Below are 135,881 nucleotides of genomic sequence, written 5' to 3'. Positions count from 1 at the left end.
GGGCTGGGGGAGGAGCCGCGGCTCGTCTGCGAAACCCTCCCCAATCTCAGAGCCCAGGGTTACTTGGTGCTGGGAACGTGGGCTGGTCCTGAGGGGAGTCCTGGTTCTGTGGCCGTGGGCTACCAGGCTATGCGTGTGTGTCCGTGTGCCTCCGCGGGCCGTGGGCTATGATGGTGTGTCCGTGTGCCGCCGTGGGGCACCACGACGTGTGTGCATGTGTCCGTGTGCTTCCGCGGGCCGTGGGCTTCCAGGCTGTTCGGGCTTCCGAGGCTGGAGCCCGCCGAGTCTGGGCGGGGCGGCATCGGCGCTCGGCTGCCCGGCCTGGGAGCGCGTGGGCGGGGCCGGCGGCACTCGGCGCTCGGCTGCTCTTGCCTGAGGCGGCCGCCCCGCGTGCGCCGGAGCCAAGATGGCCGCCTCCACCGCCCAGTGCCGAGTGACAAAAGCGGACGGCAAGGCCGCGGCGGGGCCGCGCGCGGGGGGCGCCCGGGAGCGCGCGCCGGCGGGGGCGCCCCCGCCCGGGCCCCCGAGCCCGGGCCCCGCCGCTCCGCCTGCGCCGCTGCCGCCGCCGCCGCCGCCGCCGCTGCCGCCGCCGCCGCCGCCGCCGCCGCCGCCGCCGCCGCCGCGGGACGGGCCCAAGGCCGAGCTGGAGCCGGGGCCCGCGGCCGCGCCCGCGCCGGGTAAGCGCCGCGCCGAGAGGGTGCGGGGAGTGCGGCGGCGGCGCCTCGCAGCGTCCGGCCCGCCGCGCCGACCCCGGGGCTCCCCTCCCCCCGCCGGGCCGGGCCTCCGGCGCCGCCGCCCGCCCGCGCCCCGGGCCCGCCGCGGCCCCTGTCAGATGCGGGCGCCGCTGACAGACGAGCCCCCCCCGCCCCCCCGCGGGCTCTGGACGCACGCGGGCTTCGAGTCGGGGCGGGGGTCGCGTTCTTGACTCCGGGCCCTGAGTGTGCCCGGTTCCCACTCGGGCCGCCCTGCCGGCCTCCCCTCGCGCCCCGAGCTCGGGGTTCTCCGCGTTTCTCTCTGAAGTGCGCGCCCCAAAACCCGCGCCCCCAGTTTGCCCTCTCCCGCGGCCGTCCGTCTCGGAAGCTCGTGCAAGTGCTCGTGTCCCCCAGCGCCCGTGTTCGGCCCCCAGCTGTCACCCTCTCCACTTTTGAGCTCAGCCTGTGCAGGCTTCTGGCGACTGTCCCTGGCTCCTGCCCGCGGGCTTCTGTCACCAAACTTAAGCGGTCCATCACCCCGGCAGTCACCCCCTCCGCAGAGGAAACTTTGTCCGGATGCTCTTTCGGCGACCCCTGCCCAGCCTTCTCAGCCCCACCCCACAGCCCCGCGTGTGTCCTGGAGCAGAGCTGTCCAGTCCCTTTTACTGCCGCAAGGCCTCGGGGATGTTGGTTGGGCCCAGGCCGCTGCTGAGCCTGTCTCCCCGACCTCACAGGCCTGGGTCCCGAGGAAGGCGAGGTGGTGGCCGTGGACCTGGGCGTGGCCGCACTGCCCAGGAAGAGCCTGACTGTGCCAGGGCCCCTGGAGCAGGTGGCCAGCCGGCTGAGCAGCAGAGCGGCTGCAGAGGGCCCGCACACTAGCCGGCCTGAACTGCCGGACCTCAAGGGTGAGTGGCTAGCCTGGCCAGGGACCCCTGGGAGCCCCCAGCACTTGTCTCCTGTCGGAATCGAGTGCTGCTCGCAGGGTGTGGCAAGGGGTGTCCTACGGGAAGCTGGGGCTGGCCTCCAGGGCCGACCCTTGGACTCAGCACCACTCCCGACTCCAAGCTTCACTGGTTGCGCCGTGATCGTGATTGTAGCAAGTGGAGAACCTCCGCTGCCGCCGGCCCCTCCAGACAGGATGAGATAGGAGCAGAGCAGACCTGGCCCTGACCCCGGGGCCTTGGACGTGGGGCCGGGAGAGGCAACTGCGGCACTCGGCCTGCCTCAGCCCTGGAACCCAGCTGGTATGGTGGGCAGCTCAGCCCTGGCTCGCCCCGCCACGGAGCTGGTGTGGCGAGACAATGCCTTGGCTATACCCTGGCTTGCCCCTGCTCTGCGCCCTGGGCACCGTCCTTTCTTCTCTGAGCCTCAGCCTCCTTCATACAGGCCACTCCCACCTCCCCCAGCACCAGGGCCAGTCTGATGGTGGGGGGAGGCATCACAGACTCCGGCACTTACAGGGGGTCTGGGCGGGTGGGGCCCTCGGGGGGGTGTGCTGGGCTGGGGCCCTCAAGGCCTTGTCTCGCCCCCAGCCCACAGCCTGACCACCTGCGAGGTGTGCGGTGCCTGCTTTGAGACACGCAAGGGCCTGTCGAGCCATGCGCGCTCACACCTGCGGCAGCTGGGGGTGGCCGAGTCCGAGAGCAGCGGCGCCCCCATCGACCTGCTCTACGAGCTGGTGAGGCAGAAGGGGCTGCCCGACGCCCATCTTGGGCTGCCCCCCAGCTTGGCCAAGAAGTCCAGCTCGCCCAAGGAGATGGTGGCCGGGGCCCCGCGGCCCGGCCTGCTCACCCTGGCCAAGCCCCTGGACGCCCCCGCCATCAACAAGGCCATCAAGTCGCCGCCTGGCTTCTCCGCCAAGGGCCTGGTCCACCCGCCCAGCTCCCCGCTCCTCAAGAAGGCACCACTGGCCCTGGCGGGCTCCCCCAACCCCAGGAATCCTGAGGACAAGAGCCCCCAGCTGTCCCTGAGCCCCCGGCCGGGCTCCCCCAAGGCACCGTGGCCCCAGTCTGAGGACGAGGGGCCCTTGAACCTCAGTGAGTGCGGGTCCTGGGAGCAGGGTGGGGGGAGCGCAGCAGCCCAGGCCCCAGGGGGGGGCCCAGCGTCTCCCCCGCCTGCGCCTTTCCCCAGCCCCGCCCTGCTGCATTCCCCTAGCACATGGACAGGGTGCCGTCCTTCTCCAGGGGTGAGGGGGGCAGGGAGGGGGGCCTCCATGCCGGAGGCCCTCCTCCTCCCATCCTGGCTGCTCATGGGCCATCACCCCCAGCCCAGGGAGGGGGGCTGTGGAGGCATCCCCCGGGAAACAAGCGTGCGTTGCGCCTGTGGGCCTTTGGTTCTGACCCCAGCTCCATGAGCACCCTTTGTAGTCCTGAGTCTGCCTACAAAGCTACTTCCATTGGCCACTTGCTGCTAGGCACCTGCTGGGTGATGCTCAGTGACTAGAAGGGCCCTGTCATACAGACTCCCACAGACTGCACTAGAGCCTGCGCTTCCCCGCCTGCTGTCCTTCATCGCCACCACTGTGCATAGACACAGCCATACTACACTGTGCATAGACATTGCCCTACCTGCCAGGTCACCCCCTCCCATCTGCCATGTCTGTCCCCCTCACACCTATCACAATCACCTCACCTGCCAGGTCGCCTCCCCCCATACCTGTCACTACTGTCCCACCTGCCAGGTCACCCTTCACACACCCATCACACTTCGCCCACTCCCCCAACCATCACACCTACAAAGCACCCCACACCCCATCACACCCACCAGGTTCCCCCCCCAATTGCTCCTGCCAGGCTCCTCACTCCATCAAACCCACCAGCCCCCCCCCACACCATACCCCCTCATACCAGGCCCCCCACACCCTATCAAATCCACCAGGCCCCCCATGCCCCAGGTCACATCACACTATGTCACCCCCACATACCCAGTCACATCCGCCAGGTTACCTGTATACACACCTGTCACATCTGCCAGGTTCCCTCCACCCCATCACACCTGCAAAGTTCACCCTTCCAGCCCATCACACTTTTGAGGTTCACTTGCCACCCCATCACACCTGCGAGGTACACCCCTCACCCCATCAGACCTGCGAGGTTCACCCACCACCCCATCACACCTGCGAGGTACATTCCTCACCCCAACACACCTGCGAGGTACACCCCTCACCTCGTCACACCTGCGAGGCTCACCCCCTCACCCCATCATACCGTGAGGTTCACCCCACCATCCCATCACACCTTCGAGATTCCCTCCCACCCCGTCACACCTGCGAGGTTCAGCCCCCACCCCATCACACCTGTGAGGTACCCTCCAACCCTGTCATACCTGCTCTTTTCACATTTTTTGCTCCCTCTTGGGCTGCTCTGCCCCGCACTGGCTCCCCATCTATCCTTCATTCTCTGAACTCAGTTTGGGGTTCCAAACACCAGCCTCGGGGATCCTGGCTTATGTGATGGGGGTCCCACCCACATCTCATCATACCCATCAGGTTCCCCCATAGCCCATCACACCCCACCTTCCTACCACACCTGCTAGGTCCCCCACACTCCATGACACCCCCAGCCCCCCGCCCTGTACTCGTATCACACCCACCAGTCCCCCACCACCCCTGCAGCAATCCCCTCCCCACACCCTTGTACTCCACCAGCCCCCGTTGCACTTTCTGCTTCACTCTTATTCCATATTGGCTATGGCTGGGAGAACCTTGACCCCCACTGCATCTCGCGCCTTCTCAATGCAGCAACAGTCCTCTGCTTCCCTGTGTCTGTCACATGGGTCGTGTGCAGCCCTGAACCCAGATGTCACCACGGAGCACCTGTCCAGCCCCTGCGCCCCGGCTGTGGCCGCGAACCCTGTGTTTTGTCTCCGCAGCTGTAGACAGTGCCAGGGACCGAGGGCTGAGCTGCCCGCTGTGTGGTGCCTGGTTTGAGACCCGCAGGGGCCTGTCCAGCCATGCCCGCGCCCACCTGCGCCACCTGGGTGCCAGCGACCCGGACGCCAAGCAATCCCCCATACTCCTGCTGCACGGGCTCGTCAGGAGGGCCAGCGCCCCGTCCCCACTGGGCTGTCCCCTGGCCTGCACGGCCTCCTTGCTCCCAGTCCCCACCCTGGCCCAGAAGGCTGAGCAGACGGGCGTGGGCGTGGCCAGCCCCCCCGGGAAGCAGCATCTCTTGGCTGCCACCACCGCTGCCGGCACTTGCTGGGCCTCTGATGTGGAGCAGCTCCCTCTTGCCCTCTGTAGGTCCTCACCTCAGATGCCCTCCTCCCCGTGGGCCCAGGGCCAGGAATGGATGGGCCTCGGCAGTGGGCTCCTGCCCAGAGGGCTGGTGGGCAGTTGCCCTGAGCCACCCCTGGCAAGGCGGCCATGGGTGGGCCTTGACTTCGACCATCAGGGGGTCCCACCTTGCCCTGGCCTCCAGGGCATCACTTGAGGGCCCCATAGCCTGGCAGCTGGGTTCCCGCCCTGCCAGCACAGTCTATGCCATGCAGTCTCCTTGGCCATGTTTTGGCCTTCACCTGCCCTGCCCCCAACCCCCATGCCCAGTCGCCAGGACTCTAGCAGGTGGCATGTGGGTGCCCATAGTACTGACCGCCCTTTCTCCTCCTGTCACAGCCTCAGGACCTGAGCCAGCGCGCGACATCCGCTGTGAGTTCTGCGGTGAGTTCTTCGAGAACCGCAAAGGCCTATCAAGTCACGCGCGCTCACACCTGCGCCAGATGGGTGTCACCGAGTGGTACGTCAACGGCTCACCCATCGACACTCTGCGGGAGATCCTCAAGAGACGGACCCAGTCCCGGCCTGGTGGTGCCCACCCGCCTGGCCACAGCCCCAAAGCCTTGGCCAAGATGGCTGGCAACGGTAGTCCCGGTGGTGTGCTGGAGGCCCGCAGCCCCGCAGACCTTCACCTCTCACCCCTGGCCAAGAAGTTGCCGCCGCCACCAGGCAGCCCCTTGGGTCACTCCCCCACGGCCTCGCCTCCTCCCACTGCCCGGAAGATGTTCCCTGGCCTGGCGGCCCCCTCCCTCAGCAGGAAACTGAAGCCAGAGCAGATGCGGGTGGAGATCAAGCGGGAGGCACTTCTGCACGGGGAGCCGCATCCCCCCGACAGCCCCTGGGCGGCCCCTCGCGAAGACCTGAGTCCCCTGAACCTGTGTAAGTGGGACCCGGGCCCAGGAAGGGCCCATAGGAGACGCCTCACTTGAGCCTGCTCCCCGCGCCCGGGGTAAAGGGTTGGGCCCACCGCAGAGGAGGTGGGGTCCCACAGCACTGTGTCCCTGGGCAAGTAGGGGCATGTCCTCAGGATGGTGGACACTCCTGTGGCGGGGCGGGGCGAGGCAGATGCCCTCCCTCCTTGTGCTAACACCCTTTGTCTCCCGCTTCTATGTGTGGGGTGCGTGAGGGCTGTGTGTGTGCATGTCTGTGCGTCTGTGTCTGTATGTATGCATCTGTATCTGTGTGTCTGTGTGTGCATCTGTGTATGTTTGTGCATCTGTCTATGCATGTGTCTATTATCTGTGTGTACATCTGTGTATATGTGTTTATGCGTGCATCAGTATGTGTGTGTGCATCTTTGTGTGCATCTGTATATCAGTCTGCAACTATGTATCTGCATCTGTGTCTGTGTGTATCTGTGTGTCTGAATGTGTTTGTGTGCATGTCTGTGTCTGCATCTATGTGTGTTCTGTATCTTGTGTCTGTGCCTGTGTGTTCGTCTGTGTCTATATTTATATGCATCTGTGTTTGTCTTTGCGTCTGTGTCTATACCTGTCTGTATCTGTGTGTGTCTGTATCTGTGTGTGCATGTGTCTGTATCTATCTGCATCTGTGTCTGTATCTGTCTGCATCTGTGTGTATCTGTGCATCTGTGTGTCTGTGTTTGTGTCTGCATCTGTGTGTATGTATGCATGTGTATATCTGCATCTATCTCTGTGTGCATGTCTGCGTGTGTGCATCTGTCTATATCATCTGCATCTGTCTGTATCTCTGTGTCTCTGTGTGTGCATCTCTATATCTGCATTGTCTGTATCTGTGTCTCCATCTGTGAATGGGCATTTCTATATCTGCATCTGTCTGTATCTCTGTGTCTGTATCTTTATGTGCACATGTATCTGTATCTATCTGCATCTATCTGTGCCTCTGTGTGTGTCTGTCTGTGTCTGTGTCAGTGTGGGTCTGCGTCTGCTGAGTGGAGGGTGGGGCACGTGTCTGCACCCCAAGTGATGCTGGCCAGGCCTGCCCCACGGACTGCTCTGACTCTGAAATGTGAATGCTTCTGACCCTCTTCTGGGGAAGGAAGCTGAGGCTCTAAGAAGGGAAGTGAGTGGTGGGGGCAGCCGAGCTGGTGTCCTTGAGCCCAAGGTAAAAGGTGACACAGGTGTCCCCATGGACACAGCGGGAATATGTGAGGCAGAGCAAGCCAGCACACACCAGGGCCTTAAGGTAGATGAGGGTGCTGTGGGGGCTGGGTCCTGGAGTGTGGAGAGGGCAGCCAGGCCACTGGCTCTCAAGTGAGCCCCAAGCTCCCCATGTAGCTGCTGCCTCCTGCCCCCCTTACAGCATCCCGGGCAGAGCCTGTGCGTGACATCCGCTGTGAGTTCTGCGGTGAGTTCTTCGAGAACCGCAAGGGCCTGTCCAGCCACGCACGGTCACACCTGCGACAGATGGGCGTCACCGAGTGGTCTGTCAATGGCTCGCCCATCGACACCCTGCGGGAGATCCTCAAAAAGAAGACCAAGCCGTGCCTCATCAAGAAGGAGCCACCGGCTGGGGACCTTGCCCCTGCGCTGGTCGAGGATGGGCCTCACCTGGTGGCACCCGGGCCCATGCAGAGTGCCCTGCCGCTGGTGCCCATGGCGGGCCGGCCGGGCAAACCGGGAGCTGGGCTGGGCCACATCCCCCGCGAGCTCATCCTGGCGCCCCTCAGCAGTGCCAAGGCGGCAGCTGTCGGCTACCTAGGCTCCATGGCAGCCAAGCGGCCCCTGCAGGAGGACCGCCTCCTACCCCCTGAGGTGAAGGCCAAGACCTACATCCAGACTGAGCTGCCCTTCAAGGCCAAGGCGCTGCATGACAAGGCCTCCCACTCGTGTAAGCGGGTGGGTGGGTGGGCGGGGCTGCGGGCAGGCTGGGCACAGCTCCTGCCGCCAGCAGGGCTGGTGCTCAGCAGCATTCTCTGCCCACAGCCACTGAGGCCTGCTGCGAGCTGTGCGGCCTCTACTTTGAGAACCGCAAGGCGCTGGCCAGCCACGCGCGGGCGCACCTGAGGCAGTTTGGGGTGACCGAGTGGTGCGTGAATGGCTCCCCCATCGAGACGCTGAGCGAGTGGATCAAGCACCGGCCCCAAAAGGTGGGCGCCTACCGCAGCTACATTCAGGGCGGCCGTCCCTTCACCAAGAAGTTCCGCAGTGCTGGCCACAGTCGTGAGGGTGACAAGCGGCCGCCTCTGGGGCTGGCCCCCGGTGGCCTGGCTTTGGTGGGGCGTAGCGCCTGTGGCGAGCCGGGGCTTGAGTTGGGCCGTGCAGCTGATGGCAGCGAGCGGCCTCTGGCCTCCAGCCCTCCAGGCACTGTGAAGGCCGAGGAGCACCAGCGGCAAAACATCAACAGTGAGTGCTGCTGGCCTCGGGCTGCCCCTCTGGATTTCCCTTGTCCATCTGTCTGTTCGTCCCTATCCCCCCTGCCCCACTGCTTACCTCCTGCTTCCCCTCAGAGTTTGAGCGCCGGCAAGCGCGCCCGGCCGATGCCTCTGGGGCCCGGGGCAGTGAGGATGCTGGCAGTCTGCAACAGAAGCTAGAGGAGGTCCGGCAGCCCCCTCCCCGGGTCCGGCCGGTCCCCTCCCTGGTGCCACGACCCCCTCAGACGTCACTCGTCAAGTTTGTGGGCAACATCTATACCCTTAAGTGCAGGTGAGCACCTACCTGGGGCTGAGGGGGCAGGGGGTTGGGGTGTCTCCCCCTAAGTGCAGGGTGGCAAGGACTAAGCCGGAGCATCCTGGAACTGGGGCGCAAGCTGCCCCACACCCTGCAGGCTTCCTGAGCACTGCTGATGGCGTGCTTTGGGTCTGTGAGGTCAGGGATCCTTTGGGGCAAGTGCTGGGGCCCGTGGCTGACCGCATCTTGTCCCTGGGAAGAGCCAGCCTGCAGCCCACCAGCATCTCTGCCCCTTCTCGGCAGGTTCTGCGAGGCGCAGTTCCAGGGGCCGCTGTCCATCCAGGAGGAGTGGGTGCGGCACTTGCAGCGGCACATCCTGGACATGAGCTTCTCCAAAGTGGACGCCCCTCCCGAAGAGCCCCCCGCCCCACAGGCACAGACGGCCGTGGCCGAGGCGCCCTGACACGCGCATTCCACACCTTCCTCCACCCTCTCCTCCCTCTTTCTTTTCCGTTTCCAAAGGAGCAAGCCAGAACCTCAAACCGGTCCCCAGGGGGGCCGGGCACACTACAGCTGGGGCACCCTCCCCCAGCATAAGACTTGGGGCCTGGGGGGTTCCCTGGCCCATGGGGGCAGCCAGGTGGGGCTGCGCTTGCCTTCAATGGCCATTCCCAGAGACCCCAAAGACCCCCTATCCTGGCTCACTCCTGTCCCCGTGGACCTACTCAATCGCAACACGTGCACGCACGCACCTCGTGAGACCTGGGATCTGCTGAGCCCCCCAGTTCCCGAGTCGAGCGACCAAGTCCCGCCACGGTGCTTGCTCAGGGGAGGCCGGGAGCCCCTACTGAGCCATGATGCCACGGAAACCCTTGCTGGCCATGCCCCCCCCAGGGGCTTCCCCAGCAGGAAGAGCTCAGAGCTGACAGCTGCCCCCTGCCAGGTCAAGTGCCCCAGCCTTCGGGCTTGGGCGGGAGGGGTTGTGGTGGGCTCCCCCATGCCCGCCCTCCCCACTTTTCTCTGTTGCTTTCTTTCTATGTATAGCTCCTTAGACCATCACTTTTTTAAAAACGCGTTTTGTGTAGAGAATAAGGAACGTTGATCTTTTTATTTTGCAACCCTGGGCCAGTTAGACACCGGGAGATGATGGAACTTTTAACTTTTTTCAGTGGCCACATTTTGGTTATCTATGTACTAGAAGTATGTAAATTAGATTAAATTTCTCTTCTGGAAACTCCCTGGGGCAGGCAGCCAGCGTCTGTGTTTCCATTGAGGGGACAGGCTGGCCGGCTACCTCTGCCCAGAGGCCTGGCTTCTGGCCATCCAGCTGGCTGGGCTCTGCTGCGGGGGGGTGTGGGGCGTTCCCCGAAATGGTATGATGGGGGCGGGAACCCGGCTGGCACTGCAGCTTCTGTGAGTGAGAAACCAGAGCTGGGGGCAGGTGGGCCAGGAAGGGAGTCAGAGACCTGATGGTAGCCAGAAGGACCCTGGGAGGAGAGGCGCTGGGTGGGTGCGGGGGCCCTGAAGCTGGAGGATACCTTGCTGGGCCAGCCTGTCTTCAGGACCCAGTAGCTGCCCCGGGACCCAGTTGGGGAGCAGGAGGTGCTGGTTCCTCTGTGATGTCACTTATTCTCACTCTGCCAGTGCTTAGTGAACCTTTCTGAGATTTTAAGAGATGTTGGTTGTTCCTCCTCGTTTACTCCATATAAAATTTCAGCCTGATGTTTTCTGTCCACGGCCAAGAGCTGGGAAGTGGAAATGACCTCATGGGGCATCGCTAACATGAGCCTCCAACCCTGCTACACTGGGAAGGGGGAGACAAACAAGCCAACATCCCGAGAGGGCCACAGCAAGTGCATCGTCTCTGCCATGAGGTGGGCATAACGCATCTTGCCTGACAAGAGGAGACTCAGCGCACCTACCCATCCTGACCAGGCAGGGCTGGGGCGCATGTCTGAGCCTAAGGATTTATTTAAAAATAATGTCAGCTTCCCCAAAATGTGGGTGGAAAAGAGCTGACCAGGAAGCCCATGCCCCCAGCTTATATTTGCTTGCTGGCAATCTCCATCTCTGAAGGATCTTTTTTATTTTTGGCTTTGAGACTTTTTGGGTCACACCTGGTGATGCTCAGGGATTACTTCTGGCTCTGCACTCAGGAACTACTCCTGGGGTTGCTTGGGGACCATGAGATGCTGGGAATGGAACCCAGGTTGGTAGTGGGTAGGTTTGTCCTACCCCCTGTACTAGCGCTTCAGCCCCACAGAGAACACTAAATGGGCAGGAGAGATGGCTTCAATCCATCTCTCCGAAACATACTTTAACCCAAAACATTGAAAAATGTGTGTAAGTCGTGATTGCACAATTCCATGAGCTGCAGTGAATACAGTGAACGTCACCTCTTGGAAATTAAAAGGTGCCTGCTTTCCCCTCTTTCCCCAGCCACCCCCCTCCACACCTCCTCTTGGCGGGGGTGATGGACAGATCCCTCCTAAACACGGAACACAGGACCTGCTGTGCGCCTGGGTTCCAGCCATGTTTTATCTTCTCAGAGGGGTGATGAGCGCTGCTGGTGAGGGGGGCGGGTACGCTTTGCCCACGTGCACTGTGCAGCCACGAGGTCTAGCCCTTCACCCAGACCTGCAGTTCAAACCACTTTTGAACGTGCGCCAAGCTCCTGGTTGGGCCTTCAATTCACAATTTCGTTCCCGAACAGCTTTCTCTTCCCCCAGTTTGGAACTGGTAGTTCCGAGAAGTCGAGATACTCAGCCCAAAGTGGCACAATTTGGCTCCCTCTGCCGGGTCCCCAGGGCACTGGAGTTCAAGGCACCCGGCTGCGCTCGCGCCTCCTTGTCTCTGTTACGCACACACGCGCCCTTCGAGCCGGACAGATAATCCCCTCTTAGCCAATCGCCGCGGACTAGGAATAACGGTAGGCGGGGCATAAAGAGGAGCTCTTCTGGGATTGTCAGTCTTCTCGGCCACTGAACTCTGAGCAGATGCCGGGCTAGACGGCACCACTGGCCAATAGGCGTGAAGCCGGCTTTCGGCACGAGCCAATAGGTGCGGGAGGCGGGGCTTTTCCGTGTGCAGAAGAAGCCCGGGCCAGCGTCGCGGCTTTCCGGGCTCAGGACGCGCGCCCGGAGGCTGCGGGTTCCGTGTCCGCCGCCGCCATGAGCTACACAGGTGGGCCCAGCGGGGCCCGGGGAGGGCTCCAGGCGGGTGGCGGCTGCAGGGTCGCACCGGCCAGCGCTCCTGAGGGCGCGGACATAGTCGTGTCGATGGCCCAAAATGGCGCCGCGGCCGTCGCCTAGGTCGGCGCCTTGGGGGCCTCAGGGCGGCCTTCTGCACCCGCGGCGCGAGCTCACCGCGACGTCGCGGCTTCGGGATCGCGGCTGCCGAGCCCTGCGGGCGGGCCGGGGACGGCGGGAAGGGCCCGGGTGCCGCGGGCTGGAGAGGAGCCTGGCAGGCCCCGGGTCGGGGGTCGCGCGGGAGCTGCGTCTGGCCCCGCGGGGGCCGGCGCCGGCCACGTCCCGGCCTAAAGGCACTTCCACCCGTTGTTGGCAGCAGGGCAGTTGGCAGCAGTGGGAGCTGAGGGCCTCCCGGTGCCGGGGAGCCCCCTCGGGAATGGCTCCTGGCGGTGGCCGGGGACCTCACCCCAGCCCCTACGGTGGTCCGAGCGGGCCAAGGTGGGCTGCTGTGGGCGTCGGTTCCGGGGCTGCCTCTCACCGGCCGCTCTGGCCCCTGAGGTGATGGAGAACTGAAGCCTTGGCAGCATCGTTCCCCTTGTCCTGTCTTTATCGGTACTGGATTTGAGACCACCCTGGTTGTGCTGGGGACTTAATTCCCGGCTCTGCTCTGAGGCATTCTAACTGGTGGGCAACTACCCCCTGTAGTACCAGGTGCAAGGCAGGAGCCTGACCTTCTGTCTCTGTGGCTCAAACTGGACCATTGCTTTTGTTTGGGGGCCACGCTGGTGGAGCCCGGAACTTGCTTCTGACTCTGCTCAGGGATGACTTCTCCCAGGATCAGGGGACCAAACGGGGTGCTGGGGATGAACCCGAGTCGTGCCAGGAAAGTGCTCTACCTGGTCTCTTCTCTCTCTGGCCCACGCGTGCTTCAGAGAAGCCCTTTTCTGGAAATGGAGGAAAGAATAAAGTCAAGGAACCTTGTGTGGTGTTGAGCAAATTAAATGTGAGAGGGGCTGTGAGGAAGGAGGGACCGTGTGGCAGCACCTTCCGAAACTCTTGGGCTGGCTGAGCCTTCTAGGATCAAAGACTTGAAGGTCTGGACTTCCCCCAGAGCTGCTCAGATGATGAATGTAACCACAAGACTGATTTCTCTCCAGGTGGGAGTGAGACAATTTGAGCACCACTGGCCTGTGAAACAATGCTGTGGGATAGAAATAGAGCAGAGTTGCCTCTGAGCTCCGATGGATTTGTGGGCAGACTCAGGCCCCCTCCCCTGGGTAGTGTCAGGGCTTCGCTCTATGGTTCTCTGCTGGACCCCTGTGCCTGTGCCGCCAGCAAGCGTGCCACTGCTCCTGCCCGATTGCTGAGCAAACGGGTTTCCAGAGACTGGTGGATGGGCAGTGAGGAAGGCTGTAGTTAGTTGCGTTTTTTTTTTTCACACTCTGAGAGGCTTCCCATATGTGAATGATCTGAAGAATGTATCAAGAATATTTTCATTGTTTGCTGTAGATTATGAATCATCAGCCTGAATCATTAATACTTACAAGTTAGGTTCCTGGGAAGGTTCTTGGTTCTTGGAGGGAATCTGTTCTGATGGAAACAGTAAAAAGTAAGGTCTTGATTTCTCCTTCCCTGCTACCAGTCTGTATTCTCTATACCCCACCCCCCTTTTTTTGTCTTGGGTTTTGGACTACACACGGCAATGCTCGAGGGGTTACTCCTGGTTCTGCACTTACGAATCATTCCCGGTAGGGCACAGGGGACCATATGGATGCCAAGGATCAAACCCAGGTCAACTGCATGCAAGGCAAACATCCTACCCATTATACGATTGCTCTGACCCCATCTCCCCCTCTTTTATCTCCATAAAAGTATAGGTCTGCCATCCTTAGTTGAAGCCCTGGGTCTGGGTGTGTTTGGGAGTTCTAGCATCAGAGAAAGACGTCCCACAGAACCCCCACTGAACTCTACTGCAACACTCTTTTCCTAAGGTAGAGAGGAATGTCCTTGAACATCAGTTTTGATCCTAAGTGAGCTTTGGTTTCATGTTTGAGTAGAATACTCAGTTTCCAGAGTTTTCTGAACTTTGAGTTTGTAGGGTAAAGAATCTTGGCCCTGACCCCTTTATTGGCTGTGGCAAGTAATGCAGATCTCTTAGCAGCCTCCAAGGCAAAGGCCTTTTGGTTCTGGACACTCTTTGCCACGTTTATTGCAGAAGTCTGCAAAGACTCAAAACTTTGATTGTCAGCTCTGGGGAAGTGCTCGGTGATGGTTTTATTGTACAGAGGCCATTGCAGACTGGCGTGAAATTTCATCTCTAAAGCCTCTGGGCTTGGCGCTGATAATGCTTCTTAGGTAGTCTCTCAAAGAGTAAATTGTTTAATAAAAATATTAATTACTATTGGGGGTGTTTGGGCCCTATCCAGTGTTGCTCAGGGGCTACTCTAAGCTCTGCCTTTTCATGGGCAGAGCCTTCATGTTTGGAAGTGTAAATAGAATTCGGAAGCTAGAAGTTTTTTAGCTACCTGGTAAAGAGGGCCTGTCAGCCCTTTTCCACTGAAGGTTAATTATAGGGCATCTTTGTGGAATTGGCACGGTGAAAGTAACCACACTTCTTGTGTTTAGGCTTTGTCCAGGGATCTGAAACCACTTTGCAGTCAACATACTCAGACACCAGCGCACAGCCCACCTGTGATTATGGTAAGTGTGGACTCCTGGGAACCAGATGCTGAGTCCTCATTCTAATTGCCTTTGACTTGGTGGTCACCCATCTGACTTGTGCAGGAGTGTGATGGTGCTCGGGGCTTATTCCTGGCTCTGTACTCAGGGATCACTCCTTGTAGGGCTTGGGGGACCATATGTGGTGCCACGGATCGAACCTGGGTTGGCTGCATGCAAGGTAAGCAGCCTGTCCTGTTGTACTAGGAAGTGTCTTGTGACAATCTGACTTCAGAAAAGAACTCTGGGGGTCTGGGAGGGGCAAGTGTAAGAATTTGCTGGAGCAGAAACCCTGCCTTTACCTTAGCCCATAGAACCCCCTGTATTGGAGAGGGTGCCTGCTTGGGGCACTAAGGAATGTGGTCAGACCTCAAACTAGCAGACTTGGCACATGATGGGCTGAGGGAACATGCCCTTTCATTCCCTTTCACTTCTCAAGTGTGGACAGATATGCTAACCTCTAATTCCAAAGTAGCCATCTAGCAGGATCCAGAGATGTTTTGGGGTTGTGCTTGGGCAGCCTGGAACTCTAGTAACGTTAGTGTTGATAAGGTCTTCCGTAGTGTTTGCAGAGAGGACCATCTGTAGAATGAAGGACAGTGCCTCGGTTGCTGGGTGCATCAGCATTACACTACCAAGTCTACATATTGTCCCTCAGGAGCCAGTGAACGGAAGAATGTAAAGGAGCTCACTGAGTCTGCAGCTAGTTCCTGGAGAAAGAGGGAGACTTCATGTATGTGTTGCTGTTGAAGTAGTTGCCAGGGGCCAGGGTCTTCACCAGCTGCTGCCTAAAGGCCACCCGAGCTGGGGGTGCTCTGGGTTCCAGAACCTACCCCACACAAACATTTTGCCACTTATTGTTACTGACTGCCTGGCTCCCCTAATGTGCTATTGAAATGGTACAAGGAGATAATAGATATGATCATGAGTGTGTAGAAATACAGTTGCATAGCTCCTTACTCTACCTTCCTGCTTTGCCCCCTTTAATCAGACATTATCTGAATTACTTGACATTACATCTTTGGATTATTTTCCCCTGTGTTTACATAGTCTGGGTATAGCATTTTATCAGATATACTTCATAAAATATATATTTTTTTATTTTTTTGCTTTTTGAGTCACTCCTGGTGATGCTCATGGGGCCCTGTGGGATGCTGGGGATCAAACCTGGGTCAGCCATGTGCAAGGCAAATGCCTACCCACTGTACCATCACTCTGACTCCAACCTCATAAACATTTCGCTTAGGTTGTGACTAGTCTGTTGATTCTCCTTTTTGCTTGGGGTTGGGGGGTCTCTAGTAGGAATGTGTGAACTACTCCTGAGTCAGTGTTTGGAAGACTGTGGTTTGTCTGGGGATGGAACCGGGTTTCCTGCATGGAAAGCCTATGCTTATAGACCTCTCCCTTGTCCTGTAATACTCGTGTCAGTGAAGAACAGAGGTTCATCATCGTGATATAGTCCATCTTACTATGTGTTGTTTTTTTGGTGGAGGGTGGGGGGCACATTTGGGGTTGCTCAGGGCTGACTCTGGATTTGTGCTCAGAATTACTCCTGGTGGTGCTTGGAGGACCTAATGAATGGGATGCCGGGGATGAACCCATGTCAGCTACATGCAAGGCCAAGTGCCCTCCCTGTTGTACTATCTCTCTGGCTCCCTGATTTTATCTTTCATTGAACATGACTTTCATGTTGTACCTAAAAAGTCATACCTTACCCGAGGTCACAGAGATTTTCTTTCCTTTTTTTCTTTTTTTGGCTTTTTGGGTCATACCTGGCGATGCTCAGGGCTGACCCCTGGCTCTGCACTTAGGAATCACCCCTGGCAGTGCTCAGGGGACGATATGGTATGCTGGGAATTGAACCCGGGTCGGCCTCGTGCAAGGCAAACGCTCTACCCGTTGTGCTATCGCTCCAGCCCCGGTCACAGATATTTTCTTCAAAAATTTTTTATAGATGCTTCATAGTTCTACAGTTTTGATTCTCTGATTCAGTTTTGAGTTAATATTCCTATAAATCAAGATTCTTTTTACCATGGTTGATAATCAGTTGTTTCTGATTTTATTCTCCTGGTTGGTATCTAAAATCTGTTAATCTGCACTATTGAGTGTTAGGTACTAAGTCATGTAGTCAGTGAGTTAGCCAGTTTGTTCTTTCCCCAAAATTGACGTGGATATTCTAATTCCTTTGCTTTTGCGAGTACATGTGTTTGCTACTTTATATAGGATGTTCTGCTGAGGTTTTGTGTGAATTGTCTTAAAAGTGAGTGGGAGGTGACTCAAAGGGCTGAGCGCAAGCTCTCATGCAGGACCCTGGGACTGATTAGCAGTGTTCTCTGCTGCTCCTTGAGCCCAGAATGTCACTCTATGTATTTAGATCAGTTTTCCTCCCCAACTACCTGAGTCTGGGGGACTGGAATAACGGGGTCAGCTTTGGGTACAATGGGAAGCTCTTTCCTGTTTGTTCCTTTAAGGAAGGTAGATTTTGAGGTGGAACACAGCGATTTTTTTCCCCCCTGAAAAAGGGCTTATGGGCTACTTAAGTTTGGGAAACTTTATTAGACACTTGATCGATCGATCTTGCTCTCTGTACGCATGCTCTCTCTCTTGCGCGCGTGTGCTCTCTCTCTATATGTGTATATATATATACATACACACATATATTTATATGTATGTTTTTTATTTCTTTAATTTACTATGTTGCTGTTCTGAATACATAGATTTATCATATGTTTTGTAAGACCTGTTATGCTTTTTGTTTTGTTTTGTTTTGTTTTGACCACCCACATTGGTGCTCATAGTTATACTTGGCTTGGTGTTTAGGGATCAATCCTGGGTCTTCCTTCTGTATGCAAAGCTTGTACTCCAGCCTGTTGAGCTATCTCTTTGACCTTTCAGCATGGTTAATGTTATGGTAAAATTATTTTATTGTTTTAGCTTTTGGGGCTGGAGCTTGTTTGCCTTGCATGTGGCCAACCCGGGTTCTATTCCTCCGCCCCTCTCGGAGAGCCCGGCAAGCTACCGAGAGTATCCCGCCCGCACGACAGAACCTGGCAAGCTACCCATGTCGTATTCGATATGCCAAAAATAGTAACAACAAGTCTCACAATGGAGATATTACTGGTGCCCGCTCGAGCAAATGGATGAGCAACGGCATGACAGTGACAGCGTGAGTTTTAATTTTGGGGGCCAAACCTGTCGGTGCTCAAGGCTTACACATGGCTCTATGCTTGGGGCTGACTCCTGACTGCACTCAGGAATCACCCTGGGAGGGGGACCATATGGGGGTATCAGAAATTGAACCCACATTGGCCACATGCAAGGCAAGTGCCCTTCCTGCTGTGCCCCAAAAGCTAAAAAAGCTCTGGCTCCTAAAATTATTTTTTAAGAACCAATTTCTGGGGGCTGCTGAGATTGTGGAGACGGTGGACAGTTTGCCATGCATGCAGTAGACCTGGGTTTGATTCCCAACATCTCACATGGGCCCCCCCTTGAGTACTGTCAGGAGTAATTCCTGAGTGCAGAGCTCTAGGAGTAATCCCTGAGCATCACCATCAGGTAGGTGACCCCCCAAAACAATTTCAAACAATTTTTTTTTTTTTTGCTTTTTGGGTCACACCTGGTGATGCACAGGGGTTACTCCTGGCTCATGCACTCAGGAATTATTCCTGGCGGTGCTCGGGGGACCATATGGGATGCTGGAAATTGAACCCAGATCAGCCATATTCAAGGCAGACACCCTACCTGCTGTGCTATTGCTCCTGCCCCAACAAAAACAATTTCTGGGGCTGGGGATATGACTTGATGATAGACCTCTAACTTTGTATGTGTCATGCCCTGTGTTTGATCCCAACACTACAAAGCAAAACAAAGAAGTCTGGGACTGGAACGATAGTACAGCAGGTAGGACGTTTGCCTTGCATGCGGCCGACCCGGGTTCGATTCCCAGCATCCCATATGGTCCCCCTGAGCACCGCCAAGGGTGATTCCTGAGTGCAGAGCCAGGAATAATCCTGGTACATCGCCAGGTGTGACCCAAAAAGAAAAAAGAAAAGGCTTCTGTTTGTTCACTGAAAATATATAGAAGGGTTTGAGAGATAATCCCCCAGCACCACCAAGAGTGATCCCTGAGCACCACCAGGTATGTCTCCCTTCCCCCCCAAAAAAATAGAAAAAAAGGGGTGCTGAAGCAGTAGCAAGTGTAGGGCCACAAGTAAGTGGGGAGTAATCCCTGAGCGCAGAGCCAGGTGTAAGTTCTGAGCACTGTAAGGGGTGGCCCCCACACAAACAAAATTAGAAGAAATATATAGGAGTTTAAGTTTGACTATAGTGTAGTGTTGATTATTATGAAAAATCTCCGTTTCATCTCTTTGTTTTGATATTGGTTTGGGACCGCTTTTGGAGTTGCTCGGAGGCTACTCCTGGAGTAGTGCTTTGGGAATCGTGTGGTATCAGGGACTGTAAGCAGGGCTCCTGAATGCAAAGCATGTGCTTCATCCTGTTGAGCATCTCTGGCCCCTAATGGGTTTCTTGGGGGTCAGGGGAAGTGGGGAACCCACACCAGGCAATGCTCAGGACTTCTGGCTCTGCTCAGAGATTACTCTAGGCAGTGCTCAGGGAACCATATGTGGTGCCAGGATTGAACATGTCAGCCTCATGCCAGGCAATCACTCTAACCCCTCCTATCTCTCCCTGGCATATCTGTTACATCCCTTGCGGCTGGAGAGTTAGCTCAACAGCCTGAGCTCATGCTTTGCATGCTCGAGGCTGGTTCAGTTCTGGTACTGTATGGTCCCTTGAGTGAGCACTGCTGGGTTTGACCTAAAACGCTAAAGGCAGTCAGGGGCTGGAGCAATAGCACAGTGGTAGGGCGTTTGCCTTGCACTCGGCTGACCCAGGTTCGATACCCAGCATCCCATATGGTCCCCCAAGCACCGCCAGGAGTAATTCCTGAGATGCAGAGCCAAGAGTAACCCCTGAGCATCGCCGGGTGTGACCCAAAAAGGAAAAAAAAAAAAAAGCTAAAGGCAGTCAGTCAACCAGTAAGGTCCTTGAAAAATCTTTTGTTGGACTGGAGCAGTAGTTCAGCGGTTAGGGCACTTGGCTTGCATATGGCTGATCCAGGTTGTATCTCTGGCACCACATATGCTTGAGCCCTATCAGGTGGACCCACCTACCTACCTACGTACTCCCCCTCCCCCCCAAAAAATATTCCTTTGCCAGTCATGATGTCAGTTTACTGTAGGGGTGAAAGCAACTGGATGGCCTTCTGGAGAGGGCAGGTCTCCATTAGCTGCAGTGTAGACAGGCTCGCCCTGGGAGGGGGCTGTGCTAGGGATCCCAGCAGGGAGTCTGGATTATGTCACCATGACAGTGCACCGCAGGCTCAGGCTTGATGAAGCTCTGTCAGAGTGGCCGAATGTCCTTGTGCATACTCAGATTGAAGGGCTTGCTGGCAGCAGATATTGGCAGGGGGTTCTCCTCTCTGGATGGCTTTGGTTTTCGATTTGAGTTCAGAGTCCAAGTGGGCTCTGCTAGACTCTGACTAGCACAGTCTGTGTGAGCGCTGAGGACTGTTCCCTTTTTCATCAGGACCTAGCTGGTAGTGTGGGGTCTTAATTCTTTTTCTTCATGGGAGGGGCCAGGAACTCTCATTTCTTACTGATTGACAGTATTGGAATCAGGGCTCCTTCAGTAACAGGAAGTTGGCTATCAGGGCAGGAGGTGGCATGGGCGGTTAATGGTGTGTGTCGAAGCTCATGACTTACCAGTTAGGGGAGCCTCGGCCTCCTGTCATCAATCAGATACTGGGAATTGTTGCCTGCATGTGGATTAAATGCTGCCGTATTGCTGTGACCGTAGATGTCATTTCCCTCTTACTGTTTTCTAGGATATGGAACTTGGAACTCTGGCACAAACAGAGGCAAGTACCCTTTTTATGACACTCCCTCTTTCCTGCCACCACTTATCTCAACCAGGGTGGAGGAAAGGGGGCCTAGGGTTGTCTTTGTCTCTGTCCTCTCTCTGCCCCCACCATTTGTCTCTTTCCCTTGTTGCAGGCTATGAGAACTATGGCTATGGCTATGGTTATGGCCAGGAGAACACCGCCAACTATGGGTACGGTATGGCCACTTCAAACACTTGGGACATGCCTGGCTCTGACACGAATGCGAACCCTAATGCTGGGGGTAGTGCCAGTGCCGATTCCGTTTTGTCCAGAATGAACCAGCGCTTAGATACTGCACCACGCATGGAGACAGATATGCTGCAAGGAGGCATGCATGGCTCAGGTGGAGAGAGGTGAGTGGAAGATGGCCTGGGGCCCTTCCCTGCTCGTGCACTGCATTACCTTCCTCCTTCATCAGTGCAGGGCTTCAGGGACTATTGGGGACCTTTGCCCTTCGTAGCCCCACTTCTAAGAATCTGGTGGCCCCTTCCCTCGTGTTCTGGAAGGACCTGCAGTCTGGATGGAGGCTCTGTGTTGGTTCTTCTGGGTGGTTCTTCTCAGTCCATCATGTGCACTGGCTCCTGCTCCATCGGAGTCTCTGGAGATTTCATCCAGTGTGTTTTTCGGCATGCTTTCCAGGCAAGACAAGGCAGATTGGGTTTGGTGTGTGCAGGGTGGGTGAGCCTTCAGGGCTGATAGTGAGTTTGGCTGCCCCACATAAGGAAGGACCAGATGTGGACATTGCCTGGCTACTCTGGTGTCTGAACACATTAGGTCTGTTGGACCTGGATGTGCCCTCTGGGGAACTTGTGTTGTGCTCCCTGTGCACAAGGGGACAGGGACACACAAGGAATAGGTGCCATCATGTGTTTAAGATACCAACTTGCAAGTGCTGGGAATGCCCTTGGGTTTGGAAGTTACAGTGCTTAGAGTTGAGGATGCTGAAAGCAGGCCTTTAGGGTTTGGTGGCTTAGAGACTCTGCCCAGTTGGGGCACCTGCGTGTGTTAGCCTGACTGCTGCAGGCCTTAACCCTTCTCCCTATAGCACGTGTTCCTGGGAGCGCCCTGAACACTGCTCCAGCCTAATATCTGTACTGAGAGTCCCCACGCTGCTGTGCGCCCTCATGCCCACATGCCAGCAGGGACCCTTGCTTGCTTTTGGTGCTCTTTTCCAGAGAAGCCTTTCAGTGGTGCCTCCAGTGGTTGAGAGTGGGCGTAGGAATCAGGGAGTCTGGGGAGGCAAGAGAGGGCTGGACCCGGAGTCAGCTCCCTTGATGCTCGGAACCTTTCTCTGCAGATACGATTCCTACGAGGCCTGTGAGTCGAGGGCTATCCTGAACGAACGTGACCTGTACCGGTCGGGTTATGACTATGGCGAGCTTGACCCTGAGATGGAGATGGCCTATGAGGGCCAGTATGACGCCTACCGAGACCAGTTCCGCATGCGTAGCGGCGACACCTTTGGCCCCCGGGCTCAGGGCTGGGCCAGGGATGCCCGGAGTGGCCGGCCTATGGCCTCGGGCTATGGGCGCATGTGGGACGACCCCATGGGGGCCCGGAGCCAGTGCATGCCTGGTGCAACCCGGCTGCCCTCCCTCTTCTCCCAGAACATCATCCCTGAGTACGGCATGTTCCAGGGCATGCGTGGTGGGGGTGCCTTCCCTGGTGGCTCCCGCTTTGGCTTCGGGTTTGGCAACGGCATGAAGCAGATGAGGCGGACCTGGAAGACCTGGACCACAGCCGATTTCCGGGTTCGTGGGGCGGGGAACCCTTCCTGCTGGGCCCCCTGGGTGGGTGAGGGACCTAGGGCCATACACCCTGACTTCCTCCCCTTTCCCTGGTCAGACCAAGAAGAAGAAGAGGAAGCAGGGTGGCAGTCCCGACGAGCCGGACAGCAAAGCCTCCCGGACTGACTGCTCAGAGAACAGCGATTCAGACAATGGTGAGAGGCCCCGGCCTGTGGCCCTGTTTCTGGACCCGGAGGCTGCTGGGCTGACTTTGCCCCTCGCCCCTTTCAGATGAGGGCACCGAGGGGGAAGCCACAGAAGGTCTGGAAGGCGCTGAGGCTGTAGAGAAGAGCTCCAGAGCAGTAAGTGGCTCGTGCCGGGGCTCTTGTGTGCAGGGGGGCGTGGGTGGAGTATTGGCTGAGCCTGCGTGGAGAGCGCGGGCTCTGGGGGTGGGCATAGGCTGCCTCGTTGGAGGCCTGTGCCCTTGAAGGGAGGAGTTGTGTGTGTAGGTGCAGTCATGAGGATGGCACGTTCTGGCCGGCTTTGTCGGAGCCATTGGACAAGTATTTGTGCCATGACCTTTGGTTCTCTTTATTGTGTGTCAGGAAGAAGACGAGGAGGGGAAAGAGGAGGGAAAGGAAGAAGGCAAAGACGAGGCCGAGAAGGGTGAGTGTTGGAGTACTGGTGCCGGCCGCTCTTCAGGTGGCCCTTCACACTGGGAGGGGCTCAGCTGGGCAGGGCTGTGGCAGCAGCACATCAGTCGGGTCTCTCTGAGGGGCTGGGTCTGCGCTGGCGGGAGCTCCTCGTTCTCCAGCCTGTGCCCTTGCTGCCCCTTTCTTCCCAGGGGCAGAGCGGGGGGTGGTGTGGCCTCTGCTAACACACTGGCTTTGCCTTCAAGTGGGGGCAGGGAGCAAAAGTGGGGGGAACCCGCAGCGCTTCCCCTGCCCTCAGTCCCTCAGTAACACACAGTTCCAAGTCCTCAGTGGCTGGTGTCCGAGCGGGGACCCTTGGTGCAGTTTTTACGGCTCTGGTTTGCGTGTCCTCTCCCTTAGCGCCTCTCCAGCCCCTGTTGGGAGTCCGTGTCCCCCCACCCGAGTGATGAGCGCCAGCAGGTACCTAACAGTAAATCCAGCCTCAACCCACTGTTGCCGCGGTGCCCGGTGGGGGGTGGGCAAGGCCACGTGAGCTTGGGGTCTGCTCTCAGGCCTCGGCCACGGCCTCCCTATATCCTGCCACTCAGACCCGCTCAGCTCATGCCAGTATCCCACAGAGATAGCGTCTTTTTCCCTTACGTGGGAACCTGGAGCATGGTGGGGTCTGCGCGTGTCCCTCCCACCCCTGCTGCCCTTCAGGGCCTAGGCCAGAGACTTGCTCCAACAGCTGCTCCTGGGGAGGACCCTCTTGAGTAGACGGCGGGTGACCCACCAGAGGCTCATCTCGGCCTGCTCTGTTGGAGCCCCACTGAGGCAGTGCCCTTGGTTCCCACAGGGGCCCTGAGCACTCAGGATGAGAGTGGCCAGAGCAAGCGCAAGCTGCAGGCAGGCAAGAAGAGCCAGGACAAGCAGAAAAAGCGGCAGCGAGACCGGATGGTGGAAAGGTAACCTGCTTCCCTACACCCCATGCCTCTGCCTCATTTGGGGCTACGTCAGGAGAGCAGGCTGTAGCTCTGCTGCCTCGCCGTCCTCTGACCTCCCTCGGGAGCTCCCACCTGCTCGGCCGTGCATGGACCCTGCTTCCCGCCAGGCCCAGCTCCCAAGGCCTGGCTCATCCCCTGTCCCACTGCGGCCGCCTCGTGACCGCTCACATCTGACCTGAGATCTGACACTGCTCGGCACCGTTGTCCCGAAGCCACGGCGCTAAGTCACTTCGTGCACGAGCTCTGAGGTGCACTGGGGGCCTCATGCCCCCGAGGGAGGGGGCCAGCTCATCAGAGACTCAAGGTCCAAGGTGCCTGTGCCACCCCAGCTAGCTGCCAGGAGGCCGCCGCCACGCCCAGGAGAGATGCAGCACCTGTGGGCCATGGCAGCCACGGGCCTGCCCTTTGCCCTGCCCGCCGGCCCCGTCAGGCCGGGCCTGTCTGCGGCTGAGCCCTTCACGCCCCTGGTCGGGTCTGTCTGCCCTCAGGGCTCCCGCACTGGCGCTTGCCTCCTCCTCCGCCTCAGACTCTTGCTCTTGCTGGACCTTCCTCAGCCTCGCCGGCGCCCGGCCCCTGGGCTCTCCAGACAAAGCTGACCCCGTGGCCCAGATAAGGACGTCCGGCAGAGGTAGGGACCCGCCCTGAGGCCTCGGTGGCGGCTGGCCTCCTCCTCCGCCCCTTGCCACGGCGGCCTGCTCCAGCCCAGGCCCCAGACCCCGGGCTTCTGCTGTGGACACCAGGCCCAGACAGAGCACCTCGCTCAGGTGACTCCAGGCTGCCCTCTGGCAGGCCGGGCGCCCTCCTTCCAGCTCAGACTGGTCTCTTCTCGCAAGAGGAAGATGAGGCAGCAGGTGCCCAGGCCTGTCCGCCTCCCGTCCCTCCTGACACCATCCCCAAGCGTTCTGAGCAGAGGATGGTCTGGGCCATTCACCCCCCCAGGCCCCAGAAGGAAGATGCAGCACCTTTTCGGGCCCTGCCTCGGGACTGCGTACTCCACTCTGCACCTCGAGGCCACCTGGCTCACGCCAGGGCATCCTTCCTTGCGGTTCCCCACTGGGCCAAGTGCACTGGTTTCTGCCCAGCCTGGGCAGAGCGGCCCTCCAGCAACTTCCAGCGACTCCTAGCCTGTTGCAGCTGCTGCTGCCCCAGGCTTCTGCCTCCTGCCTCAGGGAAGGAAGAGCTCCTCCCCTCCCCCACGCTGCAGTGACTGCAGCCTGCAGACTGGCCCTTTCTGCTCCCCACCCCACTGGTCCCAGCCCGTCCCCCTGCTGGGGCCGCACCTGAGACCTGCTGAGGGCTCGAAGCTGGGTTGGGTGTGGCAGCAGCACCATTCCTTGCAATCCTCGTGTCCTCAGCCCTTCTTTTCCCTCCCGGACAGGATCCAGTTTGTGTGTTCTCTCTGCAAATACCGGACCTTTTACGAGGAGGAAATGGCCAGCCATCTGGACAGCAAGTTCCACAAGGAGCACTTTAAGTACGTAGGCACCAAGCTCCCCAAACAGACAGCCGACTTCCTGCAGGTGAGCCAAGTTTGTTTGTAGGTTTCTGGGTCCCTTGAGGCCGGCAGCCCCCTTCCCCCCCTTGTGGACCACTGTGTTTCTGTTAGGAGTATGTCACCAATAAGACCAAGAAGACGGAGGAACTGCGGAAGACTGTGGAAGACCTCGATGGTCTCATTCAGCAGATCTACAGAGACCAGGATCTGACCCAGGGTGAGGAGATAGCCTGCCGCCTCTCAGAGTGGGGACTGACACGTAGCTTACTCCTGGGAAGTGGCAGGACTGGTAGTGTTCCCTGGGACTTCAGGTATCACACTTTTCCTTCAGAAATCGCCATGGAGCATTTTGTGAAGAAGGTGGAGGCAGCTCACTGCGCAGCTTGTGACCTCTTCATTCCCATGCAGTTTGGGATCATCCAAAAGCACCTCAAGACCATGGATCACAACCGGAATCGCAGGGTGAGTGACCTTTACCATATGGAGTGGCTCTGCTCTGTACTGTGGGTCGGCCCTGAGAGCCTCTGGCATACACTGTCCCACCCCTCAAATATTGCCTGGGGTACAGGGTCAGCAGACAGACCTTCCCGCTCAGAGTAACTGGCATGGTACAGGGGCGGGTGGGAAATGGCAGCTTGGCATTTCCAGTTTGGACTTTGAGGAGCCGTGGGCTGGCTCTGGGTGTTCTTTCTGTGTATAGAGCTTGTGGACAGATGAGAATCAGACACCAGATGGACAGTGGAACAGGCAAGGGTTGCTAGACTTGGGGACTGCCCTTCAGAGGTTCACGTGGTGGGGCTGAGGGCTTACTCCTATAGGCAACAGAATTTTTAAGTGGGCAGGAACTAACAGGATCAGAGTTGGTGTTGAGCCTTTGGGTACCTGGAGTGGAGTGAGATGGGGGTACTCTGAGGGGCTGCGACCGTAAGAGGTAGTGCTCAGGAATCACTCATGGTGATGCTGGGGTTCAAATTTGGTTCAGCCACAATGCAAGGCAAGTGCCTTAATCCCTACTATGTCTCGACCTCCTTCTGACTTATTTGGGTCACACCAGGAGGTGCTCAGGACTTCCTCTAGGCTTTACGCTCTGGGATCAAGCCTGGTGGTGCTCAGGGGATCATGCAGTGCCAGAGATTGAACCCAAGTTGGCTACATAGATGGCAAGCTCCTTACCTGCTATACTATCTCTCTAGCTCTAAGTCATTTCTTCAGACCTGATCTTAGACACATGAATTTTTCAACGTTTGTTTTGGGGCCACACCCAACAGTGTTCAGGGCTTACTGTACCTGGCTCTATGCTCAGGGATTACTTCTGGCTGAACTGGGGGACCATACTTGGTACTGGGGATTGAGCCTGGGTTGGCTGTTTAGGCAGATGTCCTACCTACAGTACTATGAAAGCATTACTGAAAGTAATGCTTTTTCTTACAAATTTCTGTAAAGAAAAATTGGACCTGTGTTCAATTCCAGAAATCTTAGCTATGAAGAGTAGAGGATAACGTTTAAAAAGTGTGTACTTTCAGCTCAGGTAGCTAGTGTGGGGTCAGGATCCTGTCACAGGGGGATGGGGCAGTTACAGGGTCCAAATGACCCCTGATGCCAGGGAAGGCAGGATGAAAGAGGGCACTGGTCTAGGAGCTCCTGAAAAGTAGATGCTGGCATAGCAAAACTGGTGATGTGGCAGTGTATTTGAGCTGTGAGATGCTCTTACTGGTTGCAGGGAGGAGGTGGGGGTGGGTTGGCAAGTACTTAATTTTTCCCCAGTGGAGAAAAAATAAAAGATCAAACTAGGACAGGACATGAAAAGAGAAGGGGTGGCTTTGTGAGCCCTGGTGGTAGGTGCATTTTCCAGATGGAAATGCACTAGCTGGTATTATTCACTGCCTCCCATGTACCCAGGGTAGGGGAGTCCTACTTTCAGGCCCAGGCATATTTTCACCGATTTCTTTAGGCACTTTCCTCACTGCCCTGGTCTGGCCGCAGGCATGCTTTTGCGGGGGGGGGGGGGGGGGGGGGGGGGAGGGGGGCACTGCTGGCCGGTGGGGCCCATGGCTGTTTTGCTTTTAGCTCCTGGCACATGGGCAGTCAAGCAGCACCTTGGGCTCCTGGTGGGGTTTTCCCGGGCATACTTGAGTTCTCTGCAGTGCCACTATAAGGCTCTTTCTGGCTAGTCAGTGACCAGTGGGGAGTGGGTATGAAGCGCGGCCGGGCCCCAGCAGCCTCTCCCCCTGCCCTGCCCGCAGCTGATGATGGAGCAGTCCAAGAAGTCCTCGCTCATGGTGGCCCGCAGTATCCTGAACAACAAGCTCATCAGCAAGAAGCTGGAGCGCTACCTGAAGGTGAGGCGGCGCCCACAGCTCCCCCTGCCTCCCTCCTCCCAGCCCCGCTCCCTCTGAGCCTGCGTCCCCCACACACACCCCTCGCAGGGCGAGAACCCCTTCACTGACAGCCCTGAGGAGGACAAGGAGCAGGAGGAGGCTGAGGGCGGCGCTCTGGACGAGGGGGCCCTGGGCGAGGCTGCCGAAGGCGCGTCGGCGCTGCCCCCCGTGCCCCCTGAACCGGCTCCCGGGGCTGCCCCGCCGCCACCACCACCGCCCGAGGACGAGGAGGAGGCCGTGCCCCTGCTGGGCGGCGCGCTGCAGCGCCAGATCCGCGGCATCCCGGGCCTTGACGTGGACGCTGACGACGACGACGAAGAGGGCGGCGGGGATGCACCCTGACCCGGGCGGCGGGAGGCCGAGCCCGAGCCAATAAAGCTGCTTCCACCCGATGCGCTGCACTGTGGTGGGAACGTCAGAACGCCGGAAACGCGGGGAACGCGGGCGCCAGGGCGGGTGGGCGGTGCCTGCGCACGAGGGAGGGTGCTCGAAGTCTGACGGCGCCTGCGCGGGCGTGTCACGAGCAATCGGAAGGCCCTCTGGGTTTGGGGGCGGGCTCGTCGCGAGCCGGCCAATTGCAGCTGCGAGTGCAGTGGCGTCACGTCCGCCGTCCAGTAGGGGCCGGCGTGCAGTGCGTGGCGCATGCGTCCTGCGGCTGCCTGGGGACGAGGCTGCTGGCGGGCCGCGGCGAAACATGGAGCAGGGTTACGGAGGTCGGTGATCGCTACGAGCTGTGGGCTTGGGTCGGGCAGGGGCGCAGAGAGGTGCGGGACGGACCGGGGCCGAGGGCTTCCCCGCAGCCCGGCCCGCGGAGAGGTGGCCGGCCGCGCACGCTGCCTATTGGCTCACGGCGCCGTCGCTCCCAGGGTGCCGCCTGCGGATTGGCCGGTGGGCCTGAGGAGACGGGCGGGCCGGCCGGCTTCGGGGGCGCCGCGGGCGGGCCGGGCCGCTGGAGCCCCGTGCCGTGTGCCGTGAGCCCCGCCGAGGCGCCCCTCGCAGCCCGCCCAAGATGGCGGCGGGGGCGGGGCCTGGCGGGGGCGGGGCCGGCTCGCAGGTGTGGCGAGGGGTCCCCGGGGACGGGGTCGCGCCTCCGGACGTTTGGCGGGGCCTCACAGCTGCCTGGGCTCCCTGGGCCATGGTCCCGTGGCTGGTCCTCCCGGCCCGGCGTGCGCGGCCTGCTGCGCGGGCGGGAAACTCTCGGGGTGACCCTTCACTGGAGGGGGCGCACGCTTGCTCTCCTGAGGACTTGGGTGAAGAAACCGTTGGTCTGGCGCGGGCGCGCGGGGGGCTGCCGGGAAGCCCGGGCGTCATGCCAGCGGCCCTGGGGTGCCCCCGCGGCGCTCTGCCGTGCGGGCCCCCAACTTCACCGGGCTTCTGTTGCAGGCTACGGGGCCTGGAGTGCTGGAACTGCCAACGCCCAGGGTAAGTGTGGCGGGAGGGCGCGGCCGCTCCCGGGCCAGGGTGGATGGTCGCCTGCGCAGGAGCTGAGCGCCAAAACTCTCCTAGTGCGGTTCTCAGAGTCCGTTTCGGAATGATGTTGCTTGTTTTTGTTGAGTAGATTTTTGTGATTTGCAAACTTCGTTTCTGGGTTGCTCCTGCTCAGTACTTTGCTGTCACTGCTGGTAGTGCTCGGCCACGTGTTCTCAGGCCATTGCTGACTTGCGGTTCTTGTGCCCACGGCTGTCTGTATTACCGGGAATCGCGGGCGATGCAATTCCTCAGTAGCATACCCCATCTGTTACCATGCACAAATTACATCGCCGCGTCGATGGGTCTGACTGCTAACGTCCGAGTGTTGTAAACTTTCTTTGGATTTTTTTTTTTGCTTTTTGGGTCACACCCAGCGATGCTCAGGGGTTACTCCTGGCTTTGCACTCAGGAATTACTCCTGGCAGTGCTTGGGGGACCATATGGGATGCCGGGAATCGAACCCGGGTTGGGCCCCTGGATTGTTTTTATTTTTTCTCCTTGTTTCAAACCGTGGGCTGGAGCGATAGCACAGTGTTAGGGCGTTCGTCTTTCAAACCATTAAAGAACCGTAAACTCCATTCTGTTCGTTTTATGGGTCTCACGTGGTGGTGCACTCGGGCTACTTAAGGTGGGGCTTTAGGAACTATATGGGCTGGAGCGATAGCACAGCGGTTGGGCGTTCGCCTTTCGCACTGCCAACCCGAGTTCGATTCCTCCGCCCCTCTTGGAGAGCCTGGCAAGCTACCCGTGCGTATGTGGATATGCCAAAAACAGTAACAATAAGTCTCTCAATGAGAGACGTTACTGGTGCCCGCTCGAAGAAATCGATGAGCAACAGGATGACAGTGATGGGTGGTATGATCCAGTCTGGGTCAGTGGAGGGCCAGGGAAGTGCTCCAATCCTCTGTACTTACCAATCCAACCCCTAAAGTTTATTTTTTTTTGTTTCTTCTTTGGCCACATGCAAGTGCTCAGGACTTCTGACTCTGTACCCAGGCCACGGGCCTCCAGGAACTTTACGGCAAGCTCCTCTCTCCCCTCCTCTCAAAAAGTTCATTTTTCTTTAGCATATGGGCCAGATTTTGTCCTGGGGAGTCCCCAGAAGCTGTGCTCTGCTAGCTGCACTGCTAGGGTGCTTCGGGGGCCATTCAGTGCCTGAGTCAGAACAGGGTTGGGACTCTTCCCCCTGTGCTGTCTTCTAGGTGCTAAAGACACTTTTTCCTGACTTTGAGATTTGGCCTGGCATCCTTGGGAGTGCTACATGGAGGGAGTTTTCTTCCCATCACAGAGTTTTCAAGAGGAACTTTTTAGTGTTTCTGGGTTCATCATGTTGCCGAGTAGAACTTAGCTGAGACATGATTCTTTGGCCCTCTGTACCGTAACTCCTGGTGAGAAGCAGGCACTCTGGAAAGGCTCTGCAGGCAACTTGGCCTAGTGGGCCCGGTGGAGGTGGCACCTGCCCAGGAGGACTCCCTGATCCCTGTGGAGATGGGAAGGAGGTGACAGCTGCCCTCACAATTCCAGGAAGGGGAGCGGTGTCTCAGGGACTATCATTCTACAAAGTGTGTATTTTGTCTCCTTAGGTGCCTATGGAACTGGTGTGGCCAGCTGGCAAGGTAAACCCTTGTAGGGGGTGGTGGGTGCTCAAGAACCCCAGTTTTTACCCCAGTTTTGCCCAACAGCTTCCTGCTAGAGGCCAAGGGCTTTGTTGTGTTTTTTTCATGATAGTAGTGGCCTCATTACCTACCATTAGGGCTCTTTACTACCTCAGACTTGAGTGGGAGCTAGTACTAGGGCATGTCTAGGGTTTTGAGATGCAGTTCCATTCTGTATTTTTATTGTCTATAGTATATGAAGAGGGGTGCCTCCTACTTCCAACAGGCAGTTCTCAGATTTATTGCAAAAGATTATAGGTCTGTAATAACAGAAGAGGTGCAGAGGTCAGAGCATGGAACTTGCCCCACATCTCCCCATCAACCTGCACACCAAGCCCCCTGGAGTCCCATCTTTTGGGGTCTTCATGGACGCTCTTCCAAAATAAGCATGGTTGCGATTAACTCACTGGACATTGGTTCAGCTTGGCCTCTGCTCCCATCTCTGAGGTTGTGGATAAGCCTTAAAGTTCCCAGCAACCAGCCCCCTCCCATCCCTTGATGCTTCTAGAAATCAGTTACTATAGCAAAGACCTTTTGTGTGTGTGTGTGTTTGGGCGGGGGGACACGTAGCAGTACCCTAAGATTACTCTTGGCTTGATGCTCAGGGATCACTCATCACAGTACTTGGGAACCATATATGGAGCTGGGGATTGGAGCCAGGTCAGGAAGTCAAGACGAGTGCCTTCCTTGCTGTACTATCTGAATGGCCCCCAAACTACCTTATTACTCTTCACTTAGGGAATTTCAAGAATTTCAGAAGCCCTGTAACAAAATCCTTCCCAGACCTCACCACCACCACCAATACACCTCCTAACAATCACACAACAGCACACATGGAGCCATGGTCTTGACAGTTGGTGGCATGATCTCTTTGTGCGCTGGGCACTCCTCCCTGAATGATGATGGGCCCTGCCCCAAGTTTGGGCTGTAACAGTCGGACTTAGCTCATTCCCTTTCTGGTAGGTTATGAAAACTATAACTACTATGGTGCCCAAAACACCAGCGTTACCACAGGAGCAAGCTACAGCTATGGCCCAACTTCCTGGGAAACCAAGGCCAGCGACAGCCTTGCAGCCGGGGGCCCTCCCGTGCACATGAGTTCTTACGGCCCGGAATCCTGCAGTGACAACTCTGACTCCCTCATCGCCAAGATCAACCAGCGCTTAGACATGATGTCTAAGGAAGGAAGCAGGGGTGGGAGTGGCAGTGGGGCAGGCGTGCAGGACCGTGACGAGTGAGTATGGGTGTCTCTCCAGGGGTGCTGCCCACCAGACGGGTGAGGGGGGCCCATGTCCTGGTTTCTAGAGAGTCACTTGAGGCATGGCAATGGGCTCAGCTGTTCCAGGCCCCTTGGTCCCGCGTCCTAGGAGACACTCTTCATCCTCGAGACTAGAGGCTCCGTCTGTGCCCCCGTCCAGCAGTTTTCCGGGCTGTACTTGGACTGCTTTGCTCTCTGAGCATTAGGGGTGAGGGTGGGGGTGGGACCAAGTTTGGTGCCCGAAGGCAGGGAAGTTGTGCTGTGGGAGCCTGTGGGACTTGGGATGCCTCTGCTCTCCTTGCAGCTCTTTTCGCTTCCAGTCCTATGAGTCATATGAGTCCAGGCCCTGTCTGCCCGAGCATGCTCCTTACCGCCCCGGCTACAACTATGACTTTGACTTCAGCCTGGGGCCTGACCGTAACGGCGGCTTCAGTGGTCAGTACGGCGAATGCCGAGACTCCATGCGAGAGCGTGGCTCCTTCGATGGCTACATTCGGGGCCGGGGGCAGGGCCAGAACCGCTTCCAGGACCGCAGCAACACCGGCACCTTCATGCGCAGTGATCCCTTTGTGCCCTCGGCGGCTCCCTCAGAGCCTCTCTCTGCTCACTGGACGGAGCTAAACTACGTGGGGGCCCGTGGCCCAGGAGGCCCATCTCCCAGCAGGCCACCACCTTCCCTCTTCGCACAGTCCGTGGCCCCTGACTTCAGCATGATGGGTGTGCAGGGGGCAGGCGGCTTTGACAGCCCCGTGCCCTATGGATGTGGCCGTTCTCAGGCGCGGATGAGGGATCGGGTAAGCCCTGGCTGAACTCCAGCCCGTTTTTGCTTCTTAGTTTGGGGGAGAGTTTGCGTTGTGAGATTCTGTACATAGGATTTGACTTGTACGAATCATATGGAATGGTGGCTCCTTCCCCACCATTTAGAGCATGTAGGTCCCGAATTAGAGCATTTCTGTCAGCCCAGTGAGCAATGGGGTCAAGAGCAAGTCCTCCTCTGCCTTGACAGTCAGTCTGCCCTGACTCTGAGCTTGTCTTGAGTTTTCCCTATGGATGCAGCCAAACTGTGGTACAGGATTTTCAGCGTCTGGCCACTTCTGTTTAGCATAAAATTGGGGAGTTATGCTGTGTTGTCTTAACATTGAATCTTGTAAAGACCTTTTTCTGCCTCTGTTCTCTTTTGCCCTCTCTATTCTACATTTCTCTGGGGTATCTTAATGGTCCGGGTAAGCAGTACATCGGGATGTGCTTGTGTCTGTAGCCCAGGAGGAGGGGGTTTGAGCGCTTCGGCCCGGACAACATGGGCAGGAAGCGGAAACAGCTGCAGATGTATGAAGAGCGGGACGCCAAACAGGCACGAGCTGACAGCGATGGAGATTTCTCTGAAAACGGTGAGCCCTAGGAACCCAGCAGTCTGAGTCAGATGCACATGTGTGCTTTGCCCCCCCACCCCCCATACAGTGGTGGATATGCTGGGCCCCTTTTGAACAGAACATGTAGGAGAGTGAAAATGGGATGGAACAATACCAAGGCGAGCTGACTTTGTTCCTTTCTGTCTCGCAGATGATGGAGCGGCTGACTTTCGTTCAGGAGATGAAGAATTCCGGGGCGTAAGTCTGCCTTTTACTGGTCCTTTGTCATTTGGGTGGGATTCTTTGCTGCCTCTGAGTGGACTTGATGGGTAGATTTTGCAATTTCCTTCCTGTAGTGATCCTTCCCTTCCTAAAATAGTTCCCAGTGCTTCCTGTGCCCTTCCAGTATATCCAGTGGGTGTGGGAGCGAGCTGCAGCCTTGTCATTCAATCCTTGCCTCCTCTCCGAAGGAGCAGAGGTCACCTCTCAGCCAGGACCAAGCACAAGCACCTAAGGAGCAGGCTTTGCCACCTCCTTGAAATTGTGTCTCTCAGTTGGAGGGTGTGGAGATACTGTGCGAGCCCAGAGCTCCTAGTGCTCAGGAGGTTTGAGGATGGAACAGAAGGGACAGGCTGACGGGAACTTTTGCCTTGCTGTGTGTCACATTTGCTTATGACTACTTAAAATCTGGAATCTGGTGGACCCTGGCAGGGAGGTAGGCTGGTGAAGAATCTGCCAGTTTAGCCTCAGAGGCCTGACCTTATGTACCCTTTTTCAGGAGGAGGAACCCTTTGGCTCCATAAAGCAGAGAGGTAGGCATTGCTCAGCGTCTTTAAGCTTTGCTGTGTTTGCCCAGCCAGATCGGCTACAGCAAGCCCTAGGCCTGGATGGAGGGGCCTTGGCCACGGTTGTCATCCCAAGGTTGGCGCTGGTGATTGGAGCGTGGGAATGGGAATTTTGGTCTCTGGGAGGTGGGCTGCACAGAGGGTCTAAAAACAGCTTGCTAGTGGTAGAGAACAGGAAAATCTCAGAAATGAAACAGTGCCCCCGCCACTCCCCCCTCCCTCCGTGTTGCCTCCACCCCTTTGGCCACTGCAGTCCCCATACTGCTTCCTCCTGGGTGTCCTGTCCTTCCTTGGTTCCTCAGTCACCAGCCCATGGCTGCACTAGTTTGCTTGGTGCTGACGCATGTCATCATGACATGGCAGGGTGCAGACACCTGCCCTTGCACGGGAAGTCCTGTTGGGTGCCCCCAGGCCCAAATCCTCAAGCAGTCCTTGCTCAGAATATCTTCTTGGTTCGAGCAGGAGACCTTAGAGGCCATAGAACTGGTGGGAGCAAACGGGGTGAAGCCCCTCGGGAGTAGAAAAGCAGCCTGAAGCATGGGGACTTGGAGCTTACTGCAGAGCCGCTAGTTTCTTTGCCATTTCCCCTGGGTTCTTCGGTGGCTCTGCTTATATGAGTTGCGGAGACTTTGCCTTAGCTGCTCCTCTTGCTCTCAGGCTTGGGCATCCTGTAGGACATCCTGTCTCCCAGTTCCTGGGACTCTTGTGTCAGTGCCACACAGTGCTTAGCAGCTGACAAAGTGGGTGCACGGTCAAGCCAAGGTGACGTGTTTATTGCGCGCAGGTCCTGCTTCCTACCCGGGATGACTGTGCTATTAAACAGCAGTAATAGTTTCAGGCAGTGACCTTGCCAAAAATCCCACACGCCCTTTTGAGAGGCTTCTGAGCAGCGCACGCCGGTCGCCATCTTCGTGGGACGGTCTCGTGACTGGCATCAGGGGTAGGGGCTCAGTTCAGATGCTTTTTCCAACCTGTTTTCAGTGTCTGGCTCGGCCCTGAGCTACAGGGACCTGGCCTCACCTGTGCTGGGGCCTGGGCTACACGGCTCCCAGAGGAGTGTCTGCACTGGCCTGGTGGGGGTGGGAGGGGCGGAGGACCAACTGGTCTCCACCCACCTTCTCTAGGGTTCTTTCCCATGTAGCCCTGGGAAAGCCCTGATTGGCGTTTTTTGTTAGTCACAGCTAGGGTTTGGGTCAGCAAGGAATGCAAGACCTGCTGCGGCCCTAATTTAGAGGAAGCAGACAGGACAGTAGTCACGGCCCGTCTGCGGGAGGGATGGAGGGTGATAGAGCAGTGTGCTTGGATTCTGGGGGCTGCCAGCTACTGCCTCTTACCTGGAGAGAATCATTTCTCTCAAGCGACATTGGGGGAGACCCAGTGGTAGGGCACTGGATTGCAAAGGCAGGGTAGGGAAGGTCTGAGAGAGCGGGGTGGCAGGCTGTGTCCCTAACGCAGCCCAGTCTTAGCGGGCCAGGGTGGAGGAAGGGTCTCACCTGGGTGAAAACATCCTGCAGGGAGCCTCTGAGCAGCCCTTGGCTCCCGTGGGGCATGGGGGCCACAGGGGCTCCACTGAGGATCTGCTACTTGGCTCCTTGGAGTCTTGATGGGTTTTCCCATTACAGGAGAGAAGGAAGATGAGGATGATGAACTGAAGAGGAGAAGAGAAAAGCAAAGAAGGCGAGACAGGATGCGAGACCGAGCAGCTGACAGGTGAGGAGGAAGCCAGGTGGGAGGGGGCTGAGCAGGGCACCATCAGGATCCCCAGGTCTCCCTGGTCCCTCGGTCCCCTCCTACTGTATTCCAATGTGGATGCTTCTGAAATTGGGTGTATTGGTGAGTCTCACGTTGACATTCTGTCTCAGAAACAGAAAACAGGTGCTGTTGGTGTGACTTAGCTAAGTCCCTCTCTCCTTGTCCAGTGATTAAATGGTTTCTGACCGGAAATGAAAACCATGGCAGCCTTAACTACAGCGTGGTTCTTCCCTGCACTGTTGATCTCTTGATAACAGGAGAGTGGTTTTCTGTGGAGAGAAATGCCTTAGCAAAGGATATTAGAAACTGGTGAACTAGGAACTATAAAGTAGAAGTATCTAAGTACAAGAAAAATTAATCGAAACACTTGCTTTCAAAAGCTGACAGATCTCTACTCTGGGATCTGTAGCACTGTTGCTCGAGCGAGCACCAGTAACGTCTCCATTGTGAGACTTGTTACTTTTTTTGGCATGCCACGGTAGCTTGCCAGGCTCTGCCGTGTGGGCAGGATACTCTTGGTAGCTTGCCAGGCTCTCCGAGAGGGATGGAAGAATCGAACCCAGGTTGGCTACATGCAAGGCAAACTGCCTACCTGCTGTGCTATTATTACTCCAGTCCTTGGTATACTGTATGGAGCAGATTATCAGATTTGCTGAATCTTAAGAAAAACTTCAGAAATGGGGCCAGAAAGATAGTACAGTGGGGCGGAGGAATTGCACACGGGTTGGCTGCGTGCAAGGCAAATGCCCTACCTGCTGTACTATCGCTCCAGTCCGGGAGATATGTATGTATGTTATATCTCTGTGTGCGTGTATACTGAGATGACAATGAGGGGGAAAGGGGCTAGAGAAATAGTACAAGAGTTATGGCACTTTTGCCTTGCACATGGCCAATCCTGGTTCAATCCTTAGCACTGCATATGCCCCTGAGCCTGCCAGGAGTGATCCCTGAGTACCTCTGGGAGTGGCCAAAACAAAACAAAAATTAAAAGATCAAAAAATAATTTTTAGGGGCTGGAGAGATAGCACAGTGGGTAGGGCGTTTGCCTTGCACGCGGCCGACCCGGGTTCAAATCCCAGCATCCCATATGGTCCCCTGAGCACAGCCAGGGGTAATTCCTGAGTGCAGAGCCAGGAGTAACCCCTGTGCATCGCCAGGTGTGACCCAAAAAGCCAAAAAAAAAAAAAATTTTTTATAGGCCAGAGCAATCATACAGCAGGTCCAAGGTGCTGCCTTGCAAGTGGCTGACACAGTTTCAATCCCTGACATCCCATATAGTCCCTCGAGGACCACCAGGAGTAATTCCTAGTACAGAGCCAGGAATAATGCCCAAAGCGCCGCTGGGTGTGGCCCAAATACAAAAAAAATAATAATAATAACTGCGGGGCCGGAGTGATAGTACAGTGGATAGGACTTTTGCCTTGCACACGGCTGACCTGGGTTCGATCCCTGGCATCCCATATGGTCCCCCAAGCACCGCCAGGAGTAATTACTGAGGGCAGATCCAGGAGTAACATCTGAACATTGCTGAGTGTGACCCAAAAAGCAAAAATAAATAAGCAGATAAATAAAAATTCAAAAATAACTTAGATTTTGCATTTGTTGAGGAGGCCGGGTATGGGGTATAGCAGGGATAGCGGAACTGGGGTATTGCCCACGGGCTGGCTGTTCCTGGCTCAATGGTTGCACCTGGTAGTAGGAACTGAACCTTGTCTTTGTGCACATGAAGCGTGTGTTTCAGCCTGTTGAGCTGTCCAGGCCCAGAATCCCACGTTTCTTTGGTAGATTTTTCCAGAAAACCCTGCAGTAAGGGTTGAAGAAAATGCCCTCTTCTCCTTTTTGGCAGTAAAAGTTGTGTTTGGACACTTTTTCCAGTGTTTTGAGATTGTCTAGGGGTAAAAGGCAGAGCTGGAGAAGTAGTACACTAGGTCACTTGGTGTGCCACTTGCCTTGCATGTGACTGGTCCATATTTGATTCCTGGCACCATGTAATGTCCCCTGAGCCTTCGAGGAGTGATGCTTAGTATTGGCTGGGTGTGAATCAAAAACAAAAACATAAAACCAGAACTGGAGGATAGGCAGGGCCTGTGTTTCCTGGGGAGAGCCTCAGGAAGCAGCACTGAATTGAATAGAGTGGGACTTTGAAAGCACATGATAAATCTCAAATTTTCTTTTTGGGGGTCACATGCAGCAGTGCATGGTGGAACCATGTGGTGCTGGGACTAGAACCCAGGACTTCGGCATGCAGAGGGGTGCTCAGCTCATCAAGCTATCTTCCTGGTTCCTAAAGCTCTTACTTTCACATTAGAACTTAATTTGACTTGGCTTTAGGTTAAGTTCTAGGATAGAAATGATCTTGCTAGAATTTTTCTTTGTGCCAGACTCTGAGGAATTTGCTTGTGAAAATTGAAGGTGGGGGACCAGAACAATAGTCTAATGGGTAGGGCCTTGCATGTGGCCAACGCAGGTTTGAGTCCCAGCTTCCCTTAGTCCCCACTCCCAACCCACCCTGCCAGTGCTTGAGAGCAGAGCCAGGAGCAACCCCTGAGCACTGTTGGATGTGGCCCAAAAACCAAGAAGAAAGAAAAAGAATATATTAGTAGGGTGCAGGATTGCTTTGAAATAGATCTGAAAAGCTATGGCATTGAGTATTGTACATCCAAAGCAGTTGCTTGGGGGCTCAGCAAGTTTTTTTTCAGGGTCAGAAAACAAGTTACAGTGGGTAGGGCATTTGCTTTGCATGCAGCCCACCTGAGTTTGATCCCGGGCATCCTCCCATATGGTCCCCTGAGCACTGCCAGGATTAACTCCAGAGCATTGACCCCAACCCTGCCCCCATTCATGTCCCCCCAGCCCCCCACCCCCCGCACTTCGCACTCCTTCCTCCCCCACCAAGAAAAAGAGGAAGTCCTTCCTTGAGTCCATGATCTTGCTTTCTGAAACAGCTTTCTTAGTGAAAAGATGAGTGTGGTAGTCAGCCATGCTCTTGATCTCTGCTTGATTGTATTCCTGTTCTTGGGAGCTTAGGTTACTGCTACTCTGGGGCTGCATAAGAAATCAGAAGTATTTTTGTTGATGGGTTTTGGGTTTAAGCCACACCCAGTAATGCTCAGGAGGGCTACTCCTGGCTCAGGTAGTTGTGGGGAGGCATGGTTACCCTTGGCAGTGGTCGGGGAACTCTATGAACTGAACCCGTCTCCTCACCAAAGTGTGTGACCCAGTCCATTGAGTTCTCTCTTAGGCCCCCAGAAGGCTTGGCTCAGAATTGGCTACCAATTGGCCCTTGCTTGTCTGCTTCAATACTGACCAGAAATGAACTGGACTTTTTTTTTTTTTTGGCTTGTAATGGGGATGGGGAAAGGGGGACACACACACTTGGCTGTGCTCAGGTCTCATTCCTGGCTCTGGCTCAGGGAATATCCCTGGAGAGGCTCGGGGCTGTATGTGGTGCTGGGGATCAAACCTAGGTCATGCACCTTGCACATCTTGCTGTGAACAGCCTTATCCTCTGTACTATCTCTCTAGGCCTGAGCTGGATGTTCTTGTAACACAGCTTTTTTTTTTTTTCCTTCCCTCTCCAGAATTCAGTTTGCCTGTTCTGTGTGCAAGTTTCGTAGCTTTGAAGATGAAGAAATTCAGGATCATCTCCAAAGCAAATTCCACAAAGAGACACTGCGGTTTATAAGTACCAAACTGCCTGACAAGACAGTAGAGTTCCTCCAGGTAAAGGGTAGTTGGTCCATGTCCCCAGGCTTCCACATGGTTCCACAGCAGCCTATCCCTCATGAGAAATAAGTCTAAACTTGATCAAAGTTGCTGTTCATTCTCAGAGTGTTAGTGTAGAGCTTCCCTAAGCACAGGGACAGCCAAGAGCTCAGGGGTCGTAGTTGTCACTAGCTGTCCCTGTGGGGTTGCTCCGACAAGGCAGGTGCCTGTAAGGGTCTGCCAGTTAACCTTGATGAGCTGTCACTGGTGCAGATGAGACCTGTCTACACATGAAACGCTTTCCAATTCTTCTAGGAATACATTGTAAACAGGAATAAAAAGATTGAGAAGCGGCGTCAGGAATTGATGGAAAAGGAAAGCGTAAAACCAAAATCAGATCCTTTCAAAGGTGAGCTGTATTTCTAGGCCATGCTGCTTTGGCGTAGTACCAAGGCCTTGACAGGTGCAGTCAGCACAGAGCTGCAAAGAACGGCCTACGGTCCCACACCCATGGGGGGTGAGGGATGAGATGGGGTGGGGTGGGGAGCAGACACGGAGGATCCCAATACTGATGGCCTGGGAGGAGGGAAAACTCTGTGTTGCCCACAGGGATCGGCCAGGAGCATTTCTTCAAGAAGATCGAGGCTGCTCATTGCCTGGCTTGTGACATGCTGATCCCTGCACAGCCTCAGCTTCTCCAGCGTCACCTGCACTCCTCGGACCACAACCACAACCGCCGGGTGGGTCTCGACATGCCCCATTGAGTCTGTGATAAAACCGATCCCCATTTCTGCTTAAAAGTGAGACAGTTGGTGGAATCAGTGGAATGACAGTAGGAGAAATTCTCCTGGTTTGAAATTGTTCCTTTCAAAATATACAGAGAGGGGTGTTTGCCTTGTATGTAGCCAACCAGGGCTCGATCCCCAGCATCCCACGCCACCCCATCCCATGCCAGCACTTGCAGGAGTGCAGAGCCTGGACTAACCCCTGAGTATCGCCGGGTGTGACCCAAAAGGCCAAAGCCAAAAGGGAAAAAAACCCAAAATATACAGGTAAATTCCCTAGTTTATGGAAGACTGGGTTTTTCTCTGAGTTGATTCAGGATTCCATCCAAGCAGAATGACTTGAGGGACCCTAGGGTTTAGAGCTCTTTACCATTTTCAGCTTTGCAGGTCGTAGTGTCTCAGAATCTCTCAGGTTTGCCTTTACTAGGCAGAAAGTAGCCACCAACAATAAGGAGAGCAATCTGTGTGAAGCCCAGTTCAGTTTCTCTCTTCTTGGCTTGCGCGGCTGTTGAGAAGGAATAGCAGAACAAATGGGACTTGTGCTACAAATGGCAGGCTTAGCATGTGTGTTCATACTGTTATTGAACATGTAGAGGATGTGTGACTCAGAAGCATGAAAGCACACCTTTTCCTTCTGAGTCTACACGCTTCTGATGTTCGGCAGGCTTATTACCTTGTCATTTTCACAGCACTGTTAGGACACACTGCTTGGGCCAGCTGCCTACAGTGCTGCTCTCCCTCAGAGTCTGCATTTGGGGATTCGCTTAATCCTCTACACAAGGCCTGGCTGGCCGTTCTCTTTGCTTCTGAGGTTGCTGTCTTTTTTTGGTTTTGGGCCACACCCAGTCTTGCTCAGGAGTTACTCTTGACTCTACTTTCAGGAATCACTCCTGGCAGTGCTCAGGGCACCGGACGGGATGCTGGGAATTGAACTGGGTCGGCCATGGGAATGACAAGCACATAGCTGCTCTGCTATCCATCCAGCCCCATGAGGTTGCTGTCTCTAAAGCTTGCATTTGCTTCTTTTCCAGTTGGCTGCTGAACAGTTCAAGAAAGCAAGCTTGCATGTGGCTAAGAGTGTTTTGAACAACAGACATATCGTGAAAATGCTGGAAAAATACCTCAAGGTTTGTGCTGTATCTGGGAAAGGCTTTTGAGATGGAGAGTAAACTTTCATTCCCCTGCACTGCATGTTTCCAAGGGAATAAGCCCCTCTACAGTCCCTCCCCCCAGTAATTTCTAGATTATTTTGAACTGTTCCCCACCATCGAGTAAAAAGTTCAAGGTGGTCTGGACAAAACTTTTCTGAGATGTCTATTTTCAGGCTATAGGCTGTATGAATAGGTAAGATTAACTCATCTGTTATAGTTTAAGGAAATTGGGACTTTGCCCATCATAACTGGATGTCCTGTAGCCTGTGTATCTTTCTATGTCATTTATATGGATTTTAGACTTCACTTACCTTCATTTCATGTTCTTTGGCCAGGGTGAAGACCCTTTCACCAATGAAAGCGCTGATCCAGAAATTGAAGATGAGACCTTAGTGGGTGAAGAGGAAAAGGAAGAGACAGCTGAGGAGGTAGCCGCAGAAGTATTAGCTGAGGTGATCACGGCTGCAGTGAGAGCAGTAGAGGGGAAGGCATCACCCTCTCCAGAACAGAGTGAAGTCAAGGCTGAAGAGGAAAGTCCCACAGGCACAGCAGAAGCCAGGAGTGATCCCCCTCTAGAAGAGCCACAAGAAGCAGACACGTCTTACAGGGCACCCACAGAAGAGGAGGGTGACACTGAGGCAGAGGCTGCACAGCTCAGAGGTGAAGCAGAAACTCCAGTTACAGAGGGAGAAAACACAGAAGCAGTTGCCACTCTTGCATCATCCCCAGCAGAAGCTGCTGTAGAAGGAATGGGTGAAGAGTCCAAAGATGGCATTTCTGCAGAATGAGCCTCTCCCTCTTCGGGGTATATTGTATGTGAAGCATTGCGCTCTTTGGTGTTGTAAGGCACTGCTTAGGGTGTGTTAATGGAATAGGCAGAAAACCTACCTTGCTGGCGAGACCCAACCACTTCCTTCAGAAACAGAGGATTCTGCCATGATTTGAAGGCTACAGAAGTTGTACATTCCCCCAAGCAGCTGTGAGGTTTTGCCAGTTAGTCTGCTATTGGATTAGTCTGCTATTGGAACAATAAAAGTTAGGTAATTAAATTTTGATGATACTTCTGCCTGTTTAACTAGTCACTGGTGGCATGCCTACCCGTACCACACCTCTTTTTTATTTTTTTTTTTTGGCAAGTTCCAAGAATGTGCCCTGCCTCCTATTTTTGATCTGTGCTTTGGTAGTGCACATGTAGATTATGATCCTCTCTAGATGGCATAAAACCTCATTTCCATGGTGTTGGCTCTGGCTGGGAAGCAATTTCCTGCACCAGGAAGCATAGCCACCTGCCTTTCAAGAATGAGGAAACTGCCTTAGCGCACTCTCCCAGTCCTACATTGCTGAATTCCCCTTTAAATCCTTTTATTATAAGCTTCATTTATGTTCGGCTCTGCATTGCTTAAGGTTTTTTCCTTTGAGTTATTTCCATCTAAATATCTTTATAAAAAGAAAACTTGATGCCACTCCCATGAATGGAACACTGATGTATATTGCCATAGAAGGACCCGATCTATAAAAATGCAATATAATGAAATGAATATTTCATTTTAGTAAGTACTGTTTATTTGGAGGTTTCTTAATCTGAGAGGAAATTTAGTCACAGTTCTACTTTTGTATAATCAAAAGAATTAGAGAAATCTTCCTTTTGAAACATTGTTGGGTCAGGTTCCCTGTAAGTCTGTGAACTCATATTTTGGGAAGCACTGGCCAGTGGGAAATGGAAAAAAAAGTAAAGTATTTGTGATGGGCATCTCTGTACCAGGTGCTAATTCATGATCAAAATTCAGAATAAGATACGGGCACTACTCTCAGGTAGCCATATTGGAGATACAAGATTAGTATCTATGAAAAATGCAAATAACCGAACTAAAATAAAACTGTTCAAGAAAAATGGTACCTCTGAATGTTTGTGCTTCCCCCCCCCCCCCCCCCCGCTTTTTGGGTCACACTCAGCAGTGCTCAGGCTCTGCACTCAGGAATTACTCCTGGTGGTGCTCGGGGATCATAAGGGATGCTGGGAATCGAAGCCGGGTTGGCCGCGTGCAAGGCAAACGCCCTACCCAGTGTGCTGTTGCTCCAGCCCTCCTTTTTTTTTGAGGTAAAATTAGCCATTATTTTTTGGTTTGGGGCAACACCCAGCGGCACTCGGGACCATCTGGGGAGCCAGGAATCAAACTTGGGTCAGCCACATGCAAGACAAACACCCTAATCTCTTTCTGCAGCTTCACCAGTAGTTATAAGTGGGTGATAATACTGTAGCATTTGATACTGGTTTTTTGGGGGGGTTTTTTGGGCCACATCCAGCAATGCTGAGAGTTTACTCCTGGCTCTGCACTTGGAATTACTTTTGGTGATGCTTGTGGGGGGCTATGGGGGTGCTGGGAATTGAACATGGATTGGCCATGTGCAAGGCAAACACCCTACTGGCTTTATACTATCACTCTAGTCCCTGGCCCTGGTATTTAATACTATTGTACAGCCATTATCCATGTTTGGCTCCTCGCCCTAAACAGAAACCCGTCCTTGTTTTCTAACTGATCTATTCTAGGACATTTTTTATGAAAGTACTTGTCCAATACTTGAATTTCTGGCTGACTCTTCACTAAGCATGTTTCTTAGTTTGATCCTTGATAAAGCAATTCTCATTCTTTATAAACTAATCCATTATTCCAAGAATGGGAATTTGTTGCAACTGAACTTCTTTAAGTAGTACTACCAGCAACATTCTTGAACAAGTATTCGAGTACTGGTTCTTAATTCTTTTTTCTTTGCTTTTGGGCCATACCTAGTGGTGCTCAGGGTGGACTCCTGGTTCTGTGCTCAGGGGATCATATGAGGTGCTGGGAACCCAACCCTGGTGGGCTGCATGCAAGGAAAGCATCCTACCTGCTGTACTTTTTTTTTCTTGCTTTTTGGATCACACCCCGCAATGCACAGGGATTACTCCTGGCAGCGCTCAGAGGATCGGGATGCTGGGAATCGAACCCGTGTTGGCCGCGTGCAAGGCAAACACCTTACCTGCTGTGCTATCACTCCAGCCCCTGCTGTACTTTTCCTTTTTATTTTGGGGGGGTCACACCCCGCGATGCACAGAAGTTACTCCTGGCGATGCTCAGGGGACCACATGGGATGCTGGGAATCAAACCCGGGTCGGCCATGTGCAAGGCAAATGCCCTATCTGCTGTACTATCGCTCCAGCCCCCTGTACTTTAGCCCCAACTTGCCAAACATGAATAGTTAGGAGTCAGAAGATACTGACCAATCTGAAAATTCTGTAATACAGCACTAGAAACCTATTAGCCAGATAAAATCACTGCCACAGCTAACAATTTATCTCATGCTTTGTTAGATCAAGGTAAGTCCTTATTTTGCCCAGGCCCCACTAGTGAAACGTTGTGCTTCCCCATTTGAAAAAATTTTAAAAGTCGCGTTCAAAAGCAAAAGCTGAGCCAATTCTTATTTTATGAAGCCGACTTTGATGTGTGTTAAGGCTGAGAATGAGGGCAGTGGGGAGGGCTGAAAGAGCTACATCAAGGGACTCTTCAGCCTCCAGATACAACTGCCCGAATGCGACCTCCCGGTAGAGCAGGCTCCGCTTTCAGCATTTGGGGTCTGCCCTGACCCCCTCCCTCTAGAAGACTCAGGCCCACAGGCCCCCTCCTGCGGGCCAGTGGCCAGCATCCTGTCCGCTTCCTGGTTTGGAGCAGTGGCAGGTCCCCTCCGTCAGCGGGCGCTGTCTCACTCTGGGCTCACGTGCAAGGACTGTGGGCCCTTTCCCGTCGGGTCGGTCCGTGGGGTTCCGCATGGTGCGTAGGGGCGCCGCCGCCTCGGTCCTCACTGGGGAGGAGCGGCTTTCCCGCGCCGCCTCCGCCGCCGGGCCCGGGGCGCGCGCACGCCGGCGGGCGGGGACACGTGCGCGTGCGCGGTGACGTCAGTGCGCTGGCGACGGCGGCGGCGGCGGCGGCGGCGGCGGCGGCAGCGGCAGTGGCGGCAGGGCTGTTTGTTCTGCTCTCCCGCAGCCGAGGAGCCCGAGCGGCGGCGGCGAGCGGGTCCGTGAGCGCGGCGGGGCGGCGTGCGCGGCGGGCGGGCCCGGGCGGCGCGCGGCGGCCCGGCGAGGCGGCGGCGGCCGGGGCGCGTGCGGCCTAGCGTCTCAGGTGAGGACCGGTGCCCTTCGGGGCGGCGGCCGCGCGGGCCCGCGTCACCCGCATTGCGTAACGGGACCGGGGCCGGAGCTCCCGCGCGGGCGGGCGCGGGCCGGGATGCCGGCGGGCGGCGGGTGGCGGTCCCAGTGCGGACAGGCCTGCGGGGCGGGGCGGCGGGCGCGGGCGGCGGGCGCGGGGCGGCGGGGGCGGGCCGAGCCACCACTTCCTGCCGCCGCCATTTTGTCAAGTGAGGCGGAGGCGGAGGAGGAAGCGGCGCGGCCCGCGCGGCCGTGAGTGGGGGCGGGTGGGAGGGTGGGGGCGGCGCGGGGCGGCCGGCGGACCGCGGGCTGGCGGCAGAGCGGCCGGGCCCGGGCGCGACGCAGGTGATTCAGCGCGGCGGGGCGCGCGGTGGGCCCGCTGTCAGCTCGCGGCCCGCTGACCTTGCCGCGGGGGCCCGGGGGCGCGGCCGGCCGCGAGTTTCCGGCGGGGGTCGCGCGGGGGGCTGGGACTTTGTTTCCGAGTTACCTGTGGGAGTGGCGCCACGATCTTTGTACCGCGTCGCGCCCGGCGTCCCGGCAGGGAGTGTATCGGGGAGCGCGATGTTTTTCTGTTACACAATTCAGGTTATTGAATGACTTGAAATTGAGGGATTTGCGAGAGCTTGGACGCTAATAAACTAGCCCAGCGTGTGCCCGAGCGATTTGATGGTCTCGTGCTGTTGAATCCCGCAACTCGCTGTCACGGTGGTGTGCGTGTCAGGTAACGCGATTTCTGGTTTTGAACTGTAGGTTGTGACTGTGTTCTTGGAAAACAACATTCGAAATTGCTGCCGATAGCCCTAAGTCTGATTTTTTTTTTTTTTTTTTTTTTAGTATTCAGGAAAAACATTTAAAGTGATGATTGCGGGGATTTTTACTTATGCAGGCATTGTGCTTAAGTCCTAATACGCTGATGAAAAATTAATTTCCTTATTTTTTTTACTAAACGTAAATTCTATGAGGGCAAGATTTTGTTTTACTTGGTTTTGCTTATATTATTCTCTGTTGTATTCTCAGAGGCTAGGGAGTTTCTTTGATACAGACTGGAAAGATAAATTGAGCAAGAAATTTTGATGTCCTCAGTAAACAAATAGTTCCCCTGAATGAATAAAATACTCTAGACACTGGACATAACTGCTCGGTAGTGATTTGCACAGTGTGGTTTCTGCTAAGAAGATGAGTCCTTAGAAGTTGCTCCAAATGGATTAAACCAAGTAGTCCCGAACAATTCCTGAGCATTGTCCACAGAACGGTTTCCACTTAGCAGCTCTGACACGTGGTGAGAAGGTTTGGGCAAAAAGTCACTGTCACTGTCATCCCGTTGCTCATCGATTGGTTCGAGTGGGCACCAGTAACGTCTCTCATTGTGAGACTTATTTTTACTGTTTTTGGTATATTCAATATGCCACGGGTAGCTTGCCAGGCTCTCTGAGAGGGGCGGAGGAATCGAACACAGGTTGGCTGCGTGCAAGGCCCTACCTACCGCTGTGCTATCGCTCCAGCGCGCGCAAAAATTATTTCGCAAAAAGTATTTTAGGAGTGAATTGGGTTGTAGTAATTGTGTATGGGTAGTATGCTTTTGGTGGGTAGGGGTTTGGGCCATTCCCAGCTGTGCTCAAGGGATCACTCCTGGAGAGCTTGGAGTACCCTGTGTGGTTCCTGAACCCTAGTGGGCTGTGTAGGGGAAGCACCCTGCCTGCTGAACTATTGTGTTGGTCCTGGGGTGTAGCTTTTTTTTTTCTTTTTGAGTCACACCAGTTATGCTCAGGGGTTACTCCTGGCTCTGCACTCAGGAATTACTCCTGGTGGTGCTCAGGGGACTCTGTGGGATGCTGGGAATCGAACCCGGGTTGACCGCGTGCAAGGCAAACCCCCTCTCCGCTGTGCTATCACTCCAGCCCGTGTAGCATTTCTTTTTTTTTTTTTTTCTTTTTGGGTCACACCCATCGATGCTCAGGGGTTACTCCTGGCTCTGCACTCAGGAATTACTCCTGGCGGTGCTTGGGGGACCATATGGGATGCCGGGGATCGAACCCGGGTCGGCCGAGTGCAAGGCAAACGCCTTACCCGCTGTGCTATCGCTCCGGCCCCCCGTGTAGCATTTCTTAATGGAAAACTTACAGTAAAAGGTTGATCCTGGCCTGGGATGTGGCCCAGTGCATGTGAGAGACCCTGTATTCGTTTTCCACCACCACTGGTCTCCACATATGGAACCTAAACAGGTAATACCTAGTATTTCAACATGGAGTATTTTCTAAAGTTCTGAATTCGTGTGCATGAGGTTCAGTCTTATCAAACAGATCCCTTTGCTGTATGTGGGAGAAGACCAGCTGTGCTTGTCTACGTGTGCAATTCAGGTATGGGCCTGAGAACCTCATCTGTGCTGGATGCGTGCACTCTACCACTTGAACGCCTAACTGATTCTAGACTTGTTTTTATTTATTTATGGTTTGGGGTCAAGTACTTGGGCAATCACTCCTGGCATTGTCTGGGGTGGGTTTTAAACCGGATTTCCTGGGGCTGGAGCCATAGCACAGTGGGTAGGGTGTTCGCCTTGGACGCGGCCAACCCAGGTTCGATTCCCAGTATCCCGTATGGTCCCCTGAGCACTGCCAGGGGTGGTTCCTGAGTGCAGAGCCAGGAGTAACCCCTGTGCATCGCCAGGTGTGACCCAAAAAGCAATAAATAAATAAACAAACAAACAGGATTTCCTGTCCATTCACTACCCATTATTTTCAAGGTTTATGCTCTGACTTGAGCCTGTATTTCATTCTTCGTGACTGAATGATGTCCCACGCATACGATTTATTCATCATTTACTGGACATTTTTGTAGTTTCAGTTTTTTTGTGACAAAAGTTGTTGTGGACATTGGGCACACATTTTTTATGTAGACAGATGTGCCACTATTTCTTGTTTGGGTACTTGGGTGTGTGTAGAATTGCTGGGTCAAGGTTACTAACCTTCAGAGAATGCATCGCCATGCCTTTTTTTTTTTTTTTTTTGCTTTTTGGGTCACACCCGGCGATGCACAGGGGTTCCTCCTGGCTCTGCACTCAGGAATTACCCCTGGCGGTGCTCAGGGGACCATATGGGATGCTGGGATTCGAACCCGAGTTGGCCACGTGCAAGGCAAACGCCCTACCCGCTGTGCTATCGCTCCAGCCCCAGCACCGTGGCTTTTTAACTGCCCTGATTTTCTTTGACATTTACAGAGAGCCAGGGGAGAAGCTCAGCTATAAGGCACTACTTGCATTGCTATAAGCGTGGATCCCCTTGATCCTCGCAACTTTTACTGCCTCCTTACCCCCCACCCCATGCGCTTTAATGGATGTTGTTCTTTATAAGAAGTGGTAGTACAGAGCGTGTGCATGGTTTGATCCCCCTGTGGCTTTTAGTACAGTGCATTCTTACAGAAGAGTTCGGAATGCTGGCAGTTGCGTTGTTTACAAATAGTGCCACTATTTGTAAAGGACAGTTTTTAAAGAAAATTTCATTAGTATTTGAGCCACCCCGGGCTCTAGACTCAGATCACTCCTGGTGATGCTCAGGGACCATATACAGGGTTGGGATCTGCTGCATGCAAGGCAAAAAAACCCTTAATCCCTATACTCCCCACCTGAAGATTTGTGCCTTCCCCCCGGGTCCAAGAAGGCTACTACCAACTCAGTTCATTATCATGTTTCATCGTAAATCATGGATGTTGTAGTCCAGCCAGCAGAAATGAAGAGGGAGACCAGTGTCATAGGGCAAAGCAACCATCTGTCCCCTTTTTGAATGAGCCCTGAAGGGCTGTAGGGCTGTACTGTTGCTGGTCCATGTTGTTTCAGAATTGCAAGGTTTTAAAAGGAGTGCATCATCATTTTATTTTTCTAAAGATAAGGAACACTTTCGTATGACAGTTTGCCCGGGGGTCCTGTTGGTCTCTGTACTGATTCCATTTAATGTATATACTGCTGAGGTGAGCACTGGTCATCTTAAAGAATTTGGTGAATATGGAACAGTAGGGTGGTATTATGTTTAAAATTTCTTAATCTTACTTAAAAAATAATTTTGGGGGGTCACACTTGGCTGTGTAGGGGTGGAGAGGCGGCAGCACAGACCATGCAGTGCTGGGAATTGCACCCAGACTCCTTCATGAAGGCATGTATTTAGGCCCTTTGAGCTAACTCCACCCTAAATCCCATTTTTATTCTAGTCCTTATCCACAGGCAAATAAATTAATCTAAGGTGTTTTTGGTGTTGTTGTTTTTGTTGTTTTTTAATTTCCCAAATATTCTATTCTATTGGGCCAGGGAGATAGGACAGGAGATGTAGCCTTTGCCTTGCATACTGCTAACCCTGTATGGTGATTTGATCCCATCACCATTTTTGGTACCCTGAACAGAGCTGGAAGTGAGCTCTCAACACTTCTGGATAGTCCAAAACCCCAAGCAACAAATACTGTATTTTAAATAACTCTGAACTTTTTGCTTTTTGGATCACACCTGGTGATGCACAGGGGTTACTCCTGGCTTTCCACTCAGGAATTACTCCTAGCGGTGCTTGGGGAACCATATGGGATGCTGAGAATCGAACCCTGGTTGGCCGAGTGCAAGGCAAACGCCCTACCCAGTGTGCTATTGCTCCAGCCCCCTCTCTGAACATTTGAGTATGGTTTTCACATCACACACAGAGGAATCTCTAGATCAGAGAGCACATTTGAAAAACCTGATAGAAATGAACTTTCTAGAAAGGTTTATTTTTCATTTATCCAGTCACTAGTTGACAGTGCCTTGTTTTCTCCATTTCCTCCCCCTCAGATAGTAGTTGTTTAAAGCTGTCTTGAGAGTGTGCTGCGAGGCTCAGGTATCCTGCAGGGTCTTACTCTTTTGCCTTTCTTCTCCCCCTTGGACTTTGTGTCTTTGAGTCATGCCTCAGAATTCCTGATCTGTGGTGACAACCCTAGTTTCCTGAGTCTTAGAGGATTGTCACCCTGGAAGTTTGTCTCTGTCTCCATTCAGCCCTGTGTCCTGCCCCCTGCTGCCCAATGTGGACCTTCTTTTCCAGACCTCACTTGGTTCTTTTTCAGCCCAGGTAGTGCCTTCTCAAGGCTCAAACCCTTCCCCCCTTTTTAAAAAAATTTCATTTTTGTTTTGGGGGACACTGGTGATGCTTAGAAAACAGTGACTTTGCATTCAGAAATGAATGGAGATCAGGGGACCATGTGGGAACCTGATGATTGAGCCTGGGTTGGCCGCATTTGAAGTAAGCACCTACCCACTGTAGTATCTCCACCCCCACCGACGCACTTTCTGTCATTGTCCAGGGAAGATGCAGCCAGTGGCAGCAGTGCTGCTGGAGGCCTGGGTGGCCCATAATGGTCCAGGTATCTTCCTGACCCATGCTGTTCATTATAATGAGTGGAGGTGCCAGGAGGAAATATTGAAGGTGGGGATTGAAGAGGATTTGTTTTTATCTGCTAACCAGATTGAAATCAGTGATAATGGGATTAGTGGATTTGCAGCCAGCTTCCAGCACTGTCCCTAGAAGTTGTCTGTAGAGTAGCCCCCACCACAGCCGGAAAGGTGTCCCTGTGTGTCCTCAGGTCCAAACTTTTTTTTTTTTTTAATTAAACTTGGTTATTTGCGTGGTGGTGGTTTTACAAAGACAGTAGCCAAGTTAAGGGAGGGAGCCAGGGCTGTTGTTCTGCAAAGCATCAGCTGCATCTCTCTTATTTTCTCTGCCCCGTGGCCTACATTCGAATTGTGATCGCATCTGAGCTTGAAGAGTTCAGGTCCCCAGGAAGATTGTACCTCCAAGAGGTCCCAGAAGTGGAGTCCTTAGGCTGAGGTCCTGCATAGACATGGGACTGGTGACAAGAAGTTGGTGCCAGTTACCTGACCAGGGGCCTTTAGATCCAGTCTGCTTTCCCTGTCTGCTTTCCCTGTGTGTGACCTGTTAGACTGTCTTTCAGAATTGGCTCAATCTAAACATGTGATCGTGTTTAGAGTACTTGAGTGACTTTGCCCTGGGCTGGAGAGATGGTACAGCCAGATCCCAGTACCCAATATGGTTCCCAGTGTCCCGCCAGGAGTAATTCCTGAGTGCAGAGCCAGGAGTAACCCCTGAGCAAAACTGGCTCCAAAAGTCTATAGTGACTGCTCTGTCCCCCTTCCCCCTTTTTTCAAATTTGCAATACACTTACAGGTGAAGATTTTCAGTACATCCCAGTTGACTCTGATCTTTTCCTTGACTCACATCAGCCCTTTTCTCCACCCCACCCCAACTATCCTGCTACCCGGGCGAAAATCTTAACTTCCTGTCCATGTAGGAAATTCAGAACTTTGTGCTGGACAAGCTAGGTTAATGGGCTGGGGTGGAGTTGTTTACTGTGGAGAAAGAACTATGGAATCCACCTCACAGGGTCAGCCAGCCCCACCCCCATCTGGCCGTGACCTCAGGCTACTTCCACCTTCTTGGTTTCCTTATTTGTAAAATGGGATCTGTGTGCTGAAGGGTTTGAGTGGGATTGGGAGTCTGCTTGGCATTCCTCTCGGGTGGCACTTGCTCTGTCCTGCCTGACGTGTGTGAGGAAAAGCTGTTATGTCCTTCCTTGTCTCAGTGTCTACTCAAGGCTTGTTAGGAGACATGGGGGTCTTGATCGGGCCAGGGGAGAGGCTGTGTGCTTTCCAGAAGAAGCTGCACACCTGTGTCCTTGTGCGAGACCGACCTCAGTAACACTACCACATGTGTCCCAGCGGTGCTCTCTTGGGAGGTTCTGTAAGAGGAAAGGAAGAAGGTGGCAGCATGGAGGGGTGATTACACCTGGGAAAGATTCTCACTGTGTGAGGCAGAGTAGTAGACTGTTAGGGTGAGGGGTGTGGAACCTGGGCCCGGCGGTGAGGAGGAGCAGAGGGAAGGGCATGGGCTTGGTTACTGCGCTCAGTCGTTTCTCTTGTGTTGGGGCTCTAAAGAACTTGAAGCGGGATCTAGCATTTAAGAAACAATAAATAATTTAAATTTTGTGTCTTTAAAACTGGTAATGACATTAATTTAATGGGCTGCAGTTATTGCTTAGGAGTAAAAGGAAGTGTCAGGAGGCTGGAGCAATAGCAGAGCGGGTAGGGCATTTGCCTTGCACGCAGCCAACCCGATTTCTAATCCCAGCATCCCATATGGTCCCCTTAGCACCGCCAGGGGTAATTCCTGAGTGAAGAGCCAGGAGTAACCCCTGTGCTTCGCCGGGTGTGACCCAAAAACAAAAAAAAAAAATTTTTTTTAAGGAAGTGTCAGCATGCATTCAGGGGTATTGCCTAAAACCTTGGCTTTTATGCATTTATGTGTTCATGACAAAGGGCATCTCTTACTGGAAGTTGTGTCCAAAAGTGTGAATTGACAAGGTTTATGTACTATATGTTACTACTCAGTGGTCATTGTGGGTACATCAGTTTTGTTTTTGTTTTTCTTTTTGGCCACTTGCCTATCTATTTTGTTACTTGCCCAAGGCTCCCACATCCTGGATATACTTTTCAGTAATAGGTATGCCACACTGATCTTTAGTTTCATTAGCTAGTTTTAAAATTGGCACAGTGCCCATAGAGGCAGGTGGGGGGGTGATGGGAGGGAACCTGGGGACACTACTGCTGGGAATGTACACTGGTGGAGAGATGGGTGTTGGAACACTGTATGACTGAAATCTAATCATTAACAGCTTTGTAAGGGTCTATCTCACAGTGATTCAATAAAATTTTTTTTAAGGGAAAGAGTTGTATAGTCCCAGTTTATCAAGAACATAAAGTTCATATGGCTTTCAAAAAAAATTGACTGCTGTGTTGGGAACTGGAGCCGTAAGTGTAACAGGTAGAGCATGTGCCTTGCATTCTGCCCACCTGGATTCGATCGATCCCTAGTATCCAAGCACCACCGGGAGTAATTCCTCAGCACTGAACATCACCCGTACCCCTAAGTATGGCCCCCAAACAAAAGATTATTGGCTGCTGTTGCTGTGTCGAGTCTTGAGTGGGGCTCAGGGACAGCTGAATCCAGGGCTCATACAGGAACTCTGAGATGGTTCCGTCTTCAGTACACTGACCCCCGGCCAAGCACTCTTACTGACAGATAAAGGTTCTCGGGGAGCACTAGGATGTGTGGTCCTTGGCAACCACTGGGCCATAAATGGCCCAGTCTTTGCCCCCTTAGCATCCTGCTCACCAGTGTTGGGATTGGGAGAAAGAACTAAATGGTTTACTTTTCTTGTGCTGGTTTCTTTGCTAGAAGTAGAGTGTACTCCCTAATATGAAACAGTACAAAATTCGGGATAACCGAAAGGGGGAGAAGCTAATTTTCTGGTTTTGAGTCAAAAACCAAAATTGACTGAAAGCCATTGAAGTTGAGTTACTCGAGAAAGTAGTAGTGAAGACGTTTCAGGATGTCTTCGTCTCTGATTCTTTTGATCAGTCAATTGAAAGGTTCGGTTTATCTGGAGACAGCTAGGGGCCAGTCAAACACATCGTAAGGGTCACTAGGGTGAGTACCAGAGATTAGGGGCTGGTGTGGCCATCCCAAGGTCTACAGGAAGCAGCAGAGTGAAACAGCTCAATCCCCTGAGAAAGCATGGAGCAGATAGGGGACCAGGTGGCGAGCTTCAGGAACGCTTGCGTGGATGAGGGCGTGTGGACATTTCAGTGTCCTCTGTGCGTAGTAAAGTCTGCTGTTTGGCACTTTCTCTCGTATTACAGAAAGCCCGCTCAAATCTCATTAATCGGAAACAAGTGTTAAGCGCTGCTAGTGGGCTCCTTTTCCTACAGTTGTAGTAGCTGGGATTACTTGGCCCTTTTAGGGGTTCAGAATGACTTTGAGAGACTAGCATCAGGGATGAGGCCTGCCCTGCCTGTTACTTCTTGGACAGGGGCCTTGAGCAGTTCGTAGAGGACTTGACCTCAAGTTGAAGTGTGTTTGTTTGTTTGTTTGTTTGTTTTTGGGTCACACCACACCCAGCGATGCTCAGGGGTTACTCCTGGCTTTGCACTCAGGAATTACTCCTGGCAGTGTTTGGGGGACCATATGGGATGCTGGGGATTGGACCCGGGTCGGTCACGTGCAAGGCAAATGCCCTACCCGCTGTGCTATCGCTCCGGCCCCTCGCCTTGAAGTTTTGGAGGAGGGCTTTCTTAGCATCTGAAAGCCCAAGGAGTGTGAGTTTAGACGGCAGTGAATTTAGGTTTATTTAGGGATGAGGAACGTATGGGAGGATTGAGACTCTTCGTGGTTCTGAAGATACTCCTTTTTGTGTGCTATTGCTGCTTTTGTGGTCATTTACAAATGTATGACTCAGAAACTGTGGAACACCTCTGCACCTCTGGTGGTTTCTCCTTGTAAAATCCTCTTTGTGAAAAAAGGTGGGGTTGGGCTGGAGCAATAGCACAGCGGGTAGGGCGTTTGCCTTGCACGCGGCCGACCCGGGTTCGATTCCCAGCATCCCATATGGTCCCCTGAGCACCGCCAGGGGTGATTCCTGAGTGCAGAGCCAGGAATAACCCCTGTGCATCACCGGGTGTGACCCAAAAAGCAAAAAAAAAGAAGAAAGTGGGGTTTTGTTGTTGTTGTCAATCACTGTATCTGCAGGGTCCTCTCTCAAGACACCCCTCCCCCCCCCCGGTGCCCTCACTTCTTCAGCTTGTGCTCTTCTGAGGGTGAGGAATGGCAGAACGTGCTGACCTGCACCATTGCAGAGGCTGCCAGTGTTTGTTCTGGGCCCCTGCCTGAGGCTGCCGCTGCTGGCAAAACTCCCTAGGTGTTGGTGCTCTGCTGAAGCCTTTGCTGTAGGAGGTCAGCCTTTTCATGGTGTTGGATGCCCGGAGACCTGGGGAATCACTGGCTGTGGTCCCTGACATCTGTGACTTAGCACCTGCTCTCCTGCGGCTCTTTTTTTTTTTTTTTTTTTTGCTTTTTGGGTCACACCCAGCAATGCTCAGGGGTTACTCCTGGCTTTGCACTCAGGAATTACTCCTGGCGGTGCTTGGGGGACCATATGGGATGCCGGGGATTGAACCCGGGTCGGCCGCATGCAAGGCAAACGCCCTACCCGCTGTGCTATCGCTCTGGCCCCCTCCTGCGGCTCTTGAACCTTCAGGCCAATGGGCATGGAACTCGTGGGAGAGGAAAGCACCGTTCTTGAGAGTGACACTTGCAGTGAGGACTAGGTGGTAAGCCTCGTGTCATCCTGCCTCCGCACAGCCCTCTCATGTGGAAGCAGCAGGAAATAGAATACCATGAGCCTGAAAGATACAGACTTTTGTAATTGAGACAGTTGTCCAAAGGTGGGAAAGAACTGTTACTTCTAAGTCTAGTATGTATTAAAAATGCTTTTGCGCCTCCCTAGTCTCCAGCAGTTGAAGACTGAATTTGTATCGCTGATGGGTATTTCCCCTACTCATTCACTGTTGGTGTGAGTAGATGAAGCCGTTGCTCTGCTCAGTTATATTGCAGCCACATAAAACAGGCATGAATTTTGTTTTCCTTGCCAATTTCCCTTTCTGTTCTCTGTTTTAGTTTTGGCTTTGTTATGCCACACTCCGCGGTGCTCAGAGCTTACTCCAGGCGGGGTTCAGGGGACTGTATGAACCCAGGTGACTGCGTAAAGGCAAGCATTCTATCCTCTGTACTGTTGCTCTGACACCCCCCTCCCTCACGCCCCTTTCTGTAAGGGGATTCAAACTGGAAATTGTGCAAAAAAGAGTCAGTGAAGTTTCTATAGAAGGTGGTACTATCCATGTACCATTTGTTCATTTATAATCATCATTAAAAATTACTTGACTCTGGGGCTGGAGCGATAAGCACAGCGGGTAGGGCGTTTGCCTTGCATGTGGCCGACCCGGGTTCTAATCCCAGCATCCTATATGGTCCCCTGAGCACCGCCAGGGGTAATTCCTGAGTGAAGAGCCAGGAGTAACCCCTGTGCATCGCCGGGTGTGACCCAAAAAGCAAAAAAAACCAAAAAAATTACTTGACTCTGGTGTGTTTTCAGTTATAAAAAAAAGTCTATATGTGTCTACGTTTGTTTTCCTTTTGACATTAGGAAACCATTGAGTTGATAGATTAGGGGTGTATATAAACCATCTTCCTGTCCATCTGTTTGCCTTTGCAAACTCAGGAATGCGGTTTTTGAATTGTCACCTGGAGCTGTTTCTATACTGGCTCTTTCTGGAATGAAGTGCTTGTAGCTTGCCTGTCCTTCCTGTGCTATCCATGAGGATGTTCCAGGCCGTTGGTGCCAGAAAGCCTTTGGGAGCATCCTTTGCACTTGAGTGTTGGGCTGGGCCCACAGGACTCTTGACACTCAACTTCACCCCCTTGACTCCTCATTTCCATTGCTTATTTTCAGGCGGTGCTTCTCTTTGGTGCTAGACTCTGGGCAAACCGGTTGCCTCAAGATGGCCTTCCCTCAAGGGAAGGTAGAGCTGGCTTTTCTTAATGGACTTGCCTGTCTCCACTTACTATTTGCCTGTTCTGAAACGGTGAGGTTGTATTTGCTGCCCTGCTGTCTGTGTCCTTCTCAGTGCTTGGACCTGCACCATGGATTGTCCCCTCCTTTCCCCCGACTGCTGAGTGTTGTGGTCTAGAGTGTGTCTGCTCTGAGAGTGTGCCCTGGGTTTCTTTCTAGGCCCTCCACCTCTGGCATGGGTGAGTTAGTGAGGTGCTGCCCCACCAGAGACAGCTGTGCGGAGATAGGGCAGGCACACCAGGCCTGAGGTTGCTGGGTGCCTCCAGTCCACCGAGGAGATAGTCCATCGCACACAAGTCAGCCTTGGTGCTTGGACAGAGGTGACAGGGCTGCAACACACCCTCTCTCAGGATGGGCGTGACCCAAGGGGGCCCATCTTTTCATCCAGGCATTGGCCCCAAAGCAGTGCCAGCTTCTGCAGAGTTTAGTGAACACACCCACAGCGGTGGACCTCTTTCCCTTGACACTCCAGTGCAAGTCTGAGGGGGTCGAGGTTCTTTGTCCAGGCTTCCCAGAGTTGTTAAATCAGACTTGTGAAGCGGGTGCTCTTTGAGCACTGTAGGGTGGAAGTTCGTGGGGCCTTGATTGCCCACTTAGGACTTGTATTCAGGGTTGTGGAAGTTGTTTTAGTACAGAGCACATAGGCATATGCTGCCCTGACTTCCATCCTGTGCCCAGCACGGGGGGGGAGGGTGGGGGGGGTGGAGGGGGCTTCCTGTTTCAACAGAGCGCCGACCAGAAGCCAACCTGTGAACATAGTTCTGCATCCATGCAGACCCGCACTGTGTCTTGAACATGTGGTTGGTGGAGGTGCACTCCACGACTGGGTCCCAGCGATGTGCTGTGAACACAGCTCGGTGGGTGAGGGAGAATGGTGGCTTGGAGTCAGTATGTCCCAGAGGAAGAGGGGGGTTTGTTTATTAATTGTTGTGGAGGTCACGTGGTGCTGCTTGCGGGCCCCTAGAGTGCCTTGCCCCATGTAAGGTGTGTGTTACCACTTGAGCCACATCTCCACCAACTCTCATTTTCCGCTGAGGCCTAAGGGGTAGCGCAGCAGATAGGCCCTTGCCTTGTATCTGGCAACTCCGGCGTGGCCCCCAAACAGAACTTTTTTCCTTGGGCCAGAGAGGTGGTACAAGGGGGAAGGGCTTATCTCGGACCCCCCTTTCCCAACCTAGATCCCTGCTATGGCTTATGGTCCCTCAAGTCCTATCAAGAGTAAGGCCTGAGTACTGCCAGGTGTGGCCCAAAAGCCAAATCAAAAACAGTTGGGCCCCAGAGATAGGTATCTGGGTGAGGCATTTGCCTTGCACACAGCCAGCTCAGGGTCTATCCCCAGCACCGCCCAGCGTCCCCTGCAGGCCAGGTCAGTAAGCCCTGAGCACTTGACTAAGGTGTGACCCAAGAACAAACATAAGGAAGACTATGGATTAGCACTTTGCATGGTTTCCTTGTAATTTAGCCACTCTTCTAAGAATTTAGTTTGATTCCATGTAATGATGTAGAATAGCTGTTGACCCCAGGTCTCTAAGGAAAATTTAGTTGAGAAGATGGTCGTGGTTTAATTAAATAGAATTGGTGAATCTGATGGAAAGTACGTTATTAAAATTGGACATGTTGGGGCTGGAGTGATAGCACAGCAGGTAGGGCGCTTGCCTTGCACGTGGCCAACTCGGGTTCGATTCCCAGCATCCCATATGGTCCCCTGAGTACCGCCAGGCGTAATTCCTGAGTGCAGAGCCAGGAGTAACCCCTGTGCATCGCTGGGTGTGACCCAAAAAGCAAAAAAAAAAAAAAAAAAAAAAAATTGGACTTGTTCACTGCAGCATAGTTTTGTTTTTCTGTGTTCTGAAACTCCTCTGCACAAAGGATGAAATCTTAAAGTCCCACCCTAGGCCCTAATGGCTCCTGACTTCATAGAAAAGCACCTCCCAGTCCATAGTTCTTGGTTCCTTCAAGAACCCACGGTCCTACCCCACATCCTTCAGGGTTTCCTTTGGATTCCTCTTGCTTCACAGGGATCCCTTCCTTCTACCTGGGGGAGAGGAGGTATGGTTCAAGCCATACCTTACAGTGCTTTGAGGGGTCTAGTGGTCCTGGGGAATGGAACCAGGCTCAGCCACATACAGGGTCAACGCTTTAGTCCTGTGCTGTCCCTGGCTCCCTGGTCACTCTAAAGCAGTGCTTTTAAGTGGGACTCGGTGCCAGGGCGGAAGCCTCTTGTGGGGCTACTGCTCCCCTGTGATGCAGCTGTATCACTTCAGCCATTCCCAGAATGGACAACACTTGGCATGTTTTGTTTGTTTTCATGCTACACCCAGTGTCCATGACACACAGGACACCTACTGCTGCCTTTGGGATCAGCCGTTGAACTGTTGCTGGAGACCCCTCTCAGTCTCCTGACCAGACTATGCTAGTCTCATGGCCGCCAGAGTGTGTTTGGGCCCCGTGAGTGCGGTACTTCTCGGCCCCAACATGCTGGGAGGCCTCTAGTACCACGCCCGGAACTTGGGGCATGCGCAGGTGAGTTAACGGAGCTTTTGGGTTTTGGGGGGGGGGGTTGTTGTTGTTTGCTTTTTGGGTCACACCTGGCAATGCTCAGGGGTTATTGGCTCTGCACTCAGGAATTACTCCTGGCAGTGCTCAGGGGACCACATGGGATGCTGGGAATCGAATCGGTGTCGGCTGCATGCAAGGCAAATGCCCTACCCGCTGTGCTATTATCGCTCCAGCCCCATGGAGCTTTTGTTTATGTGGGGGGGGGGAGTGGTACCTATAGCACCCCTTTCAGTGTTTTCTCTGAAAGGGGGTCAGGTCTGCCTCAGAAGTGTATGTGCCAAGATCGCCGTCCACCCGAACAGAGTACCCTGAGATTAGAGTCCAGCAGCCCTGTGCTCCTGAGCCTCGGGTCTTTGGGCACTGTTGAGTCCAGCTGCGTTCCCCAGGCTCAGAGAATCCCCAGCAGGCGCTGGTGGCTTGGCATCTGTGCAGCTACTCTTGGAGGGAAAGCTGGGCCTACACATTCCTAAGCAGGGCACTGGGGGCTAGAGTGATAGTGCAATGGGTAGGGTGCTACTCTTGCATGCGGTTGGATCCCTAGCATCCCATATTGTCCTCTGAGCACTGCCAGGAATAACCCTTCTGCATCAACGGGATGTGACCTCCAAACAAACCTTAAAAAGCAGAGCCTGAGAGGAGCTTGCTCATTGCCTCTGTGAGCAGGGGCAGAACTCTGGGCAGTTGCACAGTGCCTCTATAGGGGAGAGTGATGTCCGTGAGGCATTGGTGGCCCGTGACTGACTCTTACACCTTTGTGAAAGGCCACTCCCTGAGATGGAAGCAGAAGAAATGACATACAGAGTGGCTCAGGAAGAGTGCTGGATGGCCAGACTGAGAGTAGCCACAAGGGTCAGGTGCAGGGCCCACATGCAGGTCTTAGCAGGCTATGTGCTGACTGGTTCTTGCAAGGGCGTGTGGCACATCCACGCCTGAACACTGAGCTGCCTCTTTGGCCTCAACTGGCATAACCCTTAGGTTGGGCACTAAATACTGTGAAAAGAGCAATGTGAACAGCCATTTGAAGGAGTACTGCAGGCATTCCCGTCACTGTCTCCAACACAGGGCAACTGCTTCCTTTGTGCCTGGGAGCTCCACCTGAGGGAGGCACAAGTGTACAGTGAGAGAGTGGAGCAGTTGGTCCCTGCAGGCCAAGAGTGATGACCTCTAGACTGCTGGGCAGAGGGGCACCCGCCATGAGCTACTGAGAAGACCACCTCTGGGTATGGCCATGGCCCTTCTATGGATGGTGGAGGAGAAAAGGCTCTTGAGCACTAAAGACAGAACAAATGCCAAAGGGGCTGATATCAGGAGCAGATTGGGCAGCCAGTGGGATCTCAAGTGACTTTGTAGTGGAGGGAAATAAAAGAATGCAAGGAAAGTGTTCTTGACAACCAATCATCACAGTTTGGATTCTGCCAAGATTCAGAATCAAATATTGCAGCTGTACTTAATTATTTGTAAGTCCGCGTATATGTGTTTTGTGGGACTTTATAATGAAAGCCAAATTAAATTGTGGGTGCCGCCTTGGGCACCTGTGCATCATTGCCAGTAATGTTACTGCCTGGCTCAGTGTCTCACTGCTAGCCCCATGATGCCTCTTAGTGGTTCTCCAGTGGGGCACATGCTGGTAATAGAACTTCCTGTTACGCTTTACCCCTGTGCCCCAAAGTGGAGATTGCAGAAATGCCTGAGGTCACACATGTACACCCCTTTCTTCTCGCTCCCAGTCCTCCAGAGAAGCATCTGTGTCTCTACATTAGGGGAGTTCTGTGATGGTGACAAGTCTGGCCACAGGGGCACGTGGGAATGCCCCTGATGGTGCCTGGGGACTGCAGTCTCCAGAATGCTCAGTGAGTCCACAGGAACACCAGGCAGGGATCAGCTGGCATCTTGGTGAGAGATGGGGTGGGTGCTGGCTGGAGCTCTGGAACCCCAGCGCCTGCCTGGTGCCCTGGAATGCTCTGAGGCCATGCAGTTCAGATGATGCCACTTACCCCACTGAGGCTATTTCTCAGGCCCCTGGTGCCGTCCTGGAAGCTCTACGTGGTAGCTGACTTGGAATGCCTAAACAGCCGGAAATTGTAGTATGATGTTGAGCGTTGAAGCAATTGGGGAAACAATTATAGCTTATCTCTTCCCTTTTTGAAAGCTGACTGTTGGTTCTTTGTTCTCTACGTGGCCTTTGGAGCCTGGGACAGCCTGCTCTGTCACTCAGGGCCCCAAACTTCAGGATCCCCTATCGTGGATGTGCTCTCTCTCACACACACATATGCACACTCTCACTCACTCTGGTTTTCTGCATCCCAGGAATCTTGGGAGTCAGCCAGGTCCTAGAGCCCCAGGCTCTGAAGAGATCAGCAGTTCGGTTCATTTTGGATTAGCCCTGGCACCGAGCCGTCTTTGACAACATTCTTCCCTGGGCATGACAGATCTTTGGAACATGAAACCTGCCTTAAGTGGTCAGTTGCCCGTGCGTTTAGAGAAGACTCTCCTACAAAAATATAAAATAACAGTGGGGAAGGAGAACTGTAGTCCCCAGAAATTAACCCTGCAATCATAGCTAAGTTTTGGTTGTGTTGAATGCTAGTAGCAGGCTCTCATACCATCATTTCCCCTGAAGTCTCTGCACAAGGGTGTGCCCACCTGGTCGGGCAGGCACCTGGGCCACACGGCCAGATCCTCTGTCAGTCACAACTGCAGAAATGCAAGGGAGGGTGGCAGTCTGCCTTGATGTTGGTGTCTTGTTTGACTCTGACACAGAAATGTTTAGTTCCAGATGCTAAGAGTGGCTGGGAGCTGCTGAGAGCACTCTGTGTTCCATGGTGCAGCATCTTAGTGTGTGTATTGACATCACCTGGGAGACTTGGAAACCCTGCTAAATGTGGCCTCTTGGACCAAGGACCCTGTCCTTGGAATTTGTGAGAAGAGATCCGCAGACTTCCTGGGTGCTGCTGGTGGTACATTTCCTATGAACCGCTGTTTGTAAGTAGATCTCGCCTGGGTCAGCTGCGTGCTGTTGAGCACCCAGAGACCTGCCGTGGTCTTGTGATGGGGACAGCACTAGGCAAGTCACTGTCTGTGCTCCCATTTCCCTGCCCTGCTTACTAGTCTGCAGACAGGGCAGGCCTCGGCTATGTCTGTGGCTAAGTTTGGACCTGGGGTATTGCGTCCCGATTGTCTACAGTGCTAAAGCTGTTTTTGCTAGTTGGAGATGAAGCTTTCTAAAGTGAGTTCCATCTTCTCAGGGTAAAAGCAAGCTCACCTTCCCCTAGTACTGCAGTAATCACACTGACCAAAAGATGAAGACAACCCAAGTGTCTGCTGATGGGGGTGGGTACAACTGGTGTAGTGTATTCGTATCATGGGATATTCAGCCAAAGGAAGTGTTACTCTGACCTGTTGTTACCAAAGGGCTAGCATGTTTGGCAGCAAGCATGTATGTGGGACACATAGACCTTGACACTTGGCATGATGGCCACCTGAGAGACCGTTTGGTGATGAGAAGAGTTGGTAGGAAAGCTCCAGGGAAGCATCGTGCTCGTGGTCTTGGTGTGAGTGCTGAACGGCACCTTGTTAGTGGTCAGTGCTACGTTGCATATATTCCACCGATTGAGGAGTGGGGCCCCTAGGGTCACCTAAGGCTGTCCTTTGCTGTGACCTGCCTGTTGTCTGCTGTGTCTTTTTGAAATGCAGAGCTGTCTCTTCCTGCCTGCTATCAAATCCCCAGCTGTGGCTTCCTGCTCCTAAATTGGGCTCCTGGGGCTGGAGATAAGCCTGCCTTGTTGGCCAGTGCAGGGCTTTGTGGTGGCCTCACCCAGTGCCACTTGCCCTGGACTTCAGGCCATCAGGAACTCTACAAACAACTGCTCTTATGGAATGGAGTTCATGTTTTTGTTTTCCTGTTTGGTTAGTTGATCCGTGGTACTAGGGATTGAGCCCAGGCCGGCCTCACCTCACTGGCACTCTCCAGTTCCCTGCGTTTGCTTTTATCTGTTCCCCTCCCCACACCCTAGTGGACACATCTAGTGTTTGGGGCTTACTCCTGGTTCTGCACTAAGAAACTACTGATGAGTTTGGGGGACCATGTGGGGTACTGGGGATGGGACCTGGGTTGGCTTCATGCAGGCAAAATGCCCTACCCACTGTACTGTCGCTCCGGCCCCTTAATCTGCACATTTTCTGTTGGCTTCTGCAGTTTGGCTGGTCCTGGGTTTTTCTGCACGCTTGTCACTGGTCTCTGAGCAGTGCTTCCTTTGGCCACTGAAGCTGCACCGCTGCCGATGCTTGTTGTGGCCGCCCAGAGGGACCTCTGAGCCCTCTGTTGGGTGAACCCTGGGGTGCGCACAGAGCTCTTCCCTTCCTCTCAGGAGTCCAGGTCACGTATCCTGGAACTGAAAGCCCACGTACTTGTCTTTGGGGTGTCTGCTCCTGCTTACACGCCCTATTAGGCCAGCTTCTTTCTCCACTGTTCATCACATTCTCCTTCCAGATCTTGCCAAGGGCTCCTGCAGCCGTGATTCTGGCCGCTAAGAGAGATCTTGGGATGGGGTCGGGTCTTCTGAGTCTGCTGCCTGAACAGGGGTCACGAGGGCACCTCTGGGTGTTTTGTGACAGGAGTACTGTTGCCATGGGCCATCTGGCCTGTGCATCTTAGAATGGAGGGTGGGCAGAACAGGGGCCTGGTCTTTGAACACTAGGGCTTTGGGCAGCTGAATCACAGCTCATACTGTGTGGGGCTCCTTGTGTCACTATCGGCAAGGTGCCCCGCAGATGACATGTGACAGGCACTGTGTCTCCTGTAGTTCTCCCCTGAGTGGTTCCCCTGTCAGGAGTGGGAAGGGGACCCAACAAGCCCCCAAGACAGAAGGAATGGCCGACTGGAGCTAGCATGTTCCCTGATGCATCAGTGGGGGGATGACAGGAGAACAAGAAGCAGAGTGGGAAAGGACTGAAAAAAGCCTGCCCGTGAGCCCCTGCCATCTGTCCTCAGGAACCCACAGCGTCAGGTGCTTGGTGGTGGATGACAAAAGCCTGCTGTCTTCTATTGTATGACTGGGTCAGAAATTCACTTTCCGGGGCTGGAGTGATAGCACAGCGGGTAGGGCGTTCGCCTTGCACACGGCTGACCCGGGTTTGATTCCCAGCATCCCATATGGTCCCCTGAGCACCGCCAGGGATAATTCCTGGGTGCAGAGTCAGGAGTAACCCCTGTGCAGAGCCAGGTGTGACCCAAAAAGCAAAAAAAAAAAATTCACTTTCCACCTAAGCTAGTATCCCTCAGATGACAGGTGAACCATCTCACCTCGGCTCCCGTGCTTGGCCCCTTTGGACCCACGTTGCTTTTCAGCTTCTTTCTAGGTTTTGCATCATCTCCTCACATACCCATGCCAGTGAGGTCTGTTTGAGCACGTGCCAGCATGGGCAGCCACCGAGTTAGCAAGGCAGACCCACCGGCTGCATGTGAGGAACTTCAGTCTCCTGCACCTGCCATTTCTGTCCAGGTCCTCCTGCTGTGGCCTGTACTGCTCTGGCACTTGGGCTAGCTGGGGGAAAGGAGGTTGTGTCTGAAGGAAGGGCAGCAACCCAGTGGGAAGGCCCGAGCCAGCAAAGGACATTCTTTCCGTGGAGGTTATTTCCTGGTCCTGGCTTTCTCAAGGAGCTGGTGCCCGCCTGTGTTCTTGGAGTCACCAGGGCCTTGCTGCAGCCATGGTGCCTTCTGATCCGCAAATGCATTTTGATGCCATTTCTATGGCAACCGGTGAACTTCAAGGAAAAAGTCTATTTCAATGCTCTGGCATGTTTATAGGATTAGTGAAGACACATCCAGACTATCAGAAATTAACACTGTATGTTTTGCACATTGGGTTTTGTTTGGTTCAATTTGGGGACCGCACACATCAGTGCTCAGGAGCACTCCCAGTTGTGTGCTGGAGTGGGGGTGGGTGGGAGAGGCTGAATAAAGGCCTCCTGCTAAGCTGTGCTGAGAACTGACTCTGCCTGCTCTCCAGTCTGTGCCATCGGTTTAGTGACCTTTCCAGGTGTCATTGGGGTGTTTGGCCAGGTGGGGAACTGATGAGGTGGTGTTAATCTGTTGGCTTCTCTTGTTGGGTGTCATTCACACTGCTCCTCATGAGGAGGTTAGGAGTTCAGAGTCATTCCCAGCAGTGCACACAGGCTGTTCCCTTTGATAGCAGGGATGAACTCCAGCCTCCTGCAGGACCCCAAGTTCCCTTGCCTCTCTCCTCTCTCTCCTTTTCCCTCTTCCTCTCTCCTCTCTCTCTCTTTCCCTCTCTGTCTCTTCTCTCTCCCTCTCCCTCTCTCCCTATCTTTCTCACCTCCTTTCTCCCTCTCCCTCCCTCCTTCTCTTCTCTCTCTCCCTCTCTGTCCCTCTCTCCTCTCCTCTCCCCCTCTCCCCATCTTTCTCTCCCTCTCCCTCTTTCTCTCCTCCCTTTCCCTCTCTCCTCTCTCTCTCGCCTCTTTCTCCTTTTCTCTCTGCCTCTCTATCTCTGTCTCTCTCTGGCCCTTGAACACTTGCAGGAGTGACTTAGCCCAGAGACCAGATGATTTCTATGAGGTAGTCTTTTCTGGAAAGAGCAAATACCACCTCATGGACCTGGAAGTTCTCTTTGCTCTTTTCTGTGATGGGCGTGATCACCCTGATTGTCTGCTCTCTACTGAGCGCTGCGGAGACATCTGGCTCTGGGTTGGCTGAACGCTGCTGTCCTTGGAAGTGTGAGGCCATGGTTTCAACCTCTGGTCCTCCCTCTGCCACTCAGCCAGATGTGTCCAGCCGTAGTACTGAGGGCCCTGTGGCGGGGGACTTCAGATGGGTCGAGCCTCTCTGCGCCGCACCTGAACACCCCTCACAGGACTCTGCCGCTTTTTCTTTTGACCTTTCTCTACCCTCAGCAGATGGTGCTGTTTTGTGGCGTTTCCTTTCGCTCTTGGTGGGTGAACGAGCTCATTCATGTCCTTCTGTGTGTGGATGCAGAGCTCTGCCCTCCTCCATCTGCCGGGCACCCTAACGTGGCCACTTGGTCTGAGCAGCAGCAGATGGTGAGTGGCCAAGGTGCCCTCAGGGGAAATGCAGCCTGTTCTCTGCAATGGGCATGTCCCCACCCCCTCCTGGTTGTGAGGAGTCTGGAGCTTTCTTGGGGAATATTTTCTTGATTGTTGTTACTTTGTTTTTGTTGTGGGCCACACCAGATGATCCTAGGCCTGACTCCTGGCTCTGCACTCAGGAATTACCCTGGCAGGGCTTGGGGCATCATATAGGATGCTGGGAGTCCAATCCAGATTTGCCCTGTTCAAGGCAAGCACCTTCCCTGCTGTACACTCTGAGCTAGGGAATTATTTAAATTTTGTTTTGTTTGTGTTTGGGGACAGGACTTAGGCCACTCAGAGTTTACTTCTGGCTCAGCATTCAGGAGTCACTTCTGGTAGTGCTCAGGGGACCATGGGATGCTGGTGTTGAGCCCAGGTCTGCCGTGTATAAAGCAAGTGCCATATCCAGTGTGCTATATCTCCCCCACTTTAAATTTTCTTTGAACTAGAATTTACCTTGGTCCTTGAGATGCTTTTGCCTTTTTTTTTCCAGTATAGGTACCGTACCCTGAGGTGCTGATCTGGGGTGAAACGCCAGGCTGCACACATGCTGGGCACATGCTCCACCGCTTCAGTGATCTCCCCAGTGCCGGGAATCAAATGCAGGTCAAGCGCGTGCTAGGCAGGTGTCCTTCCCTCTGTCAGGTTCCTTTTAAACACCTTGTGACAGACCAGAGAGACAGTGCAGGGGTAAAGCACTTTGCCTTGCACACACAAAACCCAGGTTCAATCCCTGGCACATCTGGTCCCCTAAGCACCATCTGACATGACATTCTCATCTCCAAGTAAACACTTCTGTGTCGAGCAGATCTCATCTCCTTGGGATGACTTTTCCACTGTCTCCTTTTCACATTGTGTCTCTTTCGGTGATTCCATGCCTTGCCCTCTGACCTGCCAGTCTCCATCTGGGAGGTTGGTGGTCTCTGTGTCCTGTGGGAACTGAAGATCCTTTCCTCAGGGCACTCTGCCCCTGGACTCAGGTTACCAGCTTCTGCCCAGGTGAAGTTCTCTTGTGCCAGATCCACATGAGGGAACAACATTGGGAGCCAGGCTTCCAGTATGGACGACTCTGAGACCACCTGGCTGAGTGGCAGGAGCCTGCCATGGGGCAGACCCTGTGTGGTGCTGTGAGGCCCTCAGAGACCCAGACACAGACAGGGTTTGGCCAGCATCAAAGGCAGGCATTTGGCGATGCTGGCACTCTGATAGAAATAAGCTTGCTATGGGGCCAGGGCGTTAGCCTTGCATGTGACCGCCCATTCCATCACTAGTGTGACCCAAAAGGCCACCAAAAAAAAAAAACCGACCAAACTTGCTGTACTGGCTCCTTTTGAAAATGGCGCAGGGTTGGGGCTGGAGTGATAGCATAGCGGGTAGGGCGTTTGCCTTGCATGCGGCCGACCCGGGTTCAAATCCCAGCATCCCATATGGTCCCCTGAGCACCGCCAGGAGTAATTCCTGAGTGCAGAGCCAGGAGTAACCCCTGTGCATCGCCAGGTGTGACCCAAAAACCAAAAACAAAAAAACAAACAAAAAAAAAAGAAAGAAAGAAAGAAAGAAAATGGCGCAGGGGACCTGGGGAGGTACACATGTCTCAGGAGCACGTGTCTTGTTTCTGTGCTTTTTCCTGCAGGGGAGGGTGTCTTTCTGTTGATTATTTTGGAGTCACACACAGGGGTGCTCAGAGGCTCAGGAGGCCATGTGGTGCCTGGGGATTAACTGGGATCCACTGCATGTACGGTGCTGGTGTCACTGGCTGTGGCCCCTTAAACATTTTGTATGGAAATGAAGGATAATAAAAAGATTGTGTTGTTTCTCTAAAGTGAATAGAGCATTCTGTAGACGAGTCACCATTGTTTCCCAGAACATCAGCTGCCTTGCAGGTGTGTCCCTGTACTGAAGTCTCGTCTCTTTTCAGAACATGTGGTCAAACTCTGCAGGGCCTGTGCAGATGTCACCTGTGAATAAACATAGTCTGTTCCAGTGACAGGGATCTGTGGGTATGGGGCTGACTAGTGAAGGAACCGTCTCCATCTTTTTTGTTTGTTTCTGCTTTTTGGGTCACACCCAACGATGCTCAGGGGTTACTCCTGGCTCTGCACTCGGGAATTACTCCTGGTGACCTTGGGGACCATATGGGATGCCAGGGATTGAACCTGGGTTGGCCACATGCAAGGCCCCCGGACCCTCTTCGTCTTGATGGTTAAGTAAGCACTAAACTCAGGCCACTCATGGCCACCATGTGGCTGCTGTGACCAGGGAACTACCCACTGTACTATAGCTCCAGCCCCTATACTAAGCTTCTGGTCACAACCTGTTTAGTCTCAGTTTCTCAGAGATCACTCCAGTGCTCTCTTGACTGTATGTAGTACTGGGGATCAAGCTTGGGTCTGTGGCATTTGCAAGGAAAGGGCCTTCCCCGCTACTATACTGTCTCCGGCATCAGGGCAACATCCTACATTTTCTTTCAGATTAAGGGCTTGTGACCACCTGTATTTTGTTTTTTTGATTGTCTTGCAGATTGAATTGAGGAGATGGGCAACTGTTTTGAGGTATTTGTTCTCCAGTAATCATGGATCAGGAATTGATCAGTAATGCTTTACATTTTAAAACATCAGTTTATTACCCTATCTTTGATACATATGCCATGAATTTATATGTGAAGTCCTGTGTTTGTATCACAACTTTCTTATGCTACTTAACAGTTTTGGGGGGGGTTTGGTAAGCAATTATAGTATGGTTCCATTTAATTTGATGTCAGCACCCCTTTCACAGTACTGTGACACTACATTAGGCTTTAGCATTTTCTTTTTTCCTTTGCTCATGGTGCACATAACGATTTTTCAAATTCTTCATCAGGTTCATCACATCAAGGTGTGTTCTTCATGGCTGCAGCATTCTTTCTAGCATAAATACAAATATCAGGGTATAGACTCCAGGCCAGCGTAGCTTACATCATCTTATTCCATACACTTAACCTCTTTCCTGGGATGTATTGATTAAAACCAGGACACCCTCTCCATGGAACCATGCTTTCACCTGTTAATGATATTTCATCTGGTTCAAACAGCATTTTGAAATTTATCAATAACTGCTTCTGTGATGCTTTGAATTTTGTTTAGCTGTCTTGCTGTGGTGTTGGAAAAATGGAAATACCTAATTAGACAAAAATGATTATATTTCATGGCATCTTTTATGTATATGCTCATATACATTTCCTTTTTGGACTGATAGTAGGGATCCTTGCATTCCACCCATAACGAGCAGCACCTGTAAGAAGTTCTTCTTTTCCCATTATAACCGGGTGTAAGGATTTGTTGATGTCTTCTACTGTTAGGTGCAGAAATATCCTCGCTTTGTACATCACAATGGAACGTTTTTGTCAATGGTTTTGATCAATAACCTCTTTTTGCAAATACATGTCACTCACTACCTTTTCCTCTTATCTACTGTCATTCTTTATTATAACCATCTCCTAAACCAGATATAATGCATTCTTTGTGGTACGTAAGATTCACTATTTAGGGGGGCAGAGCACAATGTGTAGACCGTTTATTTTACACACAGCCAAACTGGGCTCCATCCCTGGCATCCCATATAGTCCTCCTGAGCACTGCTTGGAGTAATCCCTGAGCATTGCAGGGTATGGACCAAAAGCGAGAGAGAGAGAGAGAGAGATTCCTTTCCTAATGGTTTGTCTCCCTCGAAATCAGATACATTGAAAAATCCACCTTGGAATAGGATGAGAGTGTAACTTGTTATTTTTTCCTCATCAGAGGAATTGTCTAATTTCCATATCAATATTATCTATAGTCTGATGGTCAGGCATTTAAGAAAATTATTTTAATCTTACCGCAATTGGGGCTGGAGCAATAGTGCAGCAGGTAGGGTTTTTGCCTTGCACGTGGCCACCCTGGGTTCCGTCCCCAGCATCCTGTGTGGTCCCATAAGCCCCACTAGAATTAACCTGGAGCACTGCGAGTATGGCTCACAACAACAGAAACATTGTGGCTACTTTCATTAGTACATTTACCTAACACTCTGGCAATAAAATTGTACAATTACTATAATACTTTTTTTTTTCTCTTTTTGTATCACACCCGGCGATGCACAGGGGTTACTCCTGGCTCTGCACACAGGAATGACCCCTGGCGGTGCTCAGGGGACCATATGGGATGCTGGGAATCGAACCTGGGTCGGCCACATGCAAGGCAAATGCCCTACCCGCTGTGCATATTGCTCCAGCCCCTATAATACATATTTCTTGTAGGGTGTGCCATAAACATAAAATACTGTAAACTCAATCACGCAATCAATAATTGATAGCAAAAGTAGCGACAATGTAGTGGAGGGGTTTTTTTATTGTAGTTTTTCATTTTGTTTTTCTGGGGTGTTTTGGTGGCTGTGCTCAGGGTTAACTCCAGGCTCTGCCAGAGATCACTCCTGGCGGTGCTCCGGAGACTTTCTGGTGTGGTAGGGTTCGAATCCTGGTCGGCCATGTGCAGGACAAGCTTCTTCCCACTGTACTATTGTTCTGATCCCAAGGAGGTGGTTGTTGTACCCAAAGTTTCATACTGGACCCCAGCTCCTTTTTTTCTAAGCCAGGATCATGACTGAAGTCCCCAGCTGGCGGGAAGCACAGACTGTTGTGTGGCGTTAACGTGTTTAAATGGAGGGAGTTTTAAACCGTAAAGACAGCTCAGATTGGGGTGAAAGTTAAGTTGGATTGAAGTAGGCAGTCGGTGTGGAGCGCACAGTACAGTGTGGCAGGTTCTTTCTGTAGAAATGCTGTTTGGGGTGATGGGCGCAGTGAGAAAGATTGATGACCTCACTTGTTTATGCCGGTACTGCCGCTCAAGGAAGTGCCAAGTCGCAGGGTGGCCCTGTCGTCTCTGGCATGACTGTCGGCCCCTCCCCGTCTCTCTTTCTCTGGACAGCTGATGGCCCTGCGCCCTGTGTGGCTTGTGGGAGCTAGTGCACAGGCGAGGCCTCCTCTTTGGAGCATTGGGTGCGTGGCAGTCGTTCTCTCTCCCTTTGCTTCTGGCAGGGTTGCTCCTTTCCCCAGAGCAGGCACGTGTGTGAGAGCTGAGTGTGCCAAGCTGAACTTGGCAGCTGCAGCCTACCTTTCCCGGCCCTCAGCTTCTTGAGCAGCGGTTCCCTGCTTCCTGGCGCCTTGCCTTTCCTGCTGCTGGGTGAGGGAAGTGGGCCTCTGGCAGAATACTGAGATCCACATAGAGTTCTCATCCTGTTGCTATGTGGCTTTCCTCAGTGCCACACATACAACACCTGATGTTTTAGAGACACAGGTAGAGATAGAAAGTGCCAGGTGGGGGAGGGGGAGGAAACTAGCAAGAGTCAGGTGGACGCTGGTGAGGGAATGGGAGTAGTTGTTTTAAAAGGGGCCCTAGAAGAGAAAGTGGTTTTTTTAACTTGTGAGATCCCCAACAGGCAGTGTGATGTGATGCTAGTTGGTATTGTGTTTCTGCTAGAATTGTCCAACTTCTGCTTTGTGGACTTGGTGAAGTCACAACTGCTTGGAGAACCTGCTCAGAGCTCAGCCTCTCTTGGGCTGGCAGGCTCATTAACAGCGAGTCTTGTGATGGAGCAGCTGCTGCTTTGTGTCTAGTTCATGTTAGTCTTGGCCAGATGGAGTGCAGTATAAAACGTTCATCCCCCTTGCCCCGTGTGGGGCCGTGGAGCCCCTCACTTGTTGCATACCTTTACCTAGTGGCATCTGTAATTTTGCTTCTGCATTTCTCTTCCACAGCTTTAGGGATCAAGTCTGCAGTCTTAACCCAGGCAGGACCTCAGCTCTGCTTGAGCCCCAGCCCCTGCAGCCCGGTGCCTGTCTGAGCTGTGTGGCCACCCAGACGCAGCAGCGCTCTGGAAAGGTGAGCGGCTGCTGGGCCCCAGCGCCCCCCCCCAGGAGTCCCCTCATTTCAGACTTTGCGCGCCACTGTCAACTGTCTTGTTTCTGCTGTGCGCTCACCACAGAGACACCTCAAACTCAAAAAGAGTCTGTCCGGGATGCCCATCGGTTCTGGTGTCAGACTTTGTGGGCACAGTGCCCTTGCCATGTCTGCTTCGCTAGCGGGAAGGGGGCTCCCATTGTGCTTGCCTGCTTCCAGTCCAGCTTCAGGGCTGTCTGAGGTGACTGGGCCCCTGGGAGAGTTCAGTGTATGTAAATTGTGTGTGAGAAGAATAAGCTCCACAACTCCACAAGGCTGCCTGGGGACATGGGCCCCGAGCCAGTTAGCTGGAAAGTGCCCTGTGCCATGCCCCACTGACACGGGCCCGGCCCGTGATATGAATGGGCAGCGGCTTCCTTGCAAACCAGGGCAACCAGCATTTTGGCAGATGGTTCCTCAGGTAGGCCGAGATCTCATCAGCTGCAGGATGGGGGGCGCTGAGAGGCAGCACCCCAGACCAACGGGCCCACCCTTTGGGACGCCTCCTCAGAATCAGGCATTTCTGCCCGGTCTCTTGGTTCTAAGGCCTTGCAGTGTCGGCCAGTTGATGCCATGTGTCACACATGTGTGTCTGACTCAGCCACAGAGCTCCTGCCGAATCCTGTGGAAGGGCCTTGTGGGGACTGCCTGCAGACCAAGCCTGAGGCAGCTTCTGGCTTCGTATTCGTAAACAAATCTCTGCCTCACACACATGCCTCCTGCCTGTTGGAGAGCTAGGGACAGAGCACTTGGCGGCAGAAATTGTCAGAACTGCCGGGCGCAGAAAGAAAATGAATAAATGGTTGGCGCACACCTTAGCACATGCTTCCTCTGGGGCTCATCTCTGCACAAAAGAGCAAGGCTGGTGTTGCCAGAGGGCAGTTTGACAGGAAGAACAAATGCCTTCTGACAAGGGTGGTCACGGGGCAGGGAAGGGCCCTTCCTTCTGCCCTCTACTCCTATATACCAGCTATGAAAGCCGGTTAGTGAAATGGGTGTGATTCACTGTACGTTACCAGCTGTTTCCTTGTGGAAGCGTTAATGAGGGAACTTGCATTATTCAGTGCCCCGGAAATGGTGTGGGAGCACTGAACAAACGAGCATTCTGTTGCGTGTTGTACAAACGTGGCTAGTTCTGACCCATGCGCCTCCTATGAGTGCTCCCTGACTTTGGGCTCTCCTCCATGCCTGCCCTGCAGGGAAGAGCCTGGCCTGTCCTTGGGAGTGACCCCATCTGCTGCCTGATCTCTGATGGCCGCTTCTCTCTCCTGCTCTAGAGTCCTGGTGAAGAATGTGATGGGATCGGTAGCATGTCTGCGGAGAGCGGCCCTGGGACGAGATTGAGAAATCTGCCCGTGATGGGGGATGGACTAGAGACTACCCAGATGTCCACGACGCAAGCCCAGGCTCAGCCCCAGCCAGCCAACGCCGCCAGCACCAACCCCCCACCCCCGGAGACCTCCAACCCCAACAAGCCCAAGAGGCAGACCAACCAACTCCAGTACCTGCTCCGCGTGGTGCTTAAGACGCTATGGAGACACCAGTTTGCATGGCCTTTCCAGCAGCCTGTGGACGCCGTCAAGCTGAACCTCCCTGTGAGTGGCTCTTGGGGGGCCGCTGGGGGTGGGAGCTGCAGACGCTCCAGTGATGGCACGTGGGAACAGGAGAAAAGGAGAAGGTGCTGAGGGGCTTCTCAGAGAGGTCCTGGGAAAGGACCACCTACATTGGCCGAACAGGGTGAAAGTGCGGAAGAGCTTTCGGTGATGTGGACGCAGAAGACTGGTGCTAGTGGCCAGTACCTTTCCGGGCCTGCTCTCCTCCTGGCACTGGCTGGACAGGGCAGGGGCCCTCTCCAGGGCGGGGGCTGTCTGCCTGCCTACCGTGACCACTGCGCTCTCCTGCTTCTCTCTCTCTCCTGCTCCTTCCCCCACTTCCCTAGCGCATGGGTCTGCAGACTCGACTTTATCTCTGGGCCCCTGGGAGCCAACAGACCAGCACTGTCATCATAGCCTGCCTTCAGCGCCTCACGGCTGCTCTCTGCTGTCTGGCAGGGGTCACACCCCACCTGAGCTGGAGTTAGGCGCTGTGACCGGACAGCCTGTGCTCCTGGCAGCAGGCTCCGTGCCCACCGGCTGCCTGGGCAAGGTGCAGTCCAGAGCCAGTGCCATGAGTGGGAGAAGAGACTGGGGCGCACTCCAGGGGAGCGGCGGCTTTTGTAGCCCTGGGCCGGGGGGAGGCCCGAGGTGCAGAGCAGGGAGGGTGCCCTGCTCTCCACAGCAGAGGCACCAGAGGCTGCAGGGAACAGGATCCCTCCCTGACCCTCCTGTTGGCCTTCAGGAGGGCAATGGTGACCTTAGGAAGACGTGACGCAGGCGTAGAGACCAGATTGCCGACGGTGGGCATGAGAAGGTGAGGACTCGGAGCCATTGTTTCAGGATACGTGGCTTTGAGGGAACAGTGCACCGGTCAGCGTGTGGAGGAGGGTTGGTCTGTCTAAGAAAATGTTTGCTAAGGGGACAGGCAGGGAGGGCTGCGAGGGTGAAGGGAGGGGAGCCGGCCAGGGGAGCCGCTGCTCCCTGCTGAGCGATGTGTCCTCTGGCCTGAGGCAGTTCTTTGTACCTCTTGGGGGACAGCTCTGGCAGGAAGAAGGCGGGCACTGTCACTCAGAGGTGGATGTGGGCAGGCCAGGAGCAGGGCTGTGCTGAGAGCCGTGGCAGGAGGTGGGGCCTGTCTCAGGGACCCCCTTCCTCTCGGAGCCAGGTTTGACACCGCTGAGAAAAGGGGTTCTGTTTCCCGCTGCTGCTTTCACTGGCCTGCCTGCGTCTGGCCCGGACCCTCCATTGCCTCTCTGCACGTAGCTTTTTGCTCCTGCCCCTTCTCTCACCCTCACCTGTGTGTCCCTTGAGCTGCAGGATCCAGTGGACATCGCAGAGCTGGGCGAGAGGCAGTCTGGCAGGGCCCCCTCACTGTCTGCTGGCCCAGGGGGGCCAGGCACGGGCAAGTGTGCAAACTGGTGGCGTGTGCCCATTCCTTGTGGGTGTCAGCGCAGTGCAGAGCCTCCCCTCTCTGCTCCCAGTTAACAGGGTTCGCCCACCCTGGGACCCCACGCTAGGTCTCACATGCATGCCCTCACCCTTTCCGGGAAACCCAGCTGCCCCCTTGCCCCGTCCTGTCCTCACACCGTCCTGTGCAGCAGAGAAAGGAGCCACTGCAGGGTCTGACGGAAGCATTCAGTGTTGGCATCTGCCTCCTGGCTGACTCTCGCAGACTGGGAGTTGGGGAGGAAATGAGGGAATGGGTTGATTGGCCCTGCCTCCAGACCCTTTGCTGGGCAGTCACCTGGTACTTTAGCTCCACATAGATGCTGATGAGTTCAGGTGGAGCAAGAAGCAATGGGCCCAGGAGGCTCTGACGGTGGGGGCCAGTGCTGAGGTGTTCAAGGAGGTCTGTGTGTAGGCTCTGGGATTTTCTGTTCTATGTCGCATGGGGGTGAGAGTGGTGAGCACCACCCGCTTGGGTGGTCCCACTGGGTCAGAGCAGCCTGTGGGCAGCTTGCTGGGGAAGGGAAGCATGACCATGAGGACAGGGAAGATGCGCTGGATTGTTGAAAAAGACAGGCAGTTTGCAGGTGGGCACTTGGCACGCTCTCCCCTCTCTCCCAGCGCTGCCATCCTGCCTGTAGGAGCCTTCCCTGACCTGCTTGACCTTGGGTTCCCCTTGATGCTTCTGGTTTGGCCTTGGCCTGTGGCCTGTACGGGTGCCAACTGCAGGCCTTTGATCCATAAGGACTGCTGGTGGCCATGCTGACAGGGCCTGTGCTCACTCTGTACAGGATTACTACAAAATTATCAAGCAGCCAATGGATATGGGAACAATAAAGAAGCGCTTGGAAAACAACTATTACTGGAACGCTCAGGAATGTATCCAGGACTTCAACACGATGTTTACGAATTGTTATATCTATAACAAGGTGAGAGCCTGTGAGGAGACGGTGGGGGGTCGAGGGAAGGGCATCGGTAGGTCAGTCCACATGGATGTGCAGACTGTTGGGAGTAGCCAGCCAAATGCAGAGGTGTGGAGGCAGGGCCTGTCTGCTGCCACACCGTGACCGTGAATATCCCTCCCTTGTAGACATGCAGGGCTTCATGAAACCAGATCAGAGCACACGTGTGATTCAGCACAACTCCACTGTAGAGCTTGACTGTGCAAGGGGTCAGAGGGCAGCTGGGTCAGAGCCAGGACACCGGAGTTGGGCCTTGTCCAGGCACATCTGGTGTTCTTGTTGGAAGAAACCCCAGTGCAATTCGTGCTTTCCCTGTGGCACTGAACTGTGGCAAGGGAAGGCCCTGCAGTCACCTTTGGGCTCTCTGTTGGACGCTGTCTCCTGCTTGGGGATGAGAGGCCTTCCTAGAAGTTGGGGACTTAACAACCCTCACATCTGTCTCTTCTTCAGCCTGGAGATGACATAGTCTTAATGGCAGAAGCTCTGGAAAAGCTCTTCTTGCAAAAAATCAATGAATTGCCCACAGAAGAAACGGAGATCATGATAGTGCAGGCGAAAGGACGCGGGCGCGGGAGGAAAGAAGCAGGTAAAGTGCCCCTAGCTTAGAAGTGTCCTGGCCTGGTTGGGGAGATGGGACTGTAGGGGCAGGGACAGCGGCTTGGCTAATGGGCTGGATGCGAGCATCTGCACTCCCAGAGTAGACGTGGGCCCTGTCTCTCTGGCATGAGTAGGAAGAGCAGAGTCCCCCACCCTGCAGCCCTGTGGGGGATCTAGGCCTAGGAATCTAGGACCTGCTAGACCCTCTAAGGCCACAGCTGCTGCATGCGAGTCCTGAACCCTACCCCATTCCTGTATTCCCCCAGCCCTGCTCTGCTAGGGATCACATTGAGGGCTCCAATTAGGGTGCTCAGGGAAACTGTATGGCACCAGGAATCAGACTGGTACGCCTTCCCCCACCTCAGCGTATCTTGACTGCCTTCCCCTCCCCCCCCCCGTCTGCTTCAACATACTAACCCCACATACACAGACCCTGAGGCCATCCGACATGTCTAGGAGAGCCCCGACAACTGCCTCTGCACCGTGTCCCGACCACCACAGAGCCCTGCCTTTGCGCATGGTTGGGGTGGCTTCTCCGTCCCCTAGTTCCACGGAAAGCTCAAGGACAGCCCCTGGGAAGGGACATTGGAAAGCCATCGAGCCCTCAGCTCCAGCCAGGTCTTTGGGTTCAAGGCTGCCAGTGGTGATTGTGCAGTCGGTGTGCGCGGTGACACGAGTTCAGTCCCGCCCCTTGGGCTTGCCACACCCACCGCATTCCACTGGACTGGGAGTGGGACGGGGTGGGGGGAGGGGCTGTCAGGGCTGAGGCAATAGGCAGACCTGCAGTGGGCTCCCCTCTATGAGTCCAAGCTGACACCCGGGCATGCGCGGTGCTCTGGCCCACAGCTGGGCTGGCAGGGAGGCGGGGGGGGCGGGGCAGGCTGCCTGTAACCTCCTGTCCCTTTTGTGATAGGGACAGCAAAACCTGGCGTGTCGACGGTACCGAACACAACACAGGCATCGACACCGCCGCAGACCCAGGCCCCTCAGCAGAACCCTCCACCTGTGCAGCCCACACCTCACCCCTTCCCCTCCGTCACCCCAGACCTCATCGTCCAAACACCTGTCATGACGGTGGTGCCGCCCCAGCCCCTGCAAACGCCCCCACCAGCGCCCCCACAGCCACCGCCCACACCTGCTCCCGCCCCCCAGCCAGTGCAGAGCCATCCACCCATCATTGCGGCCACCCCGCAGCCCGTGAAGGTGAGCAGCCCGAGCAGGCCCGTCCCGTCTCTTGGGGATGTGGGAGGGACAGGGTGCTCCCCCCCACCTCTGCATGAGGCTGTCACCTCACCTTCCCTCCCCTTTGCTCTCTTCTGTTCCCCAGACAAAGAAAGGCGTGAAGAGGAAAGCGGACACCACCACCCCCACCACCATTGACCCCATTCTTGAGGCGCCCCTGCTGCCCCCTGAGCCCAAGGCCACCAAGCTGGGCCCCCGGCGGGAGAGCAGCCGGCCAGTGAAAGCCCCCAAGAAGGACGTGCCCGACTCGCAGCAGCACCCAGCGGCACCGGACAGGAGCACCAAAGTGTCGGAGCAGCTCCGGTGTTGCAGCGGCATCCTCAAGGAGATGTTCGCCAAGAAGCATGCAGCCTATGCCTGGCCCTTCTACAAACCCGTGGACGTGGAGGCCCTGGGCCTGCATGACTACTGCGACATCATCAAGCACCCCATGGACATGAGCACCATTAAGGTGAGTGCAGCAGGGGGCGGGTTCTTTGGTAGGACACTCCAATACCTCTGCATTGTGGGGCAGAGTGGTCTCTTCGGGACACCTGGGGAGGATTTGCCGCCACAGTGGAGTGTGGGAAAGTCTTCCGAGCCGTGCAGAAGCCGCATACACACCCGCACACACTCCTGGTGGAGGGTCCTAGGTGGATGCTGGCAGACAGCTTCTCACCGAGACCTGACCTGTCTCTGCAGTCGAAGCTGGAGGCCCGAGAGTACCGTGATGCTCAGGAATTTGGTGCTGACGTCCGATTGATGTTTTCCAACTGCTACAAATACAACCCTCCTGACCATGAGGTGGTGGCCATGGCCCGAAAGCTCCAGGTGAGGCTCTGGGGGTTGGTGTCCACCCTGTGACAGGCAGGGCAGCTTCTGGACAGACCACCCCTTCCTGTGGTCTAAAGTTCCCCACTTACTTGGTCTTTACCCCATTTTCAGAAAGAAAAGGGGAAAAAAAGGCTCAGTGTTCTCCTCGAAAGCAACCTTCTGTAAGTGAGCAGATAACTCCCAGTTGCCAGCGGAGCTACTTCCTGCCCTCTCCAGACTCTCGGGCTAGAGGGATGGTATTACCCGCTTGGGGAATGATGCTCTGGAGAAGGGGACCCAGGGATGACTCGTTAGCAGCCAGGCAGAGTGGTTGGCTTTCTTGAGACCATCCACCTAAAGCCTCCCTTGGCTGGAGTGTCTCCATGTCTTCTCTGGTTTTTTTTTTTTTTTTTTTTTCTCTCCATCCATGTCTTCTCTGAAGTGGACAGGGACACTTTCCAGCAGCCACATTGACCTGGTCGGGATCTGAACTAGCACTTCTATTTCTTGAACCAGAGCCACTGAGGCCTGGCTTGCCTTTGAACATGCCCCCTGTGGCCTGCCTCCCGGCAGGTTGGACTTAGCAGAAGCACTGAGCCACTCGGCCAGTCTTGGTCACGTCCAGCTTTATGCTGTCATTGCGCATTGATGCACACATGCGTCCCCCCAGGGCAGGACTCAGGACCTCCACCTGCCACACTTGCTTGATCGCTGAGCCAAGTGCCACATCCTCAGTCTTCAGTTTCTAAGCTCAGAGGCTGGGGTGTCATCTGGCTGAGGACATGCCTTACACGTGTACGACCTGGGCTCCATCTTCACCCAAAAAAAAACCCTTTGCATTTAAAATGGCTAATAAAGTCAATGTTTAGTACTTTTATCTGCTTTATTTTTTTAATTGGTACAAATTGTATTTATAAATACAAATTCCAAATTTCTCCCAGTTGCTTTTGCTTTGGGGTTCAGAAGGTGTGGACTGGAGAAGGTGACAGCTCTAAAGGGTGGGTTATTGGTACCCTGGTGTCCTGGGGCTCAGGTCCTATCTGCACACCCTGCTTGGCCCCCTCGCCTCTGGGTACTCTTCCTCTCCCTCTCCCTAGCGTGGGTTGGGGTAAGTGGGACCCGTTTCCATACTTAGCACCTGAATGGTCTTCATGTTTGGGGGCCACATAGCTATGCTCTGGAATTAAGGCCTGGCGGGGCTGAGGGTTCCTTATGGGAACCTGGGGATAAATTCTGCTGGGAACCTGGGGATATTATCTGCAATCCCCCAAAGGTCTTCATTTCTACTGTTTAATTCACCTCCCCCCTTCTCAGCTTTTGTTGTCCTTGGGGGAGCTGTATCCTATCAAAGCCGCCGATAGTACGATTGTACTGCTTCCATTTTGCTGCAATTCTCAGACAAGGCCACCAGGTGGCAGTGTATCCCAAGGCACCTGCCTTGCGCTTCTGCCTGAACTAGGTCTGCTCTTTGGTTAATAGTTTGAAGCCCTTAATTGCTAGCCCTAAGCTGGCGGTCTTGAGCTGCTATAATTCCAAAAGTTAACACAGAAGGCAAAGTTAACACAGAAGGCATGTTTGTAGTCTTGTCTCTAAAGGTTTCTGCCTGTTTTACTTTAATGTTTTAGTTTTGGGGCCACCCCAGGCAATGCTCAGGGCTTACTACATTTCCTCTGGTTGGGCTCAGGGAACCAAGGATGGAACTGGGGTTGGCCGTATGCAGGTCAGGTACCTTCCCCTCAGTACTATGTCTCCAGAACCCCTTCTAAGGTTTTTCTACTCCTGGACTTGGAGCCATACCAGGGGTGGAGGAGGTCATGAGATGTTTTTTTTGTTTTTGTTTTTGTTTTCTTTTTGGGTCACACCTGGTTGATGCACAGGGGTTACTCTTGGCTCTGCACTCAGGAATCACCCCTGGCAGTCCTCAGGGGCCCATATGGGATGCTGGGAATCGAACCCGGGTTAGCCGCGTGCAAGGCAAACGCCCTACCCGCTGTGCTATTGCTCCAGCCCCGTCCGTGAGATGTTTTTATCTCCCAACGGCCTCTGCACAGCAGCACCTGCGCTCACTGTGAAGCCAGTGCTTTTTCTGCTCTCCTCTCGAGCTCTCTGAGCCATGTGGCAAGGGTCTCTTCACCATGCATGGTAGGGGAACTTGGTTACCTTGCCTGCCTTCTCTCGGTATCTGACCTTGGGAGCCGGGGGACACAGTCCAGCTTCCCCCCCCTCCCCCCACTCACTTGAGACCTAAGAGAGAGGCAGGACTGTCCTTGCGGCTCCCTCCTTGGGTGAAGCACTCAGACATGCCGTGTGGGTCAGTGGTACTGCGGACCGTGACCTAGACTCTGATCCCTGAGGTCCCTTCACGGGCCTCTTCCTGCACTTCGGACCCTGCTGGGAGGGGGATGTGCTGCAGAGAAGCCACTCTGGGTAACCGAGATGAGAGGGATGCCTGCCCCCTGCCTGGGGCAGGGACATCAGTCAGTGCGCTACCCTGGCCGGCCTGCCAGGATCTGGCCCTGAAGCAGCGCTGGCCCCAACCCCCCGCCCCCACCCCCACCCCCCGGTCCAGGTCAACCATGTGCCACCCTGCAGGGCCCTCGCCTGCTCGCTCTGGTTCTGCTGGTCATGTACCCCACAGTGACTTTGCTCATGCCGTCCCCCTGGCACTGTTCCCTGCAGGAACAAGCCCTCTAGAGTCCCAATGGGTGCATGCCTGAGCCACCCTCTGCCACTTCGGCCTCATGCCCTCCCCAGGATGGGTGTCCCAGAAGCAGGTTCTGGCTGGAAGGGTTCCTCAGAAGAGGTGCCCGGGCTCTCAGCCCTCATGGGCCTGCCTTCCCTCCAGGACGTGTTCGAGATGCGCTTTGCCAAGATGCCAGACGAGCCTGAGGAGCCTGTGGTGGCTGTGTCCTCCCCAGCGGTGCCACCCCCCACCAAGGTGGCTGCTCCCCCCTCGTCCAGTGACAGTAGCAGCGACAGCTCCTCAGACAGCGATAGCTCCACCGATGACTCAGAGGAGGAGCGGGCCCAGCGGCTGGCTGAGCTCCAGGAGCAGGTGACGCAGGGGCGCCCCCGGGGAGGCCAGGGGACAGGCCCTTCTCTCAAGGGTGCACTTGGGCTGGGGTGCCCACAGGCCCCAGAGCGAAAGGCTCTGTCCTGCCTCACAGCTCAAGGCCGTGCACGAGCAGCTCGCAGCCCTCTCCCAACCCCAGCAAAACAAACCAAAGAAAAAAGAGAAAGACAAGAAGGAGAAGAAAAAAGAAAAGCACAAAAAGAAAGAGGAGGTAGAAGAGAGTAAGAAGAGCAAAGCCAAGGAGCTTCCTCCCAAAAAGACGAAGAAGAACAGCGTCGGCGGCCCCGCCAGGTCTGTGCCCCAAAGTGAGGGGGAGGGGGGCAGCCTGTGGCCTGCAGAGCTGCCCTGACACTGTCCCACGTCACTTCGTAGCAAGAAGGAGCCGGCACCCACCAAGAGCAGGCCCCCGCCTGCGTACGAGTCGGAGGAGGAGGACAAGTGCAAGCCCATGTCCTACGAGGAGAAGCGGCAGCTCAGCCTGGACATCAACAAGCTGCCGGGCGAGAAGCTGGGTCGCGTGGTGCACATCATCCAGTCACGTGAGCCCTCGCTCAAGAACTCCAACCCCGACGAGATCGAGATCGACTTCGAGACTCTGAAGCCGTCCACACTGCGCGAGCTCGAGCGCTATGTCACCTCCTGCCTGCGAAAGAAGCGGAAGCCCGCAGGTGCCAGGGCCGGCTCGGAGCTGGGGGGCGGAGGGCACGGGGTCTCTGGGCTCCAGCCCCGCCTGACGCTGTCCCGCTGCTCTGTTTTTAGCCGAGAAGGTGGATGTGATGGCTGGCTCCTCCAAGATGAAGGGCTTCTCGTCATCGGAGTCGGAGAGCACCAGCGAGTCCAGCTCTTCTGACAGCGAAGACTCAGAAACAGGTCAGGCGTTGCTCAAGCACCTTGTCACACAGCCCTGCCCACGGCCCCGCTCTGTGTTATGTCCAGACTGCTCGAGACCCGAGAGGCTGTCCTGCCTGTCCTCACAGACGATGGCAGGTGGCCCCGTTGTGGCTCTAGGCCTCCCATCACACTGTCCTCCAGTTGGCCCTCCGGTCCACCCTGCCGGGGGCCAGCCCCTCCTTCCAACTGGAGGGGAGGCAGGCTGGCCAAAAGCCAGATGCCCCGTCGTGAAGTTGGGGCCTGTTGTCCTCTCCACAGAGGGTGGGGTGGTGGCCTGGGCGGTGGGCAGCAAAGATCCCCAGCATCTTCTGCTGTGGACCTGTCTGGCCTGGCGTTCACTCCGCCACCTGTGACAGTTTCAGGGGCAGCTTGGTTCGGGGGCTCTTCTCTGGGGCCCCCATGTTCAGCAGTGTCCCACGCAAAGGAGCAGCAGCAGCTGCGTGTGTGTGTCTGCTGCTTCCTTCAGGCGGTGCTGCGGCCTGGTGTGCCAGCCCCGTATCAGTCAGCAGGGGGACTAGGAAGGGCTGGCCGGGCCCCTTCCTCCAGTGGGGGTGAATGGCTGTATTCTTGAGCGCAATTGGCATTCCCAGTGGCCACCGGGTTCTCTCAGTGCCAGCCCAGCCTTGGCTCAGCTTTGGGCCACTGTGGGTTCCCGGCAGGCTACTCTGGCAAACAGGGTGCTCAGTGGTTGCTTTGCCCCAGTGCAGCCACTCCGGGTGTCCTTGCATCCTCTGCCCCTGTTGTGGGCTGGCCCTGGCAGCTGACAGCATGTTCTGCAGCTCCATGTGCTACGGCCCCTATTGTTTTCTTTATTTTTTCACATTTTCCCCTTTAAAGAAAGTGGGAGGATTGTGCAACAAGTAATCCGAGAGTCCTGGGAACAGCCGCGCTGGCGGAGAGGCCCACACGACCAGTCGAGCTGCTGCGCAGCGACCTCGGGCTTCATGGGCTCGGTGTGGCCCCCCCTGCACCTCAGACTCTTCGCGCTCTGCTGACAGCCAGAGAACACGGGCTTCCCGGGCACAGGCCGCCCCGTAGAGCTGACCAGCCAGGGAGGAGGTGGGCCCCCAGCCGAGTCATCGGAAGCCCCTCTGGGCACGGAGGGACCACTGTGCCTGCACATAGGGCAGTTCCCACAGCTGACTGCAGTCTTCCCTCTGCGGGCGGGGCTGGACTCCCGGCCTAGGCCCTCAGCAGATCCTGTCGGGGTGGTCCCAGGAGGGGGAGCACATGGTCTATTTCTGTCTCCAGCTTCCTTTCCCAGGCCTGTGGCACGTGGCACTGCAACTTCAGTCAGGGAGGAATGCGGAGTATAGACAGGGGCCATGGGACCTTCTTCCCGGCCAGGCAGGCTTTTCCCACATGTGCTCTTGGCGGGAGCAGCTGTAGGGGCTTTCGCCTGCCCTCGGGGGAGGGGACCACCATCCTGTCCTGTTGGGGAAGGGCCTCGCACGCCCCTGACTTAACTGTGTGTGTGTCTGGTTCTTCTTTCTGGTGAGGATCTGTGCTGGGGCTCTCTCTCTCTCACACACACACTCTCTCTCTCTCTCTCTCTCTCTCTCTCACACACACACACACTCACACTCTCACACTCGCTCTCTGTCTCTCTCTCTCTCTCTTTCTCTTCTCTCCTGTCTCCTCTCTCTCTCCTCTTTCCTTTCTCCTCTCTCCTCTCTCAAGAAAGTGGAAAGATTGTGCAACAAGTAACCGGAGAGTCCTGGGAACAGTCAGGGTGCTAAAGGAGCCCCAGGGTGGGGGGGGAGTCGGGGAGTCGTGGACCCCCATGGCAGGTTTTGGGGCTGAGGCACTCTGAGGTCAGAAGTCTTTCAGGATGCATATGGCTGCCAGGGTGCACTTGAGCACCTGAAGCCAGCAGAGCGCAGGGTCTTGCTGTGCACGTATGTGGAGCCCTTCCTCTTGGCAGGGGTCTGTCCCCGCCCACCCTGGGCAGGGCACAGGAGGCTGGCTTGATCTGCTTCTGTTCTTGTGACTGAACGCTGCGTTCCACACCATCTCTCTCACACTGGTTTCTCTCTCCCTCTATGTAGGTCCCGCCTAATCATTGGACACGGACTCTTAATAAAACGTCTTCAGTTCCAGATTCCTTCCCAGCAAGCTCTAGCTTAAGTCCATTTTCCTCCGTGAAAGGGACAGGACTCCATCAAGTTATGGAATTGCTCAGATCCTGGGCCTGTCCCCGGGGGATTAGTCCTGTCCAGCCACACGCGCCTAATCCCGCCTCCGGGAAGGCTGCCTGGCCCCACGCTCGGGCTCCGTGGAAAGGCTGCGGCAGCCCTGGCCGTCGGGGTGGGCGGGCGGGTGGCCTCCCCCGAGGGGGAAAGCCATGCCAATCCCCACACACGCATGCACACGGTGCTGTGCCCTGCCCTCACGCTGGGACTCCGGAGTCTGGAGATTTCCCAGGCTGGAGGCACCTCTGGGGCCTGGCGTGGCCGGTCCTCCTTCGTCCTTGAGGTCCCATGTGGCTGCTGGGCCCTTCCCATCTCCTCTGGCCTCTCCTCGAGTCCTTTGGAGAAAGGACTGCCCAGGCAGGGCGGCTTCCACACCAGCTGATTTGGCCCTTCGACTTGGCGTCCTGCCCCAGCAGGTCGGATCCTGGCTCATGGGCCAGAGCGAGCTCTGGGAACCCTGGGCAGCCAGGGAGGGCAGCCCTGCCAGTCTCCAGCCCCCAGGGCAGTGGACCTGGTCATCAGGCACGGAGCGGGCAGCGGGTTTGCTGAATGGAAGCTTAGCTGTCGGTCCTTTTTTGGTCACGAATCCAGCATCCCAGCGACAAACTGCCTGGCATGAAAATTTCCCCAAGAAAATGCATCTGTGTCGTAGGGAGGTTTTTTTTCAAGTGTAGTTGTGTGTACTTCTTAAGAAAGGCCTGATCGTCTGCCAGAGCTGGAAGCAGGCTTGAGGAGGAAGGCACCCGCCAGGCCTTGGGCTCTAGCTGGGCCTCCCCCAAGCCTGCAGTGACACTGTGGAGAACTTGGGGCCCTGCATCCTCAGCTTCCAGCTACAGTTGTCATGCAGTCAGGCTTGTGCCTCGTGGGTCCCGGTGCAACTTGGCCTGACCAGACCTGGGGGGCTTCATGCCCACCAAGTCGCTCCTGGTTCCCCTGTCGGGGACCCCCTCTGGCTGTGGGCTTCCTTCTGGCAGAGAACCTTGAGCTGTGCTGCCACCCGGGCCCCTGCAGGGAGCAGCACCTACTTGGCTGCAGGGGTGAGGGGGCAGCCCCATCAGCTGGATTGGAGGGGCCTTGCACCTCTGCCCGCCCGCACTCTGCAGCCTGTCTCCTTCCCTTGAGTTGGGCGGGGGGAGGGGCTGGGAGGAATCAGTGTTTTATTCAGAGCTTACGAGACTTTTTAATTCTTTGTACAATTACCACCCTATGTAAAGACAAACTTTGTGTTGAGTTCAAGACTTTCATGGAATAAAGATCACACAGTACTTGAGGCCATCTTCATGTGACCCTCTCTAGAGAGTTTTGTGTGGGGGGTGTCTGGGCTGGTGTGTCAAGCTGTGCACTCACTTCCCGTCTTGTCTTCTGAGGCTGTCCCCACTCCACCACCTTAGTCTTGGGTCCCACTTGGTCCCACACCGTCTTGAGTGAGCGCCCTCTGCTCATGGCCCCTGGAGTTAGTGAGGACTTAGAGGCTCCGGGCCGCCCACACAACCCTGCAGTGCACATACACGCATGCACATACACCTGCCCTCCGGCCCCAGCTTCCTTCCCAGAGCCCCCTGCGGCCTGCCTGATGTGCCAGCAGCTGCCCCGGTCTCTGCCGGAATGAATTCATGCCGGCTCACCGGGGCTCCACACTGCGTGCCCCCGTGGCTCACCCAGAGCCTGTGTCTTGCTCCCTCACTCTCTGGAAGGTCCCATCCCTGGGGCTCATGCGCTGGGCCTCAGCCCCGTGTGCCTGGTGCATGTGTCTGAGGACGGTGTCTCTGCTGTGCTGTCACTGTCTTGTCTCTTGCATGGAGTGGTGAGCACATGGGGCACGAGATCCCTTCTGTTCGTTTTGGTGGCACACTGCATGCAGCTGTCGGCCAAGCAAGTCACCCCCCATACCAGCAACAAGAACCATTGCCCTGGCCAGGAAGGAGCTCGGGGCAGCTTGGTCGTGAGACAGCTCCAGGGCAGTGAGTCTGGCTGGCACCATGGGTCACACTGCCAAGCCCCTGGCATGACCCTGGAGTGGAACGGGAAGGGTGAGGGGAGTGAGACGCTAACACGAGCAGTGGCTGTGAGCCGTGGGGCCCAGAGATCCAGGCGGAGACCACATGCCCTTCCCTAGCACAGCGACAGCCCCCACCCACCCTGTCTGCTGCCTCTATGGGCTGTCAGTGACGCTCCCTCTTGTGTTCACACGGGGCCCGCCCTCCACGCTGGTCACCTACCCCCATGGCTCTGGCCTCAACCCAACTCTCGGTCCTCTCTGCTTTGGGGGAAGCGGGAGCGCACACCACTTTGTACCTTCAGAGCTGTGACCCAGGTCAGGTGTTTTAACAAACTCTGGGCCTCACTGCTCCTCGGGTCAGTGGGTGTGGCCGTGGCAGGGCATCGCTGTCATTCCAAACAAGTGGACTGGGGTGCCGGAGGCATCGGGGTGGGTGTCCCGGCTCTGCTCCTGAGCTCACCCCGTTCTTTCCTTCCTCGCTGCGGCTCACGGATCTTTCCCCTCCCCCCCACCCTCACCACCTTCTCTTTTCCTCTGCAGACATGGCTCCAAAGTCAAAAAAGAAGGGGCACCCTGGGAGGGAGCAGAAGAAGGTATGTGGGCGTCCCCGGGGGGACCTTGGGTCCGGCCCAGTAGGTTCGGCCTGTGAGCCGGTCTGTCGTCTGTCCACAGCACCATCACCACCATCAGCAGATGCAACCAGCCCCGGCCCCCGTGCCCCAGCAGCCCCCACCACCTCCCCAGCAGCCAGCGGCGCCCCCGCAGCCCCCGCAGCCCCCACAGCAGCCGCCACCACCGCCACCCCCGCCCTCACTGCCGCAGCAGGCAGCGCCCAGCTTGAAGCCCTCGCCGCCCTTCATGGCCACGCAGGTGCCCGTGCTGGAGCCCCAGCTCCCGGGCAGCGTCTTCGACCCCATCAGCCATTTCGCCCAGCCCATCCTGCACCTGCCCCCGGCGCCCGAGCACAGCACTCCGCCTCACCTCAACCAGCACTCGGTGGTCTCCCCGCCAGGTGAGCTGGGGGAATGGGGGCCGCTTCTCCCTGTGCCCCGGGAATCAGGAGACACGCTGTCCAGACGCACACGCGGGCATCCGTGCACACACAGGCATGCACATACTTGCCACTGTGCAGCAGGGGCCACCGCGCGCACACATGCTGAACCTGGCACGGTGGAGGAAAGGGCCTCTGGGCCACTGGGGGCGGTGACGGGGTGCTCACCTCCGGCGGGAAGGCCCTTGGGAGGCTGGGCTGAAGGGGTCTGTGCAGGGCTCAGGCCTCCCTCACCCCGAGTCCTTCTTGCAGCTTTGCACAATGCGCTGCCCCAGCAACCGTCACGGCCCAGCAACCGAGCCGCCGCCCTGCCCCCCAAGCCTGCCCGGCCCCCAGCAGTGTCCCCTGCCCTGACCCAGCCCCCCATGCTCCCGCAGCCACCCCAAGTGCTGCTGCAGGAGGATGAGGAGCCGCCTGCCCCTCCCCTCACCTCCATGCAGATGCAGCTGTACCTGCAGCAGCTGCAGAAGGTGCAGCCGCCCGCCCCACTACTCCCTTCCGTGAAGGTGCAGTCTCAGCCCCCGCCCCCCTTGCCACCCCCACCGCACCCCTCTGTGCAGCAGCTGCAGCCGCCACCACCGCCCCCCCAGCCACAGCCACCACCCCCTCAGCCGCACCAGCCCCCACCACGGCCTGTGCACATGCAAGCACTGCCGTTCCCCACGCACATCCAGCCGCCGCCACCCGGCCAGCAGCCACCCCACCCACCGTCTGGCCAGCAGCCGCCACCACCGCCGCAGCCCGCCAAACCACAGCAAGTCATCCAGCACCACCCCTCGCCCCGGCACCACAAGTCGGACCCCTATTCGGCCGGTGAGTGCCCCTGTGGGCCCTGAGCTATGTGGGGGACACACGTCACTTGCAAGCTGAGGTGCTCACTTCAGGTTGTGCCAGTCCTTCCCGGAGGAGGTGAGCAGAGGCAGGCCGGGGAATGAGGTCTGTGCAGCCAGGCTCTGCTCTTGGCGTGTGAGCCCTACACCCTGGCCCCGTGGAGCTGGGCAGTGTTGTTCAACAGGTGCTGTTCACCTGTAGGCTCCCCAGCTGGGGGCAGAGGTGGCGCAGGCGCCCGCCCTGAGCTTCTCCTTGGTACTTTCTTGGACACTTACATTGGTATTTGTGATTGACGCTGACGCTGGCCGTCTGGGACTGGGACGCTGAAACTGCGCCTGTGAGACTGATGCAGGCTGTGGTCTGTAACTGAGCATGTGAATTTGCTGGCCCACTGTAACTCAGGCCGCACTGAAGAACTTGTGAATGTGCTTAGGGCTTTAGAGACCACCCAGGTGGTCTGGGCGAGCTGCACTGCACCCCTAACTCACCTGCTCCCTTCCCATAGGTCACCTCCGAGAAGCCCCGTCTCCGCTGATGATACATTCCCCCCAGATGCCGCCGTTCCAGGGCCTCACTCACCACTCGCCACCCCAGCAGAACGTGCAGCCCAAAAAGCAGGTACAGGGCAGGGTGGTGCCAGACAGGGGCTGGGGCCAGGGCTGGCTCACGCCCACCTCACCGGCCGTGGTACCTGTGCCCGCGCAGGAGCTACGTGCCGCCCCTGTGGTCCAGCCCCAGCCCCTGGTGGTGGTGAAGGAGGAGAAGACCCACTCGCCCGTCGTCCGCAGCGAGCCCTTCAGCCCCTCGCTGCGGCCAGAGCCCCCCAAGCATCCCGAGAGCATCAAGGCCCCCGTCCACCTGCCCCAGCGTGAGTGCCGTCTCCGCCCCAGGCCTGCACTGGACGGAGGGCCCGCGGGAGGGGGGAGCCCAGGCCCACGGCTCTGTGTATTCCAGGGCCCGAGATGAAGCCCGTGGATGTCGGGAGGCCAGTGATCCGCCCCCCTGAACAGAACCAACCCCCACCAGGGGCTCCCGACAAGGACAAGCAGAAACAGGAACCCAAGACACCTGTTGCACCCAAAAAGGTAGAGTGGGCCCCATTCCTCTCCCCACCCCCCTTTCAGCCACACACTTTCCCAGCCCAGTCATGCCCGCTCCTGGCTCCTCACTTGCCCTCACCGTCTGCCTCGCAGGACCTGAAAATCAAGAACATGGGCTCTTGGGCCAGCCTGGTGCAGAAGCATCCCACCACCCCATCCTCCACCGCCAAGTCATCCAGTGACAGCTTCGAGCAGTTCCGCCGCGCAGCGCGGGAGAAGGAGGAGCGGGAAAAGGCCCTGAAGGCCCAGGCCGAGCACGCGGAGAAGGAGAAGGAGCGGCTGCGGCAGGAGCGCATGAGGTGAGCTGGTGGGCCGGGGCTGCTGGGCAGGGCAGGGCAGGGCAGGGCATGGCGCAGGCAGCCTGACCGGGCCCTGCTCTGCGCAGGAGCCGAGAAGACGAGGATGCGCTGGAGCAGGCGAGGCGCGCCCACGAGGAAGTGCGCAGGCGCCAGGAGCAGCAGCAGCAGCAGCAGCGTCAGGAGCAGCAGCGCCAGGAGCAGGCAGCTGCGGCCACAGCCCCCCAGGCCCAGAGCTCCCAGCCCCAGTCCATGCTGGACCAGCAGCGGGAGCTGGCCCGGAAGCGGGAGCAGGAGCGGAGACGCCGGGAAGCGGTGGGTGGACGCGTCACTGGGGGCCACTGGTGGGATGGGGCTGGGCTCTTCGGCCTAGCCCTGCCCGCCTCACTCCTACCCTCTTCCCCTCCAGATGGCAGCTACGATCGACATGAATTTCCAGAGTGATCTGCTGTCAATATTTGAGGAGAATCTGTTCTGAGAACACCTCAGTGACTTCTGACTTTGATTTTCTGGCAAAACATTGACTCTCCATAGTGTTAGCGGCGGCAGTAGCCGCAGCCAGGGCTGTGTCCGGGCAGGCCTGATGGGCAGCTGGGAATGGCGGAGCCTGTCTGCCTTACAGCCAGCGGACGTCCCTCCACCCACCACCCTCATGGACGTCAGCTCAGAGCACGCCTCTCCATGAGCAAGTGCCGGCCAGACCCCAGCCCCGCACCCTGCGTCTGGGACGGGCCCTTCTCTCCGCCAAATGTCTGCACAGTGTACACAGGACGCTGCCGCTGCGTGACTGGTTTCCTATCCCTAAGAAAGTGACGTTTGTGGCGTCCTGCCTGCAGGGGTCACACACACACCCTCCCCAAGCCCCTCCACTGCTGTGGTGCCCAGCAGCTGCTGTGGGCGGGGCGCTGGCCCACCCCTTGCTGGCTCTGACTTTGCCTTGAACAGACCCCACCCACCCTCCCCCCCACAAGCCTTTAATCGAGAGCCGCTCTCCGTAAGTGTTTGCTTGTGTGAAAGGGAATAGTGCCGTGGAGGAGCAAGGCGATTGTCACATGTGGGCCAGCTGGCCAGTGAGCGAGGCCACCAACCAAAGTCACTTATTCCCCTCCTGTGGTTCTGGGTTTGGTTTTTTTTTGGGGGGGGGTTGTTTTGTTTTTTTCTATATATATTTTTTGCTGGATTTTATTTTATTTTTGACTCTCTTCTCCAGGCACACTGGCACTGCTTCTCTTCCGAAAGGTGTGATGGTCTCCTCATGGAGTGGCGGCTACCGTCGCCATGGCAGTGTGTGGCTGTGGTTGTCCTGTGCAGTGAACATAGTGGGCGTCTTTGTTTGAAGTCTGTCAGTGACTCCACCAAACTGGTGTAAAAAGGAAACTCAAAAAATCCACAAAAAAAAACACAAAATGGGGAAAAAAAAAAAACCTCCTATATTTTACTCAGTTTCAACCTTATTAGTCTATTTTTAATTATAAACCAGAAAGCTGCATTCCCCCACCCTCCTACCCTCGTTTGTTGGCTTTTTTTTTTTTTTTTTAACATCAGGTCTGTTTTAAGTTGGTGGGGTTTTTTTCTTTTGTTTGTTTATTTTTACCAGGAAACAAAGGGCCGGGGGACAAGGCAGGTCCCCGGGCCCCAGACCGGTCCCACAGCCGGCTGCCCTTCCCCCTCCACCCCCTTTTTTTTAATTTGGAAATTGGAGCCCTCACGAGGTCAGCGTGCCATGAGATCCCCCTCCACCACGGCGCTGGTGCCTCAGTGCTGGCCAAACACGGAGTCACTCACTGGTTTGACTTGGACGGTGAATATGCATTTGGTCTGTACTGATCATGGAATAAACACATCTCTCTTTTGTAATGCTGGCGTCTCCCTGACGTTTCTTTGTGAACCACCTGTTGCCTAGGCTAGGCCCTGGGGACCACTCCCCGACCCTGACCTCAGAACACCTCTGTCCCAGATCCACCATCCCTGGGCAGCGCCCGCCACCCTGAGCTGTGCCCCCAGGTTCCCGCTCTTCCTGTGGAGCCTGCTCCGGCAAGCCTTGCCTAGTCTCCAGACAGTATTCTCCTCCCCTGCTCCTTCTCCCTGCTCCCCGAGGGCGTACCGCTTTGCACCGCCTGCCTCGCCCTCCTCCTTTCATTTAAGCTCAGGGTTAACCAGATCTTCTTTGTACGTGTACTCCCCCCAAAACAGGATCCTCACCCTGCCCCACTCCCCACTGCACATGCAGATGTGCACACATTCCTGCCCAACAGCCAGCCCACTGGCTGCCCTGCCACCCTGCCTATGGCCCCCTGGGGGTCAGCCGAGTCTCCTTGAGGCCCATGCAGACAGCTGATGGGATCCTTGCCATTCTTGTTCAACCAGAAACGCCCTGTTGGTGTAAATTGTTCAGGAATTGCCAAACCACCTGGTGAAGATGCAGTTTAGACATCCAGGATGCTGGAGGCCCCGCCCCTGCTGCTGCTGCGTGTGGCCCACACTATTGGCTCAAAGGCGACAGTACATGGCTTCCTCGACTGCTCCCAACCCCTTCAGCCCCGTCAGCTTTGGTTCTGTATTCTGTTAAGAGAACTTCCCCTGGCCAGGCCAAGTGGCTGAGCTGGGGATATGGTTGTATCTTCCCTGCCCCTCCCCACACCTCCATGTTGGGTACTTCTCAAACTGGGATGTGATTAGAACTTGGATTGACTTATTTCTCTGGTCATTTTCCAGTTGTCATCCCCCAGCCCCACCCACAGTCCTAGGAATCATTGTCCTATACAAGAGTAAGAGGTGTGCCTGCCCCCACTGTACTGTATGCACGGATCGCTTGGCCAATAATTATGTCAGTGAACCTGAAACTTGTATTAAACACTAGACATTTGTAGAAGGGAATTCGTAGACTTTTCACTTATATACTAAAGGTTTTTTTTTGTGTGTGTATGTGCAGTTCTCATTGCAAAATAAACATTTGTACTGAATCTAAAATAAATCACCTTGTGACTATTGTGCTTTTGTTTGAGGGGGGTAACCAGCGTCAGGAAGCAAAGCTCTGGTTCAGGCTCACATCAGAAAAAAAGCAAAAACAAAAAAACGGGGAATGGGAATAAACCGCAAGGAGAATAATACCGTGTCATCGGTACCATGTCATCGTTGATGCCTGCCCCACCCCATGCACTGTTGGCTCATAAACTATTACCTCCCTTAATAAGGGTCCCAGAACGGGACATTAGCCACCTGCACAACACAAGGAAGGTTTACCGGAAGGGAGGGCTGGGGAGCGACCAATGATGTGGAGGGCCACGATGGAAAAACCAATCTGAAGGTGCGGCCGGTTGTGGTGGCAGGAGCAGAGCAGTCCTGGGGCACCCCAGGAGCCCCCAGAAATCCGCCCCCAAGCAGCTGATGATTTGCAGTCCGGAGGGCATGCGCTTCAGGTGCGTGGTAATGGAGTGGCTCTAAGTGCTATGTGGTGGACGGGCGGCCCTGCCACAGTAAAGAACCAGAAGAGGAAAGTGCACGGCCCAGTGACTCCACCGGCGACCACCCACACCTACTCGTCAAGCCGCCGTCCTCCAGTCACAGCCGCGCAGAGGCGGGCCGCCGGGCCAAGTGGAGACCGGCACGGGATCGAGCAGTTGGAACCAAGGCTAGGGAAGGTGCTGCTGCTGTTGCTAGGTCTACTCTTGGGGCCAGGAAGAGGACCGGCTCATTCTCTTCGAGAACAGGGCGCGCGCCCGGGGGGGGGGGGGCAGCAGCAGGAACCCTGAGACCCCTCGTGGCTGTCGGCCCGACTTGGGCGCTGCCCACGCCCGCCCCGGGCTCAGGCCCGCAGTCATCCACGCACTGCTCCAGCCCTCGCATTCGCGCCAGCGCGGCCCCAGGTTAGGTGCCGCCGCCACCGCCTCTTGGCTCTGCCCTTTTACTAGCCCGTCCTCCAAGCCATGCCTCGGCCCGCACCAGCTCTCTACCAGGTGCTCCAAGTTTCTGCTGTGCATCCGTTTCACCGCGGTGACCCCTCTGCTTTCCCAGTCCAGAACCCCATCTCCCTCCAAACTAAAACATGCGCCCCAAGCTGCTTCTGGAGTGCCCGGCCCATAGAGTGTGTGTCCCGCCCGCCTCCGGGCGAAGTTCCACCGCATCCAGAGACCCCCGGAATTTCCCGAGGCCCAGCCCTTCGGGCGAACCCCACGGTCGAGGCCCAGCCCAGGTTTCCCGAGGCCCCGCCCCGTCCTTCAGATGCCCCGCCCTAATTCCCGCGGCACCACCCACTGGGCGTTCCCAGCGTCAAGCCTCGCCCCATCCTCCAACGGCCCTCCCCCGGGGTCGAGGCCCCGCCCCATCACCGAGGCTCCAACCACCGGGCATCTCCTAGCCTCGAAGCCCCTACCCAGCCCCTGCAGGCCCCGCCCCAACCCCAAGTCCCCGCCCCCGTCGCCGAGGCTCCCCCCAACGGGCGTTCCCCAGGGGCGAGGCCCCGCCCCACCCCAGAGGCCCCGCCCCCATCTCCGAGACCCCGCCCCGTGAGGCCCCGCCACCCTCCGCCCTCTTCCCCAGGCCCAGCACCCGGCCTCGCTCCCCGCCACCTTCACGCGCAGGTGCTCAGGTGAGTCGGGCCACCCGCCGTTCTCCCCGCGCGCCTCGCCCGCCCCGACAGCACGGAGGACCCCCGAGCCAAAGGCGGTGCTGGGCTCCCCGGCCCGCACCCCGCCGCGCCCGCCGCGCCCCCCGCGGCCCCCACGGCCCCCGCGGCCCCGTCAGACGGCGGCGCCGCCATGCCCGAGCCGGTGGTGACGGCGCTGCTGGCGCCCTCACGCCTCGGCCTCGCGCTGCTGCGCGCCGCGATGTGGGCAGCCGTGTCCGCGGCTGCGCTGCTGGCCGCGCTCGCCTACAGCTGCGTCGCGCTGACCCACGTGTTGTGCCGCCCGCGCCGCGGCTGCTGCGGCCGTCCACGCCGCGCGCCCCCCGCCTGCCTCCGCGACCCCGCGCTGGGCGAGCACGGGAGCCTGACGCTGCAGGTGAGCGCGGGGCCTCGGCGGGGTCTCGGCGGGGTCTCGGCGGGCAGCACGGGTCCCCGACGGTGCCGCCCTCCGTCCCCAGAGCTCGGGCCTGCGCCTGCACTACGTCTCGGCCGGACGCGGGAAGGGGCCTCTCATGCTCCTTCTTCACGGCTTCCCCGAGACCTGGTATGTCTCCTCTCGCACCCAGGGGTCTGGGTGGGGGGTGGAGGGCTGAGCCGGGGGCCCCCCCGGGACTGTACGGCCACCCTGGCGCCTGCCCAGGGCCTTGCCATTGCCCAGGAGCTCCCCATCCTCTGTAGCGCAGGTTCAGGGTAGGTGGGGTGCACACAGGCCCCCGCAGGGCGGGGCCGAGCCGCACCCCGGGGGACCCTGACTCAGCTTCCCGTGCCCGCCGAACAGGTTCTCCTGGCGCTACCAGCTCCGGGAGTTCCAGCACCAGTTCCACGTGGTGGCTGTGGACATGCGGGGCTACGGCCCCTCCGACGCCCCTCCAGCCGTGGACTGCTACACCATGGACCTGCTGACTGAGGACATCCAGGACACCATCCTGGGCCTGGGTGCGCACAGCCCCGCCCGCGCTGCTGGGACTTGCTCGCCGCCCCAGCTGACGGCCCTCTGCACGGCCCGCAGGTTACTCCAAGTGCATCCTCGTGGCGCACGACTGGGGCGCAGTCATAGCCTGGAACTTCTCCGTCTACTACCCGTCCCTAGTGGAGCGCATGGTCGTGGTCAGCGGTGCCCCCATGCCCGTGTACCAAGGTGCGTCGGGGTGCCAGAGGGCACCGGGCCAGGACAGGGGCTCAGGAACAGTCTTGGACCTAGCCTCACTCCCACCCCTGTGGGCTCCCAGGCCGCCAGAACCCTCTTCCCCTCAAGCCTCGCTGGTGAGGGACCAACTGGGGAGCTGAGGCAGGGGCACAGAGACACCTAACCAAGTTCGCTGGCCAGAGTGTCACATACTGCGCTCAGCCCCGCTGTGGGCTGGCAGCTCCCAAAGGCAGGGCAGTATGAGCCGTGGCATTCTCAGCCATGGGCCCTGCATTCCCATCAGGGTTCCCTGGCTCTTCTCTCGGTCAGTGCCAAGTGGCTGAGTGGTGCCCCGTTCTCTGGGCACGGGGAGCTGTTCCAGGACTCACGATGCATCCCTCCCCTGCCCGCCCGCAGACTACTCCATGCGCCACTGGAGCCAGTTCTTCCGCTCCAATTATATGTTCCTGTTCCAGCTGCCCTGGCTCCCTGAGAAGTTGCTGTCCATGTCCGACTTCCAGGTCAGATGTGAGGGGAGGCTGGGCCGGGGCTGGGGGGAGGCAGGCAGCCAGGCACGGAGCTCTGCCTTCCATCTGCCCAGATCCTGAAGAGCACCCTTGCCCACCGCAAGACGGGCATCCCCCACCTGACCCCCAGCGAGCTGGAGGCCTTCCTCTACCACTTCTCACAGCCCGGCGGCCTCACCGGGCCTCTCAACTACTACCGCAACCTTTTCCGGTGAGACCATCCCCAGGGGCGGGCAGGAGCTTGGGCGAGGGACTGGCATGGGGCACAGCCCTCCTTCCACCTGTCTTGGCATAGGAACTTCCCCCTGGAGCCCCAGCAGCTGGCCACGCGCACCCTGCTGCTGTGGGGGGAGAAGGACCCCTACCTGGAAAAGGGGCTGGTGGAGACCATCAGCAGCCGCTTTGTGCCTGGCCGGCTGCAGGCCCATGTCCTGCCCGGTGCAGGCCACTGGATCCCACAGAGCCACGCTCAGGACATGCACCAGTACATGTGGGCCTTCCTGCAGGACCTGTCGGGATAGGGCTTGCCCAGCCCAGTGCCCCTCTGCTGGCCCTCACGCATGCCCGCCCGGCATCCTGCCCAGTGCCCTGTGCTGGCCCTCACGCATGCCCACCCCTGGCATCCTACTGCCCAGGCCGTGAGTGCCGGTGCTCACCTCACATACATGCATGTGCATACATGGGAACCTGCACTGTCTTGGGAAACAGTCACTTGCCATCCCCTGGAGCTGGAGGGGGCTGAGTGTCCCCAGCCCTTCCCTGCACTCAGCCTAGCCCATGTCCTGCCCAGTCCAGCCCCCTCTCCAGTAGAATTCAGCTAAGCAAACTGTCTCTGGTAGCCCCATTGGGACCTCCCACTCGCATGTAACTTCATTAAAATGAGATAAGTTACAACTTAAAGGTCCACATTGGCTGTTTTCCACGCCTAGAAAGTTCTATTTGAACGCTGTCCCAAGTTTAACTGTAGGGGGACCAGAAGGGAGCCATCCTGGGTGGCCAGAGTCCTCTCCAGACAGCGCCCCCCGACCCAGCCTCCTGCACCTCCTCGTTGACTCTAGCAGGCTCCAGTGGTCAACGTGGAAGGTCAAGTTCTCCGGCAGCCAGTGCTGAGCTCAGACCCCAGGAAACACCACCAGCACCTCTGGCTCCCGGAATGGCCGTGGACATTCCATTCTCGGCCCTGCAATCTTCTGCTGCAAAGTTAGCCCTGGTTTCTGCTGCCCTAGCCTGGGCTGGAGAGTGGAGGGCGCCAGCTGGTTGGTGTCAGCGTCAGCCCCTCCCTTCCCAACCCTTGACCAGCCTTGGGAGGACAGAACCAGGGTCCGCAAGATGGCAGGTTTTCTCTGGGGTCCGACCCAGCCCGGATATAGTTCCCTGCTCGGCCATCTCTCATCCTCCCGCCCCATAACACCCTCTGACCCTTGATAGGTGCCGAGAGCCACTCCAGGGACGTGGTTGAGGGCCTGGCGGGGACCCAGAAGATGTGCTTGGGGGCTCCGGACGAGGAGCCGCGCGCGGAGACCCGAGGCTTGGGGCGCCGGCCGGCCGGCCCAAGAGGGTGTCCGCGGCCAGGGGCGCGGACATGCTCTGCATTTTGAGCAGCATCCCGCGGCGGCCGGCCGGCCGCGCCCACGCAGAAGGACTGGCGGGGCGCTTGGTGCCCCCCCGACCCGGGGACTGGACCCCACCGGGGCGCGGGCGAGGAAGGGGCCGAGGGGCCGGGGATCTGGCGCCGGTTGCCACGGGGACGGGGGATGGGCTGAGGGCGGACCGGAACGGGGAGTGGTTGCCCGGGTGACCGGCGGGTCTGGATGGTTGCCCTGGGGATGCGGAGGTGGGTGCAGCTGGGGAGCGGTGGCGGCGATTGGCCGGCGCCTAGCGAGGGTCGGGCCAATCCGGGCGCGCCTTCGAGGCGGGGCTCCCATCCGAGCACCGAGCCCGGGCTCTTCCCGCGCTCCCCGCCGCTCTCTGAGCCCAGGAGAATGGGAGTGGGCGGGGCCCTGCACGAGGCCGGGGTGAGGCGAAGCCCAGCAAGCCTGGAAGGAGTTTGCGTTTCCCAGACGAGGAGGGAAGCGTGGGGTGGATCGGAGGCAGGAGAGCTGCAGAGAACCTGGAACCTGGAGCCTGTAGCCTGTGTGGTGTGGGGAGGACGTGCGCAATACAGGGGGAGAGGAGCACATACTCTAGAAGACCAGAAGCAGACGGAGCACTATAGCCCTGGCGCCGTCTTCCAGCTGCCCCTAGTGGGCCAGGGGGAGGAACTGTGTCTGCAGAGCACAGGGAGGGTGGGAGGAGGAGTAATACCCCGTTCTGTCCTTGGACTTCAGCTTGACATTGGGCCAAGCCCTCCTGGAAGCCCAGAGGACAAGACTGGGTGTTGATACCAGCAGCAGAGGTCAGCCTGGGGGCCACAGGACCTAGTAGAGAGGGTCAGTAGAGTCAGGACCAGGGAAGCGAGTGGAGCGGGGCCTGGGGACAAGTCCAGGCCCAAGGGAGGCAGCTGGGGACAACCCAAGAGGTGCTAAGTGGCTGAGGGCAAGCGTTGCCTGCAGGGAGGCAGGTCCTGACGGGACTGTCAGAGCCCCACTGTTCAGAGGTGAGCAGGGCTTGGTCCAGGTGAGGTGCCACCCAGGGAAGGTACACAAGGGCCCGCATCCTCACAGCCAAGCCAGCCCCCTCACGGCTCCGGTGAGGGACACCCCTAAGAAGGGGGCTTTCTCTTCCCTGTTCCTGCCTCCTTCCCTCTACCCCTTCACAGTCAGCTCTCCTTGCCCCGTTCTCCTTAGGGAAGCCCACCATCTCCTCCTTCACTCAGACGCGATCCAGAAGCCATGGGGTGGATGTATGTGCGTGTGTATGTGCAAGCCTTGCATACATGAAAGCCACTGGGCACATGTGTGTGCATCTCTGTGCAAGTGCATGTGTGCATGCATGTTGTGTGTGCATGTGCATGTGTGCACGTGGAAGCTTGTGTGTGCCTGTGTCTGCTCCCAGCTGCTGGGTCCTGCCTGATCCCAGCCTGCCTAGGTGGAGCCTTTCATCCTGACCAGGGCAGCAGGCAGGGCCCACACCAGAGGACAGCCCTAAGGACACCTGGCCCACACTTCCAGAATGGTCCTTTGCATAGTCAGCCAGGTCAGCAGCTGCACCCCAGCCCTGTCCCCACTCACTCTCCACTGTGCCTGGGATCAGTTCCCAGCCCCTGTGGCCCTAGGGATTTGGCCCATCAGCAACGCTGACCTCCAGCCCAGCTGACTGTCTGCGCGCCCATCGCCCCAGTCCCCCGGTGCTTGTCTCCTCACTCCCCACCTGGGCCTCTCATGGCTGCTCTTTCTGCTGCCTAGATTCCCATCCCTGGTCCCTGACTGCCCAGGGAGGCTCTCTGGCCTCTGCCTCTGACAGAGGCAGCTGGGCTGTCCCCATGCTATGAGTTTTCCTCCATCTGTCCACCTGAACTATCTCCTTTGGCTCTTCATTTGCCTTCCTGTTCCTTTTGATGGAGGTTGAGGGTGAGATCTGTGCCACACCCACCGATGCTCAGAGATTGCTCCTGGCACTGTGTGTTCTCAGGAATTGCTCCTGGCAGTTCTCAGGACCCTATGGGATGCCAGGATCAAATATGCAAGGCGAACGTTCTACCCTCTGTGCTATCACTCTGGCCCTCCTTCCTGCCCTGGTGTCCCTCTCCCCCTGAGCAGGACCCGCTGTACTCTCAGCAGTCACTCCCACTTTGGTGGGGAGGCACTGCAGATGCTGCCTGGGATGATACTGGCCCTGAGTGTGTGCAGCAGGTTCCAGCTTGGTCACTCCACCTGCAACAGGGCCAGGTTGTGACCCAATGGGTCCCCAAATGTTATGGCCTTGCTGAGCATCGTGATCATCACTGTGCGGAGGGAGAAATGTTGAACAAAGGAGTTTTGCTACTTCTGGTCTTGGGCCACACTGTGCTCAGGAATGATCCCTGGCAGTGCCCACCACTAGTGGTGCCTGTGATCTCAAGTTCTCAACCACCAGCCACATGCACGACCAGCACCGGCTGCCTCGCCATCTCCTGGCCCAGAACAAATGGGCATTATTCAAGAACCTGGTTTCCACCGACACCTTCAACAGCAGGCTTAGAGGACCTATGGACGACAACTCGGTGGCGCTCCGTGCACATTTGTGTCTGCGGGTGAGAAGTCTGGAGGTCGAGAGCTGTGAGGAGGCTCCCGGGCCTGCAGCAGGCACTTCTGGCAGCAGAGGGGCTGGTCAGGGCCACAGACCTGGGTGTGAGAAGGGCCCTGCGGCCAGCAACCCCATTCCTGCCGTCTCCCACGGCCCTGCCTGTGTGTGGGGTTGGCCCTGGCTCCCGGGGGGCAGCACAGGGCACGTTCTCAGGTTCCAGCCAGTCGGCAGCCCAGGCCCAGCAGCTGTGTCTTGGCTTGGTCCCAGGCCCTGGTTCTCCAGAGACTGAACTCATGGAGGAGAAATGCAGTCCTCCGCCAAGGCGATCCACAGGGTTCTTCCTCCCCTGCCCCCATGCTGGGAACTGCTCGGCCGTGGGAATGGTCAGTGTCCTGTCCCCAGGCTCTGTGCGGCCACTGTGGTCAAGGAAAGCACGGGGAGGGGCTGGAGCAACAAGGTAGCAGGGAGGGCACTGGCCTTGCACATGGCCGACCCGAATTCCATCCTTGGTACCCCATAGGATCCCCCGAGCACTGCCAGGAGTGATCCTTGAGTGCAGAGTCAGGAGGAAGCATCATCAGGTGTGGCCCCCCAAAACAACAAAAGGCCAGCAGGGCAGCTGAGCTGGGTCCCATCTCCCCGCTGCTGAGTGAGAGTCCCAGGCGCTTTGGCAGGAAGTGGCCACAGGGGGATACTGATCTTAGACAGTCCCTGGGTTCGCACCCCCACCCTGCCCAACTCCTCTCCCAACTGCTTCCTTTCTGCCTGCTGCAGACCAGGGGCCCTAAATCAGCACAGTGTACCTGGGGCTGTTGGTTGCTCCTGTGACAGGGACCTCAGCACCTAAAGACTCCATGCCAGCATGAAGCCCATTCCCAGGCAGGTGTGGAGGGTTGCCAGAATGGCACTGCAGAGACGGGGCCCATGCCTGGACAGCCCTTCCAGAGCCCACCTGGTGTGGGGGCAGAGGGGCCAGGTGTCTGGTGTCCACCTTACAGAGCACCCAACACCTGGGGAGAGAACGTTCTGCCTGGGGAAAGAGATATAAGAAGGGGTGGGGGGCTTGGGTCTCTCATAGACGGTCCTGAAGGGGAGGGACTTCCTGCATGTTGCCTGTGACTCTACACGGCTGAGTCAGGTGGTATCATGCACAACTTGTATTGACTCTTCTCCACCAGTCCCACACTTCCTGCACAGCTGAACCTGACCCAGGTTCTAACCCTGCCATCTTCCCAGTGCCATGGGCCACCTCACAGGACTGGGACACCCCCTCAGGGAGCTGCACTCCAGGGACTTAATCCAGGGGCCCCCTGACGCCCCCCCCTCGGCTCTGTCCAGGGATCCTGTTCCCTCCCACCACCCTCCTCCTGACAGACCACCTGCTCCCTCTGCCTCGTCCTCCCCACGCGTGGGTCAGAGGAGAGGACGAGACCACGCTTGAGGAAGACTGTGGGGACAGAAGTGAGAGTGGTCCACCTGACTAGGCTGGAGCCGGGCCTCAGGAGCACACTGCCCGTACCCCACAGCAGTGTGCGGGCACCTGGCCAGGGTTGAGCAGGGACAGAACGCCTGGCCAGCCCCCATTCTCAGGACGTTTTCCAGGTGAACAGTGCCTTTTTGGCTCAGCGGCCGCACAGGCGGAATTTGAGAACTCGTGATTCCTCCTTCATCACCCCTGCCCCTGCCTCGCACAGGCACTCCCAGCTGGGACCCCTGCCCCATGGAGAGAGGAACCTCCCAGACAGGAAGTGGGGCAGGGCAACAGAGGATGGGGGTGCTCATGGGAACAGGTCGTCTTTGCTGTGTGTTTAAAATGTGGGGGCCAACAGGCTGGTTGTTAATCAGCCACTATTCCAGTCTCAAAGTGCAGTTATAGATAAATTCTCAGGAGTTGGGGGTAGCAATTACACATAGGTGTGGTTACACAATCAACAGATGTACAGCCCTTCCTTCCAGGGAAGCTTCTAGGACAAAAATCTCATGCTGTTAGGAGATCCGCCCAACCGCGAAATTCCATCTAAGGTATATTACTTTCCCCTTTCCTTAGCCAGTATGCATTAAAACAGTGATCTTAAATTTACTTCTTAATATTTTTAGTCATTTCGTATGGACACAGTAAGAGATATACTAAGCTTAAAGAGTGGCTCTCCTGGGGATTCTCGCTATAGATCCCAGACCACAGTCCTCAGATCAGATTAGTCCTTTCTAACCCCAGCAGGGTCCTTATTCAGTTACTTCTTTTTGGGTCATGACAGAGTTTGTCTATGACCATGCTCTTAACTTTATGTTTTATGGCACTTGACCTGTCCCTTTTTTTGCGGGGGGGAGTCACACCCGGCAATGCACAGGGGTTACTCCTGGTTCTCAGGAATTACTCCTGGCAGTGCTCAGGGGACCATATGAGATGATGGGAATCGAACCTGGGCTGGCCTCGTGCAAAGCAAACGCCCTATCCGCTGTGCTATTGCTCCAGCCCCAGGAGTAAATATTATTTCGAGTCAATTAACTCCCAAGTTACAAAAGCATTAAATAGCATTAAATAGCGTTAACTGTTTTCCTGTGTCTACACAAAAAGGACATTGCTCTAAAGTAAACTATGCAAAGGACATAAAAGAAAAAAAGCAATATTTCACTTACAAATACAAAATTTAGAGTCTGAATTTATAAGTCGTAGGGTCTGATTTGAAGATATAAGTGATTAACAGGGGAAGCAGAGCACAGAGGAGAAGTTAAAGATAAACACAGAGGAATGGGAGTGCCTCGGGAGCACTGTGATGGGTGTGATTCAATAAACCTAAGCTTCTTGCAGCAAGGGAGAAAGGACAAACCAATGTTATTTATCACTTTGCAGACATGGAGTGTTCTGGAACCTGAGGCAGGGGTTGTTCACAGCATGGTAAATGTTCATGTCCTGATGTTCACTTTATTTATTTATTTATTTATTTTTTCTTTTTGAGTCACACCCAGAGATGATCAGGGGCTACTCCTGTCTTTGCACTCAGAATCACTCCTGGTGGTGCTCAGGGGACCATATGGGATGCTGGGAATCGAACCCAGGTCGGCCGAGTGCAAGACAAACACCCTACCTGCTGTGCCCCATGATGTTCACTTTAAAATGGCAAATAGTACAGCAGTGAGATTCTGGTCTTGCATGTGGCCATTGGGTTCGATCCCCAGCACCCCGTGGTTTCATGAGCACCACCGGAATAATCCCAGAGCTCCACTGGGTGTGGCCCCCCCAAAAAAAATAAAATGGCAAATGGGTTCTGGAGAGACAGTATGGAAAGTGCTTGCCTCACACATAGCCAACCTCAGTCCCAGCACCTTACAAGGGTCCTCTGAATAGTGCCAGGAGTGAGCCCTGAGCTGTGTGGGTGAAGCACCCCCAAACCAAGACATCTCAGTGAAAAGGCTCATACCCTGGCCCCAGCCCTCATCATCCTGATGGGGGCCTCACAAGGGTCACATACTTTGCCGAGGCGCCAGGGTCTATTGAGATTCATACTGTGACAGGGGATGGAACCCGGGAGGGTTGTACTCTGTGAGAAAGGAGGAGGGGACCCCGCCATAGAGTCCCCCTGGGCCTGTGTTGTGCAACTTTTTTCAGGTTTTTTTTTGGGGGGGAGGCTTGGGGCCACACCTGGCAGTGCTCAAGGCTTACTCCTGGCTCTGCGCTCAGTCCCCTGGCTGCTCAGGGAACAATATGGGGTGCCAGGGATGGAATCTAGGTCAGCCGTGTGCAAGGCAAGCCCTCTCCCTGCTGTACTTTTGCTCTCGTATTTTATCAGGTTTTTTTTTTTTTTAATGAGGGGGTGGTGTCTCCCAGGCAGTGTTTGGGGGACCTGGGACTTCTCCCGGAGGTGTTGGGCCTGCTGTGCTAGGGGTTACAGGCCTGCCCAGGGTGCCAGAATGCAGTCAGTTACATGCAGGGTATGGTGGTCCAGAGATAGGACCTGAGCAGGGCCCAACCTCAGTATGCCTAGTAGGCAGGGCTCAGGGACTCCCCAGCTGCTATAAGGGAGACTCCCCTCAAACAGAATAGAACAGCCCCAGGCATCTTAGCGACACCCATTCCTCCTCTTGTGCCGTCTGGCCAGACTGACCTCCTGCTCATGGCCAGTGGCCATCCGCTTCTCTGGGTCTCAGCTGGAGTCTCTTCCTTTTAGTTCATCCTTCCAGGCCTATCGATGGGCCCCTCTGCTTGGGGCAGGGCACCTGGGGTGCGGAGCCTTTCCTTTTCTCTGGTTGTGGGTCACAGCCTGTGGGGCAGGGATGTTGCTGGTCCTCCCGCCCGCTGGATGTGCTCATCCCTCCGGGGTTGCTTTGGGTTGCTGAGGCAGAATAGACTGCAGCGGCTGAGGGACGCTGGGGGGTCTGGGCCTTTGGGGGCCCACAGAGTGAGGAAGAGAAGGAGTGGGTGCAGGAGACCCCCGTGTGTGTGAGGTCTAAAGAGGCCCTTTGGCAGCCTCAGCCTGGTCCCTGAATCGGATGCCGAGTGCTGTAGTTTCAAAGTATCCAAGAAGCACTAGGTGGGGCGGGGGTCTGCATCGGTGAGCTCCTGAGCACCTTAGAACGGTCCCGCCATGGCTTCGGGATGTGTGCCTGGGACCGAGTCTGTGTGTTGGGGAGCCAAGAGTCCTCGGGGCTGGGGACTCCGCCTGTGCCTGTCTCGCGAGGTCTACGCTGGAGAGTGGGCAAGGCCGGCGGGGCGGGGCGACAGTGGGAGGAGGCGGGGCAATAGTGAGACAGGGGCGGGGCCGGTGAGGCGGGGCGGGGCCAGAACTAGGCTTGCGGGGCGTGGCAAGGGCGGGGCCGGGGCCGGCGGGCGGGGCGGCGCGGGCGGCGCGGGCGGCGCGGCCTCACTCGGCGAAGTTGGCTGCGCGCGGGCTGACCCGGGACGCGCCCGAGCGGGCCGGAGGCGCCGAGGGTCGCGCGCGGCTGCCATGGGGTCCGGGGCCCGGGGCCGCCTCCCACCGCCGTCCGTGCGCGCGCTGCTGCCGCTGCTGCTGCCGCTGCCGCTCCTGCTGTTGCTGCTGGCGGGGCCGGGGGCTGCAGGTGAGCGCGGGGCTGGGCAGGCTCTCGGGGGGCTCCGGGCCGAGGCTTGGGGCTGGACCCGCCGTCCCGGGCCGTGTGACCAGGCGCAGGGCCCCCGCGTCCGTCCCGAGTCCGGGCGGGCCACGGCCGGCGCCCCCGGAGCCCCCCGGCGGGGCCCGACGCGAGAACACCCGGGCCGGGGCGGGGGCGCGGAGTTGTGCGCGTCGGAACCCCAGAGGCTGAACTCCCGAAACTTCCCAGGCGGGTGCGCGGCAAGAGCCGGAGCCGGAGCGGGAGCCGGAGCGGAGCGCGCGCCCCTTCCCCGCCCCGGGTCGTGACGCCCAGCGTGGGCAAGGGGGACGGGGCCCCCAGCGCCGCGGCGCGACCCCCCGCCCTGCGCCCCCATTTCAGCCCCGCCCCGCCCGCCCCTCCCCCGTCGGGGACAATGGCCACGCCGTCTGGACGCCCCCTCCCCCTGGCCGGCCTCGCGCTTTCTTCGCCAGACAAAGCGGGACAGGACGGCGGGGCACTGGCCAGCGGCGGGGGCGCACACCCCAGGGGAGGCCTGACCGCTGAGGACGGACACTGGCCGGCCCAGCGGCTCCGCCTGGCGTCCCTGAGACCGCTTTGGGACGAGGGGGTGACCCCAGGGAACGCCCCCCGTCCCCCCCGCCCCCCCCCCCCGCCAGGAGAGGGGAGCCTCCCACTGAGCACCCGTGTCCTGTCCCACAGAAGGGACACTCAGCGCACACAGGCACTGATTCACACACACTAGCACACGCACTAACACACATTCCGACAGTGCAGAGGGGCCCACATGTGTGCACCTGGTAACATGCATGCTCACACTGACCCATGCACGCTCACACTGACCCGTGCACGCGTGTGCGCGCATACACACTCACACATACACATGCACCAGCACGTGTGTGCCAGCACCGCGGCATCCGCACGGCCTGCTCCCTGGACATGCAGAACGTGCATCTCACCCCCGACAGCCCTTCCCCTGCCCCTGCACGGGTGGGAAGGCCCCCACTGCGCCTGGGAGACAGTGTCCTCTTGCCCAGACCCAGGGGCTGGCTTCCTCAGTTGTCTGCTTGCTCACTCAAACTGCCTGCTCAGCCCCCTCAAGCTTCGGGTCCCAGGACTGTTACACTGCCCTGACCCTTGGGAACAGCCCAGGTCTCTAGCACACTCTGGAGCCCCTCTGTGGGAGCAAATACCCCTCTCAGGGGCCTCTCGCCCCTGCCCCTCCCTGGCTCCAGGTCTGGGCACACAGCGCAGGCTTCCTGGGGACACAACACCCTCACTTCCTGCCAGCACCCCATTCTGGCAGCTTCTGGAGCCCCCACATCTGGCAGAAGTTCACTCCCAGCCCTGCCCCTCCACTTCTGCTTTGCTTTGTAGTTCCCAGGGTTCAAGCTGGCAGGGACAGCTGCAGCGCCAACAGCTGGGCTGGGGTGGGGGCCGTGGGAACTGCGGCTGGCTGGCTGGCCGGCCGGAGGCACCCCTGCACCCGAAAACACACCCCCAGCTGCTGCAGCTGTTGCCTGGGGGCGGGGTGGGCGGGGTGGAGGGGCCTGTGTCTCCTCTGCCTGAGCTCCCTTCCTCTCCTGCGCCCAGCAGCCGAACCCTCCTGCCTGGACGGAAGCCCATGCACCAACGGAGGTCGCTGTACCCAGCTGCCCTCAAGAGAGACTGCCTGCCTGTGAGTGCCCAGCCCAGGCCCTGCAGGGACTCTGACCCTTCTGACCACAGTGACATGGATGCCCCGTGTGTGTGAAGGGGAGAGTCTCTCCTCGGTGTGTGTGTGATTTGTTCCCATACACCATGGGCATCCTACATGTGTGTGGGGGTCTGTCCTGCCCCCATGTCACCATGGACATTGCCTTCTGCAGGGGGTACCTTCTTTCCTGTCATTGAAACTGGGCTCTAGAGTGGACATCCTAAGCTCCAAGTGTCCCTCATGGGGCTGGAGCAACAGGATAGTGGACACAAGTCAGACCCGGGTTCGATGCCCAGCAAACCAAGTCCCCCAAGCCTATCAGTAGAATTGCTTGAGCACAGAGTCAGGAGTAATTCCTGAGCACCTCCAGCTATGACTCTCAGAAAAAGTGCCCCTTATGTTCTGGACCTTCAGCTCTGTAAGCCTTTGTTTTGTTTTTGTTTTGGGAGTCACACCTGCTGTGCCCAGTACTGACTCCTGGCTCTGCTCAGAGATCACTCCTGGTGGTGCTTGGGGGACCTTATAGGGTACCGGGTATCAAACAGAGGGTGACCATATGCAAGGCAGCCCCTGATGCCCTGTCCTCTCTCTGAGTCTGTGGTGTGCTGTGGGAATGGACTACGGAGCCATTTTCAGAGTTCTAGATGCAAGGGTCCGTGCAAAGCGCCCCCCCCCCCCAGTCACCACTGAGGCTGCACCTCTTGGGTCTCAGGAGACCCGGCCTGATGGGGTAGGTACTGACCAGCTGCCCGCTCTTGCTGTGACCTTGCGCTAGTCCCTTCTGCTCTCTGGTTTGGTTTGGTGTCCATACCCGCAGTGCTCAGGGATCACATCCAGCAGAGCTCTTGGGGGACCACATGTGGTGTAAGGCCTCCGCCCCCGTTTTGGTTTGGTTTGTTCTGTTTTGGCCCATGCCCTGCTCTGTTTAAGGATCTTTCCTGACGGGGCTCTGGCGGGGGATGACCGTTTGTGGTGCCCGGCATGCAAGTCTGTCTCCCGTCCAACCGAGGTGCTTCTCCCAGGCTGTGAGCCTCAGTGGCTGAGGAACGCGGGGCTGAACGGGCAGCCATAGGAGGTGCCCAGGTCTCTGGCACATTTGAGCCTCTGAGCAGCTGGCCACCCAAGGCTGGCGCTGCTTGCCCCCATCCCTCATTGATTAGTGGAGGCCGCCCGGGTCAGGCGCCCAGAAAGCCACACACTCGCTTGGGGCGTGTCCTGGGGCCTCTGAACCCCCTGGGGTCGGCAGGTGGTTGTGCAGCTGCCCCGCCCCGTGCTGCCCCGACAGGTGAATCAGGTGAATCACGGCGCTCTCAGCACGGCACCCTGGCACCCTAAACCAGATCGCCAGGGAGTGGAGCAGACCCGAGGGTCCCGCAGGCGGCCTGCAGGGCAGAAAGCAGGGGCCCCGGCTCCCTCCCTGCACTCGTGGGACCCACCCCAGCCCTGTCAGGGGCGACCCTCAGGGGCTGCGCACTGGCCTGGCTTTTCCAGGACCCCATGAGCCACATTCCCGCGGGTACCCTCGTGCCACCCTCCCTCCATCGCGCTCCAAGTCTGTGCACCCCCTCACCGTCGCCCCCCTGTCCCTGTCCCCCAAAGCCCAGGTCATGAGGCAAGGTGCTGACAGAGTCAGGAACTGGCCAGACCGGTCTCTGGAGGTGGGTGCGGGTGCAGACTGTGGGAACCCGCCAGGGGCGCCTGGAGGGGACGTTGGCTTGCTGGGGCTGCCTAGGTGGGAACAGGACCCGCTGGGGGGCTGGACCGGGAACTGGGAATCCTGCAGACCCCCAGCCCTGCACAGGGACCTGCCACCTGGCCCTACTGCCCGCCCCAACCTCTCCCACTGGGTGGGGTGAGGGGAAGTCTTGAGGGTGATGAAGGGCTGAGTCGGTGTTTTTAGTTTCCCCTCAAAAGACAGGGAGATGGGCCAAGGGAGGCTCAGGGCGCTACTGCCCCCCTAAGTCCCACACTCCCATGGATACCACTTCCAGGGGTCCTTGGGGGTTTGGGAACCTGCTGGAATAAGAGGCAATCAACATTGGGGTGTGCTTTGCCCCTGTGGAATGAGGCTGGGTGTGCCCCAAGGGTTGAGTGTTTCTGGTACAAATCTACCTGGAGATAGTGTGGAAGGCCGCTGTGTTTCTGTGTGTGTGTGTGTGTGTGTGCGCGCGCACGCGCGCGCGTGCATATATGTGGACATGTTTCTGGGTTCATGTCTGTGCTAAGAGGGGGCTTCTCTTCCAGAGGTTTTGCCTGTGCTGTTCTTTTGCCTTGATTTCCCCCTACACATGGTGACATCCCCCCTCCCCCCAAATCCTGTCTTCCTTGTAAGGTGAAAACATGATGTTGCCTCCCCTGCCCCCAACAGCACAAAAGGCTCCTTCCCTCCAGGGCTCTGGGGGGCTGAGACCCTTTGAGGGCCCATCTCTGCTGTGACAGGTGTGACAGGGGCTCTTTCTCCCTGACCCCACACTGCCTGCTGAGCTCAGGGCATTTGGCACTGGACTTGGGGGGCCCTCTGGAAATCCCAGGATTTGTTGCCTTGGCATCTCTCAGGTCTTTTTGAATTTCCCATTGACTGGTGATGCTCAAGGGTTTCTCCTGTTTTCTCCTGGCTCTGCACTCAGGGCTCTCTCCTAGCGGTGCTCGGGGAACCCTATGGGATGCCGGGGATAGAACCCAGGCTGGCCACTGTGCAAGGCAGATGCCTTCCCCGCTGTACTGTTGTAGTCCCAACATCCGTCAGTTAACCGAGTCGGCAGAGACTCTCCAAACAAGGCCCCACTCACAGGCACGGCTCTGGGCAGTTCGTGGGGAAGGGGGTCAGGAAGGACTCTGCCAGGCTTTGCCTCAGGTGTCTGCCGGGCATCGTGCTGTCTGGCCCTGACACCCTTTCGTATCCTCATACATCTTCCCTGGTCTCTCCTCTCCGCTGGGCCTCCCGTGGCCATGGGTGCCCCGTGCCTGGCTGTGCGCAGAGAGGAGAGTGTGAGTGCGTGGTGCGCTGTGTACATGTGGTCTGGGCCTGCCCACCTTGGGTCCCCTGCTGAGCCCCTTGTGCCCACAGGTGCCCACCAGGCTGGGTGGGTGAGCGCTGTCAGCTGGAAGACCCCTGCCACTCGGGTCCCTGTGCCGGCCGGGGCGTCTGCCAGAGCTCTGTGGTGGCAGGGGCCGCCCGGTTCTCCTGCCGCTGTCCCCGGGGCTTTGGAGGTAAGGTCTGTGGAGGAGAGCCCAGGGCAGCTGGGCTGCAGTGCCCGAGCTCACCCCATCCCGGCCCTTGCAGGCCCCGACTGCTCCCAGCCAGACCCCTGCCTCAGCAGCCCCTGTGCCCATGGTGCCCGCTGCTCTGTGGGAACCGATGGCCGCTTCGTCTGCGCCTGCCCGGTGGGCTACCAGGGCCGCAGCTGTCGCAGTGACATCGATGAGTGCTGGGGGGCCAGACCCTGCCAGAACGGGGGCACCTGTCTCAACACGCCCGGCTCCTTCCGCTGCCGGTGTCCCGCTGGCTTCTCCGGGCCACTGTGTGACAGCCCCACCACACCATGTGCACCCACGCCCTGCCGGAACGGGGGTGCCTGCCGGCCGAGTGGCACACACGCCTATGTCTGCACTTGCTTGCCAGGTGAGGCAGCAGGCCCAGGGGGAGGGACCCTAACCCTGGGCACCTGGAACTGATCATCCTTGCTTCCCACGCCTGCTGTAGGGTTTGAGGGCCAGCACTGTGAGCTGAATGTGGACGATTGTCCCGGACACCAGTGTCTCAATGGGGGGACGTGTGTCGATGGGGTGAACACTTACAATTGCCAGTGCCCCCCCGAGTGGACAGGTGAGCACAGCACAGCAGGGTGCCAGGAAGTGGCCTTTGGTGGACACTTGCCAGCTGGCCAGATGGGCTCCTTTCTATGCCACAGGCCAGTTCTGTACGGAGGACGTGGATGAGTGTCAGCTGCAGCCCAACGCCTGCCAGAATGGGGGAACCTGCTTCAACACGCTTGGTGGCCATAGCTGCGTGTGTGTGAATGGCTGGACGGGCGAGAGCTGCGGCCAGAACATTGATGACTGCGCCACCGCTGTGTGCTTCCACGGGGCCACCTGCCACGACCGCGTGGCCTCCTTCTACTGCGCGTGTCCCATGGGCAAGACTGGTGAGCGGCTGTTCTCACTGCGGCTACAGGGCCATGGATGCATGTTGAGTGGAGCATGACTGGACTGTGAGCACTGGGCCGGTACACAGGCCAGGGCGGAAGCTCCACTGCAAGACAGGCAAGAGCAAGGGACAGAGGAGAGAGGCAGGGATGAGAGAGGGGGCAGGGGCGAGAGAAAGCAAGGGAGGGCCTGGAAGAGCTCCAAAGAACTGGTGCACAGGCTGCTTGTGTGGAAACCCCAGTATCCAAGCTGGGCTATCTATCTCCCAGTGTGCCCTGAGTGCCAAGTACGACCAGCTGTACTCCCCCAAAAGAAGAGGGATGGGAGGGGGGAAAAGGAGGGAGGGAGGAGCACTTTTAGAAAGTGGTGAAAGAGAACTGTGGGTGGACCTGGAGATGTAGGATGGTCAAAGGAGGCAACGGGTCCTGCAGGAGTCGAGGCTGAGGGATAGGCCCTACCATCACCACCCCCATTACCATCACTATCATCACCATCATCACCACCATCACCATCACCACCATCACCGTCATCACCACCGTCACCATCACCACCATCACTGTCATCACCGTCATCACCATCATCACCACCATTACCATCACCATCACCACCATTATGACCACCATCGCCACCATCACCATCATTACAATCACCACCATCACCATCAGCATCATTACCATCATCATCACCAGCACCACCATCATCAGTCAATAGAACAGAAAATTATATTTGGATGTTTCTGATTTATTTTTAGGTGGTTCCAAAAAAATGAAGCAAATGATTGGATCTAGGTGGCCCACAGTTTTTGGGGGTCACTCCCAGTTGTACTCAGGAGACTGGGGAGATTCAGCCCTGAAGCTGTCTTTTGAGCCTTTCCCTGGAGCAAATAGTAATAAAATTTATTATTCAGAGTCAGATTGCATGCCTTGGATTTGATAGGCTCTGAGTTGGACCCTCAAACCACATGGAGCTCCAGCACTGCGGCTCACTCCATGGGCCAGACTTAGCACCATTTGAGCCCCCAGATTTGTTGTCAGTTGATTTTCACCTTACATTTTCATGACAAACGGCAAAAACAGGGGCTGGAGTGACAGTACAAGCAAGTAGGGGATTTGCCTGGCACACGGCAGACCTGGTTTTGATCCCTGGCATCCCCAATGGTCCCCCGAGCACCATCGGGAGTAATTCCTGAGTGCAGAGCGAGGAGTAACCCCTGAACATTTCTGGGTGTGACTCAAAAGCAAAAAAAAAAAACCCTTAAAACAACAACAACAAAAACAGCTGCTAAGCCCCACAGGTCCTGTGGCTTATACAAAACAAATGGGGACCTGGGAACAAGTGGAGCTGAGCTTCTGCCATACCTTCTGCTGTCCAGGGCTCCTGTGTCATCTGGACGATGCCTGTGTCAGCAACCCTTGCCACGAGGATGCTATCTGTGACACAAACCCTGTGAATGGCCGGGCCATCTGCACCTGTCCCCCTGGGTTCACTGGTGGGGCATGTGACCAGGATGTGGACGAATGCTCCATTGGTGAGGGGTGCCGCCCAGGAGTGAGGAAGGTGGGGGTGGGGGCCCCTAAGCATCCTGCACCCACACAGGCAGTGCCTACTTCCACAGGTGCCAATCCTTGCGAACACCTGGGCCGGTGCATGAATACACAGGGATCCTTTCTGTGCCAATGTGGTCGTGGCTACACTGGCCCGCGCTGTGAGACTGATGTCAACGAGTGTCTCTCCGGGCCCTGCCGCAACCAGGCGACGTGCCTGGACCGCATCGGCCAGTTCACCTGCATCTGCTTGGCAGGTGTGTGCGCAAGGCTCCGCCGGGCAGAGCTGGGGGCGGGGCCAGAGAGAACCTGTGGGCTATGGGTGGGGCTACCTCTGGGGGCGGGGCCTACAGAGTATGGGGCGTGGCTGGAGAGAACTTGTGGGTTGGGGGTGGAGTCAAAGAACCTGCGGGCTGTGGGTGGCTGCTCTGGGGGCGAGGCCTAAGGGCATGGGGTGGGGTCAGGAACCTGCGGGGATGTTAGGCAGGGTTGTTCTGGGGGCAGGGCCAGGAACCTGTGGGCTGTGGGTGGGGCTGCTCTGGGGGCGGGCCCAAAGAATGACCCAAAGGATCATGGGCTGGACAAAAGTAGAGTGTGGGACCTTGAGGACCTTACAGGGACATCAGGTGCCCCGCCACCTGGTAAAGTTTAGGCTGAAGTCCAGAAGCTGGTAAAGCAGGGCTAGGGCGATTCTATTGGGCCGGGTTGGGATTGCATCTGCATCTTGTGAGACCCAGCCAGGGATGTGGAAAGTCAGCGCGTCTACCGGGACTCAGAGCAGACAGGGCTGCACCAGCAGGGGGCGCAGCGGTGTGCTCTGGGCTGGGAACAGACTTCGCTGCACAGGGAGGGGTTGTCTGAGAGTGGACTCTGGCTAGTTGCAGCCACAGTTAAGTCCGAACTAATGAAGGAATGGGTAGGCACAGAGCCAAGGTTCCGGGGCACTTTGCAGGAGCTGGAAAGAGAGCGCACCCTTTCAGGCTCAGGGTTTCTGCGCCCCACCAGGTTTCACAGGCATCTACTGCGAAGTGGACACGGACGAGTGCCAGAGCAGTCCATGTGTCAACGGCGGGGTCTGCAAGGACAGAGTCAACGGCTTCAGCTGCAGCTGCCCTTCGGGTGAGGCGCCCAGAAGCAGTAGGTTGTGGCAGGGCAGAGCCTTGGGTTGGTGTCGCGAGTCTTTAGAACAGAAACTACGTGTACCCCGACGCAGGGAAACGTTGGCATCGGCTTTAAACCAAGTTGGTGGGCTGGGCTGGCGAGGGGGACCCATCTGACCCTGTCTGTGTGCCTGCCCATTCCACTGACCAATCCAGGCTTCAGCGGGGCCATGTGCCAATTGGATGTGGATGAGTGTGCCAGCACTCCCTGCAGGAACGGTGCCAAGTGCGTGGACCAGCCCGATGGCTACGAGTGCCGGTGTGCTGAGGGTGAGCTCTGGCCAATCCCTGCCCACCCGAATCGGGGCGGAACCAGGGGGGAAGGACCACTGAGCCTGGAGAAAAGAAGGCGGGCTGAGGGAGGACCAATGAGAGCCTTGAGAAAGGAGGCGGGGCTGGGGGAGGACCAATGAGAGTCTGGCGGAAAGGAGGCGGAGCCGGGGATAGCACCGCTGAGAGAGTGGCAGAAGCTTGCGGTGGGTTGCCAGCAGGGACCAGCAGTGGCCGTCCGAGTTGGGCTGAGGCTGGCCACCGGTTGGGTGTACCCTTTGCAGTCACCGGTGAGGTTGGGTAGTAGAGAGCCAGACGGCGCTGGAGAGAGGACGAGGGTCCAGGCGCCCGCCCTGTATGCCCCCACCCTGGCACAGCCCCTGGTACGGCGCCCGATGGAGTGACCCCTGAGCACTGCTCGGGCAGCGCCTGGGCATGCCCACTGTGGCTCCAGAAACAAACAAAAAGCGAGGTTGCGAGTTGGGGTTACAGCGCGGGGGGGGGGGGGCGGGAGGGGCCTTGGGGTAAGCCCAGCTAGGCGAGTGGAACCACCAGGACTGCCTCGGCAGGGCTGCGCCCCCCTCCCGCAGGGTTCGAGGGCGTCCTGTGTGAGCTGAACGTGGACGACTGCTCCCCAGACCCATGCCACCACGGGCGCTGCGTGGACGGCATTGCCAGCTTCTCGTGTGCCTGTGTCTCAGGCTACACTGGCATGCGCTGTGAGAGCCAGGTGGATGAGTGCCGCAGCCAGCCCTGCCTCCATGGAGGCAAGTGCCTGGACCTGGTGGACAAGTACCTGTGCCGCTGTCCCCTGGGCACCTCAGGTAAGGCCTGGGCCTGGGAGGGGCATGGGGGGTGGGGGGGCTGGGAATGGTGCCCCTGTAAGGTGCAGTACTGGGGGACCCCCTGCTGGCTTCTCCTGCCCCAGGGGTCAACTGTGAGGTGGACCTGGATGATTGCGCCAGTAATCCCTGTGCCTTTGGAGTCTGCCACGACGGCGTCAGCCGCTATGACTGTGTCTGTGAGCCTGGCTTCACAGGTGGGCAAGTGGATGTCTTGGAAAAGTCTTTTAGTTTCTTGTTTTTGTTTTTATGTCATACCTGGGGGTTCTCAGGGATCACAACTGGGTTGGCTCTTCCTCCTGCCCTCTCAGCCCTTGGGAGGCGAGATCATGCCCTTCCTGGCTAGACCTCACTGCTTTTTGGCCAGCCAGGTGTCAGGAGCTGGTGCTGCGACGGAGAGTGGGAGGCCCCTGCAAGCTGACTGTGAGCTGGGCTGAGGATGCTGTACTTGCCGTGTACCAGCGGTACAGGGACGAGCTTTCCTCACTCAGGAGTTTGGCCAGTGTCCCTCTGGGGTGGCCAGCTGTCCTGGACCTGGCATGAGGTTAGCCTGTTCCCTTTCAGGACCCCTCTGTGATGTGGAGATCAACGAGTGTGCGTCCAGCCCGTGTGGGGAGGGCGGCTCCTGTGTGGATGAGGAGAACGGCTTCCATTGCCTCTGTCCCCCCGGCTTCCTGCCGCCCCTGTGCCTGCCCCTGAGCCACAGCTGTGCTCAGGAGCCCTGCGGCCATGGGATCTGCCATGATGCCCCAGGAGGGTGAGGCCTCCTCACTCCCTTGCCCCGTCTCCCCCTCGCCCTGTCTCCCCCTCGCCCCATCTCCCCCTTGACCCGTCTCCCTTTGGCCCTGTCTCCCCTCGGCCCATCTCCCCCCTCGGCCCGTCTTCCCCTCATCCCGCCGCCCCATCTCCCCTCGCCCTGTCTCCCCTCACCCGTCTCCCCCTCGCCCCATTGCCCCGTCTCCCTGCTGACAGCCCTGAATGCCCCCAGGTTCCGCTGTGTGTGTGAGCCTGGCTGGACGGGCCCCCTCTGCAGTCAGACCCTCCCTGGAGACGCCTGTGCGCTCCGGCCCTGCCAGGCGGGCACCTGCACCGCTGAGGGCATGGACTTTCGCTGCGCCTGTCCCCCTGGGCTCCAGGGTGCGTGTCCTCCTCTCCTGTCCAGCCTCTCACTCTCTGTGTCTGTCCCTATGGACCTTCCCCCTCCTCCACCCAGGAGGCGGCAATCCAGGTGGGGCTCCAGGGGTGCCGGGGTGAGGACCCCTGGATACTCCTCTCAAGCATCACTGTGAATTGCCCTTCCCTGAGCTACCGCCGGGGGCAGGGAGACACCAGGCCGGGGCAGCTGGGACTTGGGGACAGTTTCCAGAGGAGCCATCGGTCCCCTGCTTGGCCAGGGACACGGCTGTGGAGCTCACTGGGGGAACTGTCAGCGCTCAGGTGCTGCCCTGCTCCCCCCAGGCACTCGGTGCCAGCAGGATGTGGACGAGTGCGCCGGGCCCTCTCCCTGCGGCCCCCACGGCACCTGCACCAACCTGCCAGGGAGTTTCCGTTGCACCTGCCACAGCGGCTTCACTGGCCCTTCCTGTGACCAGGACATCGATGACTGTGACCCCAGTGAGTCCAGGGTGGGCCGCGGGGGCTTTAGTGCGTGCCACCTATGGTCTGGGGCTCACACTGGCCTTGTTTTCCACCGTTTATTTCTCACATGGTCTCCATTTCGCCCTGGAAACTGAGGTCCAGAGAGATGAAGGGAGTGGCCTGGGACCACACAGCACATACAGGGCCCAAACAGAGCAAGGGGTGGCTGAGCCGAGGGTGAAAGCGTTCGCCTTGGATGCAGCCAGCAGCTTCCAGCCCTGGCACCACGCAGGGGGCATGCCTAAGCACCACAGGGGCACCCATGACATTAAACTTGTTAACACACTGTTCTACTTAATGTAATATAGAAAAATACTACAACTTATATGTCAAATCCGTACAAGATTTTGAAACCTTTTGGGGGGGGCACCCTTGAGTGGTTGCTCTCCAGATATGTGGCTGGCAGCCAGGGGTCAGGGCCCTCACAGCACAGACCCCAGGTCTCTCAGACCACATTGGTGATGCCCAGGGGACCACCTGGTTCTGGGGATTACATCTGAGCCCTCCATGAACCTTGAGCCCTGAACTCTCTCCCTGATCCCAGCATTCTTAATTTTATTATTATTATTTATTTATTTTTAAAAAATAGTAAATTGGGGCTGGAGCGATAGCACAGCAGGTAGGGCGTTTGCCTTGCACGTGGCCAACTCGGGTTCGAATCCCAGCATCCCATATGGTTCCCAAAGCACCGCCAGGAGTAATTCCTGAGTGCAGATCGAGGAGTGATCCCTGTGCATCGCCAGGTGTGACCCCAAAAAACAAAAAAAATAGTAAATTATTATGTATTGACTGAAGCAATAGCACAGCGGGTAGGGCATTTTCCTTGCACGCGGCCGACCTGGGTTCGATTTCTCCATCCTTCTCAGAGAGCCCGGCAAGCTACCGAGAGTATCTCTCCCGCACGGCAGAGCCTGGCAAGCTTCCCGTGGCGTATTCGATATGCCAAAAACAGTAACAACAAGTCTCAAGATGGAGACGTTACTGGTGCCCGCTTGAGCAAATCGACGAACAATGGGATGACAGTGCTACAGTGCTGTCACTGTCACTGTTATCCCGTTGCTCATTGAATTCTTCGAGCCGGCACCAGTAATGTCTCCATCTTGAGACTTGTTACTGTTTTTGGCATATCGAATATGCCACGGGGAGCTTGCCAGGCTCTGCCATGCGGGTGAGATACTCTCGGTAGCTTGCTGGGCTCTCTGAGAGGGGCGAAGGAATTGAACCCGGGTCTGCCGCGTGCAAGACAAACGCCCTACCGCTGTGCTACAGTGCTATTATTTATTATTATTATTTTGGGGTTTTGGGGCCAGAGCGGTGGTGCTCAGGGATCAATCCTGGTGGGATCGGAGGACCCTGTGTGGTGCCAGGGATTGGTTGCAGGTTGTCTGCATGCAACGCAAGGGCCCCTCCTGCCATATGACTCTTCAATCCAACGTTCTTTTTTGAGCACAAAATCTTCCAGCCCTGAGATCCAGTTTTACCTGGACCCCTCTCCACTGGGAGCAGCCACAGCTCTGGGCTCACTGGGCAGCAGAGGCCTGAGCTAGCTGCTTTGCTGGGGGCATCTTTGGATGCCCCTACCACATAGAGGTGTCCCCACACCACGGGTGAAGGGCAGTCTCTTGCAGAGGAGACGTTCAGGAGAGCATGTCCCTGCAGTAGCCAGGCAGGGAGGGTTGGAGAGTGAGCCGGTGACCACCCCTGCTTCTTGCCACACAGACCCCTGCCTAAATGGGGGTGCCTGCCTGGATGCCGTGGGCTCCTTCTCCTGCTTCTGCGCCCTGGGCTTCGCTGGGCCCCACTGTTCCCAGGACATAGACGAGTGTCTGAGCAGCCCCTGCGGCCCTGGCACCTGCACGGACCACGTGGCCTCCTTCACCTGTGCCTGCCCCCCTGGCTATGGGGGCTTCCGCTGTGAACAGGACCTGCCTGACTGTAGCCCCAGGTGGGTAGATGAAAGGGGGACCCTGGACGCCTGCCGCTGGACTCCTATGCCTGGAGGCCCAGCGTCTGGGAAGGTGCCATGCTTTTTGTTCTATTATTCTGGGGGGGATGGGGCGCCAAGCAGTCTCAGGGATCAGTCCTGGGATCAAAACCAGGTCAGCCACATGCGAGGCAGGTGCCTCCCAGCTGTGCTGTACCTGGGCCTGGAGGGGCAGTGTTCTGGGTGGGAGGGGCCTCGGTCCAGGCGGGTTTCCCACATGGCTTCCGTCTGAGTGCTCTGTCACCTGGTGCTGAGGAAAGGGCCAGGAAGTGGTGGCGGAGTGAGTCTACTTGGTGGGTAGTAGGCTAGGAGGGGCCTGGGCTTGGGCGGCAGCAGGGGGCCGTGGTATAGGCGGGGCTGCAGCCCCTGTGATGCCTGACCTTCACCCCTTGCAGCTCCTGCTTCAACGGTGGCACGTGTGTGGACCATGTGAACTCCTTCAGCTGCCTGTGCGCCCCCGGCTATATGGGGCTGCACTGCCAGCACGAGGCCGACCCTTGCCTCTCCCGGCCCTGCCTTCATGGGGCTGTCTGCACCGCTGTGCACTCCGGCTTCCATTGCACCTGCCCTGAGGGATTCGAAGGGGCCCAGTGCCAGGTGAGGGTCCCGGGGTGGTGGGTCCTGGGAGAGACCCGAGAGAGGTCCCGGAACACAACGGCCTGGGGTGCTGCGTGGGGGTCGGCCAGTTGGACACCCTGTGGTTGAATTCTGCAGGATTGTGGGGAGAGTAGAAAGATGGGGTGGGGCCCCCAAGGCCCCCGGGCAGGCGTTTCTAGAGGGGCCCTAGCACTCCCATCGGGCTTCTCCTCCAGACACCCACAGACCGGTGCAGCCACATGCCCTGTCGGAATGGGGGTCGCTGTGTCCGCTCTGGGGCCTCCTCCGCCTGCCTCTGCCCCCCGGGATGGAGCGGCAGCCTGTGTGACATCCGCAGTCTGCCCTGCAGGGAGGCTGCAGCACAGAGTGGTGAGGGGGCACAGGGTGTGGTGGGTGGGCCGTAGGCAGGCACACGGGCGCATGGTGGCATACAGGGGTGTGATGGATAGCTGGCCTAGTCCCGGACACTCCACATCTACTGCATGCAACTGGGGCTGGCATGTATGCATGTACATGTGATGTGGGAGTGTGTGTGATACCCTGGGGGGGCTGACGGCAGTGGGGGGCCAGTGCTTGACCCCTCTGCTCTCTGCAGGGCTGCCGCTGGAGCAGCTGTGCCAGGCTGGAGGGCAATGTGTGGACAAGGGCAAAACCCACTACTGCATGTGTGCGGCGGGCCGCACAGGCAGTCACTGTGAACAGGAGCTGGACCCCTGTGCAGGCCAACCCTGCCAACACGGGGGCACCTGCCATGGTTCTGTGGGGGGCTACAAGTGCGAGGTAAGGGCTCCCCATGGGCACCCGCGTCCCGCATCACTGGCTGGGTGGGGGCGGGTCTTGAGGACATCTGGGGCTTTGTGATGCTGGATCCATCTTGAGGGGTGTCCCTTGGGAGGTGTTCCTGTGTCAGAGTGAGCTTCCATCCTTGGTGACTTCCAGTGAGCTTGGGAGCTGGGGCCAGGGTGTGTGCGTTTGTCGCAATGTTTCTGCCCTGTGTCCCTCTGCACACAGCCCACATGTGTGTGAACACTGTGCTATGAGCCCGTGGGGAGTGTTTCTGGCACATAAGTGCTTCCTTCTCTTGCCCGCCAGTGTCCAGAAGGCTACACGGGTGACCGCTGTGGGGTGGACATTGACGACTGTACCTCGCAGCCCTGCCGGCATGGGGGTGTCTGTGTCGACCTAGTGTCCGGCTATCTCTGCTCCTGCCCCCCTGGGACCCAGGGTATGCCAGGGCTGGGCCGGCGGCCGGGAAGGCTGGGTCTGTCCCTTCCTCTCCGTGGCCCTGACCTGCTCCGCCCCCAGGTGTTCTGTGCGAGATCAACGAGGATGACTGTGGCCTGGGGCCACCTCTGGACCCAGGGCCCCGGTGTCTGCACAATGGCACCTGCGTGGACCTGGTGGGTGGCTTCCGCTGCGCCTGCCCCCCAGGGTACACGGGCCTGCGCTGTGAAGCCGACATTAACGAGTGTCGGTCTGGTGGGTGCCACGCGGCCCACACGTGGGACTGCCTGCAGGGCCCCAGAGGGGGCTTCCGCTGCCTCTGCCGAGCCGGCTTCACTGGTGAGTGTGTACACAGGTGGGATGCTGCCCACGGGCCTGGCCAATGACTGATGTGCTCCAACCCTCCCTCCCCCGCTGCCAGGTCCCCGCTGCCAGACGGCACTGTCCCCTTGCGTGTCCCAGCCCTGTCAGCACGGAGGCCAGTGCAGGCCCAGCCCTGGCCCCGCAGGGACCCTTCATTTCAGCTGCCTCTGTGTGCCAGTAGGTGTGGGCGCCCCGGGGCTCAGGGTGGGGAACGGGCGGAAGGGAGACCCACAAGTCGTGTGTCCTCGGGGACAAGGGTGGAGCCAGATGTGAAAGTGAGAGTGGTTGGGACAGGCAGAGGCTTTGGGATCTGGGGTACCAGGGGTGGGTGGGGCAAGGGCCGGTTTGGAAGGCCCAACCTTCCCTGACCCCACCCGCCCTTCTCCCTCCCTGTCTCTCCCCCTCCCAGCCCTTCTGGGGTGCGCTCTGCGAGCGAGTGGCTCGCTCTTGCCTGGAGCTGCGGTGCCCCGTGGGCGCCCTGTGCCAGCAGACGGTTCGCGGGCCGCGCTGCGTCTGTCCCCCCGGGATGTCGGGGCCCGCCTGCCAGGGCTCCCGGGGGTCTCCACCACTGGGCCCCACTAATGCCAGCTGCGCGGCTTCTCCCTGCCTGCACGGGGGCTCCTGCCTCCCCGCAGCCCGTGAGCCCTTCTTCCGCTGCGCCTGCGCACCGGACTGGGCAGGGCTGCGCTGCGAGGTGCCCACGGCCGTGCCTGAGGCCCCAGACACGCCGCCGTGCCCGAGCGCTGCCTGCCAAGCCCTCCGCGGAGACAAGCGCTGCGACCGCGAGTGCAACAGCCCGGGCTGCGGCTGGGACGGCGGCGACTGCTCACTGACCGTGGGCGACCCCTGGCGCCAGTGCGCTGCGCTGCAGTGCTGGCGCCTCTTCAACAACAGCCGCTGCGACCCGGCCTGCAGCTCTCCCTCCTGCCTGTACGACAACTTCGACTGCCGGCCTGGCCGTGAGCGCGCCTGCAAGTGAGTGTGCCTGCAAGTGAGTGTGCCTGCAGTGAGTGTGCCCGCTTCTCCGCCTCTGTCTGTGCGTCTCCGCCCCGTCTGTCCGTGTGCCCGTGTCTCTACCCCTCTGCCCGTGCATCCTCTCTGGGTAATAAGGCCAGCTGTGGCCCCATCTCTATCAGTCCTGCATGCATTCATTCATCCCAGCAGCACCGTGGACCTGCCTCTGCCTGACCATATTTAGCCCTGGCCATGTGTCCATCCATGTGTCTGTCTCACCGTCTTTCCTGATCTGTGGGTCTCCCCATTTGTTTGCTGTCGTTTCCTGGTAGGCTGTGCCTGGTGAGTGTGCCAGCCTCCACCCCACACCCACTCTGCTCATCTTTCTGTTCATCTTCCCTCCATGCGCCCCAACCCTCTGCGCCCTCCTTTTTCATTCAGTGCAGCTGTGCTTCTGTCCCTGTGCCCCTCTGGCTGGGGGTTGGTGTGTGTGGCCCTGACCCCCTCTGCACCCTCAGCCCCGTGTACGAGAAGTACTGCGCTGACCACTTCGCTGACGGTCGCTGCGACCAGGGCTGCAACACGGAGGAGTGTGGCTGGGACGGCCTGGACTGTGCGGGTGAGGTGCCAGCACTGCTGGCCCGCGGAGTACTGGTGCTGACGGTGCTGGTGCCGCCCGAAGAGCTGCTGCGTTCCAGCACTGACTTCCTGCAGCGGCTCAGTGGCATCCTGCGCACCTCCTTGCGCTTCCGCTTGGACGAGCACGGCCAGGCCATGGTCTTCCCCTACCACCGCCCAGAGCCTGGCCCTGAGCCCCGGAACCGGCGAGAGCTGGCCCCAGAGGTCATCGGGTGAGTGGTGGCACGTGATGGCACCCAGTGCATGCTGGAGTCTGCCCCGTCCACACGTGCAGGCTGGATTGTGCATCCTTCCTGGACCACCACAGGGCGGCTTTGGGAGCTCAGGGACGACCCGTGGTCAGCCGGGCGCGAAGGTCAGTTTGTCGCCCACATGCTGCCTCTGCTGCCACGGGGAGCAGAACCAACTGAGGTTCTATAGCACTGTCCACACGCGGGGCCACGTGGGCCAGGGCCAGCGCCTGAGGCATGTGTCCTGAGCCTGGTGCGCCAGGAGAGAGGCGCCCGGCTGGGCTCGTGGGACACCGGCTGCCCGAGGTGAAGCCAGTTGGACCCCCATGGCCTGCAACACCGCGAGTCAGGGTCCAGGGGTGTGTGGTGGGCGGGAGGCGGGCCGAGCCGGAGAGATGCCTGTTGTGCCTGCAGCTCTGTGGTCATGCTGGAGATCGACAACCGGCTGTGCCTGCTGACCCCCGACAGCGACCACTGCTTCCCTGACGCGCAGAGCGCAGCCGACTTCCTGGGCGCGCTCTCGGCTGTGGAGCGCCTGGACTTCCCGTACCCGCTTCGGGCAGCGAGGGGTGAGGCGGGTGTGCAGGGGACACGGTGGGACCCTCGGGGCATGGGGTGGGCCTGGGGCCACCCCGAGCCCTTGTCGCCGTCTGCCTGCAGGAGAGCCGCTGGAGCCACCTGAGCCCAGCTTCCCGCTGCTGCCGCTCCTGGCGGCCAGCGCCGTGTTCCTGCTGGTGGTCCTGGCGCTGGGCGTGGTGGTAGCCCGGCGGAAGCGTGAGCACAGCACTCTGTGGTTCCCCGAGGGCTTCGCGCTGCACCGCGACGCAGCCACTGTGCACAAGGGCCGGCGGGAGCCGGTGGGCCAGGACGCGCTGGGCATGAGGTGAGGACCGCCTGCGGCTGCCGAAGCCAGGCTCACTATCCCGATCTCATGCCATACCCCAGCTGACTGGGTCCTCCCGCTGCTCCCCAGTGACCCCAACACCTCACTGAGCCCTGACCCGATCTTTTTGCACTCCTCACCCCCCTTAACGTCCTCTTCAGCCCCAGCCCAGCGCCCACCCTGTCTCCTGTGACCCCTGACCTCAGCACAGCCTTCTGCAGCCCTCCTTGACCCTGATGATCCTCCTCACTGCAGCCTCCTCTCCACTCCTATGCCAGGGGTTTGTCTCCGGCCTTAGTCCCAACCAGCCTCCCTGCCCCACCCCCTCATTGGATCCCGGATCCAGAGACCAGCCTGTTCTGGGACCTCAGCGCCAGCCCTGCCATCTTGTCCCCTTGATCTTTGTCCCCCTGCTGTCCCTCCAGGAACATGGCCAAAGGGGAGAGTCTGATGGAGGACATGACTGCAGACTGGATGGACACAGAGTGCCCCGAGGCCAAGAGGCTGAAGGTCCTGCCCCTCCCACCCTGCCCTCGGGGTCCCGGGCACGGTGCACCCCTTCCCACCCCTGTCTTCCTGCGCCCAGGGTAGCCCAGGGTCTTCTTGAGGGGCCACATACACGGTCGGCCTTCTCTCAGCTCAGTTCAGCCCAGCCCAGCTGATCCCAGATGGACACTTCTGCTCTGTCCCACAGGTGCTCCTGGGACTGGGCAGCCTGGCAGGAGGGCCGGGTGTCCACGCTGCTGTCTGCTTAGAGGGCACATACAGCCCCTGCAGGAGGGCTTTGGGGTTCACAGCTCACCACGCCTGGATCACACACGGTGCCCGTCCACCCTCCTGAGGACCCAGGAGGGCAGCTGTCTGTGGCCCCCTCTACTCTGCCACTGTCCCCTGGGGCTGGATGTATCTGTTTTATTAGAGCTCTTGTGACAGCACACGCTTTGCACGTGTGGGGTTCTGCTTGATCCCAGCACTGAGAAGTCCAGCCTGAGCCAGCACCCTCCGCCGCTGTGTGTCAGGGGGCTGCCTGCTCCGGAGGGTGCGCGGTGCCCCTCGCCCTCACGCTGCTGTGGAGTGCCCTGTCAAGGGCCTGTCTTTATTCCTGTCCTGTCCTTCCCTCAGTGATCCTGCCCCTCGAGGAGCCCCTCCCACTGTGTTGGCCAGTGATGTTACTGTCCCAAATGCCCATTCTTGTCCTTGTCACCTGCTAAATCAGATTCTGGTTCATGATCACATTTTTTTCTCTTTTTGCCTCCTGTGGTCCCTGGAATCTGTCTTTTGTCTTCTGGGTGGTGAGGGTTAGGCCCCGCCTGGCCCTATGCCCAGAGGTCCCTCCTGGCAGTGCTTGGCACCCCTGTGGGTGGGCGCTGAACCAGGGCAGGCTGCATTCAAGGCAGATGCGTTAGCTCCTGTACTGGCTTTTGGCCTAGAATCGTCTTCATGTCCTTTCGTCAGGGCTGGTCTGTTCTGGTTACTGTATCTCCCCCCAGCCGCCCTCCTTCAGTTCCCAGCCTGGGGCAAAGCCCAGGTTCTGCCTCTCGGGGATTCTCTCTGCCCTGCACGTCAGTTCTGAGTCCTCACCTGGAAACACACGGAGGATCCCTGACCCTCTCCTGTCCTGCTGACCCCTGGTGAGAACTGTGTCCACTTGTCTCCAGGTGGAAGAGCCCAGTTTGGGGGCCGAGGACACGGTGGACTGCCGCCAGTGGACACAGCACCACCTGGCAGCCGCTGACATCCGCATGGCGCCGGCTCTGGCATCGACACCACCTCAGGGTGACACGGAGGCCGATGGCATGGATGTCAACGTGCGAGGGCCAGGTCAGTGCCCAGCCTGCGGGGAGGGCTGTGCAGGCTGCGGCCACCCGTGTGCAGCAGCGGAGGGGGCGGGAGGCACTCACTGGTGTGTGTGGGGTCTGAGGAACATCCCAGAGGGCATGGTGGTCACTAGATCTGGCCAAGCATATGCTTGGCGTGCAGGAAGCACGGGTCCAAGCCCACATCACCCTCTGCACTGCCCTTCAGTGGTCCCACACCCACGTCTCCCTGCCCTGTCCCCCCAGATGGCTTCACCCCGCTCATGCTAGCGTCCTTCTGCGGGGGAGCCTTGGATCCTGTGCCCACTGAGGAGGATGAAGCCGAGGACACACCCGCCAGCATCATCTCAGACCTGATATGCCAGGGGGCACAGCTGGGTGCCAGGACCGACCGCACGGGCGAGACGGCACTGCACTTGGCGGCCCGCTACGCCCGCGCTGATGCAGCCAAGCGTCTGCTGGACGCTGGGGCGGACACCAACGCCCAGGACCACTCGGGCCGCACGCCCCTGCACACGGCTGTTACTGCTGACGCCCAGGGCGTCTTCCAGGTTGCCCCCGGAGTCCCGACTAGGGTGTCCTGCCCTGCCTGCCACCTTTCCCCATGGCAGGTGTCCCTGCCACATCCCACTACTTTGTCCCCAGATCCTCATCCGGAACCGTTCCACCGACCTTGACGCCCGCATGGCAGATGGTTCCACGGCCCTCATCTTGGCTGCCCGCCTGGCAGTGGAGGGCATGGTGGAGGAGCTCATTGCCAGCCACGCTGATGTCAATGCAGTAGATGAGCTTGGTAGGTGGGGGTGGGGGGACGGGGGACAGGTGTGCAGTGGGCTTGCCCCCAGGGGTCTCTACCCTGCCCTGCTCACTGAACAAGAATGTTCTGGCGCCAGCAGAGAGCACAGCAGACGGGGTGCAGCCCAGGGCAAGCACCACCAGGAGTGACCCCGGGCACGGGCAGGTGTGGCCTGGAAACAGACTAGCTCGCTGCTGAGTGCCCACAGGTGTGTCCTACACACTAGGCCCCCGCCCCTGACGCTGCCCCTCTCGCCCCCAGGGAAGTCAGCCCTACACTGGGCCGCGGCCGTCAACAACGTGGAGGCGACTTTGGTGCTGCTCAGACACGGGGCCAACAAGGACATGCAGGACAGCAAGGTGAGCACGGCCCGCCCAGGACCGTGGCTCGGGGATGCCCTAGGTGGCAGGTGACTGTCTGGGCCTGTTCTAAACTTGCTTGAGAGTGGCGTCCTGGGGCTGTGGGCTCGGTCCTGTCCTGAGTGGGATTCAGTGCCTGCCTTCCATCAGGAGGCCTCGTGTGGGTGATCAGGGCCCGGGACCCCGCACCCCACTCCCTTGTGGAGTTCCAGGGCGTGCAGGTGCTTCGTGATTGGGGTTCAAAGGCCAGAACTCGCCCATGTGCATCCTGGCATCCACACCTGGCGCTGCAGGGCTGGCGGGCTGCCCCGCTTGCAGGCTCATGAGTCTGTTGAGGTGAAAAAGCCTCTGGGCCAGATGCAGACTCGAACTTAGCCCCCAGATGAGCTCAAATGAAGGGAGGAAGGAGCCGTGCGCAGTCGCAGCCTCTCTGGCGCCCGTGGGCGCAGGCTGCAGGGTGGGTTGGAGAGTGACCCTGACTTGTGGCCCTGCACCCCCAGGAGGAGACCCCGCTGTTCCTGGCCGCCCGCGAGGGCAGCTTCGAGGCCGCCAAGTTGCTCCTGGAACACTTTGCCAACCGGGAGATCACCGACCACCTGGACCGGCTGCCCCGGGACGTGGCCCAGGAACGGCTGCACCAGGACATCGTGGGCCTGCTGGACCAGCCCAGCGGGCCGCGCAGCCCCCCAGGTGCCCACGGCCTGGGGCCCCTACTCTGCCCGCCTGCGGCCTTCATCCCGGGCCTGAAGGCCACGCAGGCAGGAGGCAAGAAGAGCCGCCGGCCGCCAGGGAAGGCAGGGCTGGGGCCACAGGGGACCCGGGGCCGGGGGAAGAAGCTGACGCTGGCCTGCCCAGGCCCCCTGGCCGACAGCTCCGTCACGCTCTCGCCTGTGGACTCTCTGGACTCCCCGCGGCCCTTTGGGGGGGCCCCTGCCTCCCCCAGTGGCTTCTCCCTGGAAGGGCCGTATGCGACCGCGGCCACAGCAGTCTCCCTGACTCAGCTCGGGGGCGTGGGGCGGGCGGCGCTGGGGCGCCAGCCTCCCGGGGGCTGTGTGCTCAGCCTGGGGCTGCTGAACCCAGTGGCAGTGCCCCTCAATTGGGCCCGGCTGCCCACCCCCGCCCCCCCAGGCCCCTCCTTCTTGCTGCCACTGGCGTCAGGGCCCCAGCTGCTGAACGCGGGGACCCCCGTGTCCCCCCAGGAGCGGCCCCCGCCATACCTGGTGGCCGCAGGACACGGGGAGGAGTACCCGGCAGCTGTGGCTTGTGGCAGCCCCCCCAAGGCGCGCTTTCTGCGGGTCCCCAGCGAGCACCCCTACCTGACCCCATCCCCCGAGTCCCCGGAGCACTGGGCCAGCCCGTCGCCTCCTTCCCTCTCGGACTGGTCCGAGTCCACGCCCAGCCCGGCCACAGGGGCCACAGCCTCTGGGGCTCTGCCTGCTCGGCCGCTCTCCCTGGCGGCCCCGGGGCCACTATCTCAGGCCCAGACCCAGCTGGGGCCCCAGGCCGAGACCACCCCGAAGAGGCAGGTGCTGGCCTGAGTCCCTCCTCTGTCCCTGGATGGGGGGGGTAAAGGGGCCCTGTCCTGCCCAGCTGCCTCCCCTTCCCCCGTGCAGGGCGCCTGCAGTCCCCTCTATTTATACATAAAGGGTGCGCTTACCCTGCTCTCTCCTCCCGGCCCCCTCCCCGGTCCCTGCCCGGCCCCTCTTCTGGCCTCTTCTTGGCTGCCCTCTTCCCTCACGGACAGACACGAGTGGATCATTACTATTTTTTACATTTTTTATAGAAACATTCATTTAAGCAAACGTATTACTATTTTTTACAAAAATATATGTATGGAGACATTCCCTTCTGTGCCCCATGCCCCCATGGGGCTGAGTCTGTGGGCCCACTCGGCCAAGCTGGATCCCCGTACCAGGAACACAGCCTGGGCTCGCCCCCTGGGCCATGGCTTGGGCCATCAGGGAGCCCCTACCTGTCACTTCACTGCATTCCACTTGGAGCTCGTCCTAGAGCTTTGCTGGGAGTTTCTGACCTAGAAGTGTTCCCCGCATCCTCCACGCACCTGGGAGCCTGGGAAATGGGGGTGTTGGTGGAGTACGGAAGAGCTGGTGGCTGCATGTGGGCACCTTGCCCAGGATTTGCTGGGTCAGCCCCACGGCACAAGCATTTGTTGGCTGCTCTTATAATATGCCTTCAGTCCCAAGCCTCACGCAGTCACATTTCCAGACTTGCTGGTACGGCCCCCTCCCCAGCACTAGCTAATAAAGGAAGAGTTAACACTCTGTGCACCCTTCTCTGCGTGGAGTGGTTGGTGGCTTCCTGGGGCTGACAGCTCCCACTCTTGGCTTCTCCACCCCTTGGTCCACTGGTGCTTCCTCGGCTGGCAGGTGGCAGCAATGACTGGATCAGAGGGTGGTGACTTGGTTTAGGATGAACCACTCAGGTCCCCCTCCTGAAAACTGTCGTTAGGTGGAGAGGTTAGGATGGGCTTCTGGTGGAGCTGCCTTTTTAAAATTATTATTATTCCTTAAATAAGAATTTTATTATCAACTCAAAATTTTTTGTGTTTTTTTTTAAAAATTTTTTATTAGTGAATCTTCCTCCGCCTCTCTCGGAGTGCCCGGCAAACTACCGAGAGTATCTCGCCCGCACGGCAGAGCCTGGCAAGCTACCCGTGGCGTATTCAACATGCCAAATACAGTAGCAAGTCTCAAGATGGAGACGTTACTGGTGCCCGCTCGAGCAAATCGATGAGCAACGGGATGACAGTGACAGTGATTAATGAATCACTGTGAGGTACAGTTACAGACTTACAAACTTTCGTGCTTGCGTTTCAGTCATATAATGGTCGAGAGCCCGTCCCTTGGTGGAGCTTCCAAGGGGCACCTGCTTGGGGCAGCGGCCCTGAGGGCAGAAGCCCGGCTCTTCAGGTGGACTTTCAGGCGGCCACAGGGACGAGCAGACACCTTCAGTCCAGGCACGATGTCCGTTGCAGGAGACCACGCTCCTCTTCATTTACGTCCTAAGCAACTGTCTCCTGAGTGCAGCACAGCTGTGACCTGCAGACTGTTGCACAGCAGGGTGTCTTCAATTAGGATTTAAAGGGAAAATAGAATTGACACCTCCTGCCAGAGTGAGGGAGGCCGCTCTGCCTGCAGTTGGGGATCTCAGACCAGTGGGTGGCGTCAGAGGTTGCCATTCTCCTAGGAGCTTTCCCACGGGGCAGCCTCCGCTGATGGGATTCTGGAGGGCAGATGATGGCTCTCCTTGTGGAGACTGGCAGAGGACGTGTGTGTGTGTGTGGGGGGGGGGCTGCGCGGGAGGGGTCGCAAGGAGAAGCTGATTGGGCACTGGGACAGGGGCAGGAGCTACTGGAAACGTTTTTGGGGCCACGCTGGGCAGTTAGGGCTTACTCCTAGCTTTGCACTTAGGGATCATGCCTGGCGGGCCTGTGGGGACCAAACGGGGTGCGGGCTGCATATGTAGCAAATCCTCTGGTTCTATTGCTCCCCCTCTCCCCCGAAGAGGTCACACTGGCCAGATGTGCACTTTCACCCATTTCCTCCTCTTGAAGGCAAGGCCTGGGTGAATTTTGTTGGGGTGTGCCTTGTCCAGGTCTGGGTACCTGGGAGTTGTTGATAGTGATGTAGCCAGGCAGCTGGAGAGGGAAGACCCCCTTCCTCAAGGCAATGGCTATGAATTTCCTGGGGAGTTGCAGAAAGTCAGCCTTGCAGAAAACAGGAACTCGGGCCCGATAAGACTTTCACCTGGCACCTGCATCAGGCCCAGAGAAGGCTGGACCCCCCTCCAACAGAAACCCCAGCTTGGCCAAAGGCAGGGCATGCATATGCCGTGGAAGGCCATGTGCTGCTTGCGCCAACTTGGTCAAGCACATATGGAGCCTGAGCACAAGTGTCACCTGCATCTCCCCTCTTGAGATGTGGACTTTCATGCCTTCATGTCTAATGCCGGGATGTGGCAGAAGCTCTCTCTGCTCTTAGAGAAGCCCAGATTCTCTTGAGCGTGTTTCTCTCTCTTTCTGTCTCTCTATCTCTCTGTCTCTGTCTCTCTCCTCCCCTTCAAAACCCCTCCAAATAAAATCTGTTTTACTGCTCGTCCATTCCTGAAATTCCTTCCTTCGAGGTAAGACAAGAACCCGGTAACTCTGGGTCCTGGGGTGGCAGAGGCGGATGGGGAGAAAGTGCCTGTCTCTCTTCTCCCCACCTCACATAAGCCCCCCTGGGGCCTACTGACATCAATAAGGCAGGGCCTTATGACCACCACCCACAGTGAATCATACACACACACACACACACACACACACACACACACACACCTGTAGACATTTTCCCATTGGATGCTGGGGGCCAGGAAAGCAGACCCCTGAGTCTACAGGAAGTAGGAGGGGCAGAGTCCTGAGTCCTGGGGCCAGGGACAGCAGCCAGGACGCCCACCCCTCCCTGCCAAGGCCAAGAGCAGGAAGGAGACTGGCAGGCGCGGTGGGAAGCTCTCAGCGTTGAAGTCCCCCCAGTCCTTTATGGGCCTCCTGCCCTCTGATCCCCCCAATGACTGGATAGCTGGCATGACCCAGGCTGACGGCCACCTCTTCCCTGACCCCATGCCCCGCCAGGAAGGAGCTCTGTCTGCTCACTACCCCCATGGTCATGCTGTGGCCCCGAGCAGACACAGGAGCGGAGAGGTGAGCCCCCAAACTCAGCCTCTAAAAGCGAAGTTTCCAGGGGTCTTGGCTCAAGCCTGAGGGGACCATGCCCCTGCGCAGGCCCAGGTAGTCTCCTGCTTTACTGGCTGGGGGGACCCTGGCCCAGGCAGCTCGCTAAGCAGCATCCACGAGCTCAGGGAGCCACACACACGGCTAGAAGCGGAGCCCTCCTCTCTGCCTGCATGCCCAGGAATTCGGAATGGGAGACCATTTTCCAAGATGAAAATTCCACCAATTCCAGGGCTGGAGTGATAGCACAGTGGGTAGGGCGTTTGCCTTGCATGCGGCTGACCCGGGTTCAATTCCTAGCATCTCATATGGTCCCCTGAGCACCACTAGGGGTAATTCCTAAGTGCATAAACCAGGAGTAACCCTTGTGCATCGTCAGGTGTGACCCAAAAAGAAAAAGAAAAAAATCCCATCAGTTCCAAGACAGGAACTTGGGTGGGAGGTTTCTCTCCCCTCTTGCAGCGGACCCCAGGGCCACAAGGTGGCGCACAAGCCCGGCCCTGCACCCTTGCCAAGACCACTTGGCCTCCTCCTGGGACCTTCCTCCATGGAGCATGGAGCATTTCTGAGAGCGATCCATCCACCACCAGATAAAGGAAAAACACGATTACTCCCAGGATCATCACTGCCTTCTCTGCCCTTTTTTTTTTTTTTTTTTTTGCTGTTTGGGTCACAACCAGCAGTGCCTTTTGCCCCCGAGCAAGGTCCTGGAACTCTTTTCTTTTTTTTTTTTTTTTGCTTTTTGGGTCACACCTGGCGATGCACAGGGGTTACTCCTGGCTCTGCACTCAGGAATTACCCCTGGCCGTGCTCAGGGGACCATATGGGATGCTGGGATTTGAACCCGGGTCGGCCGCGTGTAAGGCAAACGCCCTACCCGCTGTGCTATCTCTCCAGCCCCCTGGAACTCTTTTCTTGTCTTCCCCCTTCTTTTCAGTTTGGGTAGACCATATTTGATGTTGGAGGTTGGACCCAGGGGCGGCACACGTGCAAGATGAGCGTGCTAACCACTGTACTTTTGCCCCAGCCCTGGCAAGAAGTCTTTGGAATCACCATTTCTCTGCCAATGACAACAGTTGTCCATTCAATGTATAAGCTATGATGTCACGTGTATATAGGTATCTTCAGGGCTCATTCCCAGGCCTCACACAGGCAACAAGGCAAGTGTAAAACATGTTTACTTGTACCTATATGATAAATTATAAATACATTGCAACTTATATGTAATTAAGTTTTATACAAGATAACCTGTTGCGCATATATATATATAATTTATAAAGTACATTAAATATTATAGAGGCTGGAGAGATCATACAGTGGGTAAGGGCACTTGCCTGGAACGTGCCCAACTGGTTTTGATCCTGGCATCCCATATGGTCCCCTAAGCACTGCCAGGAGAAATTCTTGAATGCAGAGCTGGGACTAACCCCTGAGCATTGCAAGTGAGGCCCCCAAAACAAACTACATAAAATCTACAATAGGAGGTTTGTTACCTGTGATATATAATTATATATCATAAACACTTACTATTCTGTGAGCGTGTAATTGGCCCTATTTGTGTTGTTGATTTTTCCCCAGTACCCATGGTTGAGCCTCGGGCCTCTCAGTATCTGCTTTCCGTCAGGCCACTTCCCTGGCCCCTAACTCTTCAGCTGTTGGTGGACATTTTGGTTTCTCCAGAAAACAAATGTCTTCTCCATTTTGTTTTAGCTACTGCCATTAAAGGTGACCTTAGGATTCTGGTTTCAATTCACATTTCTAGAGCCCTATTAAGAAATCTACATTTTGCTTATTTTGGTTTGGGGGCCTCACCTGGTTGTGCTCAGGGCTTACAGAGGCGCGCTGCTCAAGGGCACCAAACGTGGTACCAGGGATTCGACCTGGCCCAGTCCACGTGAAACAAGTGCTGTACCCAAATATTTTTGATAGGGCACCTGTTTTGTTTCATTTTCAGTGAGGTTAGAACAGCTGATTTATAAATGACTGCCTTTGTCGTGTTTCCACGGTGCTCGTGACCTTTGGATTCCTTCCTGCTTGTGAGCATGGCCCAGCTTCCACAGCTCTGTCAGGAGGCTGGAAACACGGGCTACACCCTTCTTTGGTACTGCTCCTGCAGGTGTGGCTCCTGTCGGGGGAGGCAGATGGAAGCGCAGATTGCAGAGTCTATCACTCAAGGAGGACAAACATTTGGAAACAGGCCTGCAGCCGGAGCCCTCGGGAGCACCTGGGGAATGGAAGATGCTGACACCCGCGTTGGCATCCTCCCTCAACCCTGAGACCTCTGATGCCACAGACATATGACTGAGGAGACAGGGATGTTTGGTAAATTCAGTGCTCCCAAAGTGTGAGTAGTGGCGTTTTCTGCACATGTGCCACAGAAACATTGAACATAAGACGTGTATCATGCCTGATACTCTCCACAGTGGCACCCATCTCTATGGTTTATTTTTTGTTTTGTTTTGTTTTTTGGGCCACACCCGGTGACGCTGAGTCTGTACTCAGGAATTACTCCTGGTGAAGCTCAGGGGACCATATGGGATGCCGAGGATTGAACCTGGTCGGCTGCATGCAAGGCAAGTGCCCTCCCTGCCGTACTATTGCTCTGGTCCCCATCCCTAAGATTCATTTATTTTTATTTTCAATTTTTATTTATTTATTCATTTATTTTGCTTTTTGGCTCACACCCAGCAATCCACAGGAGTTATTCCACTGTGGTACTCATGGGTCCTTCCAGCTCAGTGGGGATGGTCCCAGGGGTCACAGGGTGCTGCCTGTGTGCAAAGCCTGGGTTCCAGCTCTTGGAGTTGTTCGGCCCAGGGCTTGGAGCAAAGGCCTTACTCATGTCAAGCAAGCACTGTGACACTGAGTAGCTGCCCGAACTGTTGTTCTCTAACTGTTGTCCTCTGTTCGTGCCCCTCCCACGGTTCTGCTCTGCGGGCAAGCAATCTGCACTCTAAGGGCAGATTTTTTTTTTCCAGTTTTAGGTTATAACAAATAAAGAATAATCCAATGGCATGCAGGCTTGAGTGTCTTTGGCTGCTTGAAACCCTGTCTTCCCACTCCTATAGTAAGCACCAGGGAACGCAGGGACCCAGGCACTAACTAGGGTCTGTTTCAGACATGGGGGAGCCAGGAGTGGGCAGTGAGGGACAGGAGGAGCCATTCTGGAGGCTGCGGGAACCATCACCAACAGCTCTGTGGGGAGCTCAGCAGTCCTTCCTGAGGGACTCCACCTGACTTCACACACAACCTGTCTCTCAAGCTCTGTGGCCTTGGAAAAGTTCCTTCACCTCTCTGGGCTTTTGTGTCCTTTGTGACACAGGATAACAGCACTCCTCTTCACTGGCAAAGTGACTGGGGCGGCCTTTTTATGGGGTGGGGATGGGGGGGACCGATTTTGGGCCACACCGCGATGTCCACGGCTTAGATACTCCTGGCGGTGCTTGGGGGATTATATGGGATGCCAGGGATCGAAACTGGGTTAGGTTGGCAGAGTGCAAGGCAAAGGTCCTAGTGGCTGTACTATCGCTGTGGCCCCTTGGATAGTTTTCC

The 135,881-nt window shown here is 57.0% G+C and overlaps 6 protein-coding genes across 23 annotated transcripts in view; all 6 read left to right on the top strand.

The window, feature by feature from the left end:
- Window positions 1-9,793, top strand: part of WIZ (WIZ zinc finger) — a 19,496-nt gene extending 9,703 nt beyond the window's left edge. For 2 of the 8 annotated variants that reach the window (XM_055125142.1, XM_055125141.1), the window contains exons 6-12: window positions 1,427-1,597; window positions 2,225-2,728; window positions 5,305-5,844; window positions 7,249-7,776; window positions 7,872-8,291; window positions 8,396-8,591; window positions 8,859-9,793. In XM_055125142.1, coding sequence (XP_054981117.1) covers window positions 1,427-1,597; window positions 2,225-2,728; window positions 5,305-5,844; window positions 7,249-7,776; window positions 7,872-8,291; window positions 8,396-8,591; window positions 8,859-9,018 — 2,519 coding nt within the window. In that variant the 3' untranslated portion in view covers window positions 9,019-9,793. Of the gene's footprint in view, window positions 1-391; window positions 678-1,426; window positions 1,598-2,224; window positions 2,729-4,562; window positions 4,929-5,304; window positions 5,845-7,248; window positions 7,777-7,871; window positions 8,292-8,395; window positions 8,592-8,858 lie in introns of those variants that run through there. The other 6 variants (XM_055125145.1, XM_055125146.1, XM_055125148.1 and 3 more) reach the window with 5 other exon arrangements.
- A 1,802-nt stretch (window positions 9,794-11,595) lies between these two features.
- On the top strand, window positions 11,596-28,033 carry AKAP8L (A-kinase anchoring protein 8 like). 2 transcript variants are annotated; one of them, XM_055125150.1, is made up of 15 exons: window positions 11,596-11,738; window positions 14,369-14,443; window positions 20,349-20,381; window positions 20,518-20,575; window positions 20,678-20,758; window positions 21,703-22,156; window positions 22,251-22,347; window positions 22,424-22,494; window positions 22,738-22,798; window positions 23,621-23,729; window positions 25,147-25,288; window positions 25,375-25,480; window positions 25,595-25,725; window positions 27,507-27,602; window positions 27,690-28,033. In XM_055125150.1, exons 1-15 carry the CDS (start codon window positions 11,726-11,728, stop codon window positions 27,981-27,983), a joined length of 1,821 nt encoding a protein of 606 aa, XP_054981125.1. In that variant the 5' UTR covers window positions 11,596-11,725; the 3' UTR covers window positions 27,984-28,033. The 2 variants fall into 2 exon arrangements, with proteins under 2 accessions (XP_054981125.1, XP_004616735.1); XM_004616678.2 differs by having other exon boundaries at window positions 20,518-20,758.
- Window positions 28,034-28,264: 231 nt separating this feature from the next.
- AKAP8 (A-kinase anchoring protein 8) lies at window positions 28,265-43,500 on the top strand. The gene is made up of 14 exons (XM_004616900.2): window positions 28,265-28,354; window positions 29,025-29,063; window positions 30,695-30,727; window positions 31,730-32,000; window positions 32,329-32,818; window positions 33,283-33,412; window positions 33,585-33,631; window positions 34,152-34,185; window positions 35,841-35,928; window positions 39,552-39,693; window positions 39,991-40,084; window positions 40,285-40,415; window positions 41,492-41,587; window positions 41,947-43,500. The coding sequence occupies exons 1-14, from the start codon at window positions 28,336-28,338 to the stop codon at window positions 42,397-42,399; spliced, it is 2,067 nt and encodes a 688-aa protein (XP_004616957.1). The 5' UTR covers window positions 28,265-28,335; the 3' UTR covers window positions 42,400-43,500.
- A 2,053-nt stretch (window positions 43,501-45,553) lies between these two features.
- On the top strand, window positions 45,554-92,810 carry BRD4 (bromodomain containing 4). Of its 8 annotated transcripts, none has more exons than XM_055129343.1 (20): window positions 45,554-45,660; window positions 72,706-72,829; window positions 74,164-74,481; window positions 76,719-76,856; window positions 77,340-77,475; window positions 78,400-78,689; window positions 78,814-79,179; window positions 79,410-79,538; window positions 82,366-82,575; window positions 82,688-82,884; window positions 82,966-83,261; window positions 83,353-83,463; window positions 88,216-88,268; window positions 88,348-88,687; window positions 88,979-89,539; window positions 90,063-90,425; window positions 90,512-90,642; window positions 90,751-90,956; window positions 91,043-91,268; window positions 91,363-92,810. In XM_055129343.1, the coding sequence occupies exons 3-20, from the start codon at window positions 74,197-74,199 to the stop codon at window positions 91,429-91,431; spliced, it is 4,107 nt and encodes a 1,368-aa protein (XP_054985318.1). In that variant the 5' UTR covers window positions 45,554-45,660; window positions 72,706-72,829; window positions 74,164-74,196; the 3' UTR covers window positions 91,432-92,810. The 8 variants fall into 8 exon arrangements, with proteins under 8 accessions (XP_054985318.1, XP_054985321.1, XP_054985316.1 ...); XM_055129341.1 differs by lacking the exon at window positions 45,554-45,660 and adding an exon at window positions 45,680-45,765; XM_055129344.1 differs by lacking the exon at window positions 45,554-45,660 and adding an exon at window positions 46,026-46,043.
- Window positions 92,811-95,449: 2,639 nt separating this feature from the next.
- EPHX3 (epoxide hydrolase 3) lies at window positions 95,450-98,103 on the top strand. 2 transcript variants are annotated; one of them, XM_055127822.1, is made up of 7 exons: window positions 95,450-95,953; window positions 96,036-96,121; window positions 96,356-96,513; window positions 96,587-96,715; window positions 97,121-97,224; window positions 97,314-97,441; window positions 97,526-98,103. In XM_055127822.1, exons 1-7 carry the CDS (start codon window positions 95,711-95,713, stop codon window positions 97,749-97,751), a joined length of 1,074 nt encoding a protein of 357 aa, XP_054983797.1. In that variant the 5' UTR covers window positions 95,450-95,710; the 3' UTR covers window positions 97,752-98,103. The 2 variants fall into 2 exon arrangements, with proteins under 2 accessions (XP_054983797.1, XP_004616959.1); XM_004616902.2 differs by having other exon boundaries at window positions 97,305-97,441.
- An 8,141-nt stretch (window positions 98,104-106,244) lies between these two features.
- On the top strand, window positions 106,245-130,157 carry NOTCH3 (notch receptor 3). 2 transcript variants are annotated; one of them, XM_055127978.1, is made up of 32 exons: window positions 106,245-106,449; window positions 108,055-108,136; window positions 111,222-111,364; window positions 111,438-111,776; window positions 111,858-111,980; window positions 112,066-112,299; window positions 113,673-113,828; window positions 113,916-114,101; window positions 114,850-114,963; window positions 115,161-115,274; window positions 115,865-116,098; window positions 116,203-116,313; window positions 116,681-116,873; window positions 117,105-117,253; window positions 117,575-117,730; window positions 119,474-119,699; window positions 120,134-120,335; window positions 120,551-120,704; window positions 120,931-121,115; window positions 121,428-121,560; window positions 121,641-121,898; window positions 121,981-122,099; window positions 122,332-122,897; window positions 123,395-123,727; window positions 124,160-124,314; window positions 124,406-124,628; window positions 125,054-125,138; window positions 126,287-126,449; window positions 126,692-126,996; window positions 127,091-127,238; window positions 127,503-127,600; window positions 128,101-130,157. In XM_055127978.1, exons 1-32 carry the CDS (start codon window positions 106,338-106,340, stop codon window positions 129,136-129,138), a joined length of 6,837 nt encoding a protein of 2,278 aa, XP_054983953.1. In that variant the 5' UTR covers window positions 106,245-106,337; the 3' UTR covers window positions 129,139-130,157. The 2 variants fall into 2 exon arrangements, with proteins under 2 accessions (XP_054983953.1, XP_054983952.1); XM_055127977.1 differs by having other exon boundaries at window positions 108,052-108,136.
- Window positions 130,158-135,881: the final 5,724 nt, after the last annotated feature.

This window comes from Sorex araneus, chromosome 2 (genome assembly GCF_027595985.1).
Source record: "Sorex araneus isolate mSorAra2 chromosome 2, mSorAra2.pri, whole genome shotgun sequence".
NCBI classification, from domain to species: domain Eukaryota; kingdom Metazoa; phylum Chordata; class Mammalia; order Eulipotyphla; family Soricidae; genus Sorex; species Sorex araneus.
The sequence above is the reverse complement of the archived record's forward strand: the minus strand, read 5'-3'. Positions and strand labels throughout refer to the sequence as shown.

What these genes read in the sequence shown, in the direction of transcription:
- AKAP8L (XM_004616678.2), top strand. An exon ending in GAACTCTGGCACAAACAGAG is followed by an intron (nt 20,382 to 20,517) that starts GCAAGTACCCTT and finishes CCCTTGTTGCAG; the next exon opens with GCTATGAGAACTATGGCTAT. An exon ending in AGACCAGGATCTGACCCAGG is followed by an intron (nt 25,481 to 25,594) that starts GTGAGGAGATAG and finishes CTTTTCCTTCAG; the next exon opens with AAATCGCCATGGAGCATTTT.
- AKAP8 (XM_004616900.2), top strand. An exon ending in TGGTGTGGCCAGCTGGCAAG is followed by an intron (nt 30,728 to 31,729) that starts GTAAACCCTTGT and finishes CCTTTCTGGTAG; the next exon opens with GTTATGAAAACTATAACTAC. An exon ending in AGACAGTAGAGTTCCTCCAG is followed by an intron (nt 39,694 to 39,990) that starts GTAAAGGGTAGT and finishes CAATTCTTCTAG; the next exon opens with GAATACATTGTAAACAGGAA.
- BRD4 (XM_055129343.1), top strand. Translation starts at nt 74,197, where the DNA reads ATGTCTGCGGAGAGCGGCCCTGGGACGAGATTGAGAAATCTGCCCGTG. An exon ending in GCGCGGGAGGAAAGAAGCAG is followed by an intron (nt 77,476 to 78,399) that starts GTAAAGTGCCCC and finishes CTTTTGTGATAG; the next exon opens with GGACAGCAAAACCTGGCGTG. An exon ending in CAGCGAAGACTCAGAAACAG is followed by an intron (nt 83,464 to 88,215) that starts GTCAGGCGTTGC and finishes TTTCCTCTGCAG; the next exon opens with ACATGGCTCCAAAGTCAAAA.
- EPHX3 (XM_004616902.2), top strand. Translation starts at nt 95,711, where the DNA reads ATGCCCGAGCCGGTGGTGACGGCGCTGCTGGCGCCCTCACGCCTCGGC. An exon ending in ACGGGAGCCTGACGCTGCAG is followed by an intron (nt 95,954 to 96,035) that starts GTGAGCGCGGGG and finishes CTCCGTCCCCAG; the next exon opens with AGCTCGGGCCTGCGCCTGCA. An exon ending in TGTCCATGTCCGACTTCCAG is followed by an intron (nt 97,225 to 97,304) that starts GTCAGATGTGAG and finishes CCATCTGCCCAG; the next exon opens with ATCCTGAAGAGCACCCTTGC.
- NOTCH3 (XM_055127977.1), top strand. Translation starts at nt 106,338, where the DNA reads ATGGGGTCCGGGGCCCGGGGCCGCCTCCCACCGCCGTCCGTGCGCGCG. An exon ending in CGAGTGCCGGTGTGCTGAGG is followed by an intron (nt 115,275 to 115,864) that starts GTGAGCTCTGGC and finishes CCCCTCCCGCAG; the next exon opens with GGTTCGAGGGCGTCCTGTGT. An exon ending in CTGTGAGCCTGGCTTCACAG is followed by an intron (nt 116,314 to 116,680) that starts GTGGGCAAGTGG and finishes GTTCCCTTTCAG; the next exon opens with GACCCCTCTGTGATGTGGAG.